The 143488-nt window shown below is 42.5% G+C and overlaps 3 protein-coding genes and 1 pseudogene across 24 annotated transcripts; 2 read left to right on the forward strand and 2 right to left on the reverse strand.

Annotated features, from left to right (window-relative positions):
* Positions 1–3788: 3788 nt before the first annotated feature.
* LOC112921218 (non-histone chromosomal protein HMG-17 pseudogene) lies at positions 3789–16765 on the reverse strand (annotated as a pseudogene).
* A 483-nt stretch (positions 16766–17248) lies between these two features.
* Positions 17249–26260, forward strand: ASB8 (ankyrin repeat and SOCS box containing 8). Of its 13 annotated transcripts, none has more exons than XM_072765437.1 (5): positions 17380–17565; positions 19647–19793; positions 20232–20395; positions 21848–21952; positions 23766–26260. In XM_072765437.1, exons 3-5 carry the CDS (start codon positions 20267–20269, stop codon positions 24396–24398), a joined length of 867 nt encoding a protein of 288 aa, XP_072621538.1. In that variant the 5' UTR covers positions 17380–17565; positions 19647–19793; positions 20232–20266; the 3' UTR covers positions 24399–26260. The 13 variants fall into 13 exon arrangements, with proteins under 13 accessions (XP_025855989.1, XP_025855984.1, XP_072621538.1 ...); XM_072765440.1 differs by having other exon boundaries at positions 17465–17560; XM_072765438.1 differs by having other exon boundaries at positions 17466–17565; positions 20236–20395.
* Positions 26261–26778: 518 nt separating this feature from the next.
* PFKM (phosphofructokinase, muscle) lies at positions 26779–70243 on the reverse strand. Of its 7 annotated transcripts, XM_072765427.1 has the most exons (25): positions 68525–69006; positions 67399–67493; positions 66641–66763; positions 47020–47112; positions 40927–41000; positions 40012–40089; positions 38435–38624; positions 38057–38222; positions 37305–37349; positions 36767–36875; positions 36299–36394; positions 35993–36085; positions 35261–35386; positions 33834–33898; positions 33257–33326; positions 32337–32486; positions 31857–31927; positions 31476–31563; positions 31231–31383; positions 30392–30556; positions 29347–29408; positions 29027–29138; positions 27721–27820; positions 27534–27639; positions 26779–27311 (listed from the first exon to the last, which is right to left on the reverse strand). In XM_072765427.1, the coding sequence occupies exons 2-25, from the start codon at positions 67478–67480 to the stop codon at positions 27167–27169; spliced, it is 2562 nt and encodes an 853-aa protein (XP_072621528.1). In that variant the 5' UTR covers positions 67481–67493; positions 68525–69006; the 3' UTR covers positions 26779–27166. The 7 variants fall into 7 exon arrangements, with proteins under 7 accessions (XP_072621528.1, XP_072621533.1, XP_072621530.1 ...); XM_072765432.1 differs by lacking the exon at positions 67399–67493 and having other exon boundaries at positions 68525–68974; XM_072765429.1 differs by lacking the exons at positions 66641–66763; positions 67399–67493; positions 68525–69006 and adding exons at positions 48168–48291; positions 50503–50646.
* SENP1 (SUMO specific peptidase 1) lies at positions 68547–120987 on the forward strand. Of its 4 annotated transcripts, none has more exons than XM_072765433.1 (18): positions 68547–69191; positions 73101–73148; positions 74722–74852; positions 76621–76705; positions 82122–82281; positions 86348–86519; positions 94021–94124; positions 94233–94516; positions 96390–96444; positions 100312–100350; positions 101204–101288; positions 101519–101674; positions 102531–102662; positions 115213–115416; positions 116485–116564; positions 117515–117599; positions 118054–118149; positions 119079–120987. In XM_072765433.1, the coding sequence occupies exons 2-18, from the start codon at positions 73145–73147 to the stop codon at positions 119139–119141; spliced, it is 1935 nt and encodes a 644-aa protein (XP_072621534.1). In that variant the 5' UTR covers positions 68547–69191; positions 73101–73144; the 3' UTR covers positions 119142–120987. The 4 variants fall into 4 exon arrangements, with proteins under 4 accessions (XP_072621534.1, XP_025855978.1, XP_072621535.1 ...); XM_026000193.2 differs by lacking the exon at positions 68547–69191 and adding an exon at positions 69559–69858; XM_072765434.1 differs by lacking the exon at positions 68547–69191 and adding an exon at positions 70182–70255.
* The last annotated feature ends 22501 nt before the right edge of the window (positions 120988–143488 follow it).

Genomic DNA, 143488 nt, shown 5'->3' on the forward strand with positions numbered 1-143488 from the left:
TTTTGGGCCTTCATCAGTTGTGAAATATAACAAACTATATACAAGTAAATAAACCAGACATGTACAATTTAATGAACAACAGCAATAGATGTATAATCATTATCTAGGAAACAGATATGGCAATTATCTTCCCTCCCCAAAGTCCTCCACTGCCACACTCTCTCCCTCCTATGGGAACCCCCTATCTTGATTGCCATGATAATAATTTTCACTTTCCTATATAGTTTATCACATATTTACACATCTCTAAACAATATAGGGTGACTTTGCCTATTTTCAAACATTATGTATATGGAATCATAATGACGTTATTCTCTTGAAGTTTATATGAATGGAATCACACTATTTTTTAGTGTTTTATGTCCTTTTTTCAAACCATTAAATTTGTAAACGTTATCAATGTTCTTGAGGTACCTGTGCTTCATCATTTTCATTGTTCTTCTCTATTCCATTATATGAATATACCGCAATGCATAAATATCTGTTTTACAGTTGCATTCTACTGTTGATGGACAGTTCAGTTGTTTTCAAATTTAGGTTATTACTAGCAATACTGCTATGAATATTCTAGTACATATCTCTCGGTATGCATAACAAGCCTTTCTAAAGTAGAATTTTCCAGAAGTTTATACATAGGGGTGGATTTGCTGGTCATAGGGTATGTTTATCTTCAGCGCTACTAGAACACATCAAATTGCTTTCAAAAGTGGTTGTAATAATTCATACTCCATCAGCATGGCAAAAGTTCTCATTACCCTATATTCTCTCCAATACCTGGTATGTCAAACTTCTATTTATTATCTTCTCTGATACAATCCCAAGTACCTAGAACACTGCCTGTCTCATAATAAGCATGCATTAAATATTTGTTGAGTAAATTCACATTTTTTAATTTCCAAACATGAGAATTTTCTGGTTGTCTTTTTATTATTGATTAATAGCTTAAATTCACTGTAGTTGAAGAATACTTCCTGTTCAGTATCAACTTTTCAAAATTTGTTGAAATCTGCCTAATATACAAGTCTTTATTTATAATCATTATATATATATAAATGAAAGAATATATATTTTGCATTTTTTGTTTTTTTGGTTTTTTTTAAGATTTTGTTTATTCATGAAAGACAGAGAGAGAGAGAGAGAGAGAGAGAGAAGCAGAGTCACAGGCAGAGGGAGAAGCAGGCTCCATGCAGGGAGCCTGATGTGGGACTCAATCCTGGGTCTCCAGGATCAGGCCCTGGGCTGAAGGTGGCACTAAACCGCTGAGCCATCGAGGCTGCCCATATTTTGCATTTTTTTGGATGTAAGTTTTAGATATATTAGTATAAATTTTTAAACAAATTTATAAACTGTTTATAAAATTTTTCTATATCCTAAGTGATTTTTCTACTTATATTACAAATTACCAACAAGTTGCTATTATAATCTTATACTATATTTGTGGATTTATCCTTCTGATAATTTTTTTCTATTTTTTACATATTCTGATGCTGTTATAAGTGTAATCTAAATTTTTTAATTGTCATAACTCCTAGTTAATTGAATATTCTTCATTATTAGATTGTTTTCTTATTCTTTTGTCTTAAATTTTGACTGACATTAATATAGCTGCACCTGCTTCCTTTTGAATGGGGTGCATGATGTATCCCTTTCCATTCATCTACTTTCAGCCTGTTTCCTTAAGTTTTAAGTATATTTCTGGTAGATTGAATATAGTCAGATTTTGTTTTGTTTTCCTTTTTATCCAATTTGGCAGCCTTTGTCTTTTATCTAGAACATTTAGTCTAATTATATTTAATATCAATACATTAATATTTGGATTTAAACTGTATTTGTAAAAAAAAATAAACTGTATTTGTAGATTTATCTATTTCTCATTTCTATTAGATTTTGCTTCCTACATTTTGAAACTATTAGGTGTTTGACAATTTAGGATTAGGGTGTCCTTTTGCTGAATTGGCAACTTTATCACTATGAAATGGCTTTTCTTTATTCCTGGTAATATCCATTGCTTCAACATTTATTTAGTCTGATGTTAATGAAGCCATTTCAGCTTTTTTTGTTAGTGTTTTCCTGGCATAGCTTTTCCATTTTTTTCCTTTTATGTCTTTATATTTAGAATATGCTTAGGTCTTACTTTTTATCTAACCTAACCGTCTCTACATTTAATTGGGATATTTAGACTACTTACATTTTTTATAATTATTGATAAGATTGGTTTTCTTTTTTTTTAATTTCTTTATTCATAGAGACACAGCTAGAGAGAGAGGCAGAGACACAGGCAGAGGGAGAAGCAGGCACCATGCAGGTAGCCCGATGTGGGACTCGATTCCGGGTCTCCAGGATCAGGCCCTGGGCTGCAGGTGGCGCTAAACCGCTGCACCACCGGGGCTGCCCGAGATTGGTCTTCAATCTATCATCTTGCTGTTTGTTTTGTTTGTCCCATCTGTTCTGTTTCTTTTTTCTTTTTTTTTTTTTTTAAGATTTTATTTATTTATTCATGATAGAGAGAGAGAGAGAGAGGCAGAGACACAGGCAGAGGGAGAAGCAGGGAGCCCAACGTGGGACTCGATCCTGGGACTCCAGGATCACACCCTGGACCAAAGGCAGGTGCCAAACCGCTGAGCCACCCAGGGATCCCCCTGTTTCCTTTTTCTTATTTCTATTCCAGTGTTTGCATTAATTGGATTTTTAAATGATTACTTTTTACCTGTAGGATTATTAGCTCTTCCTCTTTTCATTCTCTTTTCTTTCTTTTGCTCTGTTGTCGTTAGTATTGCTTTAAAACAGTTCTTTCCAAAATTTCTTTTTTTTTTTTTAAAGATTTTATTTATTCATGAGAAACACAGAGAAGCAGAGACATAGGCAGAGGGAGAAGCAGACTCCCTGCAGGGAGCTTGATGCGGAATTCCATCCCAGGACCCTGGGATCATGATCTGAGCCAAAGGCTGACACTCAACCACTGAGCCACCCAGGTGCCCTCCAAAATAATTTTCTGCAATGATGGAATTGTTCTAATTTGCACTGCTCAGTATGGTAACTACTAGCCACATATGGATATTGAATACTTTAAATGTGGCTGGTATGACTAAAAAACTAAATTTTTAATTTTCTCAAATTTTAATTTAAATAGCCACATGTAGCAACCAGCTACTGTGTGAGATGGTGGAGCTACAGAGTTTGTAATAGACACTTCAGTTTAGCATAGCCAACCTTCAAATAGTATAACATTTTTCATTTCCTTCCTCCCTTATATCCTTGTGTTTTTGTTGTCATATATCACTTCTACATATGCTAAAATCTCAAGTGAGCTTTTATTACTTTTACTGTAGTCATTTATCTTTTCAAGAGACTAATACGTGGGAAAAATATTCTTTGTATTTTACCTACATTTTATCACTTCTCACACTCTATTCCTTTGTGTTGATCCAAATTTTCATGTTTTTTTTTCTTCTGCCTGAAGAGCTTCCTTATAACATTTTATCTTTTGCTTGTTTAAAATAGTCTTTATTTTCCCTTTGTTTTTGAAAGATATTTTTCCTGAGTAAAAACTTCTGGGTTGATCTTATCTTCTGTCTTGCGTAGCTTTTATAAGAAATCTGGTGCTATTTTCTTTGTTCCTCTATAGCAGAATGGCGAACTTTTTGGGAAAGATAGTAAATCCTTTAGGCTTTGCAAATCATAAAAGCCTTTTAGGCTGTTGCAACTACTCAACTCTGCCAAGGGCTAGCAGCCCTAGCAAATACATAAATGAGTTTGTGGGGCTGTGTTCTTTTTTTTTTTTTTCCAAGCCAAACTGTATCCAGCTTTATTAAAGATACTTTTCATAAACAATCATGGTATTTCAGGCAGGACATGGGCGGACGATCGTTAACAGTATACAACAACTTTCAAACTCCCTTCTTCAATGGACTACCAAAATCAGAAAGCCACTATAAAACCCAATGAAGTCTTCATGTGATGCTCTGAACAGGGAAAGTTTAGAGTGAGGGTTGACAGTTCACATTTAGCATGTTGTTTAACAACTTTTCACAAGCCGACCCTGACTTTCAGGAAATGAAATGAAAATGGCAGAATTACCAATCTGAAGATCCACAAGCTAAAAAAAGGAACTCTTTTGAGGGACGCCATCTCAGTGGTGACACCGTAAAGTCCAGATTGCCTGACATACTGGGAACCATTTCATGGGATCAGGTTCCAACAGGTCTCTGGGCTTAAGGGAGTCAAGTCTATGTTGAAGGCAGAGAGGGAGAAGAGGACATAAAAAAATGAATTTTAGTTTTTCCACATCACCAAGGTGGCTCATGTGTGTCAACATCAAGGAATCCCTCCTCCTGGGAGCCAAGAGGAAGTTTCTCAAAACTAGAAGGGGAAGGTGTTTTTCCCTCTTGTTATCAATCTAGCTTCGGAGATATTCTATTAGTGACATATGCCCTTCCCCCAAAACAACAATGAAGTGTTCCGTGTGCTAACAACATAGCTTTTAAAAAAAAAGGTAAAACAAAATTCTGCATTTTTATAAAACTTGATAAAAAATAGTATTTCAAACTGTACAGTCACCAGAAGTACACAGTTATCAAAAATGCACACACTTCACTTGGCATCTCCAGCACCTTCAGCTTTCTGTGCCTGGTCTCTTTTGGCATCTCCATTTTCTGCAGGTTGTTTCCATCCTTGCCAGCATCAGCTTTCCCCTTTTTCCCTTTGGGTACCTTCTCTCCCTTCTTTGCAGGGGCCTTTTTAGGCTTGGGCTCTGGCTTTGGAGGAGCAGGTTTAGCAGATAACCTTGCAGATCTTCTCTGTGGCTCATCCTTCACCTTGGCTTGATCTCCTTTAGCATCCCCTTCAGCCTTTCTCTTGGGCAATGGTGGCAACCGCGGCGGGACGTAAGCGCTGGACGCGGGGATGCGGGGCGGGACGCGGGCTTTGGCCGGTCCGGGGGTCGTTCTCGCCTCCTCTTCTTCACACTGCTCCGTGGGGCTGTGTTCTAACTAAATTTTACTTACAGAAACAAGCAGGAGGCCAGATTTGTCCCATGGGCCATAGTTTGCCAATCCTTGCTCTATATGTAATGTGTCTTTTTTTATCTGGCTACTTTTAGAAATTTTTTCTTTACCCTTGGTTTTTAGCAGTTTGATTAGGATGTGCCTTGGCATGTTTTCTTTAAGTTTATTCTGACTAGATTTCAGAAGTTTCAAATTTGGAAATGTTTTAGCCATTACTTTTTGTTTGAATATATTTTTAGCCCCCAATTCCTGAAACTTCAGTTGCATGTGTGTTAAACTGCTTGATATATTTCACAGATCACTTTTGCTCTGATCCTTTCTTTTTTCTCTCTCTATACTTCATTTTAAATAGTTCCTATTTCCAGGCCTTTAAGCTCTCTAATCTTTTCTTCTGTAGTTTATAATTTACTATATTTCCTCCTGTGAAAATTTTTAAAAATTTAAAATTTGATAATTATGATTCTGTTCAATATTAAACTTTAACATATGTGCCACAGTATCAAGATATTATTTGACTCACAATAATATTTTACATGTTTAAATTCAATACAATCACTGAATAAAACTATTTAAACAATATAACTCTTCTTTGATAAAAGTGACTTTATATAAGAGGTTTGACTTCAAACTGTCTTACTAATCCACTCTTTGGCCTCTGTTATTCAGAGGCACATTTGAATGTGCCACATTGTAGGCACATTTCAACTCATTTTTTAATGAATATTTTGCAACAAGTTCCTGAACTTTTTCATTTCTTTTACACTTGTAGAAATTCTTCCAATTGCAGTAAACAATGATACTATTTCTTGTCTGATTAGATGGAATTCGTAAGTGGGCCCACTTTCTGCTATGATTGCTATCAGTTTCTCTGAAAAAGAGGACTTCGAAGCAGTGCCCAAACTCTGAGTCCGAATATTTTCCCACAGTTGACATTTAAACCAACAAACATAGTCCATAATTTTTGTAACATTTCTATAATGCAGTCTAAAGTCTTCCTTTAGTTAGTTTCCTCCTTTTTCTATTCCAAGCAAAATAATAATAATAATTCTTATAAAGTTGCAAATGAGTCCCATGTCAGGCTCCTTGCGTGGAGCCTGCTTCTGCCTCTGCCTGTGTCCCCGCCTCTCTCTCTCTCTCTCTCTCTCTCATGAATAAAATCTTTAGAAAAAAAATTATTTAACTTTATAAAATATTTCCAAGAGTAAATTTGTCTTCCAAATCTTAAACTTCATTTCCACTGAACAGTTGAAAATCTGGATGCTCAGAGAATAACTCTTTAGATAAAGGCCTTTAATTCTTTTAAGTAGAGAAAATATGAGTTCTTGAAAATTCCATGAAACACACTGGTGAAATTCTGTAATGCATGTCCCCATTTCTTTTCCAAACAGGTATACTGTGAAAACTATCTTGCACTCAGATGCACATTAATGCTTGCAGGCAGTCCAGATAGTAGTTTGTTAAATGCTTTCTTTCTTTCTTTCTTTCTTTCTTTCTTTCTTTCTTTCTTTCTTCTTTCTTTCTTTCTTTCTTCTTTCTTTCTTTCTTTCTTTCTTCTTTTTTTTTTCTTCTTTTTTTTTTTTACATGGAAACCATCTGTGAAAAATGTTCTCTTCACATTCCCCTTGGTCAGAAGCTAAAATATTTGAAGGGGTTTTTGTTTGCTTTTTAAGATTCTATTTATGTATTTGACAGAGACAGCACAAGCAGGGGGAATGGCAGGCAGAGAGAAAAGGAGAAGCAGGCTCCCCATGGAGCAGGGCATCTGGGATCATGACCTGAGTCAAAGGCATACACTTAACCCACTGAGCCACCCAAGAGCCCTAAAGGGTTTTAATCGTTTGTGACTTGAAACAGTTTTCTTCATGGGTGACGATATTCCCTACCTTCCAAGCATCTGGTCCCCTATAATTGTGTAATATTCAGAATTAAGAACAATTTACATATTCAGTGTCAAGGTGTTATATGTCATTAGCTTCACAGAAGTTGTGTGGAGAATCATCAGGCTCGGCCCCCTGAAGAACAATCTTCTATGATTCCTCATTCAAAGATTCATCCATAGCTCTACATCATTCAGCTTATTTATATTCTTCAGTGAAATTATTGCCTTCTTCAGAATACCTATAGCTTGCAGATTTAATTTAAACACTCAATTTTTAACTGATTTGATTTTACATTTTTATCACCTCTTGTATTGAACTTACTTGATTTATCCTATAATATACATAAAATATTTCATGATACCAGTATTGGTATTAACAATAAAACTACAGAATGACGTTTCAGAAGTCATGTGAAATAAATCTTGTCTGTGTGTGTGTTGGGTGGTGCTACCAATCACATGCTTAGGTTCATTTAATTTGTTTTCAGTTTGGAGGATTGCTCTTTTTTCCCTTTTTAATTTATTTTTTGAATATGTAAAATTATATGATTATAAATTCAAAACTACAAAAATTGGTGTACTCAGAGGAGTCTCTCTTCCTATCCTATCCCCTGATCCTCATTCCCCATCCCCACCTTCTATAAATAACCATTTTTATTAGTTTCTGGATTATTTTTTAATGTTTAATTTTGTACAAGAAGTAGCTACCACATATGCTGCTCTGCACCTTGCCTCACATAATTTTTTTTTAATTTTTTTTTTAATTTTTTTTTTAATTTTATTTATTTATGATAGGCACACAGTGAGAGAGAGAGAGAGGCAGAGACACAGGCAGAGGGAGAAGCAGGCTCCATGCACCAGGAGCCCGACGTGGGATTCGATCCCGGGTCTCCAGGATCGCGCCCTGGGCCAAAGGCAGGCGCCAAACCGCTGCGCCACCCAGGGATCCCCTCACATAATATTATTACGACAATCATTCTATAGCAATGCAAAGAAATATTCCCATATTGGTATGAGTATGTCTATTATATACTATAATTTATTTAACTATTGAGTTCCTCTCTCTAAATGGCATTTGGGATATTTATAGTCTTTTTCCACTAAAAATAATGCCACAGTGAATAACTTTGAGCATAGATCATTCCAAATTTGTGCAGACGTATTTTAGGATAGATTCCTAGAAAATGTACTCACTGGGCGAAAGGATGACTGCATCTATTTGTAATTTTGCTAGATAGTACCAAATTCCCCACCTTGGGGGCTGTATCATTCTACACTTCCACTGGTCCATATCAGTATGTGTCTTTCACCAGACTTTTGGCAACAGTGTGCTCTCAGACTTTTGGATTTTTGCCAACACAGTAAGAAATGCTATCTCAATGTAATGTAATTTCTTTTTCTTTCCCTTCCTTCCTTCCTTCCTTCCTTCCTTCCTTCCTTCCTTCCTTCCTTCTTCTCCTTCTTTTCTTTCTTTCTTTCTTTCTTTCTTTCTTTCTTTCTTTCTTTCTTTTTCTTTCTTTCTTTCTTTCTTTTCTTTCTTTCTTTTCTTTTCTTTTTTCTTTCTCTTTTCCTTCCTTCCTTCCTTCCTTCTTTCCTTTCTTTCTTTCTTTCTTTCTTTTTCTTTCTTTCCTTTCTTCTTTCTTTCTTTCAATATGTTTTACTACTTTAAGCATCTGCCTTCAGCTCAGGTCGTGATCTTGGGGTCTGATGTCCTGGGTCCTGAGATCAAGCCCCGTGTAGAGAGCCCTGGGTGGTGCCCTGATTAGGCCCCCTGCTCAGAAGGGAATCTGCCTCTGTTCCTACCCCTGAGCTAGTGTGCACTATATCTCTCAAATAAAAAAAAATCTTTAAAAAAAATCTATTTAACTAAAAAACAAAAAAACTTGTTGGAATTTTTACTGGAATTAAATTTACAAATTAAGGCATGTCTTTCATTTGTTCAAGTTTTGGTTTTCAGGGAATATGATAAAGCTTTCCTCATTGGTTTTTATATATTTCTTATTAACTTTATTCCTGGGGGCTTTGTAATTTGCTATTGCAAATGGGATTACAATGTTCTCTTCTACATTATTTTCTAACTGGTTCTTCCCTGTATGTATGAAGCCTACTGACATCTGTAAATTGCTTTTGTATCCTGCTACCTTACTGATTCATCTTTTTATTTTCAGCAATTTTCCTATTGTTTTGCTTTCATTTTCTAGATACACCATTACATTTTCTGCAATTCTCCTATATCTAATTGCTTTTTCTGTGTCAGAGCTGTGGCAAATACCGTCAATACCATGTTAGATGTTATAGTAATAGTGTGGACATCCTTGTTTTGTTTCAAACATTAGCAAGAATGCCTCCAGTGTTTTCCCATAAAAATAAGATACTGGGAAGCAAGATGCTTTATGATGTTAGGAAAATACTCTTCCTGTTTTGAAAATTATTTTTTGTTAGGAATACATCTTGAGTCTTCTTAGATATTTTTCTAGAATCTATGGAGATAATCATAAGACATCTCTTCTTATACATAATAATACTAATAAGTATACTAATGTATTTTCTAACATTGAACCATCTTGGCATGTCTAAAGCAATTTCCACTTGGTCATGACATATCATGCTATTTAATTCGATTTGCTAATATTTTATTTAGGATTTTTGCATTGATATTTGTGAATGAGATTCATCTGTAGCTTTCTCTTTTGTATAATCTTGTTTTTTTTTTCTTTTGTATAATCTTTATAACATTTTGGTTTCAATGTTCTATTATTTCACTAAAGATTTTTTGAAGTCCTTTTTCTGTGCATTAGAGTGGAGTTCGGATTATAGGTCTTTAAAGAATCCTATTTGAAACATCTTGGATAACTTTTAGGGATATTTTAAAAAATATCTATTCAGTACCCTAGTTGTTCTCAGCAGATGGCTGGTCTAAGTAATCTAATTCCTTTTTTTCCCTGAAGAAAAAAAATTCTACCTTTCTTTACTTCTCCTAATCCTTCAAGACTTTGGTCATTATAATTTTCTTTAAAAGATCTTCTCTGAGCCCCCAGGTTGTACTAAGATGTCTCTTTTCTGGGATTCTACTGGATGGCATTTATTCTTGCATAGCTGCATAATGTTGAAATGATGCATTAATATTATCATTATCTTTCATTAGTCAAAAGTTTTTGTGGACAGAAATCCTGTTTTGCCTCCACTTTAAAATTTCCAGTGTCTAGTGCTAAACACAGTGCCTGACATTTAGTAGGAGCCTTAATATTTAATGAACTGATCTTTGATCAGATTCCCCCCAACACACACACACACACACACACACACACACACACACACACAAGTTCTTACCTTTGTAAATGGCTCTTCAATTCATCTAGAAGCATACAGTAAAAATCTAAGAGTCATTTTTGGCAAACTCTACCACCTTATCTTCAGTTTGTAGTCAGTCACCAAGCCAATATTTTGATCAATTCTGATCTAAAATATTTCAAATTCACTCACTTCTCTCCCTTTATATGGCCCCCACCCTAGTCTATATCCCTATCACTTCTTACCCAGATCACTTAATTGCTGTTTTTCCTATTTTAATATCTGCTCCTATAACCCATTCCTCATCAAAAAGTCAAAGTGATCCTTTAAAAACACAGATGTGATTATATCACTTGTATAATACCTATCAATAACTTCCTATTCTTTTGGGGAAAAGTTTAGAATCCTTAGTATGTTCACTCAGACCTTGGCTGATCTGGAGCATCTGTACCTTTCTAACCATAACTTGTGCCCTTTGCCTCTTTATTATTCTGTCCTCATATTCTTCTTCCAACTACCTAAGCTTTTTCCCTCTCAGTCTTTGAATACTCTTGTCCGTTTGCTGGAGGGCCCACTCCCTAAACAGTTTTGATCTGGTTATATCCATTTGTTTTCCAAATCCGTACTCAAGGCCATTTTGCTTTACTTCCCAGTCTTATTGAGGCTCTCTACTGAATTGTCATATTATCCTCCATACTTTTCCTTTATAGAACTTATCACTAATGTGATTATTTGTGTGATTATCTAATGTTTATTTCTGACATTAACTATAATTTTCCTGGAGGATAATTTTGTGTGATTATCTAATGTTTATTTCTGACATTAACTATAATTTTCCTGGAGGCAAAATAATAATGATATTATTTTCAGCTGTAGCTTCAGCATCTATCATAAGGAACAGCACAGTAATGTAACTTAATAAGTATTTATTGAATGAATGGATGAATGATGGGTGAATGAACAAAGAACTAGTTCATTGAATTCCAAGCAAGAAGCCTAAGGAACAAATTCTCCATTTCCCCTCTAGGGGGAGACCTACTCCTACTAGATACTAGAAGTAGCATGGACCTCAAGAGAGCACAAAATCCTGAAATTAACAGTAAGCTTAAATCCCTAAAATTGATTCAGAGAATCCAATCATTCCTTGCTAGTAGAACTCTCCAGATCAGTCTAAACCACTCAATGGTACCAGACAAGTGAGCACTTCCTCTGTTAATTTCCCTTCCTTGAACAATCTTAAAATCCTTCCTGCTATAGTTTGTCTATTCCAGTCTTGGTTTGCTAGATGATTTAGCTGTAACTGCCCACATTCTTGGAAAAATAGTATCTATGTATATGTAATTTAAATATTATCATTAACATTTTTATTTGTATTTTTACTGCATCCCTCCCCCCACAAAATCCCTTAGGCATTCTTTCTCTACAAAGACTCAAAATGTTTTAAAATTGTTCTGATAGTGGAAAATATTGGTAACCTATAAGGCCAAAAAACAATAAAATATTGATGAAAAGCTAGTTTTCAAAAAATAGCGATTCATAGATTTCCCTGTGCCTCGGGGAAAGTTAAAAGGAAAAAGAAAAGAATAGAGTTTGAATATTGGGAGCATGTCTGCCTTTGAGCAGTTTCTGAAAGAAGTCCTTGTTTAATCCTGATGGCACATCTTGGGAGACTACCCCTGCTGCACATTAATGCTGTTCTTTTCTCTGCTGAACTACTTTCTCCAGGACAAAGTTTAAGTGTATAAAAAGTTTCAAGAGGCTTATATTTCCTGAACTTTTTTTTTTCCTTTGCTCTATTTCCAAAGCTCCTTTTCAAATTTCCTTTTAAATGCAATTTCTGACTTCTTTCCCAGGGTCAAGGAGCAATAGTACATAGAGGTATTCCACTATTCCCGTTTTGAGAGGTCAGTTCACTTTAGTTCAATTCTGTTTGCATGTATCTAATACCTGGTGTATGTTTGGAACTGTGCTACCGGGGGGGGGGGGGGTGAGTGCAGGAAATCTAAATCTCTGTCTTAGAGGTGCTTGCAGTGAAACTAGGAGGATTAGACAAATACAAAATATTACAAGGATGACATAGATAATAACCAGCATTTATATAGCTTACAAAACCACTTTTCACCAATGTGATCTAAGTTTTATGAAATTAGCTCTTAGGATAAGTGTTGCTACTCTCATCCTGCTGTACAGATCAATAAACTGACAGATAATGTAACTTGCTTAGGCAGAGTAACTAGAACTACTATCAGAACTAGAAACTTGGTCCCTAAGGTGTTTGCATATTATGTTGTTTCTAAAATAAGGGATATACAATAAACAATAACTTTAAAAATTGAAGAAATTCAAAGAGAAAATACACATATTAATGAAGCAAAGCTAATTTTCCGAACTAGTCTGACACTTAGATCCTATTTTTTCACCTTATCTTGTTAATTTTGACTGATCCCCTCTCTCTCCTTTCCTCTTAGGGTATCACAAACTTACTTTTGGTTCTTTCCTCCCTCTTTGGTGACAAAAGAACTCATTTGGGAGGAATCACTTCTCCCTTAAGTCATCTTTCTCTAGGAAGGGTGTCAGGAAAAATTTGCATCAACATTAGCTAAGTGGCCCCTGAGGAAAGATGAGTCCTTTTTAGACAGAAGAGTAATGGATAAGTTCTGGCCCGAAGCCAGACAACTGTTGTGAAAGGCTTCGGGTTACGACCTACAGAGGTTGCAAGACAGCATTCCTCTCCTCCAGTACATGGTCACTCTAGAGGACTGCACTCAGAATCAGGAAAGGGTTTGAAGCCAGCAGGTGAAGAAAGGAGTTTTTCCACTCCAAAAGAGTTGCACAAAAGCCTGTGGCTGTGAGGTAGCCCCAAAGCTCAAAAAGCAAGACACCCAGGTCTGTAACCTGGGACAGCTAACTGGCATCTACCCGGATCCTGGACACTAATATGTGTTGAACGGTGATGGCAGCAATCACTACAAGCAAAACATCATTATCAAATTTCTAGCTCAAGTTTGTGCCAAGGTCTGAAAATAGGAACACTAGTTGTACTGTCAGTCAACACCATCTAATGAACACTTCTTGAGAGCAGAACTGGAATCAGCAGGGGAGAGAAGAGAAAATAATGACCCTAAAAGTCTTATGAGAGACAAAATGTATGTAAAACAAGCAAAAAACAATTTACTTATAATCAAAGCACGAAGATCACAAATAACAAACTAAAATGTATAGAGATGGAGCTGGAATGTTGAATGCAAAATTCATTGGATGTGATCAAAATACCATTTTGTTTTTTGGCTTTTACTGTCTTTTAAATTTTGGCAGGGGACACTTGGGTGGCTCAGTCAGTTAAGTGTCCAACTCTTTTCAGCTCAGATCTCGATCTCAGGGTCATTAGTTCAAGCCCCACGTTGGGTTCCATGGTGGGTATGGAGCCTACTTTAAAAATATATTTTTAATATAAAAATATGGAGGGGATGATCTTCCCCTGCAATTTTTCCTGAGTGGGAAATTGGGCAGATTTCCTGACCTTTCGGTTCATTGTTTGATAACTGACGGTCCTTTATGTTAGTCACTTTAAGTCAAGAGAGTCTTGATTTGGTGATTAGAATGTTTCCAGTCCAGGATGTTAATCAAATACTTCAGTCTTCACTCTAAGGCACTAGTTTAAGGCTTCTCCTCCTCTCCCTTGTCTGCCCCACGTAAGGCCCCTTGTGACTGGCAGTTGCCTGCCTTCAGCTTTCTCCTTACCTCCTTCCCCAACTAGCTAACTGCTGTTTGACCTGCTGTGTAAAAGTGGGAAGCAGGGCAGCTAAGAGATATGATAGATCTGTACTACCCGGGTCTGGCAGATGATTTAAGTTGACTTTTTCTTGTAGGGTGCTTTTCAAGGTTCTTTGGAGATCCTATCATCAGAGACCTCTCACTTCAGTACTTTTGGCCTAAACAGATGACAATCTCTGTGTATTCCAGGATTCCTATGTTCATTCATTCCTAGCTTCTGGTCCCCAAGTCCCTCCACACCTCTAGACAGCCATATGAATAAACCAAAGGCAATGCCACGCTGACTGTCTTCCGTATGGCCCACATCCGGTCCTGGGAAACATTTACACATTTGTCATCCCTATCAACTCTGTGAATGTGCCAGATCCCAATGCATTCACCTCTGTTTGTAGCTACTGCCTTTAAATTATAGGCCAGTGCTGGTGCAGTTCTCTGTGTTTTACAACTATGAGAAACAATTGCCAACCTCCCTGGTCCCAGAGAAGGCCCTCTCTGGGCTGGAGGACAGGGATGCAGCACCATCACTAACTCTCCCTTTGGGTGGGAAGGGAGTGGGAACTGAAGAGCACAAACAAATTGCTCCTCAAGAAACCTCTTCACAGACCCTTCCTCTCTATATTCTCTCCATCTCACTGTGAAGTACAACTGTTCTTCAACATTGACTTTGAATGTAAAAACTTTGTTGAAATAATTAATCCTGAATTGCAACTGACGGTTTGCAAATCCATCTCCAACCCTTGGTAATAAGAGAATGTGTTTCTCCATCAGTCTTCCCTGCATTGTGAGCACAGGGCCTGGAACAAAGTGCCAGTAAATGTTTGATAAATGTACGAATGAATGGATCTGAAAACTCCTTTGGTTGTGCAGTGGATCCTCAGACACTATGAAATCATCTGCTTAGATGGCCTATGGGAGTCTCATTCTATATTTATAAGATGCTGGGAGTTTGCCAGAATTTATACACCCTATCATTTACCAATCAAGAACTTTTGAGAAACATGACAACCCGGGGAAAAATTCACAGTTTTTTCAAGGAATAAATGAATACATAAACACGAGATAGCTCAAGTTTTTAGAAAACTTACAGGATGTCAAAAATTTCCCTCCCAAACCGTGGGAACTGTGGGTATTGTCTGAATAGTTTATTAGGAAACCCTAAAGCTGTACAGAACAACAAAGAAAAAATGGATTTTTAAAATGTTTGACAAAATGTTAATATGTTAAATATGGATGACAGATAGGAGTTCATCGATACTATTCTCTCTAGTGTTTTTTAGTATGCTTGAACATTTATGTAACACAAATAACATTTAAAAGCTGAAGTTTGGAATCAGCCCTGTCTTTACCCTGCTTTAGAAAGGAAGCACCAGAGGAAGCAAAAATGGAACGGAAACTATGTCGACTTTGGCATCTTCTAATTAAGCCCTCGCAGGTCCCATTAATGTAGTAGTATTATGATAGCCACAAAGCTGTTCTTATCTGACAAGAGAGTAAAAAATTTTAGGAGCAAGAATCACACAGATTCAGAATTATAGAAATAGAAGGATATTCAGAGGTTATTTCAGCCAGTGCTCTCTTTACAAATGAGAACACTGATGCCCAAAGAAATGGGATGAAGTAACTGTCAATCTCAAAGCCAGAACAAAAGTTAGGTCTTCTGTACTTGTGTACTCTGGTTTCTCTCTCCACCTGAGTGGCATACGACTCTTTTAAATAAAAGCTGCCAAGGCAGGGAAACTCAGGTGCACTACTTGCACACGTTGCATCTTCTGACTCTATCATTTCTGCTGTGTCCACGTGGGGACCTCCTTCTTTTGTGCAGTGGGTTTTCCAACACAGAGTAGTGCTAGACTTAATAAAATGAAGGCTGTAGAGGCAGTCATCAACCCTTCAATAGGTCAACTGTCTGAAGCTTGTGCTCCACTTAGAGAAAGCTATGGGTGGTGCCAAGCAAAGCATCACCTTACTGGGCCTAGAGAGAGAGGGAGAGCTAGCACACCTTGGACCACTGTATCATGCAGTGGAATTTATTACACACCTGCCTCTCACCTCATTAATTCCCCCAGCCAAGTAGGATTCAAGGGGGATTCTAGGGAGAATGTACCGTTGGGGTATTAACAGGAGTCACACAGTTCTAGACACGGGGATGGGAGCTTGAGAGGTACTGACTGAAACAAGGTTAGATCTGACAAGACACGTAGTGCTTTGATTTTATCTATGATCTTCCCTGCTGGTGGCCAGGAAGGACGACTTAGGTTCACAGGATGAACTTGTGGATCAGCACCAACACCGGTATCTCTTGCCCTTGTGTTTGAAGGTTTAACACTCTCTAGGGCCCTAGAGAATAATACAGATTTCTGGTTTAGAAGCAATAGGTACAGAATCAAACTGTTTCCATTCGCTGAATTTGATCAAATGCCTTACAGTAGTTGTGGGGGGGGTGGGGGGGTGGGGCCTCCACATAATGTTCAGATTCCTTCAACATCTCCTAAACAAATCTATGAATTAAAAGCGCTGTAGTTAATAGGTAGCTGCAGCTTCCAGTCAACCCTAAGCCCTTCTTCCCGTAGAACCACCAATGACCAAAGCAGCCTTTAATCCAGAGTATGGAATCGGTGGCTCACGGGCTGACTGTTGCCTGCTTTCAAAATGATTCTTTTTAAAAGGCGTTGCCCATATTTGCAACCGGGGAGGGTTCACTCGTCTCAAAATCCGGACGACCTGGCCCTAGCAGCGTGGCAGGGGTGGAGGGCGCATCCCCGCACGGCAAGAGCGCTCCAAGTCCGCAGACAAGGCATGAGCTCCTCCAGTTCATCATCCCCTCGGTGGCGCTCACCACGTGGCCGGGCCCTGCTTTACGCTAAAACTCCTACGATTATGGGGCTCAGGACACGCTCTGGGGAGCAGGTGAGGGGCGCGGCCGGGCGGGCCACAGGCTGCGCGTCTCCCGGCGGCGGCGGCGGCGGCGGCGGCTCTGCGGGGAAGGCACCTCGCCGACAGGTGTGGGCTCCCCTCACGGCGGGGAGGGTGCAGCCCTCCGTCCTTTTCCGCCTCCGACAGGTGGGCCGGTGGTTACCTGCGGCACAGCTCCGGGGGGGCGGGGGGCGTGGCCGGCGGGTGCGGAGGAGCAGGCGGGCGTTGGGGCCCTGCGAACTGCCGCTGCCCGCCTGGTCTCCCCAGCTACCGAGCCAGGCCAGCGGGTTTGGCCGCGTCGAACTGCGCTGCTCCGGCCCCCGCTCAGCGGCAGGCGGCGCGGGGCAGCGGAGGGCACCGAGGGCCCGCTACGAGCCCGCTCCACGCAGGCGCCGCCCCCACCACCCGCCCGGGAGCCGCGGACCCGAGCGCCCAGCGGCGGCCGACAGCGCCGCACTGCGCCTGCGCGCAACCCTCCCGGCGGGCCCAGAAAATCACCTGTTACCTCTTCCCGGGGAGGACGCAGGCCGCCTCGGAAGTCTGCGCAGGCGCGCGCCGCCCGCAGCCATTGGTCGGCGCGCGGGCACCCCTCCCCGTCTCCTTTCACATCCTGTGGGCAGAGGGGCCCGCCGGAGACGACGGCTTCTGCTTCCGGGTCACGACTTGACAGCGGCTTTCCCCGCCCGGCTCAGCGCCCGAGGTCCGGTGAGTGCGTCCGCGGCTGCGGGAGTGCGGGCTCCTCCTCCGCTCCCAGCTCGGGTTTCGTTAGCCTTCGAGGCAGAGGCGGTCCCCGGCCTTGGGGGAGTCGGGCGGGGGCTCCGCCGGCGTCCGTCGCGCGACCGCGTCTCCGCCGCCGGCCCCGGGACGCTGCAGGCTTTGCTGCGAGCTCTGCGCATCCCTGGCGGAAAGCGACCCCGCACGTCCTCGCGCTTCGTGCCCTTGCCCTGCGGCGCCTTACCTCGGCCGGACGTGGCAGGTGCGGCGGGGTCGGGGCGCCCGCGGCTGCGCGGCTGCGCGGAGGGTCTCCCGGCCTGGGCGCGCGGTGGCACCTCGCTAGCGCCGGAACCGTCAGTGCCGCCCCTCTCCCGCTCTGCCATAGAGGACCCCTTGGTGTTTCCTCTGGATCCGAAGTGAAATGCGGGGGGGGGGGGCCTTCGGCTCCAGCGGAGGCAGGGGGCCCCTTGGGGTCAAAGGGCGCGGGGCTGCTGTCAGGAGACGGGTCGAGCGTACATTGCCGTGGCCCTTGCCCACGTGCGCTGTGCTTGGCCGCAGCGGCACAGAACCGCCAGCCCTGCCCCCCGTTAGGACTCGGAAGCCAGGAGTCCCAAGAGTGCCCCGAAAATGATTGCGGGGTTTAGTGTCTTCAAGGTTATCGTGGCCCGTAAGTGGTTAGCGGCACCAGTTCAGGTGGGCCTTTCGCTTTAGATGCTCTGTCTTCTGCCCCGGTCCTTGGGATCTCTGGCGCAAACGCACCTCTGCTTTTTTCTCCTTTTTCCTTGCAACAAAGAAGTATAAGATACAGACCCTTGTGTCTGCATTTAAGCTGCTAGATTCAAACATATGTCAAGTCTACACTATCTAGAAAATTTCAGAGAGATATAAATAAGTGCATAAGGTTATTCATTCATAATAACGTAGGGGCGGCAGCCCGGGGCTCAGCGGTTTAGCGCCGCCTTCAGCCCAGGGCGTGACCCTGAAGACCCGGGACCGAGCCGTGACCTTAGAGACCCGGGATCCAGTCCCGCATTGGGCTCCCTGCATGGAGCCTGCTTCTCCCTCTGCCTGTGTCTCTGCCTCTCTCTATATATATCTCTCATGAATAAATAAATAAAATATTTTAAAATAATAATAATAATTAATAATAATAATAACGTAGGGGAGAAGAATGCCCAGTATGAATCTTTGATGCCTCAGAACATTGTTCACTTACATCCTGTTAGTTAATACTGTAATAGCTTAAACAGACAAATGGCTACTGATTCGCAAAATAGAAACTATTCAAACTTATATTACATAATTCGTAAGGGGCTACTCCATTATGGAAAGCAAAAATTATGTAGTGTGAAAGGACTAAAATAACTTTGGGTTTTTTACCTTAGTAGTCACCATATGCATGACATATGTAATTATGCAAGTCTTGGATTTTTAGAATCTAAAGTAATAATCTTTACATTCAACAAATATTGAGAACCTGCCATGTGCCAGGAACTGTTGAAAATAACACTATATTTACCCTCAAGGAACGTATAGTTCAATAAGAACACGTATTCCTAAGCAGTTCTGTCTAGAAAGCTGATACTGCATACTGTATTCTTTCTGCAGTTTTTGATATATGTTTTTTCATGGAAATGTTCCCCCTTGTTTGCTAGAATTTTAAATGTTCCCCAACTAGTATATGGCTCTTATACAGCCAAAACTTTTATCAGTTAAGTGTTTTGCATTATTTTCTTCTTGAATGCTAGAACTCACTGTCAAATTGTGGCTTGAACATATATTTGCCCAAATCTATTTCTCAGCTGTCTTGAACAGCCAATTATTAAAATTTTTAGTTCATTTTGCACTCTTAAATCTTCTTGTTTTCCTACAACCACAAGCATATGTCATTGATATCAACTGCAATTTTTTTCTAATTTTATATACGTGACTTTTGACATTTTTGTTTTAGAATATCACCTCAAATATTTTCCTTTTTTTTTTTTGAAGACATTTTAAACTGTTTCACAGATGCCTCGTTGTTGTTAACATAGATATATTTGTTCCATAGCCTTTTCCCTCTCTTTACACAGGTATCGATCACTTCTATAGCCTTTGGTCAATCGACCAGTCTTTGTGAAATACCTACTTTTTGTGAGACTCTGGCTGGCCTTCCATGGACAAAAAAATAGAAGACAGAGACCTTGCCTTCTAATTGATTACAATTTAGAGGAGAAGCGGTATGAAAATAACTATACTGCAGGGCCAAATATAACAAGTAAGCTAAAGGTGATGCTGATAGGAAAGACCACAGAATCCAGAGGAGGAAAAGAGTGTTGTGTGGCATCCTCAGCCTTAAAAAAAAAAAAAAAAAAATCCCCTTCCTTGCCTGGTCTTTTTTTAAACTACACAGAGCTCAGTGAGGGTCTTGGGGCCTCTTGGGGACTAGTTCAGAGAGTAGCATTGAAGTGCCGAGGGTCAGAGCATTTTCATGCGGTTTACCCAGCTCCCTAGGCAACTATTATGATCTATTTCTTTATGATTAAGAAAAAATATTAATTAATCATTGATCTGTTTGAAATATACTAGTAAAAGTTGGGAAGGCCTCAGAGAACTCCTAATCCCAGGGACTGGTTTGCTCAGTGATATTGTGTATGCCTAAAACTTCTTTGTTTCAGGCAGTTTGGAGCATGTGAACATACTCTGAGCCTTGATGAGTTCCAGTATGTGGTATATTATGCAGAGCATTCAGAGCAAATACTCTCTCTCAGAGCGCTTAATCCGAACAATCGCTGCCATTCGTTCCTTCCCACATGATAATGTAGAGGACCTCATCAGAGGGGTGAGTGTGCTGGATTGACGGGGAGTCCTGTGGGAGGTGAAGAGGGACAGTTCCTGGGGGAATCATAATAGATTACAGATTTGTAGCATTGACTCACCACAAGATTACAAGGAGTTTTTACGGTCCTCTCACATGTATTAACTTGACCATGAAAGTACATTTCCTTGTGTTTTGCTTCTCTTTCCTTCTCCCTTTCACTTTGTGCATCTGATATTTTTCTCAGGAAAGATGTTCTAGATAACCCTAGTCTCACAGTCTTTGTAAAATGTCTCTCTGGATGTGTTACATATGGGATCCAGCAAGCTCAAAGTCTTCTACACATGTTTTACTAAGGGAGGAAGGAGACGAGCAAAGCAGAAGTGGTTTTCACATCCTTGTGGTTTATAATAATTACACAGAGAGATATCACTTGCCATCCATCTTGACAGCAGCTACCACTTGGGAGTTCTGTAAGGAATGTCAACCCCTAAAGTGCATGGTAATTTTTGACTTAAGAAAACATCTTAACATATCTAACCACTGCTATGCAACAATTGTTATATGACTAGTATCCTAGATAGTCTTTGGTCTTTGATACTTTTTTCTGTCTGTTATTCCTATTGAAGAGAAGTTACAGGGTAATTTTTTGCTCCCTAGAAAATGTATCCAGGTGGTTACCTTTGTACATTCTTTCAACAACTGTAGAATCCTTATTTACAGCCTGGAGCTCTTTAGCTGCTGCGGAGTTGGGTGGTGCAGCTTTGAGAAGAAATAGTCATACAGCGTTAACTTGTTCTCAGCAAAAGCGGTACCAGAGGATCCAGCAGTAGGAAGTTTGTCACATTCTAATTCTAGCTCTGCTGCTGAGTCATTCAGTGACTTTGGTCTGCCCCTAGGATCCCCATCTCCTTTCATCAGATTTGAAACAAGTACCAGCAGGGCCTAGGTGGCAGAGAATGCCGAAGCTAAGAGGCTACTTTGAAGATGTTTATAAACAAAAAGATAACGTTAAGATGACCTCACTATTAATGATGTTCATCTGTTGAATGGCAAAAGGAACATGCCAGGTTCTGGCTTCAGTGTGACAGACTCCCTTTCGTGACCTTTTCAGAGCATGGTGGCCATGGAGAGTGGATTGCTTTTCCAGCTTTCCTGCCCGATGCTAAGTTTTCCATTGCTTTTACACTTGAGGCTATAGGTCCTCAGCGGTGTCTAGATGACCACCTGGCAAGTTGCCTTGTGGAAAAACTTAATAACTTGATCTAAGGAATTGATAGTTCCTTTCATTCATCTTCAGAGTATTCTCTTGGTTTGGATATTATTTAATACATAGGAAGAGAAACTGGGACCAGTAGCATGTTTATAGTACAGTCAGAGCTACAACCCTCTTCTACCCTGGACTCACTTCTGAGTCTCGTCCCGCTCAGCGAGCCAGAGCTGAGCACACTGACTGGAGTTTCCTTCTGCCCATAGGGAGCAGATGTGAACTGTACCCATGGCACACTGAAGCCACTGCACTGTGCCTGCATGGTGTCAGATGCTGACTGTGTGGAGTTACTCTTGGAAAAAGGAGCTGAGGTAAAGTTTTTACCACTGTCACATTAATGGTCCACTAAAACTTGAGCTTCACATTTTCCTAAAGCTTGTCTCTTCTCCCATATCTTCCCATCTTCTGGCCCACAGTCACATTGGCATAGCCAGTTTTAAAGCAAAATGTAACGGTAAATATATTCTGTGACCCAAAGGATTTCATTCCTTTGCCTTTCTTTCTTAAGTTGCCTGTGGCTCCAGAAGAGGGGGTTTTATCTCCCTTTCTCTCCCAGCCTTCCTTCTGGGGTTGTTTACATTTCCATTCAGTCCTCTTGTTGCCTCTTGACTGTCCAGGAGCTCTAAGTACAGAGGCCCCTCAAGTGATTAAATCTAAACCATTGACACCTGCTACCAGACATGAACTTCTAATACCACTGTAACTGGGAGATGAATATCATTAGGTAACCCATTCCTCAGGGCTGAGCTACTTGTGCTATCTGCCCACTAATTATTTTCCATTTATTGTATCTTGTTCCTATCTTCTTTTTAATGTATCTTAAAATAAGAGACATGGGTTAATTTATATTGGCATTAGCAAGAAGCAGCTTAGTGTAATGAATGATTAAAAGAATGGACTCGGGAGCCAGACTTCATGGATTTGAATCCCAGCTCTGTCACTTCCAGCTGTGTGACTTTGAACACGTTACTTAATTTTTCTTTGCCTCGGTTTCCCCATCTGTAAAACGAAGGTGATAATGATCCCTTCTTCACAAGATTGTCAAGTACGTAGTACACCAGCATGTAGTAATTGCTAAGTCAGCACTTGTTTAATAAATAAATAAGCAGTTTTAACTATTTGCAAGCAATCAGGAAATTGCATGTGCTGAGGCACTAATTGGAATCAGACGTGCCATGAAGCTGGTGTTCAGGCCCCAAATATTGGTCAGTTAGCCTAAGGGGCCATCATCTCCACACAGCCATGCTCTTCTCTGCTTGTCGTTATCTATTCCATCACTCTTGTGAGTGGCCCTGAAATGAAAGCCAGTGACTAATATCAATGATGAAAATCTCCTGGGGGAGAAAGGTTTTTAGCTAAATAGAAAGTTAAACTCAGTTAAATATTTCAGCGTATTTTTATTGCATTTTTAGGGGCAGATAGTATAAATTTGGGTTTTGAAGTCTTTGTAGCATTCAAAAATTATAAGTAATGTTGATTTTTAGCAAGTCAGCTGCTCTTCCAGCATTGGAAGATCTGTGCTCTTCCCTTCAGATGCTTTTATCGAAGTTCTCTTGTGACTGCACAGCATATTTTTGCAAGGGAGCTGATTGGATTAACAATTTGAGCTGCTCTGTATGGCTACAGAGCACAGCAACGCTACGTGGGCAGAGTTTGGCCTCATTTTTCAGTGTGATTGCCATTAGCTACAGGATAGAGTGAGATGGGATAAGCAAAATAATCTAAAACCTTTACTCTGGCTAATATATTCAAGCTACTTTCCAATAAATGTCTTCCAGAGTAGTTACAAGGTTTTAGACTTCATCTCTTTCTTTCCCCCTTGCCCCATGGTAGGGATCCTAGTGAATAATAAACAAGAACAGAGCAAAAGCCTAAATAATGCAGGCCACCTAGTCAATGCCCAGAATAGAGTGCTGGTTGTTTTGAGACCATTCTCTCCCTATTTGTTCCTAAGTTCTTGTCATATCTCCTCTTGATCACCAAGACTCCTTGGGAATTGCTTGTTGATTCTCATATTCAGAACAGGACATAGCAAAGATAGTGGACTGATACACACAAGCTTTTGCCCGCCCATCTTCCTGTCAGCAGTCTAGCTACTGTAATGTAGTTCCTCCCTCTTTACAGGTGAATGCCCTGGATGGTTACAACCGAACAGCCCTCCACTATGCAGCTGAGAAAGATGAGGCTTGTGTGGAGGTCCTCTTGGAGTATGGAGCAAACCCCAATGCACTGGATGGCAACCGAGACACCCCACTTCACTGGGCAGCCTTTAAGAACAATGCCGAGTGTGTGCGGGCCCTGCTAGAGAGCGGGGCCTCTGTCAATGCCCTGGATTATAACAATGATACCCCGCTCAGCTGGGCCGCCATGAAGGGGAATCTCGAGAGCGTTAGCATCCTTCTTGATTATGGTGCAGAGGTCAGAGTCATCAACCTAAAAGGCCAGACGCCCATCTCCCGCCTGGTGGCTCTGTTAGTTAGGGGACTCGGAACAGAGAAGGAAGACTCTTGCTTTGAGCTCCTCCACAGAGCTGTTGGACACTTTGAATTAAGGAAGAATGGCACCATGCCACGCGAAGTGGCCAGAGACCAGCAGCTGTGTGAAAAACTGACTGTTCTGTGCTCAGCCCCAGGAACTCTAAAAACACTCTCTCGCTATGCTGTGCGCCGGAGTTTAGGACTCCAGTATCTGCCAGATGCAGTCAAGGGCCTCCCACTGCCAGCTTCTCTGAAGGAATACCTGTTACTCGTGGAATAGGCTGGAGGAGACATTTGCACCGTCACGCAGGCAATTCCGGCCAAGGTGTTTCCCTGCAGTACACTCTTTGTCTTGGAAAACAGGAAAAGCAGTCGTTCCTGTTGTGTGGTTTGTATTTAGAGGCAACGTGTCACAACAGTAACCTCCACACCATCTCCCCTCCCTAAACCAAGCAACCAAACAAACAAAAAAATCCCTCACTTTTGTTTTCTGTTTATTGCGTACTTGGCTTTTTATATTGCACCTGCAATATGGAGAGGCCTCCCCCCTCCCCTATAGGGAAAAAGTGCAACTAAACTCTAGGAAGATGAAGAGTATTTAAAGAATGTGTGTTTAGCTTTCCTTCGGGAACATGATTAACATTTCAGAAGCATCCCTCTAGAAGCATTGTAACTGGTCCATGAAGAAGTTTCAAACATCCCAGCCAAAGATGAAGATCCTCCAACCTCACAGGATGTGCAGATTCACAGTTGGGCTGGATGATGCCCTAAGGTGCGGCCACGGCACGGAGCGACCGGAGGGGATTGCCACTCGCTCACCATCAGAGGAACCCGCACCTTTGGCCTCTTCCATGGGTGTGCCTGAGGCTTACGGTAGCTCAGCAGTAGCATTGTCTTGCTGCTTTCCACATGGTAGAAGAGAGGTCCGAGCAGTCCTAAGAACTCCGTGTCCTCAGAACTTTTCTCCTAACGCGGTTCTTTCTCTTGGTGAAAGCCAGTTTGCTCCAACGGGCTTGGCAGGTGTTTGAGCACCTTCGGTGAAGGTGTTTTACGCCAGCAGGAGACGATGGGCTGGGCTGCCTCTTCCCACGGGTCTTCTTCATTTTCTTGTAGGAAGCTCACTCTCCTAAGAGTTGGGAGTTACCTTCCTTTCAGTTGTTTTGGAAAGTTTGCTTTTTACTGATCTACACAAGACGTCAGGGGAGCGGAGGGTGCGGGGGACGAGCTCTGTAAGAGCTGCTTTTGCGATGGCCCGCCTACTCACCACAGAGCTGCTTTAGGGACCCATACTTAGCCAACAGTCCTCTTCCTTTTCATGGTCCTAAACTAGATCAAGTCGTTACTGATCTTGGATGACCCAGATGCAATTTTGAAAAACCTTTTTTTTTTTTTAACTGATTGGAAACTACAAATAAAAATGATTGGAATCTGCTGACACAGCTAATTTGAAAAACTATGTCTGCTTTTGCCCTTTTGCTGTTGCTAGGGGTTTTTTTTGTTTTTTCTTTTCTTTCTTCTTCTTTTTTTTTTTTTTTTGCTCACTTGAAAAAAGAGAAATAAACACTTCTAAAAGCAATTTTGGCAATTTCTACTATTCCTGCTTCTCTCCACGTTATTTAATCACTGGGAGTTCCATTGTCCATCACTCTGGAGCGGGGCTGCCATCACCCTCCTCATTAGCTGGTCTGAGGATGCCGTGACAAACAGTGCTTGATATTTATTGTGATTTCTCTTCCCCTTAAAGAACTGCCCAAAGAACATCTGGCTGCTTTAATTCTGGATTCTGACAAGCCACCTCAGTTCCTGTTCAGAACCGTTTGCACAGTACAGAGGTAATACTTTGGACAGCCAGCAAAAGCAGCGTACTAGAGATAATCCTTCCTCCACCACTGGTAAAACCTTGAACCTCTCCCTGCTTCGTCAAGCAAATGAGGAAACCAGGTTGGGGGGAGTATGTGTGCTTGTGACGAGTGACAGGATCTGGTTTTTGGAAGCTAAGCTTAAACCCGGCATCAACAGGGCACCATCCTATCAGTTTAGATGGTTCCTGAAGACCAACTGCATGATGCAGTCACATGGCTAATGTGGAGGAGGAAGCTGTTGTTATGGCACAGAAAATAAATTGAGCTGAATAAGAACCAACAACTCTCTAAAGCCATATTTCAGCCAACCCACCAAACCAGGTCCTGGTCTGGGGGTCCCTTTCCCAGGCTTTCAAAATGTGCATGGCTCCTCACAAATGGAGTCTGCCTTTCATCTAGGAAGGAGTACGGGGTAAGAGTTGAGAAGAAAGAACCCTAGGTTGTCAGAAGAGGAGTAGAGCTCATAGGATGGCTGGAAAAAAGCACCCTCAGGTCATGAGCATATGATCAGAAGGTGAAACACAACTTCATGCTTAAGAGAGCCTGGCACGTCCTATGGCTATGGAGGATGCAGGAGGGACTGGTGTGGAATGAGGGTAAGGACCAGTGTACAATGATGTTCTAGATCCCTATGTTCACAGCCAAGAGATGCTGTGGGGGGACGAAAGCCATGAGGTGGAGAGAGGTACATGGGGTGATCGTATGGGCTGCATTTTCCCAGGTGTCTGAGCAGAGTCCAGTCCTTAGGGTTGACAGGATGACATTCACTTGTGAAAGTGACAACAGGAGAACCAAAAGCACAGTGACCAGTTGGCATTTATTAGTGTAGCTATTGTTTGTCACTGCAGTAGAGGAACCAAGACTTTGTTATCACAAAGAAATAAATAAAGCTTATTTTCAGGAAAATTCTAACCGAGTAGCTGAAATCTAGCAGTAGCACTAGAGGAGCCCAGTCTTGTGTGACAGATGAAGCTGGGGTAGAAGTTGATAAATTCCACCTAAAAGGAGCCTCTACTCACTGCCCACTGCCCCAGCTCCCTGGCCAGAGCTGGTCATGGCTACAGTTGCAGAATAAAAGGAAACCTAAAGAAAAATGAGCTAAATACTTGGGGATACATGGACTTGGATCTATCAGGGGGTGAGCTGACCATGATCAGACAATCCATGACCCTCACTCCAAAGAGGGTTAGATAGACGTTTCTCCGGATCGCTTCCGACTGATGTGCTCCAGGTGGGCATGCTCTGTGGTGTCCAAGTCAATCTCGTACTTGGCTAGGATTTTGAGGATGGGCCTCAGCTTCAGCCACCACTGTTCCTTGGGGATGCGGTGACTACAGAGAAATGAGAGAGATGATTTCAGCTTTTAGCACCCCAACTGACTTCTATCCAAAGCTTATGGAAAGAAGTTGAGTAGAAGAGGCCGGATTTTAGGGCACAGGGTTAAGATCTGAAATAGGTGTGATGACGGTGTTAGTCCTAGGATGAGGATTGAAGGCAGCACACAGGCTGGGAAGAGTAGACCCTGAAACTACCAGGGAAGCAGATGTACTCACTCAAAATCTGTCTGGTCCTTCAGCTCAGTCACTGGTTGAAAGACCAGAGCCCTCTTACGCATCCCCAGAACACAGCCCGAGTCTGGCGTATTGGCAAAGATCCTCCCTGCAATGAAGGACGATCAGTAAGCTTCAGTAATGGGGAACCAGCCTCTGTGGAGGGGGCTTCCCCTCTTTCCCAACCTACCATTACGGTAACTCTCTTTGATTTTCCCAGACATCCAGTTCATAGCTTTGGCGCCCATCTTAGTGGCAAAATTCCTGTCAAATGGAGTTGGGCTCCCACCCTGGAAAAAAAAGCATAAAGATTACAGAGGAAAGACTCTAATCAAGTAGCAGAGATACCTGAACATACAGAGATAAAGAAAAGGCCTCAGATTTACGGCCAGTAACAGGAATCCAGAAGTCTAACTCTGAAAGAAAATTCTGAGACAGTGCTGAGCACCAGAGTGCGCGGGCACAGCAGGTGTGGCCATTTATCAGGAGTAAGGGTGACTAATTAGACAAGGGGGTAACTGGTCTCACAGCTGCCTCTTCTAGCTCCACAGCTGTCAGCTCCTGTTCCTTCACCTCGCGTCTGGCCATTCAGTCACTTCTGAGCAACCTTTGTCAGTCACCATCATCAATGACACAGAAGCGTTCCTTAGGAACCAATATGGATGCCCTTGGGAGCACCTCACAATAACATAAAATGCCACATAGATTTTCTCTGAACTAAGCAAACGTAGGTGGGAAGCGGGGACGAGGTGGCCATACTTTATCCAATAGTACCCCATTCTTAAGGGTACTCTTGGGGTCCGCACTTAAGCAGCATCGGCTGGAGACACTGGATGGGGAGGCCTAAGACCACTAGTACCATCAGGGAGTGAGACCCACCATAGGTGTGGGGGTTGAACGTGGCTGGTAGAAAGGTGTCCGTTTCCCCCGGAAACCCCAGTTCGTGGAGATGGAGCCCACACCAGCGAGGTGCCTGTGTGCACACCCCAGGTTCCTTCTGGAAGGCAGCGTGGTGTGGTGGGAAGGGCCCTGGAATAGGTGCCCTGGCTCTCACCCAGGCTTGTTTCTCCTCTCTGGGCCTCATGTTCTTCATCTGAACTAGTGGTTCTCACCTGGAGGTGACTTTCCCTCCCAGGGGACATCTGGCAATGTCTAAAGACATTTTTGTAGTTGTTACAACTCTGGAAGGAGGTGCTACGGGCCTCCAGGAGGTAGTGTCCACGGATGTCCCTAGAGGATCCCACAGTGCACACAACAGCCACCTGCGATGAAGAATTATCCAGCCCACCCTGCCCTAAGTGGAGAGGACAGACCACATCATCTCTAAGGCTATTTCCAGAGTAGAGATATTCAGGTCCTATGACAGTAAGAAATTGCAGGCTCACGCTCTATGGTGGCACCAATGGCCTCCGGCAGATTGGAGGCCAGTGGGAGACCCAGTGGCCACGGAGGGTATGGCCATCTGGTGAGGGGCAGGATGGGGACACCTTCCCTACCTGCTGCATGTGGCCGAGCACATTCTTCCTGCTGTCGAAGATGCCCTTCCCCTCCTCAGAGTACAGGTTGAAAATGAAGTCCGTGGTATAGTTCTCATTGCACTTCTCATTCCTGCCAAGTAGACACCAAAAGCCTGACTCTGGTCATCTCCCCATCCATCCCTCGCAACCCTTTCCTGCTTTTTCCATCTCCTCCCGTGGCTCAGGTTCTCTCCCTTTGTATCCAAATTCCCCAGGGGTGTCCCGAGCGTGGGTGCAGCCTGTGGGCTAGAGCCAGAGCCTATTGTCTCTTCACTCAGGAACGAGCCGTGGATGAGTACCTTAACACCAGGCCCCTCTTCACAGTTGTTTTCATCTTTTGCACCAGATGTTCAACATTTGCCTGAAAACAAAGAGAACAAATCCTAAGCCTAGTTGGGAGTGGATGAGGCTGGGCACGTGCCTAGCTCTCTGGTTCCCCACCAGGCCTCTCTCTCTAGAAGCGGAGACACAGAAGACAGCTGTCTGTGATCCTGTCTCGTCCCTACAAGAAGTTCAGCAGACAGAAATTTAAACAGATTCCGAACGAGACAGGCCGAGCTGGAAGGAGGCAAGTCTGAGACAGCTGTGGCAACTGCCAGTTTTTGCCTTTCCACCCGCTCCCAGTGTCCCTTCCCAGGGGTTTCCGGTTCCCTCGGGGCTGACTCTCGCTCCCAACGTCGCTCTTTAAATGGTTTGCTTGTGTGTGTGCAGTGGTCATTGACCCGGGAGGAACCAGTTCCTTCATCTGGGCTTTGAGTCGGGGGTACAGGAGGAAGACTCCCACCCTCCATCCCTGGCAGGGGTTGGCTGGGTTTTCAGATTAGGGAGTTCCCTCAGCCCGCTGCCCCTCCACTTGGTGGTTCTTCTTTCCTCCAGCGAACTGAGATCTTGGAAAATTAGGATCATGTGGTCTCTCTGTGGAACAGGAGTCGGAGCGCCCCCACCCTGGAAGTGACAGGAAAGAGCCTGGGAGCAAGGGAAATCTGGAGGGGTGGCCTGATGCTGTAGAAAGACTGACTCTCTGCTAGTTAAACCACCTTGCCAGTTTAGACAAGGCTTTTAACGTCTCTAAATGGTTCTCGTCTGTAACATGGAGATGATAACTCTCCTGCACATCTGTTTTGAAGACAAAATGCAAAAACACATGAGAAGGGCTTAGCAACATGCCATCCTTCGCAACAAATGCTCCCTACGACAGGAGCTGTGGTTGTGTGTGTGTGTGAGGTGATGCTGGGAAATGCCTGCGTGCCGCTCCTCGCAGTCTCCTAGCAGGGCCCCACGGACCAGACTGCTGTGGGGACAGTGCGGACAGAGCTATGTTACAGGCCCCGGGTTGCCATCTACCTGCAGGTCCCGAATGGTGAAGGGCTCCTCAAAAATGTAGGCAGCATCCGCCCCAGCGGCCAGGCCTGCCATGGTGGCCAGGTAGCCGCAGTAGCCACCCATAGTTTCAATGATGAACACTCGCCGCTTGGTGCCTGCTGCTGACTGCTTGATGCGGTCACAGGTCTGCAAAGACAGTGGGTCTTAGTTAGACGGGCCCGGGATCTGATCCTCGTCCCTCCTCTGGCCCTTGCAGCAACCCAACTCCTCCCCAGGCCAGCCAGCCCCTACGCCTCATCACATTCCTGCCTTCAGGGACGGCAGCCCCGCTTGCCAACCAGGCTGTGGAAGTCCTCTCCTCAGAAGGGAGCCGTACTCGGCCCTTCTGTCGCTCAGAGTGGGGAAATTAGGCCACAGGCCCTCAGGAAGGAGAAACCATTCAGCAGGTTTCTAGGATGGAGACTCACAGGTGAGAATGAGCCCCATATGTGGTCCAATAAAGTCTGGGAAAAGGCCTGCGCTTCAAGAAGCACTTTTCAAACACTCGCTTGGCTGGTAGCAAAAAAGGAGGTTACTTTTGGGGCACCTGGGTGGCTCAGTTGGTTAAGTGTCCGCCTTCAGCTCAGGTCATGATCTTGGGGTCCTGGGACTGAGCACGGCACTGCTCAGCGGGGAGCCTGCTTCTAACCTCTGTCCCTCCCCCTTGCTCATGCTCTCTCTCTCTCAAATAAATAAATAAAATCTTAAATTAGAAAAAAAAAAAAAAAAGAGCCATTCACTTTCTAGGAGCAGGCAGCCCAGGGACTACAGTCCCAGCCCGAGGCCTGGGGGGGGGGGGGGGGGCGGCGGTGGGCTCTCACCGTGCAGATAGTGTTGAGGGCTGTGTCAGCGCCCACGCTGAAGTCCGAGCCAGGGACGTTGTTGGACACCGTAGCAGGGATGACCACAAACGGGATGCACAGCTCATCAAACTGCTTCCTGCCCTCCATCAGCTCCAGGCCCCCAGTGTAAGCCTGCAAAGAAGAACAGCAGCAGGGGTGGCGGTGAGGGGGGGGAGTGAGAGTGGGGGGGGGGTGCAGAGGGAAAGAAACGGCAAGGCACTCACCTCAAAGCCCCCGATGATGATCAGGCCCTGAATGTTAAACTTAGTGATGTTGGCACTGATCTGCTCAAAGCTCTTCTTGGGCAGAGTCCTGGTTGAGCGGGGTGGGGCAGGGGCGGGCGATGGGGAGAGGAGACAGCAAAATTGAGGGAGAGAAAAGCTAGACTCAGGAGGTGCTTGATGTATATTTCCGGACTTGTGCCCCTTCCCTCTGCCACCTCTCACCGCTGCCCAGGGGTCCGCCCTGGGGCTTTAAGTTGCCAGAGCTGCTAATTCACTGAGGCAGCCGCAAGCGTGGGGACGATGACCTAATGAACCGACACTATACTTCATGGGGAATCTTCAGGGCTGACCCAGAGGAGGTGCTCCTAGGGTGCCACTTACCTCTTAGTCCCAAGTTTGGAACCGCCTTGGCCAGTCCAGCCCCCCACATAGCTCCAGCCAGCCTCCTCGATCTGCAGGAGAGGGTTGCGCAGGTCTGCACCACTCCCTGAGCTCTGAGCCCACCCCAACCCCAACCCCTTGGAAGAGGAACGCCAGGCACCGGCTCTTCCCCACCCCAATGAACTCCTTCCACCCTTACGGGCTCGTTCACAAATACTAAGCACCTACTTATGCTGGGCGCCGCACTGAGCTTTGGGATAGAGAATTAAATCACGTATGTGGCTCCTGCCTGTTTATACTGCCTTAAAATTAAGTAGCTACTTCTGCTCAAACCCTGAGACGAAAACAACGCAGACAATGGAAGGCAGTGAGGGGCGGGGGGAGGGGGAGTGTAGAAAGGAAGAAAATGGATAGGTCGCCCTGCTATGCTTCCCCTCGCCACGACCACTCCTTGGCCCTCCGTCCCTCTGGTCCCCGTACCTGACCCTTGGCCAGGCCCTCGAAGCCATCATGCACAACCAGCACCCGGTTGCCCTGGATGAGGCCAATTCTCACGGTGGAGCGGACGGCAGCATTCATGCCTGCGGCTGGGGCACCCACGTTCATCACGGCCACCGTGTGCATGCTAGCCTGGGGAGGAGGAAGCCGAGAGGAAGCAGGGCAAAGATGGGACAGAAACACCAGCAGATGGGAGGGGACAGGTCAGTAAGGGCAGCTGAACTCTGGGTCCCTCATGGTCCTAGGACGAGGATATCTGCCTCTGGACAACACACCCTGTCCCTGGGAGTGCCGGCACGGCCCGTTTCCTCGTACCATGGAGGCAAAACTCTGTCACAAGTCAGTAAGTAAAGCCACTGTCCCTGACCCCAGGCACCATTCATTCCGTAATGGTGAGGCCTTCCTGGGCAGCATCTCCAAAGCGTGATCCTTGGACTACCTGATCTTCGTGCCTGTTAAACCTGCATATTCCTGAGCCCTGCCCCAGATCTAAATCCTCTCTGAGGGAAGGATCCAGCAACCTGCATGTTTGATAAGCAGCCCAGATGATTCTGATATACATTACATATTGAGAGCCACGCCTTCCATGGAAGAAGCGGCTTAGGTACACCCAGGTGTGATTATTCCCAGCCTTGCTCAGAGGAAATACGACATAAGCCTCTTTCCCTTCCTTGCATGCTACCTTGGGAGTCCTAACTTGGATGTGGGTCTTGGGTTAGAGACAACCAGGGCACACTGGGATCACTGGGCTGGTATCTGGGGTGGCTACGAGCAGAGTTCTTCACAGGGTCAGGGACCCTGTACCGAAGATGACAGGGGGGCAAGGAAGCTGGCATGGCTAGAGGTTGCAGGAGCGGACACACAGGGAGGCCGAGAGAAGGAGTCAAGGGCAGAGAGCTCACCGATGTCTTTGAGACGGGAGGTCTGATGTGAGCCAGAAGCTTGTACACCTCCCAGTTGTTCATGAAGCTCCTGTAAAAAGTACGGGGTGGGGGGTGGAGGGGACTTCAGGCCACTCCTCTTGGCCAGCAGCCAAGGGGGTCGAAGTTTTGCTCTGAGTGTGAAAGTTTCATGGGGCAAAGCTCAAGGGATATAACCGGGTCATGCAGGCACTGGACAGGAGCTGATAAGGGGCCACAAATTAATCAACCCCGGCCAGAGTGCTCTCCTCCCGGGCGCTGCGCTCAGCCTGAGACGCTGCCCCTCGCCTAGAGAAAGGGCAAAACTAGCTGGAATCCACACACACGAACACCAGATTACAGAAGGCCAATCCCAGGGAGAGCATCCCTGGGGTGGTCCGTGCCTCCCGGTCACCCCACAGCCCATGCTCCGGGGGAAGAAACTGTTGCAGAGACAATCACAAGAGAAAGAAGCAGAAGCTCCTATTTTGGGTCTGAAGCTATGTCCAATTTTTTTTTTTTTTTCTTCACTCCAGTAGTCTGTTTTCTGTAGCTACTGAGCTTCTGGTCATCCCCTCACCGGCCTCTCAGCTTCATGGCTTCATCGAATTTCCTGTCGTTCATGGCCTTGGTCACATCCTTGGTCTGAGGAAGGAACACGGCAAGAGTCACAACTAGGAGGCAAGGCCCTTTACACAGCAGGATTTCTGCCCGGTGGTAAGACCCTGCCTGTCTCTGCGCTTCTGCAAAGATGCTGCCCACCATGCACCCCACCTTTTCTATGTGCTCCAAGCTTTCACAGAAAGAGATATCTTTGGTTTTCTTTAATTTGTGGAGTAATGAGCAGCAGAAGGAAGGAGCTGATTCAGTGCTCTACTTACTAGAACCTGGGCAGAGCAGAGGAGTACTCAGCAGTAGAAGAGCTTTCTTCCCCATTCCACACCCAGGGCCCCAACCTCAAAGCAGCCTCTGAACTGAATGACTGAAGAAGACCCCCCCCCCAGACAGCGTGGTTAGGAAGAAAGGCTGATCCCTGCCATGTGTTTCCCAGCTACTGATTTCTGGTGCATTAGCTCTTGGGCTTTTGGATACGCAGTCCCAAGCAAGGCTGGAGCGTGTCTGTGCTGTAGGTTGCTGACACTCTGAGCCTCGGAGAGAAGCAGGCCAGGAGCGGGGAGCCAGCCCGGAGGATCAGCCAGCCAGACCCCTTAGCCCCCAGCCACGCGGTCTGCTCTGTGGCATCCGAGGACTGATTCCTTCATCACCAGAGCCACCACTCCCTGAGCACAGCATTTTCCGGGTACTGCGTCACACCCATCCCAAACATCCCCTCCACTCCTTGTAACAGCCCTCAGGATGAGTGCTAGAAACCTCACGTTGCTTCAGAGAAGCATGTCCAAGTAGAAATCACCGAAACAGGGGTGCCTGGGTGGCTCAGCGGTTAAGTGCCTGCCTTCAGCCCAGGGTGTGATCCTGGAGATCCGGGATCGAGTCCCACATCGGGCTCCCTGGATGGAGCCTGCTTCTCCCTCTGCCTGTGTCTCTGCCTCTCTCTCTCTCTCTCTGTGTCTCTCATGAATAAATAAATAAAATCTCTTTTAAAAATAAATAAATAAATCACAGAAACATAGAAGCCAGCCAGCCAGACCTTAATAACATCCCTGCTTCTACTCATGTTTGGAGAGAGAGACTGCATTTCTCTTCCAGCCAAGACATTGCAAAATCTTGGATGCGAGGTTGGATTTTACGCGATATTGGGTCTCATTACTTGGTAGGGTCAGCATCTCTCCTGTGGAATACTTAGAGACGGGGACGCTGAGGCTCAGCGAGGTGGCGGCTTCTTTGCAAAGCCTATTCTGCTCTTCCCCACCTCACTCTAACTACACCATGCTGCCTTTCCATCTGCTCCTGTTCTAGTGGCCTTGGAACTTGGTCTCTTTCCCTCTAAGCTCCAGCTCAAAGATAGGCTCGGGGCTGTTACGAAGGGGAGCCGAGGTCAGTACTTACCACCTGCACACACTCCATGAGGGGCAGGCGCACAGCCTGGTTACCAGAGAGGCTCACCACGCAGGCCGGGGTGTCCGGGGTCCCCTCCAAGAGCGCCATCACTGCTTCCACACCCATCCTGCTGCCCTGTGGGAGCCCAGGAACCAAAGACAAGTCTGTTCAGGCCTCCCCATCTGGACTCGGCCTGGAGAGCCAGGGCACTCAAGGCCCTTCCAAATCACAGGGCGGAGCTGCACATTTAAGGACCACAGCCAAGAGTTTGCTGGGCTTTGCCTCCCTACTCAGATTTCATCTATAGCTTGATAATTCTTCATCCTCTTGCCGTTAGAATTCTATTTGGTTCCAGAGAAACACATCCAATGTAGCAATCAAGGAGATTACTGAGGCTTGATAACAGTTCCTTCTTATTGATAAAGCAAGAAAGAATATGGCCTCTCTCTTCCAATGCAGGTCAGATAAGAGGGTTCAATCTGAGTGTCTGAGTTAGATCTTAATGTTACTAATGCTCGAAGCGGAGATATGAGACCTCACCGTTCAGGGAGCATAGAGGTTCCCATCAGTTTTTACAACAGAAGGGAATTCTTAAATGTATGGGAATGGGTCAAGGGCCACCGCAGTCCAGAGGCTGGTGGTGGGTGGCACAGTCAAAAGTGTAAGCCCTTGTCGTGGTGAAGTGCAGTCCTGCAAGTTGTGGGTCCAAAGATGTGAGGGCCACAGAACCCCAAGACTTACCAGGATTCGATCGAAGGCTGATGGGGTCCCACCCCGCTGCACATGCCCCAAGACAGTGACCCGAGTGTCATATCCCAGACGCTTTACCACCAGCTGAAGACAGAAGGACACAGAGTCAGAGACCAAAAACTAGCAGAGACTAAGATAAACCACAGATGGTTTAACCTCTTGTAATGATTCCTTGGAAACTAGGGGGCAGGAAACTTGGGGAAAGATGTGCAGAAGGACTAAGGGGAGATTCAGAAACCACCAGGGAAGGGCGTGGGCGGGATGGCATCCGGCCTCTTTGGCTTCATGGATACTAACCTCCTTGATGTCTTCTGAGGTGATTGGTTTCCCATTCTTGTCAATCGCACCCTCAGCCACAATGATGATGTTGAGACGAGAACCCCGGGTCCTTGTCTGGTCAAGAACAAAGAGAAGAGTGGTCAGTGGGGTGAAACTGATGGATGGGAAGGGCATCATCAGCGGGACAGGCAAGGTTTTTTTTTTTTTTAAGTTTCTTTCTTTTTTTTTTTTTTTTAATGATAGTCACAGAGAGAGAGAGAGAGAGAGACAGGCAGAGACACAGGCAGAGGGAGAAGCAGGCTCCATGCACCGGAAGCCCGACGTGGGATTCGATCCCGTGTCTCCAGGATCGCGCCCTGGGCCAAAGGCAGGCGCCAAACCGCCTGTCGCGCCCTGGGCCAAAGGCAGGCGCCAAACCGCCACCCAGGGATCCCGGCAAGGGTTTTTTTAAGGGAAAAAAAAAAAAAAAGAAAGAAGTGCCAGTACCTCACTAAGCCGGCGACAAAGATGTTCCTCCCAGTCATCATCTGGTGGACATTCAGGAATAAAAACCCAGTCAGCCCCACAGGAGAGGGAGGTGACAAGGGCCAGGTATCTAAGAGGAGAGGCAGAAGCATCAGGTGGGGAGCCCCACTCCACCAAGAGCCTCACCCGAACCCTGCAGGTTAGGTTGCCTGGCCCCATAGTTGGTGAAGGGTCTGAGGACCTGTGGTTTTATTCTTGGAGGTGGGAGCACCGCTGAGACAGCTTCTCAGTGAGATTCTGTCCCTGAAGGGCACCTTCTAGTCATGCCACCCTACCACAGTGGCATCAGACCTCAGAGCACTGGGTGTCCTCTCATGCTGGAGTGGGCCTGTGCACATACACACACGCACACAGTTGGGGTGGAAGCAGGGAAACGGGGCCCCAGCCAGAGGAGCGTGGGCCCCTCCAGATCTGCTCCCCCGGGAGACCTCCCTGGATCCTCCGGGGAAGAGAAGGTTAGTGCTGACTCCTCAGAAGCAGCAAGTCCAGATGATCTTACCCACAGTGCCGGCCCATCACTTCCAACACAAACGTCCTCTGGTGGCTGCAAGAGACAGACACAGGGCTGACACAATCCTACTGTCCCTACGGCCAGGATCAAGCCGCCCCCAGAGCCAGGATGGGTAACCTCCCTGGGAGATGCCACTAGACCTTCCAGCAGGCTCCCCGAGAGCCAGGAAGACCTAGGAGAAACACATCAGCCATGGGGAGCTGAAACGTGCAGTGAAAGGGGTCAGTCCTATGGCTCTGTTCTGGGGGCCCAGGGGGCCCAGGAAGGGAAGGAGGGAAAGGGAACAGAAGTGAAGAAGTGAGGACTTGACCGGTCTGGAATCCCCTGGGATTGCCTTGGCAAAGTGTGACCTTCTGTCCTCCCAGTCTCGCACACTGCCTCCCCCGCACCCCCTACTCTGAGCAGTGGCAGCGACAGCCCCCACAATCGCTATGACACAGCTGAAAAGGGTGGCTGAGGTGTGGGGCTCCCCAGATTTGTCTCAGGTTGGACGCTAATCCTGGGACATCCTTTGGGTGTCAAAGCCCCCAGAGCTAGTGTGGCCAGTGGGCTTGATGGTGAGAAGACGCAAGCCTACAGCATTCAGACAGCAGTGCAGTCTCAGGCCCTAGAGATCACTCTTTGTTAGAGTGTCCCGGCACCAGAAAACTGGTCGTTATGGCCTGCAGCTCCAGTGCGTGCCTCTTCTCCAACCCCAGCCCTTTAGCCAGTTCCAGCTGCCTCTCTGCAGGCCCCCTCACCTCTGAGCAGTAGTGGTGATGGCATCCACGATCTCTATGATCCGGTGCAGGGCAGAGTCGGTGCCGATGGTCATGTCAGTACCGCAAAAGTCATTGTCAATTGAGCCCACCAAGCCCACGATGTTCAGGTAGCTGGACTTCGTAGCCTCCTCCGCTGTGATCTTACCTGACAAAGACAAGAAACCAGGAGCCGCCGGGTGAGGGGCCTGGCATGCCTAAAGAACAGATGGGCAGAGAGGACCCGCAGCCAGTGGGCACCGCAGGCAGTGGCACAGTGAGGAGAGCAAGGACCACCCACCCCCCCGCCCCATTCGTGTCTGGGTAACGATCTCCTCCAATGGGGTGGGGGTGCACACGCTTCTGACAACCACGTCTCACCCGCTTTCTGGAGGTCACTCAGCAAGTCACTCCACTCAGAACGGAAGGTGTCCGCCCCAGTGAGGCTGCCATCACCCCCGATGACACACAGATTGGTGATCCCACGTTTCACCAGGTTGTGGGCAGCTCGAAGTCGCCCCTCTCGTTCCCGAAAATCCTTGCACCGGGCACTTCCAATGACTGTGCCACCCTATGGGGAAGAGGTAGGAGTCCCCCCCGCCCCCAGAGGAGAAAGCTGAGTTTTGGCTGAACATGCTAAGATTTCCCCTATTCCAACACTGTGATGGGCTGTCATAACCACATGGCTTTCTAGGACATGCCCTGACATCCTTACAGGTCATTTGTCCCTTCTAAAGGAGAGGGAAATGATACTGGCTAAGCTACCACAGGGTCACTCCTTATATTCTGCTACACCTGTTTGAAGACTGCTCAGATCAACCCATTTCATTGAAGGCATTGTCATCAAAGTGATTATCCTCAAGGGGAGCAAAGGAACACATACATGCTGTTGGCTTTTGGAATCATCTCCATCTTTCACATGTTCTTAGAAGCATATGAAATAGCACTGGCTTCAGTCTTTGGAAATTCTCCCTAGGACCTGACTGCATCAGATTGCATCCAAACTATTCTTAGGAGTTCATCCCAATGTGCCTGGTAGTACTTTTTCCCTTTTGAACTCACTGATTTCTAATTGTAACCAGGCACTGCCAATTCTTTCCTCTCTGCTCTTCAGGATCTATGGCACTAGTGGAAGGAGACACAAGACCTAGGTATTCACAGGAAAAATGGCTCTGAGGATTGTCAGGGGTTTAGAGATACCCCAAAAGAGGTAAGTATACTTAGGGTTTTCACAAATCATATATACTGGCATCCATGACTTTGGGAGTATTGATGGAGAAGTCTGGCTCATTCTCAGACCACTTTACAGCAGGCACTATTGCCTATAAAGAACCTTCACAAAGCACTGCACATTAAATTTCCTCCCATGGATTTTTAGAGGATAGAGGTAAAGAATGGGGATACAAATGTAATTTGTAGATCTTTCAGTAAATCAGAAAATAGGTATATGACCTAGAGAAAGTAGCTCAAGGGGTTGTGATGCAATCAGCATAATCTTAGGGTGTTTCTGGAAACTCTATATTGGTTTCTTCCTCCCTTAAACACTCTGGTTTCAGGTGACCTTATCACCATCACATGAGGACTGGCAGATTTCAGCTCTACTTCTGGCTCTGGCTCCAGTCCTCTGGTAAAGTTATTTTCATGGCCAGACCTTCCCCGTGACCCCAGAGCAGGACCTGCTTACTTACCAATTCCTCAAGTCTTGCCTATGACCTTTCTTTAAAGAGCAAACTGTCCTGTGACCGAATTCCTGCCCCCATGCCACCGCAGGAAAACAGGGTGATGTTTTCAAACTCAAAGAGTAAAGAGCAATTGTGGCACCTCTCTAGTCATAGAACCCTTCATGTCGAGCCACATTGTTGTGGGTTGGGGGGAGACTTGGGCAACCATGAGGCCAAACCAGAATGGGGTGCAACAACAACAGGACAAATACGGGATGGGAGTCCTCTGGAACATACCAGCTGAAGCATCATCGAAACGCTCTCCCAGGTGGCTTCCCTGATGTGATCTCCACCATCCACCAGGCCTTGGTAACCCTGTGGGGCACATTACAGCCATTCAGCTCCTGCTAGGCCAGTTCTCCCTAAACCCCCACGATTAAGATAGAATCCCTGGGACGAAGCTTTTTGAGAATCAAGTCACCTCCTCCCATTACTGAGTCCTGGATGCCCATGACACTGTCATATTTAACACTATGCAAGGAAGAAGACATCAACTTTTCAAGACCCTCATCTAGTTTCTTGTAATCGCAAAAGGTCAGGATGCCCTTCCTAGTATTTCATCCTAATTCCTCTTGCTTATGGCTCATCCCATGTCCTCCAATCTGCTTCCCAGGGAACTAGATAACAGATGGCTTTGTTAACAGTAGAGGGGAAAGAGAAGGGTGTTGGAGGGAGGTCAAGAGAGAAATAGGACTGGAAAAGATAAAATTTGGGAGAAGGTAGATAAAATTTACAGAAAGAAGAGTGGACAAAGAATGAGAGGGAAGGGAGAGAAGGAAAGAGGAGTCAGAACCTCAGAAGGTTTGCAAACTACAGAAATCTGATGAGACTCTTCTTTCCAAAGGCTCTAGCTCTGGACATACCTAAATTTTCTGTGAAATACTCATTTCAGCTTCTCTCTTTATCTTGGTGGAGGTTAGGGGAAGAGAGGGTTACTTCTTCCTTTAACTGGATGGGCAACATGAGGACCCAGTCTGTAGATCCCCAGATCCCACCATCGTTATTGGAGACTGGAATGGCAGGGGACACTCATGAAGACAGGGAGCTGAGATAGGTCAGACAGCATGTAACTGGGAGGTGAGGAAACAGGAAGTGGGGAAGGGGGAGCAGAAAATAGGGAAAGAACAACAGAGAACAAAATAGAGAACCAACCTCATGGACAAAGAAGACACGGGCACCAGTAAAGATACCCACTCGAACCACAGCCCTGACAGCAGCATTCATACCTGTGAGGAGAGAGGAGAGACAACAGGAAGAGGTTATTCCTGAGAAAAGCAGCCTGGACTATAAGATACAATTCAGTCCATTTCTCAGGCTTTTCTCTGAATCTAGAAAACTCTCCTCCACTAACACTGAATTACCATGTTTAGTGTTGATGTAGCTCCAGATATCCCCTAGTCAGCTTCCTCCCCGCCAAATCCCATCTTTCCTAAGACCTCTCCTCACAGGGCAATCTGGGAATTATAATCTTGAATGCTTACTGTAGTGGGAGACACTGCTAAACGCTCATCAAATGTCATCTCGTTTAATCCTATCCACAACCCTAAAGTTGCCTCCATTTTACAGATCTGGAAACTGAAGTTCAAAGAGGTCAAGGTCACAGAGCCAGTCTCTCCACAGGGAGAAACAATTAGGACTAAAACAGAGAGGAGAGTCTTTCCCCTTTCTCCCATAGAAGTATTACTCCTTTTGAGGAGCTACTCAGCAATAAGAACCATCCCTCCCAAGAGTACAGTGGAGGAACTACCCTGCATAACACACAAGACATGGAGCAAGCTGTAAAGGCCTCCATATTAGAACCAATGCTACTGATAACTGTGCTAAGCAGAGCTTCCCTGGTGAGAGACAGAAGACATTCCCAGGTCTTGATCCTGGTAACCCATCCTACCTTGTAATGTGAGGAGGGGCTTCACAGTGATGCTCAAGGAATGTCGAAGCCAAGATAGATCAATTTCTTATGAACCATTTTAACCACCTTCCCTCAGATGCTTCCCTAGCATGTTTTTTTGTTGTTTTGTTTCAATCTAAAATCTATTCTTATGGTCCTGAATCCTGCCTAGAGAATTATCATATACCAGTGAGTACTAGAGAAACCAGTAATTAGAAAATCTGCAGCAGCAGACCAAAATCCATCATGAACTACTACAAAATCCAAAACTACCTGGAATGGAATAAAATAAAAAAGATCAGAATATTTGCAGGGGTTTGCAGACTGACAAAGTTGGTATCGGGTGGCTATACGTGCCAAGTTAAACTGGAGGTCCATGCACTCATTGAGCAAATATTTACTGAACACCTACCGTGCTCCACACACTACAGGCATTGGGGAAACAGCAGTGAATGATATAGTCCAGGGATATGAAGATAAAGGACTTGGTAATGGTCCTCAAGACTTGCAAATAGTATAAGATGGTTACAACACAGATCCCTATGAGGGAGGTACGTACAAAGCCAGTGGGAACAAGGAGAAGGAGCATCCAAGCTGCCAGGAGTAAGTCAGGACAGGTTATACCAGATAAGACAGCACTTGGCCTCAGACCCAGTGGCAATTCCTTACAAATCTTTTTTTTTGGCCAGTGAAAAATGAAGAAGGTGAAGGTCAAGAAACCACCTTAAGTAATTCAGTACTATAAAAAATAAGATGTAAGACAGGAAGCTGTGAGAGAGGAAGCTATACAGGCAGGCAGACATCTGCATGCCACGTGAGGGAGTGTGGCTCCTATTCTGCAGGCCAGGGTTTGACTAGGATCCATAGATGATGGTTTCAGGGAATTCAAGGACCCCAGGAAACTGTATGGAAAGCTTTCTGGACATGGAAATTTCCTTTGAGAGAAGGTCCACAGCTTTCATTTGATTCTTAAAGGAGTCTGTGACCTGGAAAAAAAAGTTGCAAATGATGGAAAATCTTTGAACAATTGTGAGAGTGGACAGACACGATGCTCCCTGCATCTTGGAAAGATCAGCGTGGCAGCAATGCAGAGGAGGCTGGGATAAGATGACTATCTGGCAGCCTAGGCAAAAAATGATGAGGGCTTGGACTGGAGACTGGCATTTGGGACAAAACAGAAGACACTGGACAGGAGATATCTAGGAAACAAGATTTCAGGGTGTTGGAGAGGACAATGCAAAAGCCCCATGACTGACTTAGGCAAAGGGTAAAACTGTGGTGCAATTGACCGAGCAGAGGCAGGCTTCGATTCAGGCAGGTGGGGGTGTGGATGACACATTCGTACTGGGAGAGCTTGAGCTTGATGTTCTTATGGGACATCCATGAGGACTTGGAAGAGGCTGTCTCAAGAGAATGATAGAACCTGAATGGGAAAGGCAAGGAATAGAATGTGGAGCAACACTGATACTGAAGGAATAGGCAGGGAACATGAGATCCATGAGGGAAACTGAGGAGGAGCAGCAAGAAAGACAAAAGGGAAACCAGGTCTTAGCGATGTCTTGGAAGCCAAAGGGGACAGTGGCAAGAAGCTGGAACAGTGTTGAATGCTTCCAATAATTGATCTCAGTAAGAGCTAAAAGACTCAGCTTGCCACACAAGGTCTCTGGTGAGCACCACTGTCAAAGCTCACTTCCGCCACCACTGAAGCAAAGTCACATGAGGTCTAGAAGTCTAGGTTCACACCCCCAAATTGAAGGAATCAAAAGGGAAAAATCTGTGATGGGAGCAGGCTTCTCAGAAGCTTTAGGGAAAGACTGTGTGTGAAAAGAATGGAGCCAACGCAAAGCCATCAGTGCCTTAGGAAGGATAAATAAAGTCAGTATGATCAGAACAGAAATGAAACTATCCTTTATTTTCTAGACTTTCACAAAGCCTGTGGGATTCTCTATGGGATACCTGAAATTCTGGAGTATGAATCTGTGATCTTAAGAAATAAGGAAATAAGATTCTTCTGGAATTCATAGGTTAGAATACTGCTTCCCACTCCCAAGCTCAGTAAGCGTAGGGAGAAAAGATTTAAGAAAAGTGACTTAAAAGGTTTTAAGTGTAAAGTAAATAGATGGCAGGTAGGAAATATCCAAATCCATTGGGCAGAAGAAAAATCCCACAAGAAAAGAAGATTCTTTCTCTTCTCTCCTCTCTTTACCCTCCTACCTCAACCTTCCAGAGGTCATCCATCCTGCCTCTAAGTTAGACAGTTGTTTTCCTAGAAACCAAGTTTTAGGACTCTTTGCCCCCTATACCTGCATCTCTAACTCTCAGTTCCCTAGAAATCACAGATTGGGATGTATATGGAACTTATTCTAGGGAGTCCCAGTAATTCTTTGGGCTCTCCTACTTAACATTACTGGTCCCAGACCAGTCCTGGCCAGACTCTCCTTGGCCGTTCCATGTTACCCTAAATAACTCTCTATTCACAGCTGTCTGACTTATTAGAAGCAAGACGAAGGATAAGATTACAGGCACCACCCAGGGGGTATTCTGGGTACAGCCAGGAGGGGCTCTGGAGAACTTCAGAGGCACGTACTTTGGAGTTTCTAATTACAGCCTATAGGGAAGAGGCTTTGAGAAGAACTAAGGGTGATGGGTCTCTATGACATGAGACAGAAAAAAACAATAAATGACTTAGTCACTACCTTTTGGAAAGCAGATGTTAAAAACTTTCTATTTTAACTGGACTTTGAATAGGAAAAAAAAAATCCGGTAATTCCAACATGAGAAATAAATGTTAGATCTGAATGACACTTTTGAATATGCAAATTAAAATTATGAATCCTAGAAGAGCAATTCAGAGAGGTAATTGAATCCCTGTTCCTATAAACCTTTAAAAACTTTAAACAGGATAAACATGCATTCGGAATGGACTGCCCATCTGAAGACAGAGGGCTAGAGCAGATGACAGAGATCCTTTCCAGAACAAGCCAATGTCATACGGCCAAATGTGGTATGATTTAGCAGAGCTGGGGTCATTCCTGGGTTGAAAGAAGAATTAGGATTTGTATCAACTCAGCCCAGCTTCTGAGCTCAGGATGTCTGACTTCTGGCCTCTCTTCTGCTTTAAGAAGTTATCAGCTTTGCTAAACTCAGGGAATGACAGAGCTGTTGGCCTCTATGGATTTTACAGAGCCCAACCTCACTCTCCCACGTGGCCCACAGCCTCTGGGGCAAAATCATTTCTGTGCCCTCTCCCTGGGAGAACTGAAGATCATTAACCCTATCTCTGGGCAGGCCACTGCTGTATTTGAGCTGCTCCTTCTATTGGGACCTATCAGCTCTTCTTTGAGTTTTCTGCTTTGTTTCCCTGCCTCTCTTAGTTTCATCCTACTAATGTGCACCTGTGATGTTATGTGGCCCGCAATGGGATATTTCCCTGGGCACACTGTGCCTGTCACAGGATCCCGAAGGCCTTGGTCCAGCTGGCCTTCCAGAAATCAGCCTATGCTAGCCCCTGCCTCCATGAAGGATAATCTTCCCTTAAAGCAGGTGAAAGTCCCTTTGGAATGAGGATTTCTCTGCTCAGGATCAGGAGCTGGAAGGGCTCTGCTGCTCTTAGACCCAAGTTATATCCTAGGTCTCTCTCATTTTTTTCTTTTCTTTCCTTTTTTTTTTCCCCCTCTTTCCCTCTCCAGAAAGCCCTTCTTTTTCATAATTTCCTAACTTCAGATACCTCACTTGGATTTTTAGCAGGCTCTTGCTTCACTTAATCTAGTTTCACAGGCCACCCTACCAAGGTTTTAGGGTCAACACTCAGACTTTATGTAGCAAGGGATTCTTTCCAGGAGAGAACAGAGAAGCAATAGAAGCCAGGTCAGCCTCCAGTAGGGCTCTGCATTCCTTATCTGGCCACTATTCCTGAACTCGGACTTCTGTGCCCTCCTTCCTATGTGTCCTCATTCTAGCATTCTCATATTCATGATATATGCCACAGTTTTAATTAAGTGAACATTAATTTAAAAAGCATATCTAAAATCTACATTTAGAAAAGGACCATAAGAGTAAAGACAACATGTGACTTTTTCATGGATATATCCTTAGTGCCCGCCATCCTGTTTGGTATACAGGTGCTCAATAATTTCCTTTGCATTTAATTAGGAACATTTACTTAGCATTTACTATGTATCAGGCATTACCAAATGAAGAATTCATTCAACGAAGAGTTCGGTTTCTCGAAATCTACCTTCTCTGGGAACTTTTTCCTGGTTAATCATACCAAGGTCTAGCCTTTCATTATCAGAGTGGGTTCTATTTGGTTAAGGCACACTTGATTATTGTTATTTATGAGCCTTACATAAGAATTTTGCTAATATATGTCATCTCTCCTCCTAAAACTACAAATTCCCTCAAGGAAATCAACTTCTTCACAACATGTAAGATGGGGCTCTAAAAAAAGTGAGTCCTTAACACAAAGTCTAGGATGCCTAGAGAGAGTGGAGCAGAGTGAAAGGGAGACTAGCTGAAATCTCTTTCCTTCTGTCTTCTTCCCAGCACAGTCTTCATGTCCTGGTATCCCTCCCAATGTGATTCTACCTCTCTCCAATGCATTATAAACTAGAATATACAAGATCATCAAAGGAGAAAAAAAAAATCACACATTCCCTATCTCCTACTTCATTTTTCCATATACCTGATTTTCCTGACCTCCAGGTTTCTGGGACTCAACCCAGACAGGGGTTCTCTTTGGCTCTGCTTTTTGCACCCCACCCCCGACCCATGGATCTGCACTGATTAACTGCTGCTGTTCCTGTTTGTTCGAGGGCTGAAGGAACAGAAAAGGAGGAAAAAGCCTGAGAATGAAGTAGAACTATTTCTAGTGCTGTCAGAGTGAGGTGCCGGCCTCTGGCCAGTGCAGGAGCTCTACAGACATCGGAGGCAATACCTAAGGGTCTAGGTAGGGCCCACCAAATCCCAGTTCAGGGGCCCCTCCCTTTCCCCACCACTTCCAATGTGCTTGAAGTGAATCCACCTACTGCTTTCTCAACCATTTTATCTCTTCAGTCTCTAATGTTGCTTGAGGAAACACCTGTATTTTTAGGTACCAAAGGACCCAAATGGTCCCAAATCTTCAGAAAAATCTGGAAAGAAGTGTTATGAAGGTTTGAGTAAATTAGAGCAAACAATATCCAGAAGCACTTGGGGACTTAGACCTGACAGATTTTGGGGAAGGCCCAGGAATCCAGTGTGAATCTACAAAAGGACATTAAGGAGGATAGTTTTGTTCTACAGGTGAAGGGAGTCAAGAAACTCAAGGGGGCCTACCAGCCACCCAGTCCCTCCTCAAACAGGGCCATCCTCCTTACCTTGGGCATCTCCACCAGAGGTTAACACGGCGATGGCTTTGCCGATCCCCAGGGTTTTGGCTGCATGGTGCTCTTCATGGGTCATGATCCACTCTAGAATTCAAGGGAAGGACCAGGTAAGACACAAGAAGATGGAGGTGCTCGGGAAATGGCTCTGTTAGACTGGCAAGAGCCACCTCAGTCAGGCTCTCTCACTATACTGACTCTGGGCTTTACAGCCTGGGTGCTTTGGGCTTCTTCCAGAAGAGGGCCACTCCCTCGCAGAGTGACAAGCTGAAATGTCACAGTAATCAAACCCAACACTGCAAAGGTCCTGGCTAATCCTTCCCACCTCAATTGGAGCCTATTTGAAGAACAAGCTAAGGTCAGGCGGAAGGGCAGTTGACTGAACAGAAATGAGAAAGGAAGGAGGAAAGTTAAGTTAGCCTCAAGGATCCTTCCCTTTCATGAAGGGAAGGGCTGCTGCAGATTGTAGGAATCAGATGAGGTTTGGGGCATTGATCAAGATCCAGCTAAGTGGAGGCAGAAAAGCGAGGGCAGGCTGGATTACAGGAAGATTAGGGTTCAGTTTTATGGAATTGGGCTAGGCTGGAACTGGGATTTTACATGCACATTTGATCTTGCGCAAATCAATGGTTCAGGCTCAGGAATGGTTAAAGATATTCCAGTTTCAAAAAAAAAAAAAAGATATTCCAGTTTCTTCCATTCTCTCAGGCTCCCTAACTCTTGAGCATCTCCCACCTCATCTTCAGGCCTTGCCCCTTACACTCCATGCTATCAGATGGAAGAGTACCACAATCACTGCCACCTATACATAGATATGGACACAGTACATGTGACCACCTTCCTATTTTTGTCTTCAAGGCTTCTCTTTCTCACAGGAACACACAAGACATACTTTTGTATCCAAAAAAATGTCAACAAAATCATCACTTTCCCAGTTACCCAGGCTAAAACCTAAATCTTTAAATTTATCTCCTCCATACTCTCAGAGTCAAAACGGTTATCAAATCCTAATTTTCTCCCTTACTGTCTTCCCTTACCCTTCGCTTCTTTGTGATCCTCGCTGCCTCTCCCCACTTGGACTGCCTACCTGCTCTCCCTCTGTTTATTTCCCTTCTCCACTGTATCAGAGATACAAAACAAACCTCCACGGGAAGGTCACCGGACCCTGGGGCCTCAGTGGAGAGAGGATGCATTCACTTGAACGGGGGCTGATGACCTTTAAGCACAGCTCATGTTTCTGCTGTGAATCTGGGGAAATCTGGGTAGCTGCTGATAAAGACATAGGTCACATAAACACACAAATCCAAATATATGCCAATAAAATACATGCAATGAGACACTCATGAAGACATACATACACAAATACACATAGTATTATTAAGGGACACAGATTCTCAGACATACTACACATAATCCATAGATAAAGTCCAAACTTCCGAGACTGGCAGTCAAAGCTTCCGTGATCTAGCCCTCATCTACACCTTCAACCTTTGCTCCCACAAATCTTCTGCTCCATCATCACTTGAACATTACTTTGCTCCTTCCCACTTGTGTACTTGAGCACACTGCATCTCGCATCTGGAAGGCCACCCTGGCCCTTCCACAGATCAATATCCCACCCCATCATTTAAGACCAGTCCTAGTCGCAATTCTATTAATATTAAGTCTATTTTAAGCCTTCACTGACTACCACAGGGCAAGGAGAGATTCTTTTTGGACCTCGTCTAATCATATAGTGTCTGGTAGTGGATCATTCATTTAGCATTTAATCACTACTTTATGTGGTATTTTTTTTTTTAAGATTTATTTATTTCATTGAGAGAGAGAGAGAGAAAGATGGGGAGGGACAGAAGGAGCGAGAGAATCCTGAAGCAGACTCCTTGCTGGGGGCAGAGCCCATCTTGGGGGCTCAGGGCTCAATTCTAGGACCCTGAGATCATGACCTGAGCTGAAATTGAGAGTTAGCTGCTTAACCAATGAGCAACCCAGGCGCCTCTATGTGATATTGAAATTGGTTCTTATATGTCAAAAATGTTGGACTAAATCAAGGATCCGCAAACTATATAGCACAAAGATCAAATGCAGCCCTTTCTAAGGTTTTGTATGGCAGCAAACTAAAAAAGGTTTTTACATTTTTACATGGTTGAAAATACAATGTCACAACATGGGAAAATTACATGAAATTCAGATTTCAGTGTCCATACCACTCTCTTTCTTTCACATGTCATCCTATGGCTGCTTTTCTGCTACCACAAGAGTAGATTATTGTGACAAAGACTAGGTAGCCTGCAAAGACGAAAATATTTACTACCTGGCCTTTTACAAAAAATGTTTGCAGACCCCTGGATAGATGATTGCTATAAGCCATTTTCCCTAACTAGACTGAACAATCCTCCAGGGAAGGATCATGTTCATTTTTTAAAAACTCTCCCGCAGCTTACAAAAGCCTGGTGAAGTCCATGCACATAACAGTTCAATAAATCCTTGTTGAAAGCATTAGTGAATTGACAAACAATACAAAATGCACAGAGACATATGAAAACTTTTATCTAATATGCTTTGACACAAACATAGCTCCATATTCTACTTCTAAGACATACAGATACAAATAGGACTTCAGAAAGCATATAATGACAAACAGCAAAAGGAATACAATAAACACAGAGATAGAAACACTCTCCTATTTACTAGAGTGTGCATGTCCAAATCTCTGATGTTCAAAGAAAGAAAGAAAAACCAAGTAGCTGGTGCAAAGAGGAAGGCAAAAATTTGGGAACGAAAGAACAAAACATGACTATGCTGATCCCATTTCCCCTGAGTTCTTTTCCTCTTTGACTCTGGGAGCTCATCACTTACAAACCCCCCAGGGATCATTCACCCCCTGGGGGCTTCAGCGAGGGAGAGAATTCACCATAACAAGGGGGGCGGTTAGGAGTGCTGACCTGCAAAAAAAAAAAAAAACAGCTCAGGTTCTTCTCCTGCATCTCAAACCAGTTATAGAGGTACAGGATACCAAAATGCACGCAGATTCGTCTATAAGCATCCTTAGAGGTTCACAGCGACACACACGTAGAGATACACAGACATAAAATCTAAATATAAAACCACATGTGTGTAGATAAGCACGCGGGAGGAAGAAACACAGGGAGGCAACATCATAGGTGCACTGATTCGAATTGGAGGAGTGCCAGGACAGGAGTCGGGCAACCAAGGGCGACGAGGTCCGGGCACCACTCACCCATCCCTGCTTCTCAGGGAGGGGGGCTGTGCGTGCAAGCCGGGGGAGATGAGCCAAAGGGTAGGATTCTTCGCGACGGCCTCTACCCATCCCCCTCCGCCCTCCAGTTTCTTATGCTGTACCCCCTCTTCTTTTCCCGTCCTCTCCTTCCAGTTCTCCCCACCGCCTCCTCCCAGCACGGTCATCCCCACCTCGCTCTCGGCTCTCCCCTGGGGTCTTTACCCAAGGGCCCCTCTTGCCTTTTAGTCTTAGCTCTCCTCCGCCACGGCTTCCTTGCAGACTGTCCTTGGGGAAGGGGGAGGGGAGCTTGGCCAACGCGGGGAGGAGCCAGGTGGAGGCGACAGGGAGGGGAAAGAGGAGAGGCTTCCCAACCTCCACTAGCTGATGCTGGCCCGGAGGCTCCGCCTCCTCCTGCTCCTCTTTCTCCTCCTCTCCCTCCTCCTCCTCCCAAGGACTGCTCAGATATGGCATCAGCTTAGTCTCCTCACTCCCCAGAAGGTTCTCGGGTCCCCATGTCTGTCTCGGGAGCCATCAGCTCCTGTACACAGAGGGAATCAGAAATTATTTACTTGCTTCCCATGTTGTCCGCAGAGAAAACTTTTTTCTAGCTGGGATTGACTGAGACTCCTTGCATCCAAACACCCTCAACAACTAAAAATACCTCCCCCCCACCCCCTGGCCTGATGCATTGTCTCCCACCTGTTTCACTCTTTAAACAAACATTCATGGAAAGGCTTTGTGCCAGGTTTGGGAGTAGGTGCTGAGGGATGAAAAGTTAAAGGAAACAGACTCCCTACCCTGGAGGAGCATTGAACTCTGGTATTTTCCATAGAGGGATCTCAAAAACAAACTCCTTTTACATGTATGGACCTTTCTCAGGGAAAATACAGGGCTACCAAGCAAACAGCATCCACCACTGGAGCCTGAGCCAAGTACTCCCAGAGCCAAGGTGCCTCTTTTCCTTGATCTGCTTTATTCCTTCTTCTCTCCACCCAAGTCTTTGAGGCAATGCCTCTTCACAGGCATCTCTCCTCCCCAGGCTCTTTCTACTCCCCTTCCTCTTACTTACTTTTGTTTCTACCCCCTGCATATATGCTAGCTGCAAACACTGAGAATAAAGATGAAACCACTGGAGTACACAAAAGTAACTTTTGTGATGCAAATGTTACCATCAAAAGACAACCTATAGAAAGGGAGTAAATATTTGCAAATCATATATGTGATAAAGGACTGGTAGCCAGAATATATACAGAACTCTTGCCATCCAACAAAAAGATAACAACCCAATTTTAAAAATGGGCAAAAAGTCTGAACAGATACCTCACCAATGAAGATAGACATATGGCAAATAATCATATAAAATGATGCTTAGCATCGTATGTCATTCAGGAACTGCAAATTAAAACAGATATCACTACATGTTATTAGAATGGTTAGTATCCAAAACACAAACAAACCTGACAATATCAAATGCTGATAAGAATATAGAGGAACAAGAACCCTAATTTTTTTCTTGGGAATGCAAAATGGTACAGTCACCTTAAGAGACAGTTTGGCAGTTTCTTACAAAGCAAAATATTGTCTTACTATATGATCCAGCAATCACACCCCCTAAGTATTTACCCAAATGAGCTGAAAACTACATCCACACAAAAACCTGCACATGAATGTTCATAGCAGCTTATTTATAATTGCCAGAAACTGAAAGCAACCAAAATGTCCCTCAAAAGGTGAATGGATAAATTGTGGTATATCAATTCAATGGAATATTATTCAGCAGTAAAAAGAAATGACCTATTATCAAGCAAGAAAAGAAGACATAGAGGAAACGTAAATATATATTGCTTAGTCAAAGAAGCCAGTCTCAAAGGGCTCTATACTATATGATTCCAACTAAATGACATTCTGGAAAAGGTAAAGAATGACATTTCTCTGGCATAGAGAAAGAATGATAAATAGGTGGAGCACAGGAGACTTTTAGGGCAATAAAACTTCTGCATAATACATGACATTGTGCATTTGTCAAAACTCAGAGAACTTATAATACAAAGAGTGAGCCTTAATATAAACAAACTATGGACTTTAGTTAATAATGTATCAATATTGGCTCATCAGTTGTAACAAACATACCACACAGATGCAAATAGTAATAAATGGAAACTGACCACAGGAGAGGAAACTGTGCAGTCTGCTCAATTTTCTGTAAGCTTAAAACTTCTCTAACAAACAATGTCTACTAATTTTTAAAAAAACATACTCTGTTCAATGAAATATCTAATGGCTCAGTGGTTGAGCATCTGCCTTTGGCTCAGGGTGTGATCCCAGGGTTCTGGGATCGAGTCCCACATCAGGCTCCCTGCGAGGAGCCTGCTTCTCCCTCTGCCTATGGCTCTGCCCTCTCTCTGTCTCTCATGAATAAATAAATAAAATCTTTAAAAATATATATCTAATGAAACTGTAATATTAAAAAAACAAAAAATGGCAAGAGCTTAAATAGACATTCCTCTAAATAAAATATACAAATAACCAATAAGCACATGAAAAGATGCTCAATATTACTAATCACTAGGGAAATGCAAATCAAAACCACAACGAGATTCCACTTCACACCTATTAAAGTGACTTTTACAAAAACAAACAAGTATTAGAGAGGACCTGGAGAAACTGGAACCCTGTGTATTGCTGGTATAAATGTTAAGTTATATTGTTACTATGGCAAATAGTTTGGCAGTTCCACATGTTAATCAGAGTTACTGTATGACCTAGCAATTCCATTCCTAGCTTATACACCCAAGCAAAATGAAAACGTGTACACACACACACAAATGTGTACACCAATGGTCATAGCAGCTTTATTCATAATAAGCAAAAAGTGGAAACAAGCCAAATGTCTATCCACTGATGAAGAATATATAAAATGTGGCATGTCCATACAATAGAATATTACTTGGCAATAAAAAGAATGAAGTTCTGATACATGCCGCAACATGGATAAACCTTAAAAACATATGCTAAGTGAAAAAAAAAAACATGCTAAGTGAAAGAACAAACAACTACATACCATATGATACCATTTATATGAAATATCCAGAATAGGCAAATCTATAGAGACAGCGAGCAGATAAGCAATTGCCTACTAGGGCGATGTGGAAATGAGGGGTGACTGCTAATGAGGATAGGATTTCTACTGTGGGTGATGAAAATGTCCTAAACTCAAAGTGACTGCAAAACACTATGAACATACTATATACCACTGAATTGTAGGCTTTCATTGAAATGAATTTGAGCTTATCTATTGCAGTTGGCCCATGAATAACATGGGGGTTAGGGGCATTGACTCCCATGCTGTCAAAAATCATATAAATTTTGACTCCCCCAAAACTTAATTACAGTTCACCCTCAAACAACATGGGTTTGAATTGCATGGGTTCACTTGTACAGAGTTAATAGTTCCTACTATTAGTAGTTAAGTTTTGGGGGAGCCAAAAGTTAATATGCAGATTTTCAACTGCACAAGGGGTTAGTGTCCCACGTCGTTCAAGGGCCAACTGTACTAACAGCCTACTGTTGACTGGAAGCCTTACCAATAACAAAAACAGTTGACTGACACATATTTTGTTCGTTGTATGTATTGTATACTGTATTCTTACAATAAAGTAAGCTAGAGAAAAGAAATCGTTATTAAGAAAGTCATAAGGAAGGGAAAGTACATTTATTGTACTATACTGTAAAAAAATCTATGTATATGTGGACCTGCACAGTTCAAACCTGTGTTGTTCAAGGGTCGGCTGTATTTCTTTCATGAATAATATCTTTGGTATTACATCTAAAAAGGCATCATCATACCCAGGGGCTCCTAGGTTTTATCCTATGTTATCTTCCAGGAATTGTATAGTTTTGCATTTTACATTTGAGTCTATGATCCATTTATAATTAGTTTTTGTAAAGGGCATAAAGTCTGTATCTAGAGTCTTTTTAGCACATGGATGTCCAGTTGTTCCATCACCATTTGTTGAAGAGACTATCTTTGTTCCATTGTCCTGCCTTGGCTCCTTTGTAAAAGATCAAATGATTATATTTATGGGTGTCTATTTCTGGACCGTTGATCTATTTGTCTATTCTTTTACCAATACCACACTGTCTTGATTACTGTAACTTTAGGGTAAGTCTTGAGGTGTTGGGTAGCATCTGTCCTCCAACTTTGTTCTTTTCATTCAATATTGCATTGGCTTTTCTGGGTCTTTTGTCTTTCCATAAACTTCAGAATCTGCATCTTGATACCCATAAAATTACTTGCTGGACTTTTGATTGAGATTGCATTGAATCTATAGACAAGGTTGGGAAGAACTGACATCTAGACAATATTGAGTCTCCCTCTGTATGAACACAGAAGATCTCTCTATTCAGTTCTTTGATTTCACTCACCAGAGCTTTTTAGATTTCCTCATAAAGATCTCATATATATTTTGTTAGATTTATTCCTAAGTATTTCATTTTGGGGGCACTAACATAAATGGTAGTGTGTTTTTAATTTCAAATTCCACCTGTTCATTGTTGTGTATAGAAAAGCAATTGACTTTTGCATATTAACCTCTATCCTACAACCTTCCACACCCACTAATTAGTTCCAGGAATTTTTTGTCCATTCTTTCAGATTTTCTGTATAAACAATCATATCACCTATGAACAAAAATAGTTTTTTGTCTACCTTCTCAATCATTATACTTTTTATTTTTTATTCTTTATTTTTTGCCTTTACAAATGTGTTTATTTCCTCATGTACATTATACTTTTTATTACCTTTTCATCATTTGTTGCCTTAGCTAGGACTTTTAGCACAATGTTGAAAAGAAGTGGTGAGAGGATGCATTCTTGCCTTGTATTTTATCTTAGTGGGAAAGCTTTCAATTTCTCAACATTAAGTACAAAGTTAGCTATAGGTTTTCATTGATAGTTTTTATTAGGTTGAAACAGTTACCCTATACTAATTTACTGAAAAATCTCATCATGAATGGGTGTTGGATTTTGTCAAATATTATTTGTGTTTATTGATAAGATTATGTGATTTTTCTATTTTGATCTGTTTATCTGATGAATTATATTGATTTTCAAATGTTGAACCAGCCTTGAATACCTGGGATAAAATGCTCTTGATCATGGTATATAATTATTTTTATTCTTTTTTGGATTCGATTTGCTAATATTTTGTTGAGGATTTTTATATCTATGTTCATAAGAGATAGTGATCTGAAGTATTCTAATTTTTAGTATCTTTGTATGGTTTTGGTATTATGGTAATGCTGGCCACATAGAATGATTTAGAAGTATTTTCTCTGCTTCTATTTTCTGAAAGAGATTGTAGAAAACTGGCAAGATTTCTTCCTTACATCTTTGACAGAATTCACCAGGAGTCTATCTGTGACTAGTGCTTTCTCTTTTGAAAGGTTATTAATTCAATTTCTTTAATAGATTTAGGCCTATTCAGATCACCTATTTCTTCTTGTATGAATTTTGGCACATTTGTCTTTCAAGGAATTGGTACATTTCATTTAGGTTATTAAATTTGTGGGCATAGATTTGTTCACAGTAATATTTTATTATCCTTTTATTTTCTCTGGAATCTGTAGTGATGTCCCCTCTTTTATTTCTGATAGGAATTTGCGTCCTCACTCTTTTTTCCTTAGTTAGCCTAGTTAAAGGCTTATAGGTTTTACTGATATTTTCAAAGATCTGGCTTGTGGTTTCATTGCTTTCTTTTTTTTCCAAATTTATTGATTTCTGCTCTAATTCTTTTTTTCCCCTTGGAGGAGTGGGGGCAGAGGAAGAGGGAGAGAGACAATCTTACACAGGCTCCACATCCAGCACAGAGTCACACCTGGGGCTCAACCTCATGACCCTGAGAACATGACCTGAGCTGAAATAAAGAGACCTTCAATTAACTGAGCCACCCAGGTACCCAAATTCTGTTCTAATTCTTTTTTTTAATTTTTTAAATTTATTTATGATAGTCACAGAGAGAGAGAGAGAGAGAGAGAGAGAGAGAGAGGCAGAGACACAGGCAGAGGGAGAAACAGGCTCAATGCACCGGGAGCCCGACGTGGGATTCGATCCCGGGTCTCCAGGATCGCGCCCGGGGCCAAAGGCAGGCGCCAAACCGCTGTGCCACCCAGGGATCCCTCTGTTCTAATTCTTATTATCTCTTTTTTCTGCTTACTTTGGATTTAATTTGCTCTTTTCTTATGGTTTCCCAAGTTGGAAACTGATTATTCATGTTGGACCTTCTTCTTTTCATATGTGTGTGTGTGTGTGTGTGTGTATATATATATAGATATATATAGATATATATTCAATGCTATAAATTTCCCTTTAAGTACTGCTCCCACTGCATCCAACAAATTTTGCCAAGTTGTGTTTTCATTTTCATTTAGTTCAAAATGTTTTTTAAATTTCCCTTAAGATTTCTTCTCTGATTTATGTGTGTTTTATGTGTTGTTAAATCCTTACATATTTGGGTGTTTTCCAGTTATCTTTCTGTTACTGATTTCTAGTTTAATTCCACTGTGGTCTGAGAGCAGACATTGTAGGATTTCTGTTCTTTTAGTTAAGGTGTATTTGATGGCCCAGAATGTGGTCATTCATTTCACTCACTTATAAACATACATAAACATATACAGCTGACCCTTGAACAACACTGGTTTAAATTATGCAGGTCCACTTATATGGAGATTTTTTTTACAGTACTGTAATTGTATTTATTTTCCTCATGATTTTCTTAATAGTATTATCTTTTCTGTAGCTTACTTTATTGTGAGGATACAGCATATAATACATATAACATATAAAATATCTGTCAATCAACTGTTTATGATACTGATAAGATTTCCAGGAACAGTAAGCTATTAATAGTTTAATTTGGGAGGAATCAAAAGTTATACATGGATTTTCAACTGTGCCCTTAACTACCTCACATTGTTCAAGAGTAAGCTGTATAGATATGATATGTATATGAGTTTACATAAATATATTGTTGCTATTATTACTTTTAACAACTTATTATCTGCTAGATTAACCAGAAACAAGAAAAATAAAAGTTTTTACTTTATCTTCATGTTTTCATTTTTTGATGTTCTTCCTTTCTTTACATAGGTCCAAGTTTCTGACCCATGTTATGTTCCTTCTTTTTAAAGAGCTTCTTTAACATTTCTTGCAAGGCAGGTCTACTGGCAACAAATTTCCTCAAATTGTCTGAGAAAGTCTATTTCTTCACTTTTAAAGGATAATTTTTCAGGGTACAGAATTTTAGGTTGGTGATATTTTCTCTTAACATTTCAAATGTTTCATTCCATGTTCTTCTTGGTTGCATGGTTCCCGAGGAGAAGTCGGATGTAATTTTTATCTTTGTTCTTCTATAGGTAAGGTGTTTTTTCCCCTGGCTTCTTTTGCTACTTTATCTTTGATTTGCTGTAATTTGAAAATGATATGTCTAGGTGTAGGGGGTTTTGTCTTTATTTTTAGCATAAATGTCTGAGCTTCCTAAGTCTGTGGTTTGATGTCTGACACTAATTTGGAGAAACTCTCAGTCATTATTGTTCCAAATATTTCTTCTGTTCCTTTATCTCTTTCTTTCCTCCATTTGGTATTCCTAATTTGTGTATATTACATCTATTGTAGATGTCCCAGAGTCCTTGGGTATTCTGTTTTCTTCAGTATTTTCTTTTCTTTTTGGTTTTTGAGAATTTATTGATAAATTCTGTAGTTCAGAGTCTCTCCTCAGCAATGTCCAGTGTACTAATTAATACCAAAGGCATTCTTCATATCTGTTACAGTGATTGTTTGTTCTTTATCTCTGGCATTTCTTTTTTGCTCTTTTTTAGGATTTCCATCTGTCTGCTTACATTGCCCCTCTGTTTCGCATGCTATTTTATTCATTAGAGTCCTCAACACATTATTCATAGGTGTTTAAAATCCCTAGTCTGCTAATGCCCTGCTATGTTTGGTTCTGATGCTTGCTCCGTCTCTTCAAATTGTATTTTTTGTCTTTTTATATGCCTTGTAATTTTTTCCTGATAGCCAGACATGAGGTAATGGGTAAAAGGAAGTACTGTAAATTGCCCTTCAGTAATGTGGTGGTAAGATGCGGTGAGGAGAGGAAGCAATCTATAGTCCAATGATTAGATTTCAATCTCTGCCCCTAGATTGTGAACTTGACAAGAGTTTCTCAGGTTTTCCTCCCTAGGTAGTTCTAGAAAGGCTAGAGTGGACTGGAGTTGGGTATTTATCTCCCACAAGTGGGTTAGGCTCTGAGAATACCCCAGTAAGTTAGGCACTGGTTAATTAGTTTCCTGTGAAGGCGGAGCTTGTTAACAAGAAAGGAATGCTCTGTTGTATTCCAAACAGTTCCTTTTCTTCTCCCCGTTTTGGAAGCCCTAGGGGGGGGGGGTTCTTTGATATTTACTGTGAGAATCGGGTTGAGCTCCTGAAAGGAAATCTCACAATATTGTGTAGACTCCCTTTGACTGGACCCCCTGCGTTTTTTAACTCTCAGAATGGTCTACGCTGAGCCTTCAGCAACTTGTTAATTACAGTTCAGGTTTTCCTACAGCATCACTGGTTCCAAGAATGTTCCCATTCATGGGTCTCTGCTCTAGTAAGCCGTGAGGAACCGGTACTTGCTGGTCTGTCTCATCAACTTTGGGGCTAGCAGTTTGCCCTTTCTTGTGGATCCAGGAATTGTTAATTTTTCAGTCTTTTCACTTACTCATTGCTAGGATGGAGTGGGGACTTGTAAGCTACTTAGGAGGAACTCTAAAGTCCAAATTATACACTTGAAACGGGTGAATTTTATATGTGAATTATATCTCAATAAAGATGTTAAAGAGTTTTGGAAAAGGAAAAGTTGGAAAAGCTTCCCACAACATTCTAGAGTTTCTAACTCCAACACAGGTTGAAATTTGAGAGGCAATCTATTCTTTACCCCCTTCTACACAATATCAACTTTTTAAAAAGATTTTAAAGTAATCTCTACACCCAATGTGGGGCTCAATTTGCAACCCCAAGATCAAGAGTCACATGCTCTACCAGCTGAGCCAGCCAGGGTCCCCTACCCAAAACCAACTCTTTTTTTTCAGCAGCAGATATTATTTTTTATTTAAATTCAATTAATTAACACATAATGTATTATTAGTTTCAGAGGTAGAGATCAGTGATTCATCAGTCTTATTTTTTTAAATATTTATTTATTTATTTGTTCATGATAGACACAGAGAGAGAAAGAGAGGCAGAGACATTGACAGAGGGAGAAGCAGGTTCCATGCCAGGAGCCCGACGCGGGGCTCGATCCCGGGACTCCAGGATTGTGCCCTGGGCAGAAGGCAGGCGCTAAACCCCTGAGCCACCCAGGGATCCTCCATCAGTCTTATATAATACCCAGTGCTCATTGCATGATGTGTCCTCCTTACTGTCCATCACCCAGTTACACTAATTCCCCATACTCCTCCCCTCCAGCAACCCTCAGTTTGTTTCCTATGATTAAGAGTCTGTTATGGTTTGTCTCCCTCTCTGATTTCATCTTATTTCTTTATGATCCTGTTTTGTTTCTTAAATTCCACATATGAATGAGATCGTATGATAATTGTCTTTCTCTGATTGACTTTTTTTTTTAAGATTTTATTTATTCATTCATGACAGACACAGAGAGGCAGAGACATAAACAGAGAGAGAAGCAAGCTCCATGCAGGGAGCCCTATGTGGGACTAAATCCTGGGACCCTGGGATCACGTCCTGGGCCGAAGGCAGGGCTGAGCCATCCAGGCATCCCATTATTGGCTTATTTTGCTTAGCATAATACCCTCTAGTTCCATCCACATTTTGCAAATGGCAAGATTTAATTTTGTGGGTTGAGTAGTTTCCATTGTGTGTGTGTGTGTGTGTGTGTGTGTGTGTGTGTGTATAATCTTCTTTATCCATTTATCTGTCAATGGACATCTGTTTCCATAAGTTTGGCTATTGTGGACATTGCTACTATAAACATTGGGATGCAAGTATCCCTTTGGATCACAACATTTGTGTCCTTTGGGTAAATACCTAGTAGTGCAATTGTGGGCCATAGAGTAGCTCTATTTTCAACTTTTTGAGGAACTCCATACTACTTTCCAGAGTGGCTGCACCAGCTTGCATTCCCACCAACAGTGCAAAAGGGTTTCCCTTTCTCCACATCTTTGCCGACTTCTGTCATTTCCTGACTTGTTAATTTTAGCCAATCTCACTGGTGTGAGGTAGTTATCTCATCATGGTTTTGATTTATATTTCCCTGATGCTAAATGATGTTGAGCATTTTTCCAGTGTCTTTTGGCCATTTGTATGTCTTCTTTGGAGAAATGTCTGTTCATGTCTTCTGCCCATTTCTTGATTGGATTATTAATTTTTTGGGTGTTGAGTTTGATAAGTTGTTTATAGATTTTGGATACTAGCCCGTTATCTGATAAGACATTTGCAAATATCTTCTCCCATTCTGTCGGTTCTCTTTTGGTTTTGTGAACTGTTTCCTTTGCTATGCAAGAGCTTTTTATCTTGGTGAAGTCTAAATAGTTCATTTTTACCTTTGTTTTCCTTACCTTTGGAGACTTGTCTAGCAAGAAGTAGTTTTGGCCGAGATCACAGAGGTTTGCTGCCTGTGTTCTCCTTTAGGATTTTGATGGATTCCTGTCTCACATTTAGGTCTTTCATCCATTTTGAGTCTATTTTTTGTGTATGGTATAAGGAAATGGTCCAGTTTCACTCTTCTGCATGTGGCTCAAAGCCAACTCTTAAATATTCGTTGAAAGTGTTCTTAATGAATTATTGCATTAATCAGTCTACCTTAATTAGGTGAAAGCAAGGAAATGTCACTGTTACTCACAGCCTTATTCAAAGACACTTGATCCTTTAGATTCCTTTTTGTGTCCAGGGATCAGTCATCTGGAGTTCCTGGAAAACTATATAAGCAGAAATCAAGGAAATATCTCAAAAGGCTGTTTGGAAACCTTCAGGTCAGTTGTGAGTGAGAGTCCCAGAAAAGAAGAATTTTCTCAGAAGTACTTAGGCCGTGCTTATGTCATCTTAGTACTATCTCCAAACTTGAAGATGTTATTTTCTGAGAATTAAACTAGTAAAAACCAACACAAAATAGAGACAGCTGATAGAAGAAAAACATCATGTTAAGAAAAGCCATAAATGTCTTCTTTATAAGAATCTTAGGAAATCTCTATTCATTATTAATTCTTACATTCAATAAATATTTATTGAGGACTCATTATGTGCCAGTCACTGTACCAGGTACTGAGTTATAATAAACTCTCATGGAGTTTAAAATCTAGAGGGACTGGGCAGCCCTGGTGGCTCAGTGGTTTAGCGCTACTGCAGCCCAGGGCCTGATCTTGGAGACCTGGGATCGAGTCCCACATCAGGCTCCCTCCATGGAGCCTGCTTCTCCCTCTGCTTGTGTCTCTGCCTCTCTCTCTCTCATGAATAAATAAAATCTTAAAAAAAAAAATCTAGAGGGACTAACAAGGGTTTAGTTATTTCACTGGACCTGGGATATAATTGAAGAAACCAGTACCCCAATTAACAATTATAATGTACCAATTTCTTGTGACTGAACCCAAAAGAAGGTCAGCTGGACTGAGAAGGCCATGTGGTTAAAATCCACTATTTTGACTTATTTCACTAAGTCAATCGGAGGACAAACAGTGTATGTTCTCACTCATTTGGGGAATATAAATAATAGTGAAAGGGAATATAAGGGAAGGGAGAAGAAATGTGTGGGAAATATCAGGAAGGGAGACAGAACATAAAGACTCCTAACTCTGGGAAACGAACTAGGGGTGGTGGAAGGGGAGGAGGGCGGGGGGTGGGGGGGAATGGGTGACGGGCACTGAGGGGGACACTTGACGGGATGAGCACTGGGTGTTTTTCTGTATGTTGGTAAATTGAACACCAATAAAAATTTATTAAAAAAAAAATCCACTATTTTGGGCAGCCCGGGTGGCTCAGTGGTTTAGCGCCACCTTCAGCCCAGGGCCTGATCCTGGAGACCTGGGATCGAGTCCTACGTCGGTCTCCCTGCATGGAGCTGCTTCTCCCTCTGTCTGTGTCTCTGCCCCTCTCTCTCTCTCTCTTTCTCTCTCCTTCTCTCTCTCCCTCTCCGTGTCTCTCATTAATAAATAAAATCTTTTTTAAAAATCCACTATTTCTTCTATCTTGTACTATCTGGTGATGGTCTTCCTGTTTTCAGCATGTCAGGAGAAGCCAATATGCACAGAGAAAAGCCAAATAATATCTCACCTTATATGTCATACCCTGGTACCAAACAATAAAAGATATATTCTCTATATTGATCTTCAGAGTACAGACAAGTATTTAGAAGGTGCCTGTCTTTGGCCCAGCGCGTGATCCTGGAATCCCGGGAACGAGTCCCACATCGGGCTTCCTGCATGGAGCCTGCTCCTCCTCTGTCTGTGTCTCTGCCTCTCTCTGTCTCTCATGAATAAATAAAATCTTTAAAAAATAAGAATAAAAAAATACATTTCCCTGGATTGACTGAGAGGCAATTTGACAGGGGACCAACACAGAGTAGGGTGGCCAAAGGGGATGCATAAGATTATCTCTTAATAGAGATTAATATCAATGGAAGATGAAAAAAGTGTTCCGGAAGTTTACTGGTATCCTTGCATATTTGACTGAAAGAAGAGCACCTGAAAGTCTATTTTCTTACTCAATGATCTTCCCAATTCAGTTGACATTTGAAGAGCCCTGAGAGTTTCAGGTCCATCAAATTCTCTGGAGCTAGTCCTGAAAGGTTGGGATCAGATCAATGTTGAATGGCAACTAGGTTGAGATTAAGACAATCTTTACAGAGGCAGAACTCCCATTGATTTTCCTTCAACAATAGAATAGGTCTTGGGTCACTTATAACATGGCATCTGTATATGGCGAATCTTGTTTCTGATGCAGAAAACAAGTACATTGGCTTGGAAGAAACCTGGGCTATGGGGAGCAATCACCTCCATGTATCAGTTGCATTCACAGTGTTGGAGAAACATTGCATCCTGGTCTGCATAAACCAGGATATGAGCGGTTTTGACAGTCCTACTGTCAAAGGAACAGAATGGTCCTTGGAACCGGGCAATGCTAGTAACAGATCGCTCAAATGAAGTATGAAATATGGTAGTAAGGTCTTATGCTTCCAGGGAGAAGTGGTAACACAGGGGGCAGATGGGTGTAACACTACTATCTTGGTGCACTCCCTCATTTGCAGCATGATTAGTAGTCATCTCAGGATTCCTGGATTGCCAAGGCCAGTTGTCCATTAGTGGTTAAGAGAGGTGTGTACAGAGGAGAAGCTCTGGGCCTAGCAGGAGGTTGGATCCGCTGGATCAGAGCCTGACCCACAGAGCTATTGCTGTCCCTGAGCCTTTGTGCTGGATGTCATTGTCTCACGCTCTGGGCTCTCCTGGAATTCTAACCGCAAAGGTTAGGGGCTTAGGTGACACACTCCTTTGCTGTGTCCCAGGCCAGGACCAAATGGCTTCCTTGGGTTGGGAACTGATCCTCCATAGGCCAGAAACATACACAAATGCACACACTGTGGGGCCTGCCTCATCACAGTACAAGCAGAGCTGGTCTATTCTAAGGGACAGGGAGTCTGAGAAGATAGTAACAGCAGCTGCTTCTCCACCAAGTGTGAAATTAGAAATAAAATGTGTTCCATTTTCCATCAGGATTAGAGGTCAGCTTGTCCACACACAGCCTCATGTGGACTGCCTATGGATTCTTCAGGCTGATAGCAGCAGAAGGACACAGGCTAGGGGTTTGGGGTACTGTGGTGTCGGTAGCTCTGGGCTCACCCTGCCAACCATGCTGTTTGATGGCATGACTTTCTCACTCATGCTCTGGGTGGAGAGGAGCCAGGCAGTGGCATTTTCCAATCCCGTCAGAGCACATAACCTCTCTTGCCAAGTCATCCTCAACCCAGGAGCCAGATCCTGTCACTCTTCAGTGAGTTCTCACAGCTCAGGAATGGTAAGACCTAGAAGGCACAGCATGATTTGGCTCTTACTCTATCTTTATAGTTCACTCCCCAGCTACTCTTCTCTCACCCAAGTTGTACTGGCCTTCTCTGCTCCTCCAATGAGCCAAACTCCTTCTCTCTCTCTTTTTTAAAGATTTTATTTATTTATTCATGAAAGACAGAGAGAGAGAGGTAGAGACACAAGCTGAGCAAGAGCAGGCTCCCTGCAGGGAGCCAGGTATAGGACTCGATCCCGGGACTCGGGGATCACACTCTGAGCCAAAGGCAGGTGCTCAATTGCTGAGCCACCTAGGCGTCCCCAAACTCTTTCTCAATTCAGATCCTACTGTCCCTTTTCCCAAAAAGCTCTTCTTTCCCCTTTTCCTGGCTGATACATACTCCTTTTTCAGGTCTTCCTTAGAAATGGTTTTTCCAACTTTTCACGTCTGCTTACTTACCCTGTTTTTATACTCTGATTATGTGATATTATTTTCACTCTACTAGCATCATTCTAATGATCTGTGTGTGATGATCTGATTGCCATCTTACTCCCACAGGGCTATAAAGTTGATGACAGTAAGCAATGTTACTTGTTTGCTGCTCTACTCCTAGTGCCAACTACAGTGCCTGACACAGTATGTGCTCACCACTTTTCTTGGAAGGAGTCAGGAGGGAGGGAGGTAGAGGAAGAAAGAAAAGGAGGAAGGGAAGAGGGAAGACAGGAAAGAAGGGAGGCAGGCAGGGAGAAAGGCAGAAAAGGAGGAACAGAGGTCCCAATGGGACTAATTGGGAAGATATTTGATTCTCCACCTCTAGTGGGAAAGCTGGAAGGGTTCACTGTAACTCCTACCTGAGTCCTCAGTGTTTAAAGGCAGAAGTTAACATCAGAATTTTGTTTGTGGGATACTGTTGAATTCAAACCACAGAAGAGGCACCAAATAGATCAGAGCTAAGGAGTTCTGAGGTGAGTATTAGGTATAGAGCAACACGAGAATGGGAAAAGCAGGGAAGATAGGGCAAGTAAGAAATAATCTATTCAAATTCAAGGAACTGTGGGACAGGGGCACAAGCTGGGCTTATTTCTTGTACCTAGCAGCTATTTATGGATGGGCAAAGCAAGTGTGATTAAAAGGACACCGACCACACACAATTGTCATATACAGATATATATTGCTCCAATGTCTTACTAAGTTGGTATTCTTGTGTATAAACCATTTTCTTGTGAGCATGATTAACTCTAGGTTCACTAAAATGAGACTAAATTAAGCTATAGTTTGTGCATCACGAAGCTTAGGACTTTGCGATGGTGCCCTGCCAGAGTGAACTCTGCCTAAGGGGTGGTCAGCTGCTCCCTCCCTTTCCTACCTCTCCATGGCATCCTCTTTTGAAATTCAACATTTTGAACGAAAGCTATCACCCCCGTGTTATGTTATCACCTTCTGATCACAGGCCCCTGGGGGAAAGGGAAAGTGTCTAGCTCATCTTGTCATGTACTATCGTAGAGGAGATGTACTGCTATTGAAGTGCGATGACTGAATAGTAACTGCTTGAAAAAATGATTGAATAAGGATTGCTATAAATTTCACAGGTACTGAGACTGATGACACCAATGAATTGGTTCGCATCTTGAGGAAGACCACTTTCGACTTGAATTTCTTCCTCAAATATGAGCAGTTGGGACTCAGTAAGACATTTTCAAACTGGCAACTATTAGGAAAATGACAAGGTTATGTTCTTTAATGTAATTTTTACAATGTCTCTATCATTTCTAGCATGTTATTGGGCACAACAGTGGGAACTCAAGAAATGTTTGCAATGAACGGACTCCAACACAGATGTTTTTCAGTTGAGAGGAAACGGGGAGATGTTTCCAACGTTCCATACAAATTGTTTACAAGTTAAACACTATTTGAAACATACAGGAGAAATTTGTTATTAAATGGATTCCTAAGGTGAGTATATTTTACAATATTTGGAATCACTTTATAGTATAACTCCTTTGTGTAATCCATTTTTTGAGTTTCATATTTTTATACATCAAGTTTGCTGGTAATAGGATAAACTAGATTAGTGCCTTATAGGCATGAGAAGCCAACTGAATGGCTACTGATTAAATCGAGCTGTTTTTCATAGAAAGCAGTCCCTCTTTCTATAGTTTCCCAGATGATCTCCTACTCTCTCTCTGTCTCCCTCACCCCCCCCACGCACAAATTTTCTCCTCTGTGTTTTAATTCATATTTCAAATTTGGTAGTTGTATCCTAATTTATAATGTATGCATAAACTTCATTTTCCACCTTTCCCCACCCCCTTGTTTAACCACATGCCTCACCATTTTTCAAAATAGGTATGCCTTCCATGGTGGTTGGATCATCCACAGCATGTAGAGGCTTCAAGTCGTCTGTCTCAGGTGGTGGCTTTTGTATGAGCATGCTGGAAGTTGAAGCTTCCCCAGCTGAGAAGCAATATCTCTAGGTCACCCTCAAGGTGGGACTCAGGGAAGAGAGTCTTACTTATTCTCTTTCATTTCCTCTGTAACTCTCAGCTGTCCAGGGCCTTTTCCCCCCATAATCCATTGAAAAATTAGAGAAGCGATGACCCCTCTCAATAACTATCTTACCTTAAAAAAGGTTCTATTCCTTTGACATAAATGAGAGAAAAGCAGAACGTGTAACTAGCTACTCTGAGCATGTGGTGGAATAGAAAGCCATTTTCCTTGGGACACTAGGTTATAGGTCTTAGAGTGTCGATTACAGTTGTAACAAGGACTCTTAACAGACGGGCCCACAAAAGACAGAGAAGTCAACTACCCGCTCACATGCTATAAATCCTGTTCTTCCTCAACTCCCAGGGCCATCCTTCTAACCTGCCTGGGCCTACTCCCACACATCAGACCAAAATCTCGCCTGATACTCGTATGAGGAAGAGACACGACTCAGAGGTAAATATTTTACTACAGTGGAGATGGAACGGATAAAGTCAGTTGGCCCCTAACACCTACATTTAGACCAGTAAGTGTCTCATCTTGCCTTGAAACTCCCTGCAAGAGAACCCATCTGTCCTTGGAGTGTGATCAGGAGACCATGGTACCTGTGCTCTGAGGAGTCCTGACTAACCCGCGAGACTGAATCACACACATGAAAAATTTCAGATGAAATTCCTCTTTACGCATGGCTGTATTTCTCCTAGAAATAGAGATGCAGTTTAATCCATATGAACAGATCTGTGGAACGATGGAGTTGGGACAAAACGGTCATGGGCCAGGTATTGCCCAGTCCTGAAGGCCTTGGGACATGACCACATAAAATATCAGCACAGGAAGTGGTACAAATAATATACTTTTATGCATTTGACAGGGCAAGAGCTCCTGGATTCAGTGAGCATCTAGGTAAAAGGTGGGGACCCCCCCCCTCCCGAGGCTCCCCTGCTCTAAGACTGCGCTCAGACCTGGGAGGTTTCATAAGCGTTTCTCTGGGATGCCCCAGTGGCCCAGCGGTTTAGCACCTCCATTCGGCCCAGACTGCGACCCTGGAGACCTGGGATCGAGTCTCCCTTTGCCTGTGTCTCTGCCTCTCTCGAATAAATGAATTAAAAAAAAATTTTTTTTTTTTTTAAAAGCATTTCTCCAAGACTCCTAGATTCTAGGGTCAAGAGGCCAAGCTGAAGGACTTGGTAAAAAAGTCTGAATGAACCAACATATTTCTCCCCATTATTTCCTTTTTAAAAGCAGGGCTGGGGGCGGGGGCAGCCCGGGTGGCTCAGCGGATTAGCGCCGCCTTCAGCCAAGGGCGTGACCTTGGAGACCCGGGATCGAGGCCCACGTCGGGCTCCCCGTGGGGACCCTGCTTCTCCCTCTGCCTGCGTCTCTGCCTTTCTCTCTCTCTCTCTGTGACTCTCATGAATAAATACATAAATAAAATTTCACGGACTACACGTCAGTCACCTCAGCCACCTCAGCCAGAGGGCTACCACCTGGGCCATTCAGTCCTTCACAGGGTGACCGACACCTGTGTCTCCGGCGGACCCCCCCTCCCCCCCAGTAGCTTCCCTCACACCTCTGCCCAGGTTTCAAACTCTCTCAGAGTCGTGCCAAGTTCTCCATGTTTCCGGAGCCTGACCTAAGCTAATCCTAAAAAAAAAAAATGCTGCCTTTTTTTCCCCCCCTTTTTCCTTTTTCCCAATGGCCATTCGAGCACAACGTGACGTAAAAGCGTACAGGACTGCAAGTTAGGAAACTTGTCTCGTCGTCCCACATTTGCCAGGCCCTTCGCGACTGTGGGAGAGGACGTGCCCCTCCCCGAAACGGTTCGCCTCGCGCGCTTCCCACAGCCACTGTAAGCACCACCGTTGCGTGAGTCTCCGTGAAACCCGATGCAGCGCCCGCTCCGGCTCTCAGGTCTGCGTCCGTCCGGGGGGCCGCACGCTCCCGCCGACCGCGGGCGGGCCACGGCGCAAAGCTGCCATGGAAACCAGAGCGAAAGCGAAAATCGCCCAGCGGAACCAGAAGACGGCGCGCCAGGGGCTCGAGGGAACAGAAAACAGCGAAGGACGACGGCTGCACTAACAGTAACCCCGAGAACGGGAACGCGAAGGAGAAAAACCCCCAAACTGAAAGGGGAACAGGGGAATTCTGCCCTCAGCCTCGGGCGCTGCTCGGGCCTGGCCGCACTGCGCAGGCGTTCCCCGGGTCCTCAACTCTGCTCTTTGACCTCCCGCCCCCTCCTCCCCCTTCCCCTCCCCCGCCCCCTCCGCCGCCGCCGCAGCTGCAGCCACCGGGCGGCTCTTCCGGTGCTGTGGAGGCTGTTCCGGTTCGCGGCGGTTCCCGGGTTTTGCGTTCCGCGCCCGGCCGGAAACCCCTTCGCATAGCAGCCGGTTCCGGTTCGGTGAGTGGCGGCGGGAAGCTGGGGGAGGGGTGAGGATGGAGGGAGCCTGGGCCGGGAGGCAGCGCCGGGCCGGGCCCAGCGGGCTGGGCTGGGCCGGGCGGAAGCGGGGAGGGCTGTGGGGCCGGCGCTCTTTCCTCCGCCCCGCCCCCTGGGACCCCCTCCCCTCCCCCCCGCGCTCCACCGGCCGCGATCCGGCGGGCGGCCGTTAAGTCGGCTTCCCGGGGCCGTTCCCTCAAGGCGCCTTTCTCCTGGGCCGGGGAGAGGCCCGACTCCCCGCTCCCGCCCTCCTCAGCGCCGTGACCTCGGGCCCCGCATCCCGGGGCGCTGTGCGGGGGAGGAAGGCCGGCGGGGATCCGGGGGCGCCCCCGCCCGGGCCGGGGCTCGAGTCGCGGCGGGGGGGGGGGGGGGGCGCTGCGCGGCGGGAAGCTCCGCTCTCCCGGACACCTGCTTCCCCTCCCGCCTCCCTCGAGACCTCGGTGGCCCTTCTCTCGACTACTTCTGCGTCTCGCGTAAACATTCCTCCAACTCTCTTACTCTGCGGCGTCCTCCCCCGGGGTGGGGTGACCGCTTAGTGTCGCCACCGCACAGACACGGCCGGACGCCCCCGCCCGGGCTATGAGAACCCCGGCGCCCGCCGCGGTCCGCTTACCTGGCTCATCGCCTCCGGGTAATTCCCCCCGAACCGTCTCTCCGTCTCGGTGAACCCCTAGCGCGATCCCTCCTGGACAGGTGCCCGGCTTGTCTTGAGCCTGGTGATTTCTGTTTATCGGTGCCTCTGCAGTATTTTCCCTATCTTGTGTGCAAGGACTTAAGCTCCTTTATCACTTTGGAGTCAGCCTTTATTATTAAGGCCATTTCATCCCACGCTGGGCACACTTGGGTGGGGGTGGGGGTGGGGATGCCGGTGAAGTTTATCATGGAGCCTTCTTTCCCCAGGCTGCCCACCTATTTGGCTGAGGGCCTTTGTTCTAATTGGATGGCGCGGGTGCAGCAGGATCCCATCGGCTCCTAAATCTTCGTCCTGTGCAGGGATGACTGTGCTGAGCGCTCCTGCTGAAAGACAGGTCCCCCTGCCTTTGAAATTACAGTCCCCGCGAAGCCTCGAGCATCTCTCTTCAGCACGGTCCCTTCCAACTTAGAGATCTTCCAACTTAGAGATCCCTTCTCTCCCCACCCCCGCCTCCCCTCCCCAGTCCCATTTTGGAAGCCTCATTTCCCTTTTTTTTTTTTTTTTAATCTTGGGAAGTTTTTTTTGTTTTTTTTGTTTTTTTTTTTTTTTTTGCCCAATTCCCATTGATTATCCCGCCTGCAAACATGGTCTTCTATGTCACCCGTCAGCGGAGTTAAATCTGGAGGGAGCAGAATGGATTAAAAAACAGGTTCTCCCACTTCGGGCTAAGGTGATGTAACCCTCTGACTGCTGCTTTGAAAAGTCTCTTCCTCTCCTTCACGGGACTCCCACGCCTCCTGCCAGCTGCACCAGCTTTACTTTTCTTGCTAGGAGTGATCTGTTGATGGATCCGGTTTCCCCCTTTCCCCCTCCCCCCAGGACACAGTGAGTGTTTGCAGCAGCAGCAGCAGCAGCAGCAGGGACCGGTTCTTGACTCATCTTCGTGTGCCTAGTGCCTCGCGTGTAACTGGCGCACACGGAATGCCCGTGTCCTGGAGAGGTGGAAAGCTTAGTGTTTTAAGGGGCTTGAGTGTTAAGGCGTTTGTCTAAGTGGGAGAGATTATAGACACAAATAGGAGAGACCCAGACACACGATGATATGCTGCAAGCTGTATCATACACACAGAGTTGAGATCACTTCCACACCCTTCTGGTATCATAAATTATTCTAACCACATTGGGTCCTGGATAAAGCCAATTGCCTCTCCTCAGTCTGTATACTTTCTAGTAACTAGCCATCGTAACTGTAAACATTCTCTTTTATAACCACTTCTTCGCCTGTAAGATTATACATGTTTTGCTATACCTGTTACATTCTGATACTGTCAGGACTTGGCCATCTTTTTTTTTTTTTTTTCTCTCTCTCTCTCTCTCTCTCAGATTTCCTAATATTTTGTGTTCAGCTATTAACTTGACCTCACCTGAATACCTGTAACCGCTTATATTCTTTCAGTAAATTAATGACCAGTGCAAACCAGGAACCGTTATTAGGATACTTTTCTTAAGATGGAAACATTCTTAGGCTCGTGGGAATTTGGTGGCATCAGAGTTTCCAGATCCAGCATTTCATGTTGAGTCTTGGAGCAAAATATCTCTACTTCTAATGTAAATGCAAGTGGCAAAAAGAAAGTAACATAAGCACATGGAAGAAGCTGGGTGTCTTTGTATTAAAATGTAAATGTGAGTCTTTTAATTATTAAAATCGTTAAACAGCGTGGAATCCCCCAGGACCATCCCCCAGAGAATTACTTTCATTTTGCCAAAGTGTATGAATCCTTGATGAAGATCTGTTAAAGGATACTAAGTTTTGTGGTGTTTGTTGAAAACACATTTGCTTGGGAGTTAGGGTGCCCTGGATTTTTATCTTCCTTTGCCCCCATCTATGTGATTTCAGGCAAATCACTTAACTTGTCTGGACATAGTCTCTAAAATTCTTTAATTTCTTGCTTCCTTCCCTCTACGTCTATCTTAACAATACAAAGGAAGTAACATGGTACTGTTCTACTAGGCACCACACTTTTAAATTGGCATTCTCCTTGAATCAAGAATAAAGGCTAGTGGGGACACGTATGAAATAGCCTAAGGGGGTGAAATGAGAAAAAGTCACTGCTAGTTTACTGGTTGATGGGATTTTTTTCCCTTAATGTGGAACCCAGGGAATTCTTCATTTAAAATGGAAGAAGGGGGAAAAAAAACCTGGAGAATTTCCAAATAGAAGCCTTTTGTTAAGTTGAGCATTTGGAAACATACTCGAAGCCTAAATATAAGGCTTAAGTTATTTGGGACTCCTCCCCAATGAGGCTCGTAATCAGATGATTACTCTGCTTAGTCTGTAGCTATGCCAAGAAAAGCTCAAGCCGGCTTTCTTTGTGTGTTATTGCGCTCATAAGGAATACCTATTATCATTATCTGGTCTCATTAGTGGATTGAAGCCCTGATACTGATACAGGTATTGATAAAGTTGATGATAAACTAAAGTTGAAGTGCTCAATCTTCTTAAAAATATAAGATTATGATTATAGTAAGTGTGAGTATTACCATCCCTAGTTTCCTCTTAGATGTGCCAAGAAGCTTATGTGCCGATGGTATGTTTATTATCCGAGTTCCAAGTAGTTAGGTTTTTAGATTGCTTTTGGGGGCGGGGGCGGATTAGGTACATCAGAGGAAAAAATAATTTCATGTAGGCAAAAAGACTTTGGTTTGTAACAGTTTGATTAATGATGGGAGAAAAAGTACAACTGAGAAGTATTCCTTGATTGTTCTCAGAATATCAGTAGCTTTATGTTTGGCCGCTGACCAAAACATATGGAAGAGAAGTCTAATGGGATCACCCTAAGATCTATTACTTATTTATAAAATGGTTTAGCATGTGTTTAATACAGCAGTGGGTTGCAAAGAATTTCTAGGTTGTAATTTCAGTGCAGTCCCTGACTAACTTTATGAGCATATGCAAATTAATCTCCAAAGGGTTGGCACTCCCAACTCCTTGATGTAATAGTCTGTGATTCTGGGAGTAGTCCATAATTGCTGTTTAATATAACTCAGGGTTCAGAAATGTTTGGAATCGCCTCCTCTAGTTTTAGTTTCTATTCTCTTCCCATCAAGTCATCTCTCCTTACCACCTTATAGTTTTCTCTACAAAGAACACAAATGTCACTTGGGAGTGACTTCCTGTTCTATAATTATATGAAGGAGGTGTTTCAGTATGTAACATTTCTGTTTTCTGTCTTCTTTCATAGGACTTTGTATCTTTGCTAACGTCAGTGATGTGAAAAGACCTGACATGGGTAAGTCTGACTATGAAGTAGTAATTCAATCTTTTTAGTTGCTCTGATTAGTTAAGTTGAATCGAAAGAATGTTTGTGGGTTGGTTTTTTTTTTTTTTTTAACATTTTCCGTATTTGCTTTTTTGTGCTTAATAATGATCTTAAAGGAGGTCTCAATCTAATTATGTAACAACGTAACATGAGACAATTTTCTTTAGGTTGAGACATTGTTTATAGCATCATTTGGAAACATTTTCTCATTCATTGTATTGAAAAAGCCAGATGCATACTAGCAAACATTTACTATGTGCCAGGCCAAGTTCTGAGTACTTAAAATATATTAATTCAATTAGTTTTTTTTACAACTGCCTTACATGGGTGCCTAATATCATCAAGGAAGCTGAGGTTAAGAAACAACTATACTGGCAGAGGCAGTAAACAGATTTTAAACTCAGGCAGTCTGGTTCCAGAGTCCTTGTTCTTTCATACTATGTCATACCAACTTTTGTATGATAAACAATTTGATGAAGGTAAATTTCATCTAGCTAGTAGCATTGAGAATTGTGATTACAACATCTTCCAGTCATCATGATTCTTTATCTCTATAAAGGGGACCAATACAAGGTCAGGACTAGTCACCAATCAGAAATAGATTGAACAATTTATACAGTTCTTTCTTATAATTCCATGTGCTTCTTTTAAAGTCACATTAGTCTTCTCTCTTCTTTCTGTTTCTTCCTTTTTCTTAGTCTATCTTCTCTCTGCCTTGATCATTTGTTTCCCTTTTACTCTAATTGTTGATGTCAGTGTAAGTCACTGAGTTCTGTCCTCTCATTTGTTTCTGTTCTAGTTCTTCGTATTAACAAAGATTTCAAAGGTGGTTATAAAGTAAGGCTCTGCCGTAGCATTATAGTAATTGAGCTGATACCTGTTAAGAGCCATATGAATAAATGATACTTTTTGCACACACAAAAAAAGTTCAGGTGGATTAATTTTTAAAGCACCCTTTTGAGTTAGACAAAGGAAATAAATAATTGTTAACAGTGATTGTTTCTAAATGGTGAGATTTCTTTCTCTCTTTTTCTAATAGTTAATTTTTTTTTCTACAGTTAAAACATAAACATGCAGAGTTTCTTTAGGGAAAATTTTTAAAACTTTGAGTTCGGATTTTTTTTTTTTTTAAGATTTTATTTATTCATGAGAGACACACAGAGAGAGACAGAGTGAGAAGCAGGCTCCCCCCAGGGAGCTGATGCGAGACTCGATCCCAGGACCCCGGGATCATGACCTGAGTCAAAGGTAGACGCTCAACCACTGAACCACCCAGGCATCCTGAGTTCATCTTTTTCTATACTTGCACAAGTTTTGAACTTTTTGGTAGGTGGTAAATTCCAAAGGAGCCAATTTCTGCACATGGGCCTCTTTTTTGACCATGACATTTTGAGATTTCTGACCAATGGTTATAAAAGAAGGGTTGTATTTGAATATAGAGATGTTCTTTGGGAGTCATTTTTATTAGGTGAAATGATTTGTTCATAGGAAAGTAGTTATTGAGGAATTATATGACTTGAATTAATTTGGATTCTTTCCCCAGATGATATTGCTGATAGGATGAGGATGGATGCTGGAGAAGTAACTTTAGTGAACCACAACTCCATATTCAAAACCCATCTCCTGGCACAGACAAGTTTTCCAGAGGACCACCTTTCATTTTCTGACCATCAGGTTAGGAATAATTTTCTTCCCTTAGTTAATGAATTACTTTGGCTTAAATTTTCATCTGATATAATTTAAATGCCACACTCAAAAGGATAAACATATATAAACTCTTTAGGATCAATATTTCTAGTGTTTTCAAATTTTTTTTTTTAATTTTTTTTTTTAGTGTTTTCAATTTTGTTTGATATATTAAAGACAAGAACTAGGCTATGTATGAGTCTTTTGAGAACAGTATCTTTTAGAAAACTTTTTATTATTCTTGTGCATAGTACAATTACTGAAACACAGGTTAGTGTTCTTTTAAACTAGTGTCTTAAAGTTGCTGAGCATTAAGTGGGAGGAAATACATAAGTATACAGAGGTGCTAGATTTCCCTGTGCTATAAAGGACCACCAGCAACAGCATCCCCTGGGAGGTTGTTAGAAATGCAGAACCTCAGGTTTCACCCCAGACCTACTGAATCAGAATCTACAGTTTTAAAATTTTCCAGCTGGCAAATAGAAATATCACATATTCCAATAATTCTCCTACTGGGTATTTACCCAAGAAAAATGAAAACACTAAATAAAAAAAAAAATGTATGCACCCCTATGTTTATTGCAGCATTATTTGCAATAGCCAAAACACGGAAGCTGCCTAAACGTCCATTGATAGGTGAATGAATAAGAAAGATGTAATATACATATAAGCAGTAGAATATTATGCAGCCATAAAGAAGGATGAGATCTTGCCATTTATGACAGTATGGCGTAGACTCAGAGAGTATTATGCTGAGTGAATTAAGACTGTGAAAGACAAATATCTCATGATTTCACTAATATATGGAATCTAAAAAACAAATAGCATGATTAGATCTGTAAATACAGAGAACAAACTGATGGTTGTGGGGAAGGAGGTAGAACAAAATAGATGAAGGACAGTGGGAGATAACAGGCTTCCAGTTATGGAGTAAGTCACAGAAGTAAAAGGCACACAGCATGGGGGGGGTATAGTGTGTCAGACAATAGCTACATTTATGGTGAGCATAGCATAACCTACAGAAAAGTTGGATCGCTATGTTGTGCACCTGAAACCAATGTAACATTATATATTAGCTATGCGGAAATTAAAACATTTTTTTAAAAAAGAAAAAAAAGTCTCCAGCTGGTTTATTTACACATTAAGGTCTGAGGAGAGGAGCATTGTTAATAGAACAATCTTTCTCAGTAGGAAAACTGTTACTAATATGGAAAAGACAGTTCTTTACTGTGTGAATCTCTCTCAAGCAAAGCAGAATGCTAAGCATTCTTGGCTCTTGGGCACTAAAGACCTGTAGCATCTGCCCCTAATAATGATTTTTGGTAACTGAATGTATAGCCACACATTTCCAGATTGGTACTGGAGTATAGCCCCACCCAGATAAAGAACTTCTGTATGAAGTTATCCAAAGATTCAAAATCAGATGCATTTTGTCATCCTCTTTCATAAATAATACAACTGGCTTTTAGAACAGAGTATACTACGTGCATATTTACCTTTTAATGAGCGTCCTTTGAATTAAGTTGTGTAACAGATACTTTGCCTGTTTTTCCCCTTGAAGCCTCACTCATTTCATCAGATTGTCTATGCATTTTCCTTTCTCATTAGTATGTAGTTTATGATATGTAAAAATATAGTTATATTGAATCTGAAATATCTCACAATCTTGTTTAATGATACATTTTTTCCTAGTATAAATTTTTTTCCATTTTATCGCCAAAAATATGACTTAAGAAAAATATTTTGCTTTGTTTAGATTTTACCTTCCAGGGAAGGAAATTTGGACCGATCTTATACATGTTCAACAAGAAGTGCAGCTTGTAACCCAAATTATTATTCAGGTATGACACTTTACTTGGAGTCACAACATTTGTTGTACCATTCAGATTTCTTTCTAGCAAATTGTGTGTGTTTACCATCTCTAAAGTGAAAACACTGTCAAAAGCAAAATGGTATTTTCTCCACTAAAACATCACTGTGTGTGTGTGTGTGTGTGTGTGTGTGTGTGTTGGGGAGGGTGGGAGTTGCTATAATACTTTACTGACCTAGTCTCAACCACTTATTTTTAATGAAAAAGTTTTTTTTTGAGATCCATTTTCTTACTTGTTTATTATGTTATTGTGGAAAGCAGTACAACTTTGGTTTGGGTTTTTTTTTTTTTTTTTTTGAGGTATGTGTATATGATGTAAAGGATGTTTGTTTTGGATTGATATAAAGCACAGAGTTAGCTTATTTCTATTCTGCTTGAAACCATGAATCCTGAAAAATTATTTCTACCCAAGCTTGTCCCTCCATCAGGGCAGGAAATGTTAACATGTTTTTGTCTAGCACCTGCCACAGCCATGCTTGCATATTCAAGGGCTTACCTGTTCAGCTTGTGATCCATGACAGAAGTCAGCATTCTCTAGGCTATTCCTAGTCCATGGCCTGCCTGACTTTCCATCTGCCCCCTTCCTAAGGTTAGGACTTCCAGTGATCTTCTGGCTCTGTCTTGGGGAAACTAAGAGGTTTTTGTTGGTTAGCTTCCTGGCAGGAGAACCCAGGAAGATTATAGTGCCATAATGCCTTCCCGTGTCTTATCACTCTTAATGCTTCAGTCTCCTCACATTCCCACTAATATGGGAATATTAATAAAACTGCTGAACCTGCCCTAATGGGATTTTTATAAGGATAAATTGAGATAATAAATATGAAATGCAAATAATAATTGTTGTTGTTATTTGGCTTCCTCAGGATTCTTTGTCAGCAAGATGAGATCTCCTCCCCTAAAAAGACGTTAGTATGATGATCTTTTAGATTTATATTATATTTAAATGTCATTTAGGTGGGTGGTACCCTGGGCTCTGGATTTTGTTTGTTGGTATGGGAAATGGTCTCTGCAAAGTATGTGCATAGTTTGTATAGGAAAATCAGTTAACTGGCTCAGAAAGTAACTCTGCCATCATTATTATTGGAAAGGCCTTTCTGATGAGCAGAAAGCCTGAAATCTGGTTGAATAGTTCATTATTAATCCTAGAGGAAGGACAGTTGAGTGGATAATGAAATGAGATCATTAATATATACATTTGAACTCAGGCTGTGCTTGCTTATAATTTCATATGTTGATTTACCATTGGATATAATATTTACTTACAGTTTAAAATAATTGCTTAATAAGAAACAATTATTTATAAAAATTATACTCAAAATCTGCTGACCATAACAACTCAACTCTGTGGCCTTGTCTGTGTAACTTAACTGTGGCCTTATCTGTGTAACTTATCTGTGTATACTTGCATGATACACATTGTATGATTCGATACATATCATCTTTTTTAGCCTAACATTTTAGACTAATTTTTACTTTTTCATCTCTTTACATGTTATTCTTCGTGTCTACCTTTTTCTGTTGATTTCTAGTAATCCATAGAACTGATATGCACATTCACAATGTTTTATGTGCAATTCCAAAATATAAAAGGTTCTGAAAACCAGAAATTCTTTTTATAATTCACTTGGCATCCAAACTGACCTGACCTGAAGTCATTCCTTGGCAAAACCCACATGAATTGACATGAAACTATTTATATTTTGTCTTCTATTTATCTCTGTAAATATGAGTATTTATATATTTCTTATATTTCTTATATATTTCACTGCAGATACATCAATATGTTTGATTACAGGATGTACCTTCAAATTATACCTTGAAGTGTTACATAGTGTGTATGTGCGTTTATGTGTGTGTGTGTATTTATATAGTTATCTTTTTAAAATCCCCAAAATTTTAAATTTAGAAGTGCAGTGGGACCTAGGGGACTATGATTTAGGATAATGGGCCCATGCCTTCATTTACTTGATTATTTTCTCTATGGTTTAGGTCCCCTTCACTCTCACTGTTTATAGCTATTATAAATAATATGACTTAAAAACATTTGTATGTATAGCCCTTTTTCTTTCAAATTTCATTAGACCCTTAATATTCATAAAGGATGTATCCAAGATCATCTCAAAAATCTCATGTTCTTGACTATGATAGTATTTAACCAGATTCTTGGCTTTCTACTCAATTACATGATTCTTGAGAGGTACATTTTTCCTTTGTTTCTCCTAATACCTAAGTTGATCCCCATAGCAAATCTTACACGGAAGTTTTGTCTCTCACTTGAAGGCCATTTTTTAGGAAAATAAAAAAAAATCATAACAGTTACTGTATACATGATGAATAGCGAAAGTGTAACTGTGACTAACAGAGCCATATTGAAATGGGGTTGCCGAGCTATTAGATTTATTCCCTAATTTACAGCCTGAGGCAGAGTATTCGGCTGTGTCTCTACCAAGTTTCATCTTATCCCTGACCAAACAAATGTATGGCATGTCATAGACCTCCAGGGTTGCTCTCTGACAATCAGAATTTTAAATCTGTGAAGGCCAAGGGTTTAAATACTTTTCTCTTAAAATCTTCAGTTTAAATCTACTTTTTACTGTGCACTTTAAACTTCGTTCCTTTGTCACACCCATTCCAACTGATTGTTAAGAATTTTGTCTCTGCTGTCTCCTTTGTATGTATTCTTTTCCGATAATCCCCACATTGATTTCTGTGGTCAGTCACCTTGAGCTTCATTGCTTGATGGGGGTCTCCAGTTTACTTTCTTTAGTCTTCTCATTCTGTCTTGATGTTTGTCTCCTCTCTTGCTGTTCTCTTTTCTATCAAGATGAAAACAAACATGGGAAAGCCCCAAACTTTAGAATCCAGGGTCTGGAGCTTACTATTTCCTGCTTTACTGAATTTTCTTCTCCATATCAAGTTTTTTAAAAATCTGCTTCTTAATCCATTAAGATTAGACTATTTTAAAAAAATCTTTTTTTAGAAAGCAGAGAAAATGCAGCTCTTTTATTTTAATAATTTACTACTGGTCAGACTTCAGGACCTTGCTTCTATTAAGAACACAATTGAAAATTAAAACATTTTAAGCACTAAACAAAGAAAAGTAGATTAAGATGAAAAGAAGTGATTTTGCTTATGCTTAGAATCATTATCAACATCTTCTCTTTGGAAAATATGTTAAATGAGATTGCCAAACTGTCATTTAGTAGATGACTTAAAGCATCCTGCTACTTTTAATAACTAAACCTGAAAGTTAACAGGAGCAACTGATGATGGTTACTTTTATTGTGATTGCCTGACATACTTCTCTTAAAATATAAAGTTTCTTTCATTATGTCCATAAAAGTATTTCCTGTCCTTATAGAAAATTTGTAGAGAAAAGTAGAAAAATACCCATCACTCTATCATTGGAACACAACCAAAATTAAATTATTGGTGTAGATCCTTATAGTTTTGTGTTGCGTATGTGCACATAATAAGGAGTCTTATTTGTGCATTTGCAATCTGATTTCTTAACGATGACAGAACCAGCTTAAACATCACTAAAAAAAAGAGTGTCTGCAGCCCCATCCATGTTGGTTCCTCTTGAGCTCTTTTGATTGCATCAACACTAGAAGACTATTCATTGCTTTCATTGAGTGGAGATGGAACCACCTTGTTCTAGTTAAACAGACTGCCTGATGCTGTGCTTTTTCCCTTGTGTTTAAAAGCTGAAAGCTTTGTGAAATGCCGTTAAGGAGGCAACCCTGGCTTATCCTTGGTCTCACTCAAATTTCATACTTGTCAGGGTAATTTTGCATTTTTTTTAATAGAGTTATTCCTCAAGTAGACATCTCTAGTTAGATCATTTCCCCATCATATTTTAGCAAAAAAAAAAAGTATAGAAGACAGATTTCTGATGTTACTGCTTTGCATTTAAAGATTAAAATGTTCTGGTCCTTTAATGATAACTCATTTTTATCAGCTTGGTTTCTCTTCTTAAAATAATAGTAATAGATGCTAAGTATAGGTACTGATTACAAAGCTAAAAGGTTATAATTCATTTTGAAAGTAAATTTATTAAATTAAGTTCATCTACTGGTGAATCAGCTAGTAGTTATACCACCCCTGAATGCTGCTTTTATTTTTTTGCTGTTTTATTTATCCCAAATCCTGATAATCCTGATTCTAAAAAACAACAACAAATAAAACCAACAATCACAACAGCACAAAACTTATTTTTGTCACCTACCCTATCTTTTGGATACAATATCAAAAGCTACATTAAATATTTTAAATAACTTTGCACAAAGTTCTATAGTTATATCCTTTGAGAGAAGATCTTCAAAATGATGTTAGCATTAGGCAGAAATTCAGGAAGTAGAGAATTATCATTCTCATTTTTCCACTGGTGTTCCTCAGAGTTTCATAACTTAACATCTGAAATTATTTTGAAGGTACTGTTTTAAATTGTCTGATCCTGCAGATAGGGAGAGGTGAATTTAGAAATTATTCTATTCCTGCGGCGCTTTGGTGGCTCAGTTGGTTGAGCATCTGACTCTTGATCTCGGCTCAGGTCTTGGTTTTAGGCTCGTGAGTTTGGCCCTGCACTGGATGTGGAGCCTACTTTAAAAAAAAAAAAAAAAGAAAGAAAGAAAGAAAGAAAGAAAAGAAATTATTCTATTTCTACCTGAAATTTCAAGAGACTTTTCTTATCCTACCTTGTAAGCCACAAGTCAGAAGATTCAAATAATAAATAATCCTCACTTAGGATGATTGCAGCAACAAGCATCATAGGTAGTATTGATATATCTGATGGTTATGACATTAAGTGACCGAATGTTATCATACCAGAATCAGATGTGTATGATGGGTCATTCCTGCCATAAGCCAGCCAGAATAAGCAGCAACGAGGTTATCTTTGCTCTTAGAGAGTGCCCCCGAGTCGTGAACATGGTAATTAAAAACAAGAAAGTGACACCAGCTGCTTATTAAGCAATAACTGTTGTTCATTTGAATTACAATTCTCCTTGGCCCTCCACCTGCTTTCTTACTGGTCTGGCCTACCTTCTTTCAGGCCCAGGCCTGGGAGTGCTTGCAAGATATAGTTGGGGTAAAATGTTGACTTTTGGTGGACACCACGGAGTCACATTGATGCAGATAAGGCACATGGCTGTGGCAGGATTCAGCTCCTTCATCAATTTTCAGGTTAGTATGGCTGAATCAATTATAGTTTGTAGAAGTTCCCTTACTGCAGACTTTACTGGCAGTTGAGACTGGGATCTTTCTTCCATGAGAGACATGGTGCTTGCCACATTACTTTGGAATACAATGTTGGACATGGTTGCAGTCATATGGAAAATTACTATTGTAAGATATTTGTCTAATTATTCAAACTTTTATTCTTTTAGACAACCCTTCCTCAGACAGTTTTCTTGGCTCAGGAGATTTAAGAACCTTTGGCCAGAGTGCAAATGGCCAGTGGAGAAATTCCACTCCAGCATCAGGTTCAGCTTTACAAAAATCAAGGAACAGCCGAAGTCTTTACCTCGAAACCCGAAAGACCTCAAGGTAGGTATTCTGGCCACTTAGTTCACAAGCCTTTCCTCTGATATAAGAGAAAATGGCTATAAGATAGTTGCTGACTTTGGCATTTTATTATATATATATATAAACACACTGTTTCTGAACCTTAAACCATGAAAATATGGACAAATCCATTTTAAACCTTCAGCTTTTAATTTACTCACTGCTGAATTTTGATGACAGCCAAAATTTCTCCTTAGAGGAGAGCTTTAAGGGAAATCTTGGTGCATTTGATTATTTTGGGATTAATATGGCTATTATGAATCTTAAAGCGGAAATCGTTCAATTTCTACAGCTTCAGTAGCAAAGTAATCAGTATGTTTTATAGGGTCTCACATGACCAGAGAGACCTGGCTTAAACCAAAGAAACTCTGTACTTCTCGGCCTTGGTCAACTAGACCTACGCTACTCTTAGAAAATAGAGTTACAAAGAAATTTATCCTTTTTAGCCCAGTTTCATAAGTGCTACCTATTCCCTCACCAAGCTTATACTGATCATTAAAGACAGATAAAGTTTGGCTGAGAAACTTTTCCCTTAGGAACTTTATTGGTAAAATATTTCCTTTTTAAAATACTATTTATGACTTCTTAAATTTTACTCTGGTGATGGATTTTAGGAATGTGGGATCATATAATTTCCTGCTTAGTCAATGCTAAACTTTCTGGTGTTGATAGAAACCAATGAGATGGCATTTATTTTATGATTATTAGCACATGGACTCTGGAAAAATGTGTCAATACTCCCAGGGCTGGTCTTCCCCACTTTTTAATATATTTTTAAATTACATAAGAATTCAAAAAAAAAAAAAAAGAATTCGTTAATGCATTTACATTGTAAAAATTAAAACATTGCCAGTAAAGCTAAAGATCCTTGAGCATGCCTCACAATCTTATTCCTCTTCCCTTGGTATGTTTCCTTCCAAACTTTTCCCTATGCTTGTTTTCCTTTTCCTTATATACAGTATAATATATATGCTATATATACTATGAAATGTATAATGCTATTTTGTTTTCATTAAAGATTTTTTTGTATGTATCATTAAAGATTTTATTTTACTAGTAAGGCCATACTGTTCTTTTTTTTTTCTTTTTTTTTAAATAACATTATTTAACAAGTACATATGGTTTGTAAAAAAAAAAAAAAATCAGAAAATAACAGGTAAAAATAAAAAGTAAAACATCATGTTTCCACCAGTGAGAGATCACCTCCATAATATCTTAGTACATATCTTTTCAGATATTTTTCTCTGCATTACCTACATTTTTTCAATGTGGTGGTTATTGCCCTTAAGCCTTTTACAATCTAGAACATCCCCTTTTTCTTATGACATGACTTTTTTCACATAATATTCCACCTTTTGAATTTGACAGGTTTCTTCCTCATAGTATTATTTTGTAATATATCCTCTGTATTTTTTTTTTTTTTTTTTTTTTGTAAACTAGATTTTTGTCTTGAATAAAAGTTGGTGCTGTGTTATATCACATTAAAACCTACAAATCTGGGTTCTCTTCATTAGTGATCTGGATTAACCTCTGGATTAAGGAGGTAACAATCTGGTCCTTTTGTACAGTTAGGTTTTATCCCCCTTGTGATGACTAGAATGTAATCTAAGTGATGTTACTTTGGCATTATATCAGTGACCAGTTCCACATTAGCCTAATAGCTATTGATATCATTTGATAATCCTTATTGGATAATTTTTTTTAATTGAGGTGAAATTAACATACAACATTATACTAGTTTCAGGTATATAACATAATGAGTCAATATTTGTATATATTGCAAAATGATCACAGTAGGTCTAGTTAACATCTGTCACCATACATAGTTACAAAATAGTTTTTTCTTGTGATGAAGACTTTTAAGACCTACTTCCTTAGCAACTTTTATTTATTTATTTATTTATTTATTTATTTATTTTTAATAATAAATTTATTTTTTATTGGTGTTCAATTTGCCAACATACAGAATAACACCCAGTGCTCATCCCGTCAAGTGCTCCCCTCAGTGCCCGTCACCCATTCACCCCCACCCCCCGCCCTCCTCCCCTTCCACCACCCCTAGTTCGTTTCCCAGAGTTAGGAGTCTTTATGTTCTGTCTCCCTTTCTGATATTTCCTACCCATTTCTTCTCCCTTCCCTTTTAAATATGCAGTAACAGTATTATTAATTATAGTCACATTGTATGTTATATCCCCAGAACTTACTTATTTTATAACTTGAAGTTTGTGCATTTTGACCTTTGACCTGATAATAGTTTTATTAGAGTTAATGAAATAGTACTTTTCCAATGTTACCATTTCTTCTATACTTATTAGTCATTCTGTGAAGGGGAGCTTTTTTCTCCTTATTAGCTTATTAGGTGGGGTTGTTTGGTTATCCTGAAATACATCTACTGGAAAGGCAGGAGATAGGATTAGATCTTTCTTTTTCATTAGCAATTTTCAAAGTAAATTTGTTTTTTTTAATAGCCACTTCATGTGGTTCAGCTGAATTTTTCTGTTCTTTTTTAGTGTCATTCCAGATTCAGTGTGTTTCGATCCACTACAATCATTATTCTTTTAATGTTTACATTTTCACAGCTTTTGCCACAGGGAGCTCCTTTAAGCTTACTGCTGTATTTGGCCCAACCTCTTTCGTTGTTGCTTTCCGGCATCGTAATATGCCTTCCCACTGTTTTTTATTTAGAAAAAAGTCTTTTGCATTAAACACACACATTCTAGGAAGCATCAATACAAAAGGCAATGTAGGGGAATTCATTATATCTTCACCAGACAAATTGTACTGCCTTTGCCTTCTTTTTGTAGTGGCATCCACCCATCCTAAGGAAATAATTCTGTTCCTGAAATTCTGACTCCTTGTTCCTTTCCCCACTCTAACACACATAAAAACCATTGTAATTTGAAGAGTTAGCATGTAACGGTGCATACGGTGTTATGTCAGTTTCAGGCGTACAATATAGTGATTCAGCACTTCAGTATATCACCCAGTGCTTATCACAAGTGCACTCCTTAATCCTCATCACCTGTTTCACTTTTCTCTCTCACCCTCACCTCCTCTCTTAATTTGTCTTTCTCTTTTTTTCCCTTTGAGAGCACGTATATACGTGCTTTTTTATTTCTTTACACCTAGTCTGATTGCATTTGGATCCAGACTGAATGTACTGATTTAAAGTGTTGATTTCATTGAATTCAGTTTAATCAGCTATGTATCTCTATTCTGCATCCTCAGCAAAAAAAAAAAAAAAAAAAAGGGTGGGGGGAGATTTAGTATTCTGAGAGCAAGTAGCTCATACTTGCTGGGCAATAACAAATGAAAAAGACCACATAGAAAAAACTGTAAATTATTAATCTAGTCTTAGAGATAAGACTGGGTTTTAAGTTCACAGAAGTATTTTTCCTGCCAGTTTTTTCCATTATTTGGGGAACACAAACAGTTTAAAGAAACACAAAGAAAATTTTCCTTCAGAGGAGGTAAACAGGCCAGGAGGAGAACTGACATAGTGATGTAGCTTAGGAGAAAGCCTTCTGGTTACTTTTAATGAAGGAAGGGAGCCATCTGTTGGTTTTTTAGGAAATTTTAAAATTTCAGCTTAAAAGCTTCATTGAAAGGCTTCAGCTTATACATCTTTGCATATTTAATCTTAAAATAATTCCTTTCAAAGGGAATTGGGGGAGGAGGCTGTAGTGAGTAAATAGAAAGTGTATGTTAGGTACCTCAGACCCAGGTTTTCTGAAGTCTCACCTGATCAACTTTTTGGTTATACTGCCCAGGTCTTTGGTTCCTGACCAAAGGAACTGTAAAGCTAAGAGATACAATTTTAAATGTTTGATAATTATATAGTATAGCAATCTAGGACATCTTAAGTCCTGATAGAGCAACCCATGTATCATTTCTTGTACATTTCTCTCAAATGGTACATCCACCGTTCTCCCTGTGGTGTTGGTTTTGTTGACACTTTGGTTGTTTTTGTTATTTGTTGAAAGTAAAAATCACTAGGTTCAATTTTCTTGCTGTTCTTTACTTACAAACTCTTTTTTTTTTTTTTTAGTGGATTATCAAACACTTTTACGGGAAAGTCAAACCATCACTGCCATGTGTCTGCATATGAAAAATCGTTTCCTATTAAGCCTGTTCCAAGTCCGTCTTGGAGTGGTTCATGTCGTCGAAATCTTTTGAGCCCCAAGAAAACTCAGAGGCGACATGTTAGTACAGCAGAAGAGGTAAGGAAAACCTGCAACAAAGCCTACTAAAGGTTAGAATCTTTCCCTGTACTCAGCCATTTGTTCCCTCTGATTTAGATGTTTATTAACCATTCTGTTTACTTAATCCTTTCTGTGCTTTTTCTTAAGTTTTTGAGTGCTGTCATCTGTGCTAAAGAAATTGAAGAGAGATTTTATCAGGACTTTATTACTTCTCTTACTGCTTTCTATTCTTGTTGAGCAGCAGACTTAATTTTCAGTATTTTCTAAATGACTTCTCATACATCAAACTACCTCTGTTCTCTCTTTTTTGGGCCCTTCCTCAACTCTTGTTTCATATGGCAAAACTGATAAGCTTGCTGGATTTGATTAAATACCTGCCCTTTTTCTTTCTTTCTTTTTAAGATTTTAGTTATTTATTTATGAGCAATACAGAGTGAAAGAGAGAGGCAGAGACACAGGCAGAGGGAGAAGCAGGCTCCATGCAGGGAGCCTGACGTGGGACTTGATCCGGGGTCTCCAGGATTAGGTCCTGGGCTGAAGGCGGCACTAAACCACTGAGCCACCCGGGCTGCCCCCTTATTTCTTATTAGGACAATTTTCCCTCAGTATAAAAGGAAAGTCAAGAAGCCAGCTAAATAATTTACATCCCTTCATTATGAGTAAGAAGAGCTTTGAGATCATAGATATTCCCCCAAAGAAAGATGTTGTATTGAAACTTTGATTGTTATATGCATTCAGTGAACCTAAAGGAAAAAATTTCTGTTAATATAATATGGCATTTAATTTATGTGGTAGGGAGTGTGCTTATGGTAAATATTTATAATGCATCTAGTTAGCTTCGGACTGCTTGCTATGAGGATACAAATAAATAACAATACCTTACATTTATGTAGCATATAGAGTTTCCAGTATGCTTCCACATTTTTTACTATGTTGGGTCATTTTTATCCGGTGAAGTAGGTAGAGATGAGGTAATATCCACATTTTACATATTAGGAGAGTAAAGGTTAAAGGTCACGTAACTGGTAAATGGCCAGCCTACACCCCATATCTTCTGGAGTCTAGTCTGGTATACTTTCTGTTATATTAACACGGTGGTGTGGTTCCAGCCCACTGGAGCTTACAGATTAAGGAGTCAAGAATACAGCATTTTGTCTAAATAGATAGTTCGATAATGAAGATCTTTTGAGTGGCAAGATGTGATTATTTATGACATGGTTAGTAAAAATGCTGTATATCCTTTTGGTTTTAATTTTGTATTGAATCTGAAATATTCAAGCAGAGCGTGGCTGAACTAGTAAGTTATATTTAGTAGGGAAAGGGTGGATAAGAAACTGGCAGCAGTCGCCTTTGCTGATGAGAGCTGAGCAACAGTTACAAAAGTGAGATTTATTTTTCACTTTTGTATTACTGAATTCAGTATCATATGCATTATTACAAAAATAGTATTTTTAAGTTACTGGGGTTGTGCTTTCTCCTGGAGCCTAGGCAGCCTGCAGGGTACAGAGAGACTTGTGAGGAAGCAGACAACAGCAGCATGGTAGGTGGATATTGACTTCCCAACCCTCTTCTACCTCATGTGGCTGCCACTGAGATCACTGAGATTCTTAAGATTATCTGTGTTCGTTGTAAGCCCACCATTCACCCACTAGTCAAATAGTCCTTTGGGCCACTCGGCCCCTCCTCTTTCACTTCGACCTCCAGCATGAGAACTTGGGCCAGCTGGATAATTTTCAACCCTCCAGGTCACAGGCTGGCTTAGTATATAACATGAAGTCAGAGTTCCCTTTCCTTCTATAGATGCCAAGGATAGAACCTATTCCATCAAACAGATGCAGAAAATTTTGCTTCAGTTTGTTGTTTGCTTCAGTTGGTCTATATTCTGCTATGAAAAGTGAGTCACTTGTATTACAGAAATATAGAATCACCTGTATAAAACAAAATATTAGACCAAACTTCATTAGATTATCAATAGATCATTTATATTTAGTCTTGGATAGTACAGATAATCTAGATTAAAATACAATACTTTTCCCCCCCTGGGAATAACGAATTTATTGGCGGGAGCTTACAAAGTGGAGGAAAAGTTATTTTCCATGCAAATACTGTGCTCTCCAAGGGAGATGCAATTGCTTATGTTAAGGAAGGAAAATTGTGTATCAATCTTACTGCTGGATTTATTAACCACCTTCAGGAGTATAAAGCCATCTATAAAATTAACGTGATGTTTTTCCCACTGCACTCTTCAGTCTTACAACAGGAGTTTAAAGAGAATATGTAAAGAAGAATTTGGAAACATGTGAGTGGTGACGAGACAGACCACCACTTGGGTGATGACTGATGCAAGGACATCATTAAACAACTGTACTGTCCAGTAGGGTAACCACTGATCACATGTGTCACTTAAATTAATTCAGGTCAAATAAAATAAAAATTTAGTTTCTCAGTCACATAAGCCACAATTCAAGTACTCATTAGCCACATATTGCTAGTGGCTACCCTGGTGGACAGTACAGATAGAGAATATCTCTAATATAATTAACACTGTTTACAGGATATGGATTTGTTTGGGAAAGAGAAAATACTAGGGATTTCAAAAATGTAAAATGGCAAAAACAATTTTTTTAAAAAAAGAAACAGATAGGGACGCCTGGGTGGCTTAGTGGTTGAGCGTCTGTCTTTGGCTCAGGGCATGATCTCAGGATCCTGGATCAAGTTCCATATCGGGCTCCATATCGGGCTCCCTCTAATATAATTAACACTGTTTACAGGATATGGATTTGTTTGGGAAAGAGAAAATACTAGGGATTTCAAAAATGTAAAATGGCAAAAACAATTTTTTTAAAAAAAGAAACAGATAGGGACGCCTGGGTGGCTTAGTGGTTGAGCGTCTGTCTTTGGCTCAGGGCATGATCTCAGGATCCTGGATCAAGTTCCATATCGGGCTCCCTACATGGAGCCTCCTTCTCCCTCTGCCTGTGTCTCTGCCTCTCCCTTTGTGTCTCTCATGAATAAATAAATAAAATCTTAAAAAAAAAAAAAGAAAAACAGATAGTTTCCGTTCACTTATATGTTGCTTCCAGACATGCTTCTTTGCAACATACTGAGCCACATTTTAAGATGTTGGACTTCCTGACTTGTCCTGATGACACCGATGGTTTTATTCTTTAAAAACAAAACAAAATGGGGATCCTCTCTCTGTGTCTCTCATGAATAAATAAAATCTTAAAAAAAAAGAGAGAGAAAGCCAAACTTTATAATTTTGTTATAACCTAGAATTTTGGACTTAAAACCAGAAAGTTGTTGAATTATGCCCTTTTGATAGTTGAAATTTATACAGTACACAACTATTTCTTTAAACAGAATTAAAGTTGGGAGATTTATAAGGTTATTTGAGTAATTTATAACAAAAGGTTTTACTAGTTTCGTAAGATTTACTTTGTGTTCTTTGTTGAATTTTTATAATTTTCAGACAGTTTAGTTTTATGGTGGAAGCTTTTTTTTTTTTTTTAAAGATTTTATTTATTCATTCATGAGAGACACAGAGAGAGGCAGAGACATAGGCAGAGAGAAAAGCAGGCTCCATGCAGGGAGCCAGATGGTGGGACTCGATCCCGGGACTCCAGTCCAGGATCACACCCTGAGCCGAAGACAGATGCTCAACCGCTGAGCCACCCAGGCGTCCCGATGATGGAGCCTTTTAAGAGAAACAACTAAATGCAAGAATCTGCCACTTTATTTATTTATTTATTTATTTATTTATTTATTTATTTATTATATATTTTTCACATTAAAAAAAAATAGATTCAACACCTTAATTACCTTTATACCATTTTGAACTTTCCTTGGTCTTTTATTAGGTTTAAAACATAACATGAGGGCAGCCTGGGTGGCTCAGCGGTTTAGTGCTGCCTTCAGTCCAGGGTGTGATCCTGGAGACCCAGGATCGAGTCCCACGTCGGGCTCCCTGCATGGAGCCTGTTTCTCCCTCTGCCTGTGTCTCTGCCTCTCTCTCTCTCTCATGAATAAATAAATAAAATCTTTTAAAAAAAATTAAAAAAAATAAAACATAACATGAGCCAATTTTTTTTTTACTTTAACATATTATCCAATTATTATTTCCTTTCCTCTTAGTTTCCTAATTTGCTTACTCAGTAGAAATAGTTTAATAAGTAATATGCAGAGAAAGATGTTTCCTTTTACTTTATAGTACCAGATGCCTCAAAAAAGAATTGTGTTTATAAAGTGACTTACCTTTTTGCATTTTCTTTTGGTAAAGCCAAGTGTTATATGTTCTTTTGAGAGTTGCCGGGACTATCTTTTCTTTTCTTTAGGACCTGAATGGTCCTAAATAGAAGATAAATTCTTGTGGCCTCTAAATTAACATGTAGGACAGTGAAAAGTTCTTAATCTTTTTCCTATAATTTCTTTTTTAGACTATAAGTTAGTTGAAACTGAAAGTATGAGGCTTCAAGAAACCTCAGATAATTATTTGGAATACAGAACTTCTATTCCTGTTCATTTTATGGTGTCTAGTGACTGTGAGGTTGTTCAGGCTTAGACAGAAGGTTTTCTTTGAAAAGCTGGGGAAAATGACTTGTGGATGACCTATGTGTGTTGGATTTTTAAAAATCAGTTCTTTACATTGAATTAATATAGGTTTGTCATAATTAGCTGAATGACTTAATGGCACCTTGGTTCTTCATGTTTTATTTAGAAGTATAAAGATTTATTCTAAGAAACCATTTTGCTATGTGATGTGAAGGAGGAGAGAAGTGTTTTTATACAGTTGAAGTCTGTAGGGTACACAAGCAAAGATCTTTCTATCTTACTGTTCTCGGTATGATCTTGAAGTCTTCATGTGATGGGTATATTTCTTTACATTTCCTTGGTATGCAAAGTAATCTCTTAATGGCTGTTTCTCTGCTTTATTTTCCTCCCTATGATGTGATAATGCAGTCAAAGCTTTTTAAAAATCTAGTTTGAGGGATCCCTGGGTGGCGCAGCGGTTTGGCGCCTGCCTTTGGCCCGGGGCACGATCCTGGAGACCCGGGATCGAATCCCACGTCGGGCTCCCAGTGCATGGAACCCGCTTCTCCCTCTGCCTATGTCTCTGCTTCTCTCTCTCTCTCACTGTGTGCCTATCATAAATAAATAAAATTAAAAAAAAAATCTAGTTTGATAGGACAATGGAAATGAACTAAAATGATTGGTTAATTAAGAATTAATGGGGTGCCTTGGTGGCTCAGTCGGTTAAACCCCTGCCTTTGACTTGGGTCATGATCCCAGGGTTCTGGGATCGAACTGTGAATCAGGCTCCCTGCTTGGTGGGGAGTCTGCTTCTCTCTCTACTCCTTCCCCTGTTCTCTCTCTGTCTCTGTCTTTCTCTCTCTCTTGCACACGTGTGCTCAGTCTCTCTCTCTCAAATAGATAAAATCTTAAAAAAAAAAAAAAAGAATTAATTTCCATGATCCAGGTGGTATTACTCCTTTGGTTTGCCTTTACTCCCTCTATTTTACCACTCCTATTAATCCTATTGTATTGTTGGTTATGAATTAGATTATTTGGTGTAGTGGGAAAGTGGGGCCAAAATTTACATTGAGGGGTGTTAAAAAATTTCAGTCATTAAAGTACTAGATAACACAGCTTTCCTGTGTATAGATCACTATGGAGTTGCCTGGCAATCTCTTAAAATCTAATAATCTGTAATGATGCTTCATTCTTCGCACTGTCTACTTAAAGAACCTTTATAATAGCAAATTTAGGTTTTATTAAAGGCATTTATTTTAATTATAGTTTTTAAATTTATCCCTCAGATGCTCATGGCTTCCTCAGTACAATAGCCAAAAACTACAGATTTGGTAATTGATATCAATGTTTACCTGCTCACCGTTATCACTTTTGTGCTATCATTGAAGTACCTGCCCAATACTGTAGACTGTCTCTTCACAAACACTAGAAAAAAGAGCTACTGTTATCTTAAATATATTATTAATGTATAAGGGGTAAAATAATGGAATTTATTTTATTCGTATAGAAAATTTCAACTTGCTTTTTCTCTTGGGTCTATTTTTCCACCAAAAGTTTAATTAATTCTACTTTATTACTCATCTATTCAAATTAAATTTAGCTCTTTTTCATAAGGAGTTGTCATGCTTCTTTGTTCAAGGTGAATCTTGTTAGATCAGTAACATTATAGTGACAACGTGATTGAAGTTTAGTATGTAGCAATTTAATATGTGATCAAGAAGAAAAAATTTAGAGTCTGTTTGCATTTGCATAAATATTGCTTAATTCATACTGCTTTTAACATTTATAACTGAATAAAATGTTATGCACATATTGAAATGTCATAGTGCAGGATGCTGCTAGCCCCAGCACAAAGTATTAAAATTATTTCGTGAAGATTGGTGGTTGTATTAAACTTATATAAGATTTTTTTTTTTTTTTTAAGGATCAGGGCATATTATTTAGTGAATGCAGCCCATTGCTTCAGGGGATCAGTATAGAACAGATACTTTCCTGTGATTACAAGTCCTTATATAATCCAGTTCTCTGCTAAGTGACCTCATTTCTTAACTGCTCTTCTGATTCACACTGACCTTACTTTTCTTTGCACACATCAAGGACATACCTGTCTGAGGGCCTGTCCATTTGCTATTCCTCTACCTGGAATAGGCTTTTATAAATTTCTGTGATTTACCTCTTTCTTGATACAGGTTTCTTTTGAATCATCACCTTTTTAGGTGGTTTTACTTGTTATTTCCCCTCCATCACTTTCTATTCCCTCATCTTTAATTTTTTCATACTAGCTGACTAGTCAGTCTTGTTTGCCATTCCCTTTAACTGTAATGTAAGCTCCATAAGGACAGGAATTTTATTTTAGTCAGCGCAGTATCTCTAGTGAGTATTCAAGTTAGCAAATGAATGAATGTTAGGAAGTACGTGCTTTTCCCTGAATTCAGTAGTGGGGCTTAGGAAAAAGAGTAAATACTAGAGATGGAAATCCATCTCTGGAAAATACTGATACTTTGAAAAATTGGGTAGGATGGAAAACTGCAAGGTGTCCCACTCTGATTCTGACTATTCTGGTTACTTCCTTGTGGTTTTTTTCTAGTAGATGCCAAGAATCATGGGGGTTGTTGGAATCCTAATTGAGAGATCTTCAAATGTTTTGTTTCTGGGACGCTATCAGTTGACTCAAAAGTGATTGCCTACTGACCTTCTGGTTTCATATCCTATAGTTTCTCTGCACTGTTATTTACTTACATATGTGTCCCATAATTTTCCAAAGTATATGGCATTTCATTTAACTCCTTTTACAACTTTTCTAGAATATCCCTAATGATAATTCTTAATTATTTTGAGGGACTCTACCTTAACTTTAGCAGAACTTCTGGGGGTCTAGATACTGCTTTGAAAAAAACTTGCAAAAAAAAAAAAACAAAAAAAAGAAAAAAAAAAAAAGAAAGAAACTTGCCTCACTGGATGTGTCTAATATTTTTTCTTTCTTTTATAGACAGTCCAAGAAGAAGAAAGAGAGATTTACAGACAGCTGCTACAGATGGTCACAGGGAAACAGTTTTCTGTAGCCAAACCTACCACACATTTTCCTTTACATCTGTGAGTCACAGAAACATATTTCAAATGAATTTAGGTTTTTTGAATTTGAACAGAATGAATTTTGCATTTTGTTATTTGATACTGAATTTTATATTTTTCTCTTGCTAGGTCTCGATGTCTTAGTTCCAGTAAGAATACTTTGAAAGACCCACTGTTTAAAAATGGAAACTCCTGTGCAGCTCAGATCATTGGCTCTGATACTTCATCATCTGGATCTGCCAGCATTTTAACTACCCAGGAGCAACTGTCCCACAATGTATATTCCTTATCATCTTATGCCCCAGATATTGCATTTGGATCCAAAGATTCTGAGCCTCTCCATCAACCCCAACATCATCACTCTCTTCTATATCAGCCAGATAACTTACCAGCTTCAAATACACAATCAGAAGGTAAAATTGGTTTTGTATATTTTCTGTCCTAATAGCCAGTTAACGGTTTATGTAAATTATAGGCAAGATTGTAATATACATGTAACTTAATTAACATATAAGAAACTTTAAATACGGATAATTCAGTTAGCCATACTACAAATAAACTACACCTTGCAAGTAACTTGCTTTTTTCTTACAGAGATGCAAATGATTTCATATATTTTTATCTAGAAGATTAACTTCCTGAGCAGAGTCTACAGTCAGTACAGTCAGCCCAATTACTTCAGTACTTTCTCTGTTTCTAGTACTTTACAATGGCCATTAAGTACTCTGAAGTTCTCAAAGTTTTGGAACATCAATTAAGTATTGAAGTATAAGTTATTAACCTGGTAATAATTACAAGACTGTATAGTACATTTGTGCATTTTAGAATGGTCATCAGCAAATTTTGGAAACAAAAAGATTTTCCACCTAATTTTCAGCGAACCAAAATATCTACTCTAGTTAGCACTCTAGCTAATGAAGGGTTTCTATGATAATTTTATTTCTTTGCTTAGTTTTCCCCTTCTTTAGTTATGTGTTATGTGTATTTATGAGAGTATATATTTAGGTATATAGCTTAAAACCAGTTTTAGAGGGGATCCCTGGGTGGCACAGTGGTTTAGCACCTGCCTTTGGCCCAGGGCGCGATCCTGGAGACCCGGGATTGAGTCCCACGTCGGGCTCCTGGCATGGAGCCTGCTTCTCCCTCCTCCTGTGTCTCTGCCTCTCTCTCTCTCTCTCTGTCTATCATGAATAAAAAAAATAAAAAAAAAAACAGTTTTAGATTAAGTGGTTATACATTAGGGATATTTTGATAGATCAATCTCTAAGCTCTTCCCTCCCTCAGATGGTTTGATTATTCTTTTTTAAGCTATTCCTCACTTACTTAAAATTTTCACTTGAGGATTAAAATCGTTGATGTCCTCATTATATATATATAGCTACTTGTATTCATGAAAACCTTTATAAAATTTTGTGAGATAATTTACTGGGAACTACCATTAAAAAAAAGCCTTTAGGGCAGCCCCGGTGGCTCAGCGGTTTAGCGCCGCCTTCAGCCTAGGGCGTGATCCTGGAGACCAGGGATCGAGTCCCATATCAGGCTCCCTGTGTGGAGCCTGCTTCTCCCTCTGCCTATGTCTCTGCCTCTCTCTCTGTGTCTCTCATGAGTAAATAAATAAAATATTTAAAAAAAAAAAAGCCTTTAACCTCAGAAACATAAGTTATATGACAAATGCTTTGATGAAACTAAACTGAAACAAACATACTATAGTACATTGAAGTGTTTGCTTACTTTTCTCGTACCATTTAATAAATATTTTAAATGAAATTCTAATCATTAGAACTTCATTAGGACACGATCCTTTAGAAGGATTCCTGCCTTTATCAACTCTGAAAATAAATGATGGAATGGTAGAATTTTGTACCTGTTCCTTTCTGTCTTTCTGCCTTCCCTCCCCCACCCCCTCGCCTTCACCTTATTCAGTCTCATGGTAGTTCATGAACTAAAGACTTTTGAGAAATCTTGGCTTGTTCTTGTTTCCCAGAAACAGAAAGAAGCAGCACAGGAATCAAGCACAGCCCAGGAGTAAATGATGAAGGGCATATATATTTGTATTTTAGAACAACTGCTTTCTTTGTGAGGCACGCTCTTCACTGGGCCCTATTTCTGGCTTGGTGAAAATGGATCTGCCTCTCTTTCTCTTCCATCCTGCCTTTGTTCTTACATTGCATTGTTTTTATGAAAATAAAATATGACAAAGTATGGGAACTTAGACTACAGACCTCTAGAGTGTATAACTATGTAGGATTTTATTAATAATGATATGCTCTTTGTTTCTTTCTTTAGGATCGGACTCTGTGATTTTACTCAAAGTGAAAGATTCCCAGGCTCCAAATCCCAGGTAAGCTTTAGAAAAAGGACATTCTTGACATGCTGTTTTCTTTTTAGTTGATGACCTATGTGTGCTAGGTCCTAATACAGACACTGGGGATAATAGCAGTGAACATAAATGAAAGCTTTGCACTCAAGGAGCTTACATTCTGGTTATACGGGGTGTAAGGAAAGAGATGGGGGACAAATAGTGAACAAATAAATATATATGTCTGGTATAATAAAGGCTGTGGAGGAAAATAAAGCAGAGTAACATAGAGACTGGGGTTTATGTGGATGTTTATGTGGATGGTCATGGAAAGTCTGATAAGTGACATTTGAGGAGAGTCATGATAGAGGTGAGAGGAGGAGCCATATAGAAAGATGGGGCTCTTTCATGTTTTTATTACATGCTGAACTAGAATGTGATATGTACTTATTTATGTTCATAGTCAGTGTTCCTTTAGCCTGGTATGTACCCCCTACCTCAACTTGTCTATCTAAAGAAGCAGGAGTCTTTTTCTTATCTTTGAAGTCTCAATTCAAGTATGATCTTCTATATAATACTTCTACATGAAACTTTTTGCTCTGTAATTCAGTAGATTTACTTAGATTGCAGTTTCTTTGCCATTGCTGTTTCTGTGACCTTAGCAATTCAATTGTTGGAATAATAGTATCAGTTTTTCATTGAGGAAGTTAGAAATAATGAAATGTTCTTGTTCATTTCAGCTTGTGTACTTCTTTGCAGCTCTCCTATATGTCCTGAATTTTAGATATTTAAAGAAAAAGTCTTTGTTATAGTTTCTCAAGGAGATTTTATAGTATGGAGTTCTTACTCTTTTTTTTTTTTTTTTTTTTAAGATTTTATTTATTTATTCATGAGAGACACACAGAGAGAAAGGCAGAGACACAGGCAGAGGGAGAAGCAGGCTTCATGCAGGGAGCCTGATGTGGGACTCGATCCCAGGTCTCCAGGATCATGCCCTGGGCTAAAGGCAGCGCTAAACCGCTGAGCCACCCAGGCTGCCCTGGAGTTCTTACTCTTTATAAATTTTTTTTCTTGAGTCAGACCTAGATTCTGCTCTCGTCCAGGCATCATGTAACTTCAGACAAGTTACTTTTCTGAAGCTTAGTTTCCTTATCAATGAAAATGCCAATATTAATACCTTAGTATTTACTGTGGAGGTTAAAATACACGAAAAACACTTATAAAAGTGTTTTCACATGTACTACGCAAAAGTAGGTATTCCCTCTTGGGAAAAAGTCGATTTCATGTAAAGAGTGCTTTTAGTTCTTTATGGTTTTTTACTCAGTGTGCCTTTCCTTTATGGAAGATTTCTCATAGTGATGCCTGAAGAATTAGATGGAGGGAAAAATGGTCTGTTGGGTAAGGCTGATTGAATAATGCTGTTTATCGAAGTTGAAGCCCCCCTCTCCCAAAGCTTGGTTTATTGGCTCTTTATTCTTAATCTCCCACCACTGCCTCTTGGTTAAGTTCTAGCAGGGAAGATCTGCCCTTATTATTTCCCAGAATATGCCATGTCGTTTCCTGTGTTTGTACTGTTATACATGCTGATTCTAACTCTTGAAATTTCCTTTCTGTCCTTGTCTACTTCTTAAATTATTGTTTTGCTTTACAGAATCTGACTTGGGTGTTGTTTTTCTCAAGACGTTTCTCTGACTTCTCTAGAAACCATTAGCCTTTTCCTCTAGTACTTCTATCCCTATATCTTGTTCATTACTAATACCTTTGCACTGATCACCTAATGTTGATCATAATGCCTGGCAGATGATGGGTACTTAGTAAATAAAACATGCATTTTCTTGAAATCTTGAAATGCTCTCTTGAGTAGCTCAGGTACTCATCATCTCCCTGTTGGTTTAAGGCTTTGGTTTATTGAAAGGTGCATTGCAAGAGTAGAAAGCAGTCTTTGGAATTGGATGCATATAGTTTCTAATTCTGACTTCCAAGAAAGATTATCCTCTGAACCCCAATTTCCTTTGCTTTATACTATGAGTAATAATTTCTTATTAAATATTCTGTTGAGTATAACTAGTATGAGAATTACCATGAGGCTAAACTACTATAAAACCTCTAGAGCAGAATTTCACACAGCACTGAGCAGGTGCTCATAAGTTGTTTTAGTTATTACTTTGTGCTTCAAGCATATGTGCTTCAATAATGTATGATCTCTTTGAAAAGCCAAAGATTTTGCTTTCTCCCCTTGCATTTTACTTTCCTAAGCCAGCAAATACCTTGATCCATTGAAGAGAAGTACTTTTCCCTTAAATTATTCATTTATTCAATAAGGAGTGAGTACCTGCTGTGTACTAGGCACTATTCTTGGTGCAGAGGGTACGGTAGTAAATACGAAACACAAAAATTCCTATCCTCATTAAGTTTATGGTCTAATAAAAGAAGCAGATAAATTTCAATAGCATGGTCTAATACCATTAAATTCTGGGGAGTTCTTGTCACTTCTTTATATTGTGCAGTAAATGTGTTTTCATGTTCACTTGTTTTTAGTATCACACACTAAGCCCCTCACAGTGCTACCACTGATCTTTGTGGCTTTTTATCATTGTTACATCAGTATTCACTGTGCCAAGGGTGTAGGCTGCTTATCGTATGTTTTCCCCTTATTAACCTCAGTGACAGTGTGGAGGCAATAGAATAGCATGTTCATTGTTAAATCCCAGCCTAAGGATGACTGGGAATACTGATTCTCAAAAGATAGGCAAAGGAGAAAGGGATAGTCTGTCTGTCTGTCTCTCTCTCTCTTTTAAAGATTTTATTTATTTATTCATGAGAGACACAGAGAGAGGCAGAGACACAGGTCGAGGGAGAAGCAGGCTCCCTACCAGGAGCCCGATATGGAACTTGATCCCAGATCCTGGGATCCCACCCTGGGCCAAAGGCAGACACCCAACTGCTGAGCCACCCAGGCGTCCCAGGAATAGTCTCTTGAGTCCTTTCCTTCACTAGGACAGACTAGCAATTGAAGAACTGAATGGGACTCTGATTTCCATATTTTACAAATCTGAAACTAAGACCCATGGAAATGAAGTGACTTGTTCAAAGTCACAAAGTGAATCAGGGACCACTCTGGGAAATCCAGGTTTCTTAACTCCCAATTTGATGCTTTGCTCTGTTTGCTTGTTCTGTGTATCTAAAAGTTTTCTTTGGAAAAGTTTGTCTTCTGTTTGTTTCTGTGGGAGATCCTTCAGTTAGGGATTGGCGAGGAGATGAGGACATTTGAGAAGAGCTAGAGGCTCTACGAGAGAGAACATGCCTGTAAAGCTTCTGCTAAGCATTATTCATTTTGATTGTCAGCAAGAGCTGCATTGATTGGATTTGGTCGCTCATCTTTAGAGGGAGTTGTATTGCTGATTTTCCAGTGTGATGCATTGGCTCACTAGCAATTTGATATCGACTCTTGTGTCGGTGAGGATTTTCAGTGTTCACTATGATTTGGTTGAATATATTTTGATTCAAGTAGACTGACAAGAAGTCATCCAAGATTTGACTAAATCATTAATAAGTCTGTCAGTCTGAACCATTTGGGAGGAGTAATGTTATAGCTTATCATATTATCTTGACAAGTGATGTACTCCTCCGCGTCATACTGGTCTCTTCATGCAGGTAAAGAGCTATGCTGCAGTTAATTTCTCTGCTGAACTTTGAGTCATCTTTTAAACTAGTATATACACAAATGACTCATACTTATATTCTTTTAGTTCACAGTTGCCATTGTTTTATGTAATTTAGGACCTTTTATTTACTGCATACATAAAAGCATTCTTGTAAATTGTTTAAATGGTAAATTTTCTTGGTGAAAATATTTGAATTTTCTTAGAAGCCTCCTGTTCATTTGTCATTTTCTTCCCCCACCCATAGTCCTACTTTTTTCCAGGCAGAGCTGTGGATCAAAGAATTGTAAGTTGTTATTTTTTGGCATCATTTTTCCTTCTCCATCACTTCCTTTCCAGTTAGAAGTAGTCAGCCAATCATCCTACCTATATTTAATCAGCAAATATTCCCTATTTAATATATATTTATATGACAGCTTTTAAGTTATTGGGTTTTTAGAGTTCTATTGGGGTTAGAACATTTCTATGCTCAGGTTTATTAAATCTATAACAACTACTGAAACTAAATTGAGTTGAAAAACTTTCAAAGTTAGGTTACATAGAAGGGAAAATAAATGCCACAATTTTCACAATGATCAAACTAATTTATTGAATAATTCACATTTCTGGAATTTGCAAAATTACTGAAAGTTTTTAGTCTCCAGTTTCAGTAACTCACTTTGAGTTATCCAAATCCCTGGTCTTGTTCATTTTTTAGAGAAAAAAAATTAACTCATATTTTAATTTTGGATTATAAATACTTGAATTAAAACCTCAGTGATATATTATTTGCTCTTTTGAGATTCAGTCTCATTTTTGGGTTTCTAGAATGAAGCTTCAGTTTCTCCATAATCATAGAAGCATGCTTTTTAAAAAAAAAGGACTACACATTTACAAATATCCACAAAAGTCACCTGTTCAGATTTAGCAGTAAATTAATGATTTTCATCATTTCAATAAAATTAGGATAATTTTAATAATACCATGTGGTTTCTCTCAAAATATCAGTGTAGTGATAGAATTAGTGATATTTTAATATTTCTCTTAAAATATCAGTGTAGTGTAAGGAGTTTAGACTTTATATTCAATGCTCATTGTGCAATGTGCATGATACTAAGACAGTGGTCTGCTTTTGTGTCATGTTCCTTTTCATTTCCTAGAACTAGTGTTTATGATTCTCGAGCGCGGGAGAGATTGCGCCAGATTGAAGAGCAAAAAGCACTGGCATTGCAGCTTCAAAATCAGGTAACAAAAAATTGAGGATAAGATTGTAAATAAATAGCATATCCAAGTTGAAACTAATTTGGAAGATTACCTGGATTTGGGATCAAAGCAATTATAATTGCAAGATGTTATGGTGGCATAGCATTATATGATTAGTGTATATCCTTGATCTCTCCAGCTAGTCCTACTCAGTGTATGTAGACAAGGAGTAGTTTTCTTTATCCCACTTACTCTAAAGTTCTGTTTTGCAGAGATTGCAGGAACAGGAACATTCAGTACATGATTCAGTAGAACTGCATCTTCGTGTGCCTCTTGAAAAGGAGATCCCTGTCACAATCACCCAAGAAACAGAAAAGAAAGGTCATAAGTTAACTGATAGTGAAGATGAATTTCCTGAAATCACAGAGGTAAATTACATACTACAGATTCTTGTGCTAGCAAGTGTGTTTAGAAAAAATACTTTGAATGAACTTCAACCACAGAAATAACAGAACACCTGGCATTTAAATTGTATTCCTCTTATTAGAGGATTATTGAAAATTGAGGAAAGACTTATGGGTGGCTTTTCACAGCTTTAGTGAAAAAAACATTAAATAAATTTATGTTTCATTTTATGTACATTTTTACTTTTAACGTATGTGTTTGACATCAAATAGTAAGTTGAGACAGTATTTTTTAAGTAATATAAAATCAGTATAAAAATTTGGAAAATATATGAAAGTCTAAGTATATTGTAAGATAATCTGTTCTGTAATCTGTTCTTCTGTTTGTAAAACTATCATATAGCTGGTAAGTATAACACATTTATTAAAGTTGTGGTGGATTCCATAATTTACCTTTAAAAAGCCCAAATTTTTTTAGAAAAAGTATCTGAAAGATACTACCTTTATCCCCTTACTACCTTTTGGAAAAAGGTTTCCTTTTTGGAAAAAGTTCTATTTATTAGGAAATCCTGTGGACCAAAGATATGAAATATAATTAGGTCTTTTTTGTGAACTTAGAAAATTTGATAGCAGAAGGTTATTTCAGACTTAGGAATAAAAGAAAGAAGGGTCTGAAATGTACTGCTGATAAGGGAGGACAAGATGGGATGAAAAGAAGTGACCCAGGAGATTACTGGAAGGAATAGAAATCAAACCAAAATGTTAGAAGTAAACAGTTGATTACTGATAAATATAGTCTGGGGATTATATGGGACTTAGTGAGAAATCTAATGTGTCTTAGCCATGTATGCTTCATTTCTGGCACCTCTTGGTTCCCTAGGAAATGGAGAAAGAAATAAAGAATGTATTTCGTAATGGGAATCAGGATGAAGTTCTGAGTGAAGCATTCCGCTTGACCATTACACGCAAAGATATTCAAACTCTAAACCATTTGAACTGGCTCAATGATGAGGTAATCTTGTACTTTTTTATATTCAAACAGTACGTGAACATTAAATGGAAACTAAATCAAGCATTATCTCAATATTTCTCAAAGTATGGTCCTCAGATGGCCTACATAGAATCGGCTCTCCTAGGTTTGTCTGTTCTCCTGAGTGAGTATAAGGCAGCGTGGTAGAGATACACATTTTTTTTTTTTTTGATACACATTTTAAACAAGTACCTCAGTTGATATTTTTTTATGTACCTTTGAGTCTAAGAATTGATTATTTACCTTTCTCTGTTTGGAAGATTTAGACACTGAGGGAGAGGACATTCACTCTCACTCTCTTTAAGGCACCTACCCTGCAGTTCACATTGTTTAAGCAAATATTTAATAACTTTGACTATGTTATAGCATGAAGGAGTACTTTGGGATTTCCATCAGAGCTTCCATTTCTACTTCCTTTTTCATCTGTACTTGTTCCAGTTCACGTAGGTTATGAGAGATAAGCTTTCTAAAGTAGCCTATTTATACATAATATTTTTTTAAACTGACACTGAAAAAGCTATATTATTAAATATTTGATGTACTGAGTTGAAAGAAAGCTATGGCCCTCAGCTCTTGCTAATAATTTTTTATTTATTTTATGTTTTCATGAGAGACGCAGAGAGAGAGAAAGGCAGAGACCTAGGCAGAGGGAGAAGCAGGCTCCATGCAGGGAACCCAACATGGGACTCGATCCTGGGATCCTGGGATCATGCCCTGAGCCAAAGGCAGACATTCAACCACTGAGCCACCCGGGCATTCCTCCTGCTAATAATTTTAAGTAGATTAATTACACTACAGTCTTTAATCTGTCCCCATTCTTAAACTTGTAAGAGCCTGTTTTATTTTAGAAGAATATTTTTCACTTCAAAAGAAGAGAATGGGGTTGGGTTTTTTTCTCTAAGTACCTGCTTCCTTCCTTAGGCCCAGTAGAAGCATCCCTGCCTGATATTTTGGGTGTACTCAAAACTTTACAGCCATGGAAGATTTTGAGATACTCTATATAGTAAGCACCAGATATTCTAGATATCTATAATCTGATTTTGTAAGCTCAGGCTCCTCCAAATAACAACTCACCAACATCTATTGAGCATTTACATTATGTTGGACACTACTGTGTTTTATGTGTTCTATTCAGATAATAGTCACCATAAACCTTAGAGGTATATACTGTAGTTTTATCCATTTCTATTTTATAGATAAAGAAACAAAGCATGGAAAGATTAAGAAACTTGGAAGGTTACATGCCTAGTAAAGCAGAGCCAGGATTTAGACACAAGCAATAGGTCTTATGTATTATATTGTACTGCCTCAGAATCCTAAATTGGATCTTGTCTTAGGATTAGATGTATAGAATTTGAGAGCCATATGCCATGTCCAGCATGTTGATTTTTTCTGGGGGCAGCTGGATTATTCCCATTCTCTTTGCCACTGATCGGTTTCTAAAATATAGATTTCAGAAGTTAATCACTACCTGAAAAATATCTTTGACAAAGAGTGGTAAGGAAGGTATGTTTGATACTGTCTTGTGTTAGGGGAAAGCATCCTTACTTCTTTTGGTTCAGAAGAGTGATATTTGAACATTGGATCAAATAACAGGAAAAAAAAGAGTTCAGCCAGATTAAAGAGCAAAATAGAAATCAAGGACAGTTCAAAGTATCCATCAATTAAATGTTTTTGATGTGAAGACATTGATTTGTGGTTTCTTGCTGTCTTGTGCCTCTCACTGCTAAATGGAAAGGAGTCCGTTATTCTACAGGCACTGTAACCCATTTGTTGTAGATTATGCAAAGCCTCCTAGAGGGCAGCAGTGAGTAGGATATGAGCTGGGTCGGTGCTGTTTACCATGGCAGTTAATTCGGTGAGATCCCTTACAGAGGCAGCATTCATCAGGACATGTTTTCCATTCCTTCGGCCCATCAAAGGTTGGATTTTTAGCAAGCAAAGTTAGTGGAAATTACATTATTTAGAAAAGTCAAGGAGAAGGAAATATTCCTTGTCTACTTTATCTCTACCACACCTACCCATAACTTTTGTAGAGAGTGCTTACTTGTCTTCTGAGTTTAGAATGTTAACCTTGAAAGCAGGTACCAATTCACATGTCCATGATGATGATAACTATTTTGAAAAGCACCATTTTCAAAGTACTGTACTTCTCAGGCTTTCAAAGTTATTGTCCTTGAGAAGCTAACATTCTGATGAGGAATTAGTAGATATCCCTAAGTATTAATATTCATTTAAAAATACATAATTCTTTTTTTTTGTTAAGAACTCTGAGTCTTCTTTTGCAAGTAATTCGTGCTCTCTTCAATCCTGTTCTTCCCTCAAATAGATATTTTCATTAATAACCATTTATTTTCTTTCTATATCTCCTGTCAGTTTTATAAGCTATTGTAAGTCCTTCTCCAAAATAAGGTGATTGGCATATTATTCTTACCATTTTATAGGCAATGGAAGTGTCTGGAAGTGGAAGTGAAACAGATGTGAATAATTTATAAGGAAAATAAAATCCAGAAGTCTTATATTTGGAATATGTGGAGAAAGCAGTTAGGCTACTCTTTCTCTGGTCTTGTTCCTAAAAGAAGAGTAGGCTACATTGCTTATTTACAAAATAGGCTTTCAAACATTTTTCATGAATGGATTTATGTATAGATGAATAGTTAAATTCTGTATAGCTTCAAAGGACTAATGATTGGTTGATAGGACTGACATTTTTAACTCACTGTAAGAAAATGAAACTTCTCAGAAATGTAATATGGGGATTGGTTATCTTTGTCAATACAAAAGGAGTTGGAAGGCTGATGACACCAGGGACATTACAGATGGGGATTTCCCTACTGGGTCTGGTGATAAGTTATTAATAGAAATATCTAATTAAAGGAAGGAGGTCAGGGTTAAAGAGGAGGAATTCGTTGCAAAAGTGGATTGAAAAATCACAATCCAGAAACAAGAAGGGAATATTTTTAAATGGATATCAACACTAAAAATTATTTGTTGATTCCTGGCAATTGCATTAGATAACCTCTATGATCCAGTAGCTTGATGACTCTGCTTTATGGCCTGATCATTCTACTTTTTAGAGGGCCTAAATGCTGTTATAAGGCATCAGATAAATTTAAAGATATATGGAAATTTTTTAGGCATATAAGTAAATGGATCTGACTTCTGCTTCTGGTCATGATAGAATGAAATGGATCAGGTTTACCCTTTCAGCCTAACTAGAAAATGAAATAAAACATGAAACAATTTTTGGACAATAGATAACAGAGATCCCTGAGATTAGGAAAATGAAAAAGATGAGCTGATGATTTCTCCCACCTCACTAGTGTGGTCTGTTGAGTGTGGAGAGCTAGTAGAATCTGGCAGTGCCTGACAGTCTTGCTCAGTGGAGGAGACATAGCTCAGAGTTCAGGGAGGTGAAAGTGGGCCAAGATTTGTGAAGTAAAATACTGAAGGGAAGGTTGCTGTGCAAAGAAATCATCAGATATGTACAGAGGCCCCCCTCAAATCTTTGGCTGAGCCCTGATCTATATGTAGATAGGAAGAAACTATGGAGGCTGGGTAAAGAACCACCAGAAAGAAGGAATCAGAACAAAGCTTAGAGCTAACAGGTGGTTAGAATAGTTCATATTCCAACTAGTTAGAGTGGAAAAATCATGAGGCATTGAATAGTGGCCTCTAAAGGATATTACCTCAGAAGTGGGTCCAAACTGGTCCTAGAATAAAGGCCACTCTGGACCTGTGGTAGCAAAGTTAAATACAAAAAAAAAATTTTTTTAAATACAAATTTTGAAAGCTTGAAACTGATCCAAGTGTCTTAGCTATATCCCAGAACAAAAGCCCAATGATATTTAAAGAAATACAAACATATTCTAGTAATAGCAAAACCCAATAACATGAAATCACAGTGTCCAGCATCCATTCAAAAATTATGCAAGGTGGAAGGAAAATGCAACTTATTACAAGGGAAAAACAGTTTCTAGAAATACCCTGAAATGACAAAAATGACAGAACTAACATAGACTGGAAGGATATTAAAACAGATATTATAAACACACTCCATATGTTCAGGAGTTTAGAGGAAAATTGACATGATGATGAGAAAAATGGAAGATGTAAAAGAAGACCCAAACTGAACTTCTAAGGGATGAAAAATATAGTATCTGAAATAAAAAATACATGAAAATACATGGGATTAACAGTAGATTGGACATTACAGAAGAAAAAAAAAACAGTGAAGTAGAAGATATAGTAATAGGAACCATCCAAATGAAACAAAAAAGGCTGAAGAAAGAGGAGTATATATGAGCTGAGCAAAGTATCAGGCGTTCTGAGTATGTAATTAGAGTCTCAGAAGGAAAGAGGAGATGAGATGTAGGTAGTATCAGAAAAAAATTTTTTTTGAATAAATAATGGTAGATTTTCCTAATTTGGAAACTTAATGCTGACAGATCTAAGAAATTCAGCATACCCCAAGTAGAAGAGACACCACACTAAAAAATACAATAACCGAGTTGCTGAAAATCAGTGATAAAGAAAAAAAATAATAAAAGCAACCAGAGGAAAAGAGACATATTATGTACTAGAGGAATACATAATGTGTTTCTGACAGAAATACATATAGGCCAAAAGACAGTATAGCTACATTTTTAAGGTACTGAAGAAAAAAAAATCTTGTCAACTTACATTCTATATGCAGCCAATGTATCTTTCAAAAAACTTTTTTTTCGGACAGATTCTGAGAGAATGGATCACCAGCAGACCTGTATTAAAAAAAATATATTGAAGGATATTTTTTACACAGAATATAACAGTGGAAATTTCAATCTACACAAAGGAATGAAGAGCAGTAGAAATGCTCTCATTTTTAAATATCTCTGTAAGACAGTTGACTAGTTAAAACAAATGTATTGTGGGGTCTATAATGTAAAATATGACAATCAATACAAAAGAAGGGGGAAGTGGAAGTACATATGACTCTAAGATTCTTACAGAGTACATGAAGTGACATAATGTTATATGAAGATAGACTATCATAAGGTAAAGACCTATATTATAAACCCTGGAGCAACCACTGAAAAACAAAAACACAAACCAAAGAGGTATAGTTAATAAGCAAATAATGAGGATAAAATGGAAAAAAATACTCCAAAGGAGGGCTCGAAAAGAAGAAAGAAAATGCAAAGAACAGATGGGACAAATAGAAAAAAAGAGCATGATGGTAGATTTAAACCCATTGGTATCAATAATCACATTAAATGTAAACGATCTATCCCAATACGCCTGATACAAATTTAACATGAGGCACATATGTAATTTTAAATTTTCTAGTAGTCACATTAAGTAAAAACAAACAAAAAATGGTAAAATTAATTTTAAAAACTTTTTAATTTATTTATTAGAGCATGAGGGGAGAAGCAGACTCCCCACTGAGCAGGGAGCTCCACTTGGGGCTCGATCCCAGTACCCTGGGATCATAACCTGAGCTGAAGGCAGATGCTTAACTGACTGAGCCACCCAGGGTCCCCAGTGGAATTAATTTTAATAACATATTTTACTTAACATGGGATGCCTGGGTGGCTCAGTGGTTGGGCATCTGCCTGTGTCTCTGACTCTCTCTCTCTCTCTCTCTGTGTGTGTCTCTCATGAATACATAAATAAATAAAATCTTAAAAATACATATATATTTTTTACTTAACACAATATATATAAAATATGTCATTTTGGCATTTAATAAATAGTAAAATTTTATTAGAGATATGTTACCTTTTCTTTAAAATATAGTACCCATTTTATACTTACAGCATATTTATACTTATAGCACAGTTTGGATTAGTCATATTTTAAGTGCTCAATAGTCACATTCAACTAGTGGCTACCATATTGGACAGTGTAGATTAAACATCCAGTTAAAAGGCATAGCTTGTCAGATTGGGTAAGAAAAACATCTGTCTACAAAAATCCATTTTATTTATTTATTTATTTAGAAATTTCCTGGATTTTTTTTTTTTTTTTTTTTTTTTTTTTTTTTTTTAGTAATCTCTACACCCAACATGGGGCTCAAACTTAAGACCCTGAGATCAAGAGTTGCATGCTCTTCTGACTGAGGCAGCTTGGCTCCCAAGAAACCCATTTTATTTAAGATTTTATTTATTTTTGAGAGTGAGAGTGAGAGCCACAAGCAGGGGAGTAGCAGAGAGAGAGGGGGAGAAGTAGGGAGCTGAATAGGGAGCCCAATGTGAGGCTTTATCCCAAGACCCCTGGGATCATGACTTGACCTGAAGGCAGAGGCTTCACTGAGCCACCCAGGCACCCCAAGAAACCCATTTTAAATGTGAAGACACAATCACAAGTAGGTTAAAAGTAAAAGGATAGAAAAAATATTCCATGTAAAACTAATCAAGAGAAAGAAGTAACTATATTAATATCATACCAAGTAGATTTCAAAGCAAAGAATATTACCAGTGACAGACATTTTTGAAAGGGATAAGTTCAAAAGGACTTAATCTAAGAGAAGTTCAAAATATCTGAAGCAAAACTTACAGAACTGAAAGAAGAAATAGATAAATTTATAATTATCGTTGGGGATTTCAGCACTTCTCTCAACAATCAGTAGGAGAAATAGAAAATCATGAAGGATGTAGAAAGCCAGAGTAGGTAGATGGATACCATCTACCCAAATGCTTGTGGGCAAGAAATACTTTGTCCTTTACACAGCACTAAATGTGTCCCATCCCATGTGGAGAAACAGGATGATGCTGCACTTCTGGTCTCTTCATTTTCCCTCCAAGATTCTTTCCTTCCTGTCATCCTGTACTACTAATTTATGTGGATGAATTGGGAAAATAGCAAGCAGCCAAGTCTTTATTTCTGGTTTTATTTTGCAAACCCTTGTTAATTATTGTCAGTTGTTTCCAAAATGCAAAAGCACTAGACTGTTGGAATACTGTATTTCTGACTTTTTCCCAGCTAGGGAAATGCCATAAAGAAATGACTAATAGCATATGTGGGGTGTGAGGAAATGCAGGAGGAATTAAGGTAGAATCTATATAGCATACTGACTGATGATCAAGCTAACCAGGCCAACCAGTTACCTGTTTTTAAGTCTCTGAAAAGAAAGAGGTGTCTTTCAGCTGTTCTGCATCACAATAGCCTTGTGTATAAAGGATGTATTCTTACTTGATTGGTAGAGGGGACTTAGGAAGTAAGACTTAAAAGGACGGGTTGGTGGCTCAGCGGTTTAGCGCCTGCCTTGGGCCCAGGGCGTGATCCTGGGGTCCCAGAATCAAGTCCCACATCGGGCTCCCTGCATGGAGCCTGCTTCTCCCTCTGCCTGTTGTCTCTGCTTCTCTCTCTCTGTGTCTCTCATGAATAAATAAATAAATAAAAATCTTAAAAAAAAAAAAAAAGAAGTAAGACTTAATAAGGGATATACCAAGGTCATCTGATTTTTACTGTGGAATCATCATCTGAAATTAGAGCATGTAACTCTTTGTCTAGCATTCTTTCTTTTTTTTTTTTTCTTTTTTTCTTTTTTTTTAATTTTTATTTATTTATGATAGTCACACACACAGAGAGAGAGAGAGAGAGAGAGGCAGAGACACAGGCAGAGGGAGAAGCAGGCTCCATGCACCGGGAGCCCGACGTGGGATTCGATCCCGGGTCTCCAGGATCGCGCCCTGGGGCAAAGGCAGGCGCCAAACCGCTGCGCCACCCAGGGATCCCTGTCTAGCATTCTTTCATAACAAAAGTGGAAATGGGGAATTAATTGGTAGTGATCAGAGCTTTCTGGTTGTTTCCAAGGAGCCGTTAAATTTAATTTAAATTTAAGTGATGCTCAATAAATAGAGAGAAAATGGCTTGTAGAACATTAAGCCCAACTAGACAAGCCTAACACAAGGAATAGGTTTTCCTTAGGAAATAAAAACTCATTTCATAAGAAGGAGGGGAAAAACTAGAGAAAATGAGATAAATTAGTTAAGTGAATATGATGTGTCTGCCATATGCAGTGCACTCTTAACGTGTAGAATAAAATGATCAGAATGGAAATTTTAGTGTTTCAACATGATTCACTGATAGATTCCACATCATTATAGTCAAAGTGTTGCTTAATAGAACGAGTCCTTTTGATAAACCAGGGATTTATGCAAGGTCACAGGGAGAAGAGTCATTATGGTTGTCACAACTCCATAAAAATAGGTGTTGCCTGCCTGTCTTTGTCTAAAACTTTAGCAGTGGTTCTAATCATTTGTTACTTGGATTTGCATATGAGAAAAATCCTGGGTATATGTTCACAGTGAGGGATGCAATGCACAGAGCTTACCTAAAGTCTACTTTGTATATTAATTAGGTTAGATCTTAGGAGTGAATGATCTTCTGACTCATAGTATTTAAGTGTTACTGCATGGTTGGTCTTTTGGGCATTGTGGTCAAGGCTAGATTTAATTTAAACAACCGAACAGGGAGGTCAAGGTGAAAATGTAGAGAAGTAAAACAGGTAAAACAGGAAAAAGCTTTTTTTCCCCTTAAAACTTGTCTTAGTCTCTACTTAGGACCAGTGTTAACGCCCAAAACTTTCAGAATGTTTTTTTTTTTAATTTTTTTTTTTAATTTTTTTTTCCTGAGCCAATTAGAAGGGTTCAGTGGGACCTAAGTGGCTCAGTCAGTTAAGTGTCTGATTCTTGGTTTCGGCTCAGGTCCAGATCTCAGGGTCCTGAGTTCCAATGGTGTCAGGTTCTATGCTCAGCAGGGAGTCTGTGGAAGATTCTTTCCCTCTGCCCTTCCCCCGAGTGGGACTTGTGTGCACACTCTCTCTCATATAAAATAAACCTTAAAAAAAAAAGAAAAGGTTCAGAGTGTAAAGTTGGAAAGGGTTAAAAGTTAAGATTTTACTGTTAGTGAGATGTTTTCCTTCTAAATGGGTGAGAAAACAATAGTTTGGCAGGTCTACTGGGTGAGAAGGAAGATACAAATAGCAATGGTCATTTATGTCATTGTGGTAACATACAGGAAAAGGATTGAGTCTTTAGTTTAAAAACATTGTAGGCTTTTCTTTTAAAGAGAAGCTTTTCCAACTTCAGCCTGGCAGCTCTTCAAATAAAATCACAAAGGAACAAGACACTATAAACAACAGTCCTACCCCCCAAAAAGCACTGCATAGACAAGCAGGCGCTCATGGCCAAGGCTGTGAAGGCAGCAGGAAGGGCAGATCCTGAGGCACTGGAGCTACAGCAAGCAAACAGACAAGTGTGGGTCCCCAAAAGAGGGACAGGTAGACCAACACTGGCAGTTGTCCCCAGATGCTGGTATATTGGCAAGACAAACAGTAGCACAGGGCTGATCACTTTTAGCCCCCTATTTGTTTTGTTTGTTTGTTTATTTTTTTAAAGATTTTATTTTTTTATTTATTCATGAGAGGCACACAGAGAGAGGCAGAGACACAGGCAGAGGGAGAAGCAGGCTCCATGCAGGGAGCCCAACGTGGGACTCGATCCCGGGGCTCCAGGATCACACCCTGAGCCAAAGGCAGCACCAAACTGCTGAGCCACCAGGGCTGCCCTTAGCCCCCTATTTGAAGGGGAATTTGAGATCTCTTGGGAACTAAGAGAGTCTTACATGCATGCAGAAAGGCTCTCCCCGTGGTGGGGAGAGGGACCCTTGTCTTCACAAAATATAAGCAAATGCTCTATCACTGCTTCTCTTTGATCTTACGCACTGTGATCCCTTCTCTCATTTCTTTTTCCTTCATCTTCAGCCCTCCTCTGTGAGTTGACATGTAGGATTCTTTTTGTTCTCTAACTACTAGCTTGTTTTTTTGGTAGAACTGTGTCTTGGCCAAACTATGGCAATTTTCCTCATTTGGACAGAGTAATAGCTGCAAAACTGAGGAAACTGGGATCTCAGTTCTGCCTCAGGTGTCAGATTATACATCAGCTGATGAGGAGAACATTGAGGCCACCAAGCTCTCTCCTACTGGGATACAAGGGAAATGAAAAAGAGCCCAGATCACTCCTTAAAGCTGACTAACAAGCTGACTTTGGAGGTGGCCATTTCCCTTGCAGTGGAGAAACCTTGGTTGGAGGTAGAACTAAAGCCATGGAAGAGGGATTCTCAAAGAAAATAGACAATGTGTATCCTAATCATTAGGTCTCTTACTACTTAAGCTGGGTTGGTTTTTAGCTTTATAATCCATGCTCTCAAAATAAAAATGTAAGAATAAGAAACCAAACAACCTGGCTGTGTAAATTTAACTTCATTGGCTTCTGGAACTCTTTCCTCCTAAAAAAAAAAAAAAGTAAAATTATGGATAGCATGATACTCATTTATGTCATTCTTTTTTACTTCAGGTTAATGATCCCAAAGGTGATACCCTTCTGATGGGCACCTAAAGGAGATACATTTCCATGGCTTTCATGTGTTAGATTGTCCTTATCTTTTTGCCTATTCTTTGCACATTCTGCTTGAGTCCGTATTGCTTTTTACAGTATATGACTTGTTTGCCCCATGGAAGGTTTGGCTTACAGTGACTGATGGGTCATCTACCTCTTCACCTCGCCCTTGGATTGAAGGGCTTAGCCTCATAACATGACTAATATTGTGGGATGAGTAGAATACCAGAGGAATCAATTCCTTCTTGCTGGTTTTCCCTCACTAGAGAATGTAGTTTTATAGCCTAGAAATCTCTGCTTTTTTGGGCAGGTCTTCTACATTCCTGGCTCCCTATCACAAGCCTAGAATTGTCTTTTGGCACCATTATCCTTGGGGACAGAATTAGATTGAAAACCTCAGTTTGAGAAATCTGTGATCCTAATTAGGTTTTGATTCATGATCATTATTTAAAATAACTGAGCTCCAGGTATCTGTTGGGCATCACACTAGGCAGAGAATCAGCCATGACCCAAGTCCAGAGGGTTGGGCCTGTTGCTCAGTCTTCAGAGATGAAGGCAGAACAGTGTCTTTCTTCAGTCCTAGTCTTCCCCTCCTCCCCCCCACCCTCAGAGCTCTGCTTCATGGCAGTGTGGTTTCCCTGAGACTGCCTCGGCATATTCATCTATAGGCCCTTTCTCTAGTCTAGACCATGTTTCGGTGTGTTCCTGGCAGTGTTCCCTGCTGCCTACCCAGTATGTAGTTGCCTACTGTTGGGCAGTAGCTCACTGCTCTGGCATCCTAGTGTGTAAATATTTGTCAAAGGACAGGGGCGTTTTCCCATTCCCCAAAAAGCATTCTGAAAAATGTGCCTGTTTTCTTAGTCATATTTCCAAGCTGTGGATCAGTTAGCCCATTCATTCCTTGCAGTTGACAGACACTGGCCTGGCCTCAGCTGGCCACATAAAGTAGGTATGCAGTAACTTCCGGCACAGTAACTTTCAGGCTTTAGTACCAGGGAGTCCTGGACCTAAAGGGGCCGTAGCCGACATAGTCACTATTAGAGAATATATTGTTTTGTTAATAGAAAGAATCTTGTTATCTTCCATATCAAGCATTCAAATCTCTTACAGTCATACTTGATATTGGTGACATATATGGAGTCAACAAAAATGAGGAAGCAAACCATATAGATTCTGGAGGAAAACTTGACTCTTCATGTTTGTGACTGGATTTTCATGTCTCATGTAATGTAGGTTTTTATACAACATCCATGTCTGCCTCTGTAAAGATGACAATGTTGAGCTACTGTCAGTTGAGAGGTGTTTTTTTCAGTATAGTTGATGGTTTATCCTGTCACTCAATTCTACTTGAAACCAGAGCCGTTTGCCTCTACAAGCCAACTTATTAGGCTGAAAAGGCAGTCTTTAGTCATGGAACAGTTTTCTGTTTGTGCAAAACCAGGTGACTCACACAAAGGATTGAACTATTGGTCTTTGCTGTATTACACTAAACTGAGCTCAGGATTTATTTAAGTTGCTCACCCCTTCCCAGTAGATTAAAGTTCCTCTAATGTGTCTCATCAACTGCTTGGTTCCTTCCTTTCCTTTTCTCTTAAGTGTTTTCTTCTAGCATTCCTTCCTCCTCCTTCTCATTTTTGGATCTAATCCTCAGTCTTCTACAGATCTGACCAGCATGCCCCATATGGATCCTCAACCCCATAAGATATCTGTAGATCTGTACATCTACGTCTCTATATCAGTTTTTTCTGTTTTCACTGTTTATAAGCCCCTCAACCTTCCAGAATTTGATGCAGGGACATGAGGCTTTGGGGTGTTGAAGTCTCAGTTGATTAAGAAACAATAACATATGCTCTGCAACACAGCAACTGCTTTTCCTTCACACAACACAACTATTTTAGGGACTGAGTATCTATTTTATTTATTTTTTTTTAATTTTTATTTATTTATGATAGTCACACACAGAGAGAGAGAGAGAGAGGCAGAGACATAGGCAGAGGGAGAAGCAGGCTCCATGCACCAGGAGCCCGACGTGGGACTCGATCCCGGGTCTCCAGGATCGTGCCCTGGGCCAAAGGCAGGCGCCAAACCGCTGTGCCACCCAGGGATCCCTGAGTATCTATTTTAATACATTTAATTTCTTCCCACAGATCATCAATTTCTACATGAATATGTTGATGGAGCGAAGTAAAGAGAAGGGATTGCCAAGTGTGCATGCATTTAATACCTTTTTCTTCACTAAGTTAAAAACGGCCGGTTATCAGGCAGTGAAACGTTGGACAAAGAAAGTGGATGTATTTTCTGTTGACATTCTTTTGGTGCCCATTCACCTGGGAGTGCACTGGTGTCTTGCTGTGAGTACCTCTCTTACTTTCAATCAAATTTAAAAGAAATCTATGTAATTAATAGAATATATAGAGGAGTGAGTTTGTAATTCGACATTTTCACTGGGTGATTGTGAGAAAGAATAGTAAGACATTGGCTGAAAATTGGATAGATCAGTGAACTTCCTGTCAAGAGTGGGAGATACTTAGACTTTGAAGAAAGTTGTGGAATTTCCTTTTCTGGAAATATTTAAAAGGGAGTTGTAAGTCTAAACAGTCTCAAGGAAAGGCATGGGGAGAAAAAGTGACTTCTTAGTGATACTGCCAACTCAGATTCTGTGACTTATTTTCTGCCTAATTATGATTTGCCTTGCATACTTGGTAATTTAATATTTTTATGACTCTTTGAGAACATACATACATTCATTTAATATGTTAATAAAAATATAAAAGTTATCTCACAGCCTATTTTGAATTATATTTGAAAAGCATAAAGCCAGGGTGCCTGGGTGGCTTGTCAGTTAAGCATCTGCCTTTGGCTCAGGTCATGATCTCAGGGTCCTGGGATCAAGCCTTGATCGACTCCCTGCTGAGCAGGGAGTCTGCTGTTCCCTTTACCCCTCCCCCTGCTCATGCTCCCCGCTCCCTTCCTCTCTCCCTCCCTCTCTATCTCAAATAAATAAATAAAACCTAAAAAAGAAAAGCATAAAGCCAAAGAGAAAACTTCCACAGAAAGAAACAAAACCCTGAATATTTTATCATCTTTCTGAAACCCTGTGGCAATGATCTCATTCATCTTATAGTCTCTAAAGAGCGTGTGTGTCTTCACTGTTGTCCACATGGCAGATGGAGAACCTAAATACTAGAAAAAAAGATTTCAGGGCCGTTAATGAGGCCACTCATTACTATTTACATAGTGCTATGTAAATAGTCCCCTTGTTCTTTCCGCTGCAGTTTAAGCATGGTATAGTGCAAAGTATCAATCAAACTTGTCATGGTGCTGTAGGAAATCTGGCAGAAAGTTTCAAATTCCAGGGAAGCATAAGCTGAGAAACTATTTTTCTTATTTTATGAATACACAGATATTTTTATTCCCAGGTTGTGGACTTCCGAAAGAAGAATATTACCTATTATGACTCTATGGGTGGGATAAACAATGAAGCCTGCAGGATCCTCCTGTAAGTAGGGAGTTGAGAACAAAAGAGTTTGGTGTTGGGTGTATGTTGTATTTTTCCAGCTGTTGAAGTCATTTCTTTGACGCCTTCCATGGAATAATTAAGATTAATAAAGGAAATCTTCATATTGAGTAAGAATGGATATATTATGTGTGAGTAAGTAAAATTTAATAATAATATAATAATACCAAAAAAAATACCCTCATGGGCACAACTATTGTCCCAGGGCACTAAAAATAATGAATGAGTCAATATATACCTATAGATATAGTAACTAATTAGAAATTATCTAATCCAACCTCCTAATTTTTCAGATGAAGAAACCAAGACCCACAGAGGTGACTTTGATATGCTCAGGTCCTACTAGTTAGTGGCTCAACTGGGAACCAGAATGCAAATCTCTTTATACCTCATCTGTTTCTCTTTCTAAAATGCCTATTCCTCACTGTACCACTGTACCACTCTGGTGGCCAGGAGGAGGTAGGTTCCAGAATGGTGAACAGTTTGCACTTAAGAAGAGTGCTCTGTATGAGGTATGCACTCATCAAATTGTAATTTGGATTGAATTTTCACACAGGAGAGTCAAGACTATAAATAGTGAATAACTGCCTTGATATTGGTAGGGAAACCTTCTTCCATGAGACTGAGTTCTAAAGGACCATATAAACCAAGGAAAAGAATGAAAACTCATTCCTTAGGAGGAACAATAGGTAGAAGGAATCTGGGTGTCAGAGGCAGAGGTCCTGTTTCTCTTGGGTTGACAGGGTGGGCATGAATTATGGGAGCTTCAGGGGTGGCTTAGCAGTCTAGAGACTCTCTGTCCAACATTGTGTACTGTTTTCCTCAGAAGTATAGACAAAAGCCCTTCCTAAGAGATTGTTAACCCCATTCTTAGAGTGGCAACTGACATCAGTGTTTCCATAGCTCATCTCCTTCTCTCCCAATACCTTTAGGCAATACCTGAAGCAAGAAAGCATTGACAAGAAAAGGAAAGAGTTTGACACCAATGGTTGGCAGCTCTTCAGCAAGAAAAGCCAGGTACATCTCCTCTCTTCAGGTAGAAATCTTGATATTAGGGTATTTGAAAAGGAAAGGGTTTTATTGCTTAATTCCCAGAGACCTTCTATCTTAGTGTCTAGCCTGACTTTGGCTTGGTTGTTTGGTTCCTTGGGGAAGATAGAATAAGCTCTTTGTGGGAAATATTTGCTGATTGGCCCTTGTGGCAGGGACTTGTCTTTACATCTGTTGGTGTCATGGAAGTCTAAGATAGTCTCCCATGTGCCTGATGTGAAGATTAATATTAATAGGAAGACCTGACTGAGATGCTCATTTTTTTTCTCTGAGCCTCCATTGTTCTGGGTGAAGGACTTAGAGTCACCTCTTCAAAATTCAGGGAAACCTGTAATATTTATATCCTCTGGTTCTTATTTATAACCTACTAAGGAAAGAAGCTTGTAAAGATGTCACCTTTTTGTTGTTTTCAATCTTTCAGGAAATTCCACAGCAGATGAATGGAAGTGACTGTGGCATGTTTGCTTGCAAATATGCTGACTGCATTACCAAAGACAGACCGATCAACTTCACACAGGTGAGCCGAGCCTTCAGGATGGAGCCCTGTGACCACCCTGCCTCCAGGCTGCCTGGTAGATATTTTTTCCTCCAACTGCTCTGCCTAGGGAACTCTGCCTATGGCTCATAACATGATGGTTACTGTGCAGACCACATCATAAGAAAAAGACGGGTAGTGATAGGCCACATGCTGGGTTCCCTTACATCACTTGCTGTAGTCAAGGAATCCTGGTCATTAGCAGAGCCTTCTTTAACTGCCTCTTTCTCCCCCACCTACCTCAGATCCTGTAAGAAACTGAACTGGGACTAGAGCAAGTTTTCTTCATTTTCTCTTCATTTGGTTAGCATGTTAGGTTTTGGAACAGGCCACCAATTGAATTCCTAGTGTAATTGGTCATGCTGCCCTCCTCCCCTGCCCCTCGCTTGATGAAGCTGATCAATCTTTTCTTAGTTTGTGATTGCACTTAAGAAGAGTGCTCTGTCCATCTGGTACTTCAGAGACCAAAGTGGATTGAGACTAGAGATTATGGCTTATATCCGTCACTTTAAATTAATAGCTTTACCAGACTTTTCCACCATAGCCCTAGGGTGGAGCTAACTCTTGCAGTTCCTATAACTCTTCCCCTAAAATGTAAGCTTTTGGTTTTCAGGCCTTAGATCTCATAGCTTAAAAGTTCAACATTAGAGGACTTGATAGATACTATTCTCAAAATTCTTGGAGACATTTGGGTATAGCCTGGGGACTCCTGGTGGTGTCCAGTAAAATTTGTAAGACTATAGTAGAGGTAGATAGTGATAGGAAAAAATTACATGTAATCAAGAATTGAGCAATTTGAAGGACCAGAAATGCAACTGAAGCTATTTTAATTGAAAACATTGAAAAGGAAAGGAGTTTTGGGTCTGGATGAAAGCAATGAAACAATTAAGGGTATCTCTGTGTCCCTACAGCAACACATGCCATACTTCCGGAAGCGGATGGTCTGGGAGATTCTCCACCGAAAGCTTTTGTGAAGATGTCTCAGTTACCCGACATTGACCTTGTGGGGGACCAGCTTTTTGTTGTCTACAGCCAGAGACCTTGGAAACAGCTGCTCCCACCCCTCTGTTCTTGTAAAGCCCTTGATCCTGGACCAGGCCCTGGCGAGATGCATTCACAAGCACATCTGCCTTTCCTTTTGTATCTCAGATACTATTTTTGCAAAGAAACTTTGGTGCTGTGAAAGGGGTGAGGGACATCCCTAAGCTGAAGAGAAAGACTGCTTTTCACTTCTTCAGTTCTGCCATCTTGTTTTCAAAGGGCTCCAGCCTCACTCAGTCCCTAATTTGGGGGCCGAGAGAAGCTTGGACAGATTCCTGGTTTCACATAAACTCTTGTTGTTAGGCCTTACTAAGAGGTAGGAAAGGGCATGGGCAAAAAAGTAGGGATGAAAACCACCAGCATATACACGCACACATACATACATGCAGGATTTTCAAGATGTGTTGTCAGGAAAGTGACTGTAAACTTGGACTTTGGGCCACATGCATAAGTCCCTCTAGGACTTCCCTATTTATATGCCTCTTTGTGAAATCCATCTGCTTCTGTACAAGGCTGTTTTATCATCTGTAGCTTCCTCTATCCTGAGGCACAACACATGAGCCCTGGGTGGACCCCAAAGTCCCAGGCAGTCCTTTCCTTAAAGCAGGGGTTTGCATGTGCTCACAACACATGATATGGAGAAGACCCACCCAGGGAGCGGTTTAGTGGAGCAACAAAGGCACCACTTTTACTGCCGCCTACTTCTGACCAAGAAGAAGGACCTCAGTCTTTAGCATAAAATTCCAGCATTGGATGAATGCAGGTCTAGTTTGGTCTGTGGCTAGTTTAAATATGTTTCTAACCACAGAGAATTATATATATATATATATATATATATACACACGCACACACACACACACACACACACACATATATGTGTATGTGTGTGTGTATATATATATATATATTATATATCTCAATCACAGGGATATGTGTTTTTTTAAAAGGCTGAATGTGTTTACCACTTTAGCCTTAGATTTATATCCATTTTCCAAATTTAGCTCTAGCACGCACAGATCCCAGCCCCTATGTGTAGGGTGTTTGTGGACTTCCTAACAATATTTTGAGGCCTGGATGAACTTTGGCTTAGGGGTAGAGGTTACAGAGGGAGGCAAGATTTTCAACTGGAAAACGGGTGGAATTTGGACTGATCAACTTGAGACTAAAAAACTGCTATTCCTTTTGTTCTTTCTAGCATCTCCCCCACCCTCTGAGCGCTCCTCAGGCTAGATAGTGAAACGATCCAATGCCAGTGTCATTTTGTACTTAAGTTCCAAAATAGGAACGTTTTATACTTTTTTCTGTATTGTAATAGGTAGTTTTGTATGAAATATTTTCTCTTCTTCCCTTGTACCCCATCCTTTCCAACATTGTGCTTTCTCTCTGGGCTTATTTGAAAATTTTACTCTGTTTTATACCAAGCTTGTTTAGTACATTTTTCTATGTTTTACCACAGGTTACAATTTGAAAAGAAAACTATTTTTTTTAAATATTCCATTGTTAACTGAATGTTACTGTTTCCACTCCAGCAACCAGATGTCCTACCTTTTTCATAACTGCCTGCCTTTTTTGGGGAAGACCACCTTTCTTTCATTCGTTTGTTCATTTCCTTCCTTCCTTCCTTCCTTCCTTCCTTCCTTCCTTCCTTCCTTCCTTCCTTCCTTCTTTCCTTCCTTCCTTCCTCCGTTCCTCCCTTCCTCCCTTTCCCCCCTCCTTCCTCCCCTCCTCCCTTCCTTTCTTGTGTTTTTCTATAGGAAATAAATAGCTTTCTATTTATGAGTTGCTGAGACCTTTTCACATTCTCTTTTAGAAAACTACAGTGTGCAGGCTCATTGTAGAACTCCTGCACATGGATTCTTGGTACTTAATGTATTTCAGTGACAATTTGAAAGGTGGCAGTATGGCATAGATTTGGACTATGAATCAAAAGACCTGAGTTTTTCAGATGCTCTTGCTATTGTCTGGGGGACTCAGAACAAGATAGTTGTCTGTATTTATTGTTTGTCCATTTAGATAACAACATCTGTCTTACCTTCCTCACAGACTTTTTGTATAGACCAAAGCAACAAATATTTATTGCCATGTATAACAGAAAATGAAACATGCAACAAAAGCACTTTGAAAAATATATAAGGAATTGTTGAGCCTGTCTGAACGTGGACCCCCTTTCTGACCAATGCATTTTTGTACAAGGTGAAGTTAGGATCCTGAGACCACTCTACATGGGTGGACCAAGCTGAGACAAAGGTTGTGGACCAAGCTGAGACAAAGGTTGTGGCCCAGGGTGGCTCAGTGGGAACCCAATATAGACTTCTCTAGCGGGCCATTTTTCCAGAGAACTAGCCAACAAAATCAGGACTAGCATCTGGAAACTTAGTTTCTCCTTCATTTAAGGGTGGGCTTTGATGACTGGGGAGGGGATAAGGAGGTTCCTGCATTCCAGTGCCAAGGGCATGCTATGAATATTTTAGTTTAACTGCTTTAAACTAAAGCCTATTGCTTTCCTTTTCTCCTGTCTTTCCTCCTTCCCTGTGTTCAGTGCTCATAATCACCTACCTCCCTTTAAAAAGGGACACACTTGAGGGATGATGAACTCTATCTAGATACAGAGCCTTCAACAGGAACCACAGCCCCACCAATCACTCCTGGACCCTGTAGAGAAAATCAGAACATTTGAAAATACATGGTCCAAGGCATGGAGGTTAGTTCTGTCCCATTTGTTGCTGGGGACCGACTGTTGCTCCTGGGTGTTTGCGGTTGGTTGTAAGAGTACTTTCACCTCCCTCTCTTCCCTCATGGAGGCATTGTGTGAAGTGACTCCTCTCTCTATATATGAGGTGCTTCATACTTCCTGTGGTTTCAGCTCTTCTTTAGCTCTTATAATTGTGCCAACATTTTCTACCCACTGCCCACTGCAATGTTAGCCCCAAGTTTTAGTGTCCTGTAGCAGAAACAGGTGTTCTGAAAAAGCACTGCCAGCAACCCCATCCCATAGTATGTCTATCACCACCTGGTTTTACATGGCTTATAAAAGGCTTATGAAGAGGGACAGGATTCACTTGAGAGCCCCTGTTTTTTTAATGTTTCAGCCTCTGGTCCTGTGCCGTCCCTCCAGCTCTCAAATATATCTTGCCAGAGTAAGAGAGACAGACAATTGACCCTTGGACTTTGTCTTCTACCTTGCTCCCCCTGGATGGGCCAGGGTGAGGTGGAATATGGATGCTCAAGCCCTGTCGATGACTCAGACAAGCTACATGCTGAACTCCTGGGAAAGTTACCATATTTCCCTGCCCAGGGGGACCTCCCATTGCTTCAAATTTTTTCTAAAATGTAGGGCTCGGCCCAGCATCTCTCCTTAGATCCCAGAGCCTTACATCACCTGTGCTGAATCCTGACCTCTCTTAAGAGTCCATGACTATCACTCCTGGCTTTGGAGGTGAGGAGGGACAATAAGGGTATGTGGGGGTCACTTACCTATCATAAAGGTAAGGGAGACCTTACACATGAATCCCTTGTGAGATAGAAAAGAGAAACTAGGAGACAGAGGCAGAGGGTAAACCTTGAGATAATATTAGTGCAGGCTGCCTCTCTGGGCTGTCAGGGATACGGCAGGGATAAATCTGAGTGGTTGGACCAGATCTAGGGTCTTGTCAGAGCCCAAGATTCTGAAATGTTGAGGGCTATAGTTCTGCATGGAATAGAATTCAGTCAAGGTAGGGATTCAAAGTTCAAGTTTAAGGCCAGTCTTACCAATATGGCTTGGTCTTACAATTAAAGCCCAGTCAGAGTCTTACTCTAATGGGACAGATCATAGCTGTTGACTTCTCCATTTTCAGCTGACAGGTAGCCATCAACTGCTTACTCCTGGAAATTATGCTTCTATTCTACAGAACATCAGTGTTCTGGAGAAAAAGTGTGGGAAAGTGATGTAAAGGAGCCCCGAGTCTTCAGTCTGCTGAGCACTCCTCATTCAGTTTACTCCTGTGTCCCTTTCACAAGTACCTACAGAGCACACACACCCAAAATCCCATCTCCCTGAAGCCTTCCCTGATCATATTATCTTAAAATCTCTTATTTGGACAGCTGTAGCCCTTAGAATCAGAAAATGTTATAACTCCACATACTATTTGTAATCTGTCTTTCACATCAGGAATGGACTGAGGGCTGTTGCCAGAGGGCAGGTTAGTGATTTTGGCGCTTTTTCTTCAAGCCAGGAGTGCAAACTGCTTCTCAGGCCAACCAGGGAGGAGTAGGGTGACTGCATTAAACATTGATTGAGAAAGACCGCATTTTGAAGGTTGGGGAAGGAGGACTGCTTATGGCAGCCTGCAGTGAGCCACTGCACCTGGTTTGTGGCCCCAAACCTAATGCCCCAGCCTGCCCTTACACCTTTTCCCTGGCAGTTTAGCATGCCTTCCCAGGATCTTGGTCTCCGTCCGAAGGACCTAATCATAGTATTTTTTTCCTAACCGCACATCTTTCTAGTCTTCTCCATCTTTTTTATTTCCAATGTTGTTGTACATCCCTTGTAGATTGAGACTGAGAGTCCCTTTCTGCCTTGTGCTTTAAATGGGACCACTTTACATGCTGCCTGTGTCTAGTTTATTAGCCAGAGCTAAGTTTATTAGCCAGAGCTAAGGCAAATTAACCATTTGCCTTGTCAGATACTCTGGGGAACGAACCCTTTACAATGGGTGTCTAATAAGCATGTGTTTAAGCCCTGGATTTGAGGGCCCTGGAGGGTAGAGTGAAAAGATGGTTTGACCAAGGAAATAAAAGTCACTTGTCCTCAAGGACCTTAGAGTCTAACTAATTTGGAGGTGATGCAGACACCAAGCAACGGACCTTATCCAGAAGGCCAACTCATAGGCACCTGGTCCAGTCGGAAGCTGGATGTGGATGATGGAGGGACAGAGGTGGAGATAAGTCAGGGATGATACTGCATTTATCCACCTGTGCGTGACTCTCCCTAATTCTTAAAAGTTGATTTATTTAAAATAAATTCTGTGGATTTTGCTTTTTTGCGCTGACTGGAAACTCCCTGGTAAAAAGGGACCTGGTGGTGTTTGTCTCTCTAAGACTGTCTCTCTGTCTCTTTGACTGTTTATTCTGTCTCTGTGTCTGTGTCTCCTGATCCAAATGGGACCAGTGATTGGATCCTCAGTGTGGTCTGGATTCCTGAGTCCACCCCTTAACCAAGAGTCTGAATACTGTTCATTCATTCATTTCATTCCACATACCTGGAATTGAAATCTGGAACGCAAATAACATGCAAATCCATGGCTCCCTGGCACTTTTTAAAACCAGGCCTGTCTGTGGAGCTGGCCAGAGGGCCCTCCTGAGCCAAACACACAAGTCAGGACTTCCAACCCACTCTGCTAACAGCATCCCTTGTCTCCTTGCCCCTCTCCTGCACCCCTTCCTCCTCACAATCTAACCTCTCTACCTGTAAAGCTCCTACTCCAGAGAATAAAACATAAGAAAGCACCAGCTTCTGAAAAATCTTCCACTGTGTTGGTGAAATGATTTTATCTGTGTGAGAAGAGTCCCTTGTAGCCTCCAGGACATTCTTGAGTTCTAATAGTTTTCTAGGCACGGTTAAGATTTTTCAACCCTTTGAAAATGATTGGAGCGAAAAGGGAAGTCTTCAAGCCATTCTCATTTTCTCATTCCTGAATGTGGTTAGGGATAGCTGACGATTGCGTGGATCTGCATGTCTGTCACCAAACAGGGAGAAGACTCCTTCAAAGTGGGACCTGGACTGGATTGTGAGTCAGTCAGTGTCTGTCCCCAGGGGCTCCAGGGGCCCTGGTGTCATCTTGCATTACAGAGGGTTACAAAGGGCCCAGTGGGGGGAAGGTGGGGAGGCTTGTTCTGCTCTTCAAGGAATTTGTGTTTCAGATACTTCTGAACTCCAGGAAAACTGTTTTGCTTCCTTGTGTACCTGTGCCCCATTTCCCGTCAGCCCATCACTGGGCAGTGATGGATGCCTGCGATGGCCTACAGGGGCCCTGCACTGTGGGCCCACCACCTCCAAACAACAGCCTCCCCCACCCCTCAGCCCAGGCTCATTGGTGTTGGTCTGACCTCTAACTTGCTGTGTCTGGAGGGCTTTCCCTCAGATCTCCTCCTGACTCAGGCCCTCACCACCTCCAGGCTCTGGTGCAGTGTCATCCCCACATGCTCCCCAGCTCCGGTACCTTCTTTTCTTCTCTGTAGCATTTCATATCTGACTGTTTTATTAATGATGTGGGAAACAAGAAACAAATTTCCTTCCTACTTTGCAGCCCATGAACAACTCTTTGAAACAGGCGGGGTGACCTTTCCCTGGAAACTCAGCTGCCTTGATGTTGACACTTGGTAAGGGCAAAGAGCAATCTTAGCCCCACTCCTCAGGATCCTGTGAGTCTACTTTAACATACAGAAATTCCTTTGGAAACATCCTTTATCTCTACCCCCCAAGATCTATGTTGGCAGTCATCCTCCAAGTGTAGGACCCACCAATTCACATCTTGAAGGGTCTCATGACTGAGTTTTTACTAACAATAATAACATTTTCCTAACAATAGCTAGCCCCCCCCCCTCAGGGTCCCAGAAACCTTGTGTCCGAAATACCTTGGAGCCTTGTGCTGTCCCTGACCCCCTCCCAACTTGAAAGTATATAATCTGTCACCGTCGCAGCCCCAGTGCAACTCTTTCTGCCATCCTGTCCTGGTGCTGTAATAAAACCACCTTTTTGCACTGAAAACATCTAAAGCTTTCTTGGCCATCCACTCTGAAACCCAACAATTCTACATCAGTTTACTCATTTGTTTTGTCTCTCACTAAAATTCTGTTCATGCTGTGTCCTGGGTGCCTATGCTTTCCTTTTTTGACAGCCTCCCCCTGATTCAAGTCCTCACCTCCTGTCTGCTTTACAGTGTGTCCTACCCAGGGTCCCTGGCTTCATTTTGTTTTTAAGATTTTTTTATTTTATTTATTCATGAGGGACACACACACACAGAGAGAGAGAGAGAGAGAGGCAGAGACACAGACAGAGGGAGAAGCAGGCTCCATGCGGGGAGCCCGACGTGGGACTCGATTCCGGGTCTCCAGGATCACGCCCTGGGCTGAAGGTGGTGCTAAACCGCCACCCAAGGATCCCTGGCTTCAAATGCATCATCCACGTAGCAGTTGGAGCTACCTTCTAATAATATTAACAATAGGAATAAGCATTTATTGAGGCCCTGGTCCCAGCCATTTGTGCCAAAGACTTTATATACATGATCTCATTTAGTCCCCACGAGTATATGATGTAGGCACTATTATCCCCATTTCTCAGATGAGAAAACAAGCTTAGGGATTGAATAAGCCCAAAGTCTCAGGCTTTCAGTGATAGAAACAGGGACTCCAAGGCAAGAACATGTCTCCAAAGCCCTTAAAAGCCCCATGACGTGCTGCTTCCACACAGCCGGCACTGTTTCATTTCGACAGGCTGAGCACATTGTGACCTGAACATCATGGGGGTTTTACCCGTGTGAAACCAAAGAAGAAAACCTTCCATGGGTCTGCAAAGGCTGACCGCCCCCCCCCCCCCATTTTGTTTCATGAGCAGGATTGAGATCCTTGCCTCTTCACCTTAGATTGGAGGGTCAAGGGAAATGGTGGGGTCCCTCTGCCTTTGAATTCATTTCTTCTTAGTTTCACCAGAAAGGGGTACCAAGGAATTCCCTTCACCCCTCCCACAACAAACCTTTCTCCTACTGTCTTTTGCCTCCCACTCTTATCCCCAACTCTGGGCTGACTGCATTAGCAAAACTTTTCCTTTGAGGCCTCTGGTTCTAACCTAGAAAGGAGGAGGGCTAAGGATGGGAGTATGATGAGGAGGGAGATTCCAAGCAGATAGAGCTCATCTCCACAGGAGCTCAGGAATCAAGGGTGTGTGTGTAAGGCCATTTGGAGACATTTCTGGTGCTCCACAGTGTTCCATTTTTTCTTTTCACTCTTTCTGTGTCTCCTGCTCTGTCCCCTCAGTATGGAGTTTCCTCTGCCATTCCAACTGGTTTGAGAATCTCAGGAATGCGTAGCCCTGTGCCCTCCTGCTCCCCCACCCCCACCTCCGTACACAGAGCCCCTGTAGAGGTGGAACTTAGTTCAAGCTAGAGGCCCAGGGGGGAGGGTCCTGCTCTTTTACTGGAGAAGAAAGACAACACACACACTCAACCCTTCCTCCCACCCTCTCTCCGATTTCTTCCCCAAAATCAGTCTGCCACTTTCAGCTTCCTTTTAAATAGACTGGCCTTTCCCACCCTCACCCCTCACTGGGGGCCTCTCTTGATGGTAATTACTCCTAATTGTTTTCTCTTGGCTCACAAGGCCTTGCCTTGCCTGCCCTGAGCCAACAGCTCTGTGTCTGCTCAGAAAATGGGCTCAACTGAGACCAGAGGCAAGCCTCTTTGGGTCTCAAAACCCTGGCTTTCTAGATCTAATTCAGAGGGCAGCTTTGACCATGGATACACTGTAAGGAAAGGCTGCTGCTTGGCCTCTCTTAAGGCAAAATGCAGCAGGAAATAGTGATCCAACTTTAGGAGCATGTTCCAGCAGCAAGGCCCCTGGAGAAGTTCTAAGCATTTCCTTCCATGAAGAGCTCAGCAGCAGAGATCATCTATTGGGCCCGGCCTCTCCTGAATGGGGTCTCTGAGCCCTGCAGCTGTGGCCTTGGTGGTGTGGTTTCCCATCTTATCATCCAAGCCCTTTCTCCATCAAGGACCAGCCCCTGCCCCCTCAAAACCTCCAGCCCCAAACACCCCTTATGCCAGGGGGGTGAGGAGGCCTTTTGCCAGAGCTTGAGATGAGACCATCACAGTCACACACATACACACATGCACATACACATATAAGCATGGATGCTTTGTGCTGCTCCCACCCGGTGCCCCCAGCTTCCAGATCAACACCAAGGTAACTGGTGGTAGGAAGGACGATGAGGGTGAGGGAGGGGGACTGTGGATGGTAGGGGTGGACATACACACACGGCTTCCTTTTCGCTGACTAGGACTGCTGACCCTGATTCATTCTAACCCGCCCCTTCCCCCCCAGGAAGGTCCTTAGTAGTCCTATATATATACCCCTTGGAAAAGGATTTTGGGGTGTAAGCCGGAGAGAACAGGACATAGAAATGTTTAATTAATTCAAAAATCCCCAAGTGCCTAACTGTATGCCAGGTCCCTGTGTTAGGTGCTAGAAATGGCCTCATTCTCCCAGTCCAAGCACATAATGCTTTGCTCTAGTCCCAGCCTAAAACATTTTGTCCCCAGGCCCTGTTCCTGGCATTACCATTAGCCTGAGCTTCATCTCTCTCCACCCTCCACTCTTCCCTGACTCATTGCTACTTTGCTCAGCTGCAGAGCACATTTTCTGGTGAGCACAGAAGCCTCTGCTAGAAGGGGCCTGAGGAACGGACATGAGCATGGAGGAAAGGCCAATTTCCAACCCCAGGCCTTCAGGGAAGTCTCAAAGATGTGCAGTAAAGGGTCTGAGCTCAGAGATTTTCTTTAGATTCAGGGGTAAGATGGCTGCACCTTCTAGACCTAGGTCTCTCCTTCCTTCTTTCCCATGATTGGATCAAGGAATCAAGTTTGTTTTTGTTTTTTAACTTTGGTTTAACATTTTTAAAAAAAATTTTAAGTAGGCTTTATGCCCAATGTGGGCCTTGAACTCACAACCCTGAGATCAAGAGTCGCATGCCTTACTGACTGAGCCAGCCTGGTACCTCCCAAATTAGGTTTGTATCTGAATATCTACTTGGGTCTAAGAGTCTTCATCTATTTATTTATCCATCTTACCCATCTACCCATTTGCTTATCTATTCAACCATTCACTCATTTATTCTTTTAGAACCCACTCTGTGTCAGGCACTAGGAAGAGAAGGATGAATATGGTATGGATGTTGGTCTCTGTGGGCCTATTCTTTGGTCTCCAGGCTATCGCTCCTGGTCTCAGCTACTGCCTCAGAAGCCAGGTCTCCTTTCTCCCCTCACATGGGGAACCAGATTCCAGCTGAGGAGGTCTCCCAATAGGTAACTAGGAGTCCTAAACCAGAGGCCACTAGTAATCAGGGCCAGTCAGGGGAATGGGGGCCAGCCTAGTGGTTGGAGGGATGAAAAAGGCACTCGGCCAGGCCACTGAGCCCATCACTGTGGTTTGGCTTCTTTGGTGAAAAAATAGCCAGTTTGGACAAGTGTCTCCCTGTGTCCTGAGCTCTGGGTCACTCCCAGACAGGAGTCGCTCCATTAAACAAACCGCAGCCAAGGGCAACAGGGGCCCAGAGAGGACTAGAACGGGGAGTGGGAACATGGGGCTCAGGGCAGGACCTGAGCCAAGCCTGTCCATTCCAGGCATAATGGTGCAAGGGAGGCCTGCTTGGTTGGGTGGGAGGTATGAGGATGCATCACGGAGCTGCAGGTGAGGGGGAAAGAGTAGCCAAACCCAGATTCATGACAAAGACAGATACACAGAGTATAGAACTGAGACAGCCCAGAGGTAATTAGGATCAGCAATCTAGAGTCTGTCTTAGGGCATTAACTGAAGAGTTTTCACCCAAAAGTACCCAGATAGGTAACAGGAGGTTAACAACAGGATTGAGGGTAGAAGGTTATGACAGCACCAGACAGGGCGTGTGTATGTACTCGATTCATACATGAGTTTGAGTCTTTATATTTCTTCTATGTCTTCTACTTCATTCTAAAATCAGAAGGACTCAGAGTGGTTTGGGCTTCTCCAGGCCTCTCCTCCCCTTTCCACATGTGGCTGAGGGTGAGTTAATGGGACCTGTACACACAGAGGCTCACACAGCCTTGAAGACAGAGGCCCATTCATACCAGGACACTGCGGCACCTCTCTCCCGGGCTGGCCTGCGGTCCTGCTCCTGTGGCACCAACACGCACAAGTAAGAGACGTGCGCCTTTGCACATGCAACCTTGCTCTCGAGCACACACATACAAAGCCACACTCAAGCTCTATTAACCCTTTACTACCGCGTGCAGAGCTTCTGGGCTCTTAGTGTGGGCTCTGGCTTTGCCTTCCTCAATCCCTTCTACCCAGCACAGGACCCACCTGAGTTAACCCTTGACCAACTTCCTCATGACCCCAGGGAGCCCACGTGGGCTTGCACAGCCTCCCAGTGTTCAAGAAGGGGAGTGAACACAATCTCAATCAAAGAACAAGATGGAAGCATTTCCTTCAAGAGCAAGGACTATTACAATCTGGGTTCAAGTCAGAGCTATGCCACCTGCAAGCTGTGGGTCATCAGACAAATCATTTAACCCCTCTGGGCTTCACTCTCTGAACAGTGAGATGAGTAGAGGTAAACTTGAGGTCCACAGATAAACCTACTAAACTTATATGCAAACCTACTAAAATTACAAGTTAAAATTCTACATTTTGCTGGAAAGAGGTTTCAGAAGATTAGCCATCTTCTCATAGATCCATTGCACCCTCTCAAAACTTAAAAGATAAAACTTTAGTTTTATTATTTTAAAAATCATTTTATTATTTTTTCATCATGGTAAGCGTACTTTTTAATCTCTAGCCCCTATTTCACCCATCTCCCCACCCACATTCCCTCCAGTAACCATAAGTTTGTTCTCTATAATAAAAGGTCTGTTTCTTGGTTTGTCTCTCTTTTCTTTTTCCTTATTTGTTTTGTTTCTTAAATTCCACATGAGTGAGGTCATATGGTTTGTATCTTTCTCTGACTTATTTCGCTTAGCATTATACTCTCCAGCTTCATCCACGTTGTTGCAAATGACAAGATTTCATTCTTTTTTACAGTGGAATAATATATGCCACCTCTTATTTGTCCATTCCTCTGTTGATGCACCCTTGGGCTGATTCCATAGTGTGGCTATTGTAAGTAATGCTACAATAAGCATAGATTGCTTTGAATTAGTGTTTTTGTATTTGGAAGGTAAATATCCAGGAGTGGGATTACTGGATCAGTATCAAGTAGTTCTATTTTTAGTTTTTTGAGGAATCTCCATACTGTTTTCCACAGTGGCTGCACCAGTTTGCATTCCCACCAATGGTGCAAGAGGAACGAGTGAACTTCTTGAACATTCCAGGACTCTATATGAGTTGAGTGCTTGTAAGTGACACAAACAAACATGGCCATTGAAAGTCCACTCAATCATCTAAGGTCAGTGTCAACGTCACCCTGTACCTAGTGCCTGAAGTTTTTTCACATGACTCCCACTCCTCTCCTATCTCCCCAGGCTGGGGAACTGCATACCTTATCACATCCTTGAAGAGCCCAGCTCAGGCTCAGCTGAGGCTTTCTCATCTAATAGACCCATTTACTGGGATGGGTTAGACTGGAGGGTCAAGCCCAGCAGGGGTCAAGAGGAAAGAGCGAATAGGGATAGATATTAGGAATAATAATTATGATACTGATGTTTACTGAGTGCTTACCAATGTGCTAGGTATTGTATAACCAACTGATGAAGTGAATAATATCATCATTCCCATTTTACAGATGAGGAAATAAGTTCAATTGAAATTGTCAATTGCTCAGGATCACTTGACCAGTAAGTGGTAGAAGCTAACACTGAAAGCAAGTCTATTTGACTCCGAAGTCTTTTAAAAGAGAAGGAACGAGAGGGCATTGAGGGGATGGCCCCATCTCTGGTGACATTTCAGGTGAATTGAGTACCTCACTGCAGTGTTTGGGGCACAAAGCTGCATCAGAAATCCCCTTTGGGGAGAAGGGGCTAGAGCCAGCAGTCTGCTTGAGCCAGTCCTTGGGGGTATGAGGGCAGCAAGCAGGCTGGGCTGAAGGCATTGGCTCTTTGGGGCTTTCGCCAGGGCTCAAAGGCCTCTTTGTTCACTGCTCCGACTTCTGCAAAGAACTCTCCATCCCAGGGTCCTCAGGGACCTTGGCCTGCTCCACCAGCATACGAGGGTCTCCAGTGCCTCCCACCCTCAGCCAGAGAACAGCTAGGGAACGACGTGATGCCATGGGGACTCTAAAAGGGTGGGTGGCTTAGGGACCAGGGCAGGACTACAAGCCAGAAGGGGTGGCTGGGAGGGACTGGGTCAGGGGCTGCTTGCTGGCTACTCCCCAAACACATTTTACTTCTCTGGAGGCAGAGAATCAAAGAGTTACTAGCTGTTTATTTTTTCGTTACTTAAAATATTTTTGCAAATTCTTACCAATTGCTGTTAAAGAGCTCAGAGCCCCCCCCACCTTGTTGATATAGTTCCCCAACCTCTTCTTCCCACAATCCTCCCCATTGCCCCCTCAGCCTCTGCAGTATCACAGAGAGCAGGGAGAGGGGCACCTGGCTGGCTCAGTCAGTGGAGTATACAACTCTTGATCTCAGGGTCATGAGTTCAAGCCCCATGTTGGACATACAGCTTACTGAACAAAGAACAGGGAAAGTGGGAAAACGTGCCGGTTGGATTCTTGATGGATACCCTTGCACTTAATTCCAGCCACCTTGTCCCTAGACTGGAGTCTAGAAGGAACCAGAGAATACAGGAAGGAGCCCTGGTCCCAAGGAGCTCTGGAGAAAAGGGTTGATCCACTAGGGAGAGGGACTCAGGGCAATCTCCAGTTTCTTTGCTCCCCTACTGGACATTCCTAACACTTCCCTCTGCCATTCTTCTCACTGTTTTGCCTTGCCCCTTCTGGATTTGGACTGCACCTCCTTCCTGAGGTGAACATGGTGGTCATTGTTGCATTTCCCAAGCCTGGGAAGAATCTGACTTACATCTCTGCCACAGCCTCAACTTCTGTGGCCTTGTTTCCTTGCCCCTTGCCCCGCCCCCCACCCCCACACCTTGCAAGGGATGGCATGAGGCTATTCACAGACAGCATTCATTCCTCCCCACTCATGGAACACCTTTATCCAGTGTCCCAGTCTCTGCTTGCAGTCACTTCCTGCTCCAGCACATGCATCTTCCTAGCCTGATAGGATGGCCCAATGTCACAGACAATTCCAGAGGTTTCCTCTCAGTGTAGAGCAATGTGGCCTAGGTGCCCAGGGACCTGAGATGGTCCAAAGGCAGCTAGAAACTTAGGACACCAGTAGTGAGGGGACACCAAATAAAACGTTAATCATTTCATTTCCAATATTTGACTTATTTTAAAACTTGGAAGTAATCATCATGATGAAAGTCAAAACTGTGTTGGACTTCACATTTACTTTATCATTAGAATTGCTTCTATTTCGAATACCCATCTTTTCAGAGCTGGCTCTTGTAATGGTTTTAATCCAGTTCCAAGGGTTCTGCATTGTCCCTAAAGCAAGGGAAAAAAAAAGCATCCTAGAAAAGTCAGCCCTCTGTGGCCCCAAAAAGGAGGGTAGAGGGATGGCAGGTTTCCATAGGAAAAGGGCATAGGATTGGGGCCCAGGGCCTTAGGTTCAACCCCAGAGCCATCATTTGCTACCTGCGTGACCTTTGGCTTACACTCTCTGAAGCTCCATTTTCCCCTCTCTAGTTGGGCATAAAATAATCCCACTGCCTACTTCAGCAGATTGTAACGAAGGTCAAACGGGCTTGCAGATGTCAAAGCACATTGAAAATAGTCACAACATCAACATTAATCATCATTAGAGTAAAGAGTGGAGGGAACATCCCAGAGAGACATCCCAAAGCTTAATGGTGGCATCTTGTCCATCCCTCGGCCTCAAGCCCAATCCGAACTGTGCAGGAAAGGAGACTCCAGGCCTTCTCTCTAATTCTGGCCTCATGGCTCCGTGAGAGTGGTCTCTATTGCCAAAGAAGCACCTTCGGTTACCTGAACAACAATGGTTTGAGCTTAACCAAGACACATTTCCGGAAGGCCTCCCTTTGTTACTGACAAACACAGCTCCTCTGGTCTCCAAGGGAAGTGGACCCACTTGAGGAAGCCCTGACCAGGTAGCTGTTGATGGGGACTGTCACGTCCAGGCTCACTGTCTTCCTTCTGGCCGGGGCAGAGTGTGGCCCGCTGTGCAGTTTCTATCCTGTGAGCACACCGTCACAGCCCACCGGTTGAAAATTGGCTCTCCTTGGATGGCCCTCAAGCCTTGCATTTTTTTCAGCTGCTCTCACCAGCCCCACAAATGAATTTATCTTCTCTGCTTGTGCCGTTTGGCTGTTTCTGTTTCAGGGAACCGTGGGTTCAATAAGCTCCACTGTTCTACCCAGCTGGCCAAACAGCCTCGTCTCTGTTTTCCTGGCCAGACCCTGGGGCCTGGAGTCCTGCCTCCGGGAATTCCAGAATTCGAGAATGTTAGAGCTGGAAGAGACCTCAGCCCTCACCCAGTCCTGCCCTAACCGCTGTACCGATGGGGAAACTGAGGCCCAGGGAAGGGAAGGCTTTGGAAGTATGAAACGTCAGCCTTTCCTTCCAGCTTAGCTCATGCAGGCAGCAGGCCTCTCCACCAGCCCTGGCCTGCTGGCCTGCCCCCCGCGGAGAGCTCAGACTCTCTCAGGCAGCCTACCCCGTTGTTGGAACCACAGGAATGTTCTTCCTAATACTGGGCTAAAGTTGGCCTTGTAACCCCCTTTAATGCTCACCTCTCTGTGCAATCGCCTCGGAGATATGACCAGCCTGGACACAACAACTGGAAACCCATTCACCCTCAGAGGGAGTGGAATAGACTGTCTGGGACCATTGTCAGGCAGCCTTTGCCCACAAGGCAGGAGAGAGGGCCCACCACCCTGATCACAGGGACCTGGATTCAGTTCTGCTCTGTTGTTTCAGAGCTGTGTGATGATGAGTGTGTTACTTAACTTGCTCAAGCCTCAGTTTCCTCATCTGTAAAAACAGGGGGTAGTGGTACCTGCCATCTCTGAAGGCGGCTGTGAGGATGCAGGGAGATGCCGTGGAAAGGGATTTGGCATGGAGCTGGTGTGCGGTCAGAGCGCAGCCGCTGTGGGGTTCCTTGGAGATTGTTGGAAATGCTCAGGCTCTAGGTTCACATTGCCTTCGTTTGAATCCCAGCTCCTTCGCTTTTTAGGTAGCTTACTCGGCTTTGGACAATTTACTTAGCCTCCCTGGGCCACCTATTCTGCCTCAGTTTGGATACATTCAGTTGTAAGTTATAAAAAGTAGGAAAGGAAGGAGGGAAGGAAGGAAAGAATCCAACCCAACTATCTTAAACAATAATGGACTTTGTTAATTCATGTGAAAATCCTAAAGTCATGAGGGTTTTAGGAATAGTTTGATCAAGGCTTCTGCTTACTCCCCACGATTCTTTTGGCTTTGCCTTCTTGATATTTTGGTTCATCCTCAGTATGGCTCACCCATGATCCTAAGACGGCTGCTGGCAGCTCCAGGCCTCACACCTGCACATACCACAGCCTAACACAGAAATGAGAGAGAGGTCCTTTCTTCCCTCATTATTAAGCAAGTTCTAGTCTACACCTTACTTGGATCAACCTGCAGGTGTTCCTCTTGCATGGGTTATGGGGTTCCCCTGATTGGCTCAGATCTCCCATGTCCCTACCCATGGAACTGGGACTGGGGTCAACACTGCCCCGCCTGCAAGCCTGCTGCACAGTGAGGGTGGGGTGTGATGGATGCTGGGGAAGGACAATTGTAAGGACTAAGTGCAATAATGCATGCAAAGCATTTAGAGCAGGGCCTGGCACCCAGTACATGCTAACCATTTGTTATTAGCTATTAATATTTTTAGTATCCTGAGCACATTCCATCAGTTACTTTTCAAATGCATTGCTGAAGGCCAGTTTGGGAGACAGTTCCAGTTGTGTCACCAAGCCCAGGCCTTTCTATTTCACAGTAGCCATCTTGCTACTGTTTCTTTCTCTCGGGCCCCTGCTCAGCCTCAAGCCCCTGGGAATGCTCTAGGCCCTGCAATGCCCGCAGCCTGCTTTTGATCATGGCTTCTGTAGCTCCCTAGCCCCCTCCTAGCTTCAGTGGACAACTGGGCTGCCCAACTCTTTGTCCCTAAAGTAGAGTTTCATTTATGGTCTCTCCATATCTTAATTTGTACAGAGTTGCTTTTTTTTTTTTTAAAAAGGATTTTATTTATTTATTTATTTATTTGAGAGAGAGAGAGAGAGAGAAAGAGAGAGAGAGAGAGAAAGAAAGCAAGAGGGAATGGGGGGAGGGAAAAGGACAAGCAGACTCTGCACTGAATGTGGAGGCCGACACTGGGCTTGATCTCACAACCCTGGGAGATCATGACCTGAGCTGAAATCAAGAGTTGGATGCTCAACCAACTGAGCCACCCAGGTGCCCCTCCAAGAGTTGCTTTAAAGCATCCTGACCCCCAGGTCTGTTCTTCCTTTTGATCTGTGTCACTCAAAAACAAGGCAAAACAAAAACAAACAAAAAACCAACACCAGCTCCAAGCCCCAGTGGAAATAATACATTATCTTCTGCTGGCTCCATAAATTATCCCAGGAGAGAGAAACTTTCCCTGCTGGACTAAAGTTTAAGAGTGTCTTCAGTGGCATGTGTCCTACCAACCTGATTCTATGTGAATCAATCCCAAGTCTTGGTGATAAAAAAAAAAAAAGGGAGATTTCTTACAAGAAAAAACTTTACTTTCCTGGTTTATTTTGGAACCTACTCTTCTCCAGTTGGCTGATGCCTGAGCTCCCCTTTGACCATCTTGCTATACCATGAGCGGTGTTGGTTACCAAGACTCTGGCCAACTTCTAGGTCAACAGCACCAGCCCTTGGAGAAATGCGTCCGCATGGCTCATCCCCTCTTGTCTCACTGGCACCATACAACTTAGAGAGTCCGTCTAGATGCCCTTCTGTGGATCTGCCCAGTGGTGCTGTGAGATGGTGGGGACTTATTATTCATAGTTTACAGGTAAGAGAGCCAGGCTAGAAGACTACATAGCTCACCAGGCTAAAATGTGAGAGAACTGGGACTTGAATCCAGGCGTCCTGAATGCAGTGCCAGTATTCTTTCACTGCTGCAGATCCCCTTCTTGCCTTTGGAGCTGGCTCTTGCGCAGCCATACCTTGAGAAACCCGAGGCAGGCCTGTGTCTTGATCACCCCCGGCCGAGCCAGAGCAGGAGCTGGCCAGTGCCAGTGAGCAGGGAAGGGCCCTAGAGCCCGGCTCTGACCCTGCGTGGCCTCTTGCCCCAGCAGGGGGATGCAGTGGGGATCCCAGGAATTGGACAAGATCCTTAGCTCCCTCTGTAAACTTGGCCACAGTCTCTTTCTGATCCCTTGAGCTCCATCCACATATTGTTGCATGAACATCTCTCTATTTGCTTTCTCCTTTGGCCTCAGTGTCCTTCCCATGTCTCTCGTCTCTAATGGACTTGATTTTCCTCTCCCTCCTGGACTGTTTGTCTTCTCTCGATCCAGTGTATCCCTGTTGGTTTGTATCTCTCGTTGATGTCTCCGTTCTCCCTGTCCCTCAGTTCCTCCTTCTGAACTCTCTGGATCAGGTCTGCAGGGGGGTGCTTCAGCAGCGCTTGTGGGAGAGGGGCTGCTGAGCCGCCTCCCCTCCCCGACCAGAGCAGTACCAGACCAGTGCCCTCCACTGGCTGCCGCCCCGGAACACCTCCCTTGGGTTGAGTTGAGGCTCCTCATCACCTTAGCCAGCTCCTCCTTGATGTGTGGGGCTGAGACGGAGGCACAGGGAGGCCGTTGGAGCCACTGCTCTGGATACAAAAGCCTCTTTCTCCCCTCGGAGATGAGGTTTCCAGGCAGGTTATTTTTATAGCAGGGCTCCGGCAGGATCCTTCAGAGAAAATAAACAAAGTCACACACACCAGTCCTTCACACCCCTCAGCCCCTTCCCTGGAGAGGGGCCTGGCCTGGCTGTGCCGACACAGGGACGCCCACCACCCCAGAGGGGCCACAGGGGTGCTGCTGGGCTGGGGGAGGGGAGCCTGGAGGGGGCAGACAGGGATCGTCGGCAGCTGGCCACCAGGAACCTGGGAGGAGAGGGCTGGACCCCCGGGGCCCCATCGTACAACCCGGGCCAGGGTCTCTGTCCACATCTGCAGGGGAGAATCAGATTCAAATTCAGATTTAACCCCAATTTTTCTAAACGCCCACCAGGCACCATGCTTGGAGGCTTCAGACACACTTCACTCATTCCTCCTGGTGGAATCCAGTAGAATGCTGTTTGACAAATTGCCATTTTGGCATCCCCTGCTCTGTGCCCTGCTTTAGGTGCTAGAGAGACAAGAATAAATGAGACACACAGGGGGCTGTCCTCAGAGAGCCTTTCAACTGCTGCGGGCCTCGATTGCTCAGTGCAAGAACTAGAGGCAGGTAGCATTGTACTCATCTTGCAGATGAGAAAACTGAGGCTCAGTGAGGTGAATGACTCACCCAGGGGAGGCCCGGGTACCAGAACTCAAGAGTATCAAGGGTCAGGGCTCAGAGATCTCTGGGGGCAGCTAAGAGGCTGTAAAGGACAAGAAGCCTGAGCAGGGATAAGGGAACAAGGCACAGATCCACATCCAGCCTTCCTGGGGTCCCTGGGTCCCATCATTCCAGACTGAGACTGGGGCACACCAGGTGCCTAATCCTTGAAGGCAGGCAGGCGGGCAGTGATGCCTCCTCTCACAGAGCCCCAGAAAGGAAGGCCTTTCATAAGTAGGTTCCCTGGAGTCCCCTCAAAGCTCCTTTATGAGGCAACCTCGGGTTAAAAGGACTTCATAAATCATGTGCATTCCCTGTTGGGTGACAAAAATACCCACCCCTGCACGTCCCTGCCCGGGTTGGGGGGGGTGGCAAATAGAACTCACTGAAGCAGAGCAGGAGTCCACACAGGCAGCCACTGTCCTTGCCTCCCTCAGCAGGCAGCGTCTGTCCCCAGCCTCGGCCTGGGGCAGCCCCTGTCCCTCTGCAGACAGGGAATTCCAGATACCAGCCTTTCACACTAATTACCCTTCGGGAGGGGCGGGCTTCCACGTGCTTCCTCAGCCCCAGTGCTCCCTCAGCCTCTTTGTGACTAATTGTGGAATGAAGGAAATGTGTTCCTGGTTCGGAAGTGCCAAGGATCAGTAGGTAGAGTTCTAGAGAGTTCTCGAGGGGTTAGAGGAGCCCCTGATAACACATCCCGGTATCTATACTTCTTTGTCTTTAATACAGATCAGCCATTAGAAACGACCAATACCTACAATATGCTTCAACCAGGATGGAACTGGAGGGTATTATGCTGAGTGAAGTAAGTCAATCGGAGAAGGACATCATCATATGGTTTCACTCATTTGGGAAATATAAAAAATAGTGAAAGGGATTAAAGGGGAAAGGAGAGAAAATGAGAGGGAAATATCAGTGAGGGTGACAAAACATGAGAGACTCCTAACTCTGGGAAAGGGACAAGGGGTAGTGGAAGGGGAGGTGGGTAGGGGGATAGGGTGACTGGGTGACGGGCACTGAGGGGGGCACTTGATGGGATGAGCACTGGGTGTTATGCTATATGTTGGCAAATTGAACTACAATTTTAAAAAAATATATATTTTATATATGTATTTATATATATTTATTATATGTACATAAATACATTAATATATGTATTTATGTACATATATAAATACCACGGAGCTAACTAACGATCCTGGTGTTGTTGCCCCACGAAGAGCTTATACAGAGGCAGGGCCCGCACGGTGCCCGGCTCGCAGTGAGTGCTCAAGGGCCCGAGCTGCGGAGCCCTCCTCCCTGGGAGCAGGCCAAGTAGCACCCGGTCATCCAGTGTTTGTTGAGTGCCTGCATGTGCTGAGCATGTGCTGGGCGCGGGGGGCTCAGCGTCTCCTGAGGCCCAGCCTCCGTCCTCCGGGGGCTCACCCAGTGGAGGCTGGTCAGACCTCCCGGCCGGGACTCCCAGGATCGAGCGGAGCCCTCCCTGCCCGGCCTGAGCACGGGGCATCCCCTGCCCAGGCCCCACTTTCCTTCCCAGCCCTGGCCCGGGCTGCAAGTTGTTTTCCTTCTGCGAGGGGCTGACCTCAGCACGGTTTAATGGCCCTTCGTCCCGCGGCCCCTCTCAGCCGACACCTGGAATGCCGCTCCGCGCCGCCGGCCTCGCTGTCTCTGCTAATGAGGTTCTCTAACAAAGCCGGGCCTCGCTGGAGTCTGCTCAGAGGGACTGCTGGCCCGCGGCCTGGGGACCCGGGCTCTGTGGGAGGAAGGGGATGTGGGGGGGGGGGGGGGCCGAGGGAACACACGCTTCTTTCAGAAAAAGGCTGAGCGCTGGCTGGGGGAGGGCAGGCCCGCCGCTAGCCTAGGCCCGTGGCCGCCCGCTGGTCCCTGGAAAATCGAGGCTCACCCCCAGGCTCTGGAGCCATCTCTGTCCTCGACCAGGACAAGGACCCAAGGGGCCGGGACCAAGGCCGGGCCTGGGTCTGGAAGGCTGCACCTAGCACGGTGCCTGGCCCTCTGGGACCCTGGTCAGTGTGTGCTGGTGGCCTCTGTCTAGTCTGGAAGCTGGCCCTGTGTGTGCCCAGCCACGGGCCTCTCTGTCTCCTCCCATCTGCCTGGCGAAGCTTCGTGGGCTGCCTCTGCCGGCCTAGGGGGATCCTGGGAAGATTCGAGCCGTTAGGCCCAACTCGAAGGAAGAAGAGGCAGCTCCACAAAGAGCCCTCGAGAGCAAAGAGGACTCCCCCAGGGAGGAGACGGCGGCGAGACGGCCCGGGAATGGATGCTTGTCTAGGCCGCAAGGACGCTCGGGCCCAGGAAAGGGATCACTGTTCTCAGGCTCCCTGGAGCCTCTGATCAAAAGAATAAGGGAGAACACACGGCACAGAACATCCACAATCAGTCCACAGGCATCTATCAAACACCTACTGCCCGGGAAACGCGTGCCAGAGGCTGTTCTGGGCCAGAACTGAACTCCCAAGGTCAAGGAAGGTGCAGCCACCGCCACGTACTTGTTGCTACTGTGTTTGTGAGCAGGAGTGTGCCAGGTGCTGTGCCAGGAGCAGCACCTCAGTCAGCTTTCCCAACAGACCTGGGGGGAGGAAGATGTTGCTGTCAGTGCCCCTCATCACAGATGAGGCAACTGCGTACCGGAGAGGGCACGTAGCTGGCTCAAGGACACGCAGCCCGGAAGCAGTAGTGCTACAATCAGAACTCAAAGGCTGTCCCCGAGCGTTCTGCTGGACCCTCAGGCCTGTCTACGGGGGAAGGAGGAGATTCCGGGGCCGGGGAGGAGGTTGAGGAAGCACAGGACAGGTGGGAGGTGAGCGGACAATTCACGTTGGCAGAGCCGCTGGAGGAGAGGGGACACCAAAGGGAGGACACCAGCTGTCCGGGCGGTGAGTACGGGGCCCAAGGCAGAAACAGACAGATGGATTGAAAAGGGCCTCGAGTGCCGGGCTGAGGAGTTGGCCTCAGGTGTCCATGGAGGGGATGGACAGAAACGCAGTCGAGGGAACTGTGACACGTCACTGGAGCTCTTTGGGCATGGAGCAGCCCCTCTCTCTGGCCAGCCCGGGGCAGGAGCATCCTGTTGTGATCACAACCATGCCTGTCGGACTGGCGTGTCCAGGACACTTAAGGTGAGGGCTGAGAGCAAGTGTGCAGCGTTCCCAGAACTATCAGGTCTGAGGACCCCCTAGGCTATTATTCACTTCATAGTTTCCTTAAATCAACTCTCTGATTCTCTTTTGCTTTACTTAAGTTTACCTGAACTGAAAACTCTGTATCATGGGACGGATGGTCGACCTTTTCGTCCAATCACATTAAAAGAAATACATTTAAAAATAAATATGTACCTGTGAAAATGAAAAATGTTCATCCAAGTTCCACCTGAAGTCACCCCAGGGACCTCTGCACTTAAGAAATACTGCCTCGGTGACCCTCCCATCGCTCCCTCCCCAACTGAAGTAACTTCATTCAAAGATTTCACATTTGGAAAAAGCAAGTCAGAAATCACTCCGGGCCAGGGGCGGGGAGGAGGCCCGGCACTAGGGGGGCCTCTGCACACTAGGCCCAGCGGGTGTGCAACGGGGGGAGGGGCTGGGGCAGCCGAGGGAGCTGCCTGGGGACGTGAATGATGCCTTGTTGTGAGCAGTGGCAGCTAGGCAGTGTGCCGAGACCAAGCTGCAAATGTAAAGTTTCCAGTAACTTCTGTGGGATGGTTTCTCAATAAACATGTGTGCCATCCGTCTGGACTGGGAGATGCGCTGTCCTAGGTGGTGGCTGGAGACGGGGTTGAGTGGGGGTTTGCTATCTGCAGTGTCAGGCCTTGGCACCCCTCCCACCGTGTCCTCTCGCCCCAACCCCGACTTGTCCTCTTGTTCTTTCTGTGATTGGAATAGCTTCCATTTGCTGAGAGCTGCCAGGGAGTTTTTTCCACATTTTATCTTATTTGGTCCTCACCATGACTTTATAAGGCAGGCGCCAGTATTGACAGGACACATGTCAGCACATCACGATGCACAGCTGGTATGTGGTAGCCCTTTGGACCCGGATCCATGTGGCCCCCAAAGCCCATGCTCTGAGCCACCTGCACCCTGACAACTTCTACTCCATCATTCTCCCTCGCCCTCGTCAGCACACCGCCTTCCCTTTCCTGCTCTGCGTCTCTTCTCAGAGCTGGTCTCAGGTAGCGCCTCCTCTTGGAAACATCACTAGGGGAACCTCTCTCAGAACTGGCACCACTCGTGAATACAGTGCCCTGTTCTGCAGGTCGGTTGACCTTTCTGAGATGGGATTGATTAATCTAATCTGAGAAGCCTTTTTAGCCGTTGAAAATTACTTAGCTTACTGGCTCTAGCTTCAGATGAACAGAATAAATAAACCTCAGCTGAAAAGGAAATGGTTTCTGTGGTCTTTCTGTGAATTTGGTATATCAAAGCCAAGTTCTAACTCTGGTTGGAAGCATAATTTCGGAAGCATCTTCCAGTGGTGTCCTTGCTTTGTTTAGTCGACTCATCACAGGGCTATAAGAATTGAAATTGCATCTATTATTATTATTATTATTATTATTATTATTGATGCTCAATAGGCTTGTTGGGCCTATCCAAAGAGAGAAAGTTATAGGAGAGGAAAGTATCTCAAGAAGATAGTTTCTCTGATGTCAAGAGACAGAAATGGTGACCTTGAAGCATTCCAGCTATGGCCCTTGCAAACACTCACACCATCGTAGCTTATAATGAATCAATCAGCATGTTGCATTAGCTCTGCCAGAACTGACCAAACTGACTTCAGTCCTCTATTTCTTGTGTCTGGAGCCTTTTGCAAGGCCCAGTCGGTCTAGAAACACACAATTTTCACCAACTCCCAACATGGGAGCAGTCAGCTGGTATTTATAACCCATGGAGGAGTTACTCTGATCCTGTGTGCAGGAAAAAGTCCATTAAGATCATTT

This window comes from Vulpes vulpes, chromosome 8 (assembly GCF_048418805.1).
Source record: "Vulpes vulpes isolate BD-2025 chromosome 8, VulVul3, whole genome shotgun sequence".
NCBI lineage: Eukaryota > Metazoa > Chordata > Mammalia > Carnivora > Canidae > Vulpes > Vulpes vulpes.

What these genes read in the sequence shown, in the direction of transcription:
- SENP1 (XM_026000193.2), top strand. Translation starts at nt 69,807, where the DNA reads ATGAGAACCCCGGCGCCCGCCGCGGTCCGCTTACCTGGCTCATCGCCT. An exon ending in TGAACTGGCTCAATGATGAG is followed by an intron (nt 102,663 to 115,212) that starts GTAATCTTGTAC and finishes TTCTTCCCACAG; the next exon opens with ATCATCAATTTCTACATGAA. An exon ending in GAGTGCACTGGTGTCTTGCT is followed by an intron (nt 115,417 to 116,484) that starts GTGAGTACCTCT and finishes TTTTATTCCCAG; the next exon opens with GTTGTGGACTTCCGAAAGAA.
- ASB8 (XM_026000204.2), top strand. Translation starts at nt 20,267, where the DNA reads ATGAGTTCCAGTATGTGGTATATTATGCAGAGCATTCAGAGCAAATAC. An exon ending in TAGAGGACCTCATCAGAGGG is followed by an intron (nt 20,396 to 21,847) that starts GTGAGTGTGCTG and finishes TTCTGCCCATAG; the next exon opens with GGAGCAGATGTGAACTGTAC. An exon ending in TCTTGGAAAAAGGAGCTGAG is followed by an intron (nt 21,953 to 23,765) that starts GTAAAGTTTTTA and finishes CCCTCTTTACAG; the next exon opens with GTGAATGCCCTGGATGGTTA.
- PFKM (XM_072765426.1), bottom strand. Translation starts at nt 50,734, where the DNA reads ATGCCATATCTGAGCAGTCCTTGGGAGGAGGAGGAGGGAGAGGAGGAG. An exon ending in AGGGCCTGGCCAAGGGTCAG is followed by an intron (nt 31,928 to 32,336) that starts GTACGGGGACCA and finishes CCTCTCCTGCAG; the next exon opens with ATCGAGGAGGCTGGCTGGAG. An exon ending in TCACCATTCGGGACCTGCAG is followed by an intron (nt 29,409 to 30,391) that starts GTAGATGGCAAC and finishes CTTTGTTTTCAG; the next exon opens with GCAAATGTTGAACATCTGGT.